Source organism: Diceros bicornis, chromosome 12, assembly GCF_020826845.1.
Source record: "Diceros bicornis minor isolate mBicDic1 chromosome 12, mDicBic1.mat.cur, whole genome shotgun sequence".
In the NCBI taxonomy this organism is placed as follows: Eukaryota; Metazoa; Chordata; class Mammalia; order Perissodactyla; family Rhinocerotidae; genus Diceros; species Diceros bicornis.
In genome coordinates, this window is record NC_080751.1 from 42,224,819 (window position 1) to 42,335,100 (window position 110,282).

At 41.4% G+C, this 110,282-nt stretch overlaps 1 protein-coding gene and 1 pseudogene across 1 annotated transcript; one reads left to right on the forward strand and one right to left on the reverse strand.

Annotated features, from left to right (window-relative positions):
• The first annotated feature begins 21,291 nt into the window (after positions 1-21,291).
• KCNG3 (potassium voltage-gated channel modifier subfamily G member 3) lies at positions 21,292-59,916 on the forward strand. The gene is made up of 2 exons (XM_058551353.1): positions 21,292-22,461; positions 58,874-59,916. Exons 1-2 carry the CDS (start codon positions 21,797-21,799, stop codon positions 59,517-59,519), a joined length of 1,311 nt encoding a protein of 436 aa, XP_058407336.1. The 5' UTR covers positions 21,292-21,796; the 3' UTR covers positions 59,520-59,916.
• A 27,982-nt stretch (positions 59,917-87,898) lies between these two features.
• Positions 87,899-88,329, reverse strand: LOC131411716 (heat shock cognate 71 kDa protein-like; annotated as a pseudogene).
• Between the last annotated feature and the right edge of the window lie 21,953 nt (positions 88,330-110,282).

Genomic DNA, 110,282 nt, shown 5'->3' on the forward strand with positions numbered 1-110,282 from the left:
CTCGTAGAATGTGTTGGGAAGTGTTCCATCTTCCTCTATTTTTTGGAATAGTTTGAGAAGGATAGGTATTAAGTCTTCTTTGAATGTTTGGTAAAATTCTCCAGAGAAGCCATCTGGTCCTGGACTTTTATTTTTTAGGACGTTTTTTTTTACTGTTTCAATCTCTTTACTTGTGATTGGTCTATTCAGGTTCTCTATTTCTTCTTGATTCAGTTTCGGGAGGTTATATGAGTCTAGGAATTTATCCATTTCTTCTAGATTGTCCAATTTGTTGGCGTATAGTTTTTCATAGTATTCTCTTATAATCTTTTGTATTTCTGTGGTATCTGTTGTAATTTCTCCTTTTTACTACCTAATTTTATTTATTTGAGCCTTCTCTCTTTTTTTCTTGGTGAGTCTGGCTAAAGGTTTGTCAATTTTGTTTATCTTCTCAAAGAACCAGCTCTTTGTTTCATTGATCCTTTCTACTGTTTTTTAAATTTCAATTTCATTTATTTCTGCTCTGATTTTTATTATTTCCCTCCTTCTGCTGACATTAGGCTTTGTTTGTTCTTCTTTTTCTAATTCTGTTAGGCATAGTTTGAGGTTGCTTATTTGGGCTTTTTCTTGTTTGTTATGGTGGGCCTGTATTGCTATGAGTTTCCCTCTCATCCCATATGCTACATCCCATATGAGTTGGTACGGTGTATTTTCATTTTCATTTGTCTCCCGATATGCTTTGATTTCTCCTTTAATTTCGTCAATGATCCATTGGTTGTTTAGTAGCATGTTGTTGAGTCTCCACAGCTTTGTCACTTTCCTGGTTTTCTCCTTGTAGTTGATTTCTAACTTCATGGCATTATGGTCTGAAAAGATGCTTTTTATGATTTCAATCTTCTTAAATTTATATAAGCATACCTTGTTTCCCAACATATGGTCTATTCTTGAGACTGTTCCATGCGCGCTTGAGAAGAATGTGTAATCTGTTGTGTTTGGATGGAGTGCTCTGTATATGTTTATTAAGTCCATCTCATCTACTTTTTCATTTAGGTCCATTATTTCCTTATTTATTTTCTGTCTGGATGATCAGTCCATTGATGAGAGTGGGGTGTTGAGCTCCCCTACTACTATTGTGTTGTTGTTAATATCTCCTTTTAGGTTTGTTAATAGTTGCTTTATGTACCTTGGTGCTCCTGTATTGGGTGCATATATATTTAAAAGTGATACATCTTCTTGGTGGAGTGTCCCTTTTATCATTACATATTGCCCCTCTTTGTCTCTCATTACCTGTTTTATCTGGAAGTCAACTTTCTCTGATATAAGTATGGCAACACCTGATTTCGTTTGCCATTAGCTTGGAGTATTGTCTTCCATCCTTTCACTCTGAGCCTGTGTTTGTCTTGACAGCTGAGATGTGTTTCCTGGAGGCAGCATATTGTTGGGTCTTGTTTTTTAATCCATCCCACCACTCTGTGTCCTTTGATTGGAGAGTTCAGTCCATTTACATTTAGGGTAATTATTGATATATGGGGGCTTGTTGTTGTTATTTTATCGCTCTTTTTCTGGTTATTTTGCATTTCTTTCGTTTCTCGTCCCATGTGTTTCGGACTACCAATTTAGTTTGGGGGTTCTCTTAGTTTTCCCTTTCTTTATCGTGTGTGATTCTGTTCTGATTATTTGGTTAGTGGTTACCATGAGGTTTGTATAAAAAATCTCGTGGATGTCATAGTCCATTTTTTGATGGCCTCTTATTCCCTTAGACTAAGTCGATTTGATCCCTTCCCTCTTCCCCTTCTAAGTTACTGTTGTCACATCTTATTCCTTCTTGTGCTGTGAGTTCGTGTTTAACATGATGAGGTTATATTTATGCTTGGTGCTTACCTTCCCTTGATCTTTGGTTTTATATTTAAGTATTTGCTAATCTATTTTGGTAGAGGACTGCAATTTTTCTGGTTTTGTCGACCTATTTTCCTCCTTGTTCAAACTTTGAATCCCCTTTCTCTTTTTTTCCTCAAGGATGAGGGCCTTCTTGAGCACTTCTTGTAGTGGGGGTCTTGTGGCAATGAACTCCCTTAGCTTTTGTTTATCTGGGATAGTTATTATTTCTCCATCATATCTGAAGGATATTTTTGCTGGATAGAGTATTCTTGGCTGAAAGTTTTTGTCCTTCAGAATTTTGAATATATCGTTCCACTCTCTCCTAGCCTGTAAAGTTTCTGTTGAGAAATCGGCTGAGAGCCTGATAGGAAATCCTTTGTATATTATTTTTTTTTTGTCTAGCTGCCCTTAATATCTTTTCTTTGTCGTTGACTTTTGCCAGCTTTACTACTATGTGCCTTGGAGAGGGTCTTTTCGTGTTGATATATTTAGGAGATCTATTGATTTCATTCACTGGTATTTCTAGCTCCTTCCCCAGGTTTGGGAAGTTCTCAGATATTATTTCTTTGAACAAGTTCTCTGCTCCTTTTTCCCTCTCTTCTCCCTCTGGAATACCTATAATCCTTATGTTGGATTTCCTAATTGAATCGGATATTTCTTGGAGAGTTTCTTCATTTCTTTTTAGTCTTAGTTCTTTTTCCTCCTCCATCTGGAGCATTTCTGCATTGCTGTCCTCAATATTGCTAATTCTTTCCTCCATATTGTCAGCTCTGACGCTTAAGGCTTCCAGATTTGTCTTTATCTCCTCTATTGTGTTTTTCATCTCTAAGATTTCTGATTGGTTTTTTTTTTACAGTTTCAATCTCTTTTATGAAGAAACTCCTGATTTCATTGAATTGTCTGTCTGTGTTTTCTTGTATTTCATTAAGCTTTTTCATGATGGCTATTTTGAATTCTCTGTTGTTAAGGTTACACATTTCTGTGCTTTCCGAGTTGACTTCTGGGTGCTTGCCATTTTCCTTTTGGTCTGGAGATTTAATATATTTTTGCATGGTGCCTGTCGGTGTTGGCTTACTTTTCCTCATAGTGAAAATATATGGTCACAGTTTCCTCTTGCTGCCGCTGGGTAGGGGTCAAGGGCTGTGTATTCTGGCCCACCTCAATCTGCGGGCACTCTCGCCAGCCCCTGGCTGATCTGAGGTGTGGCTGAGTGGAGGCTGCTGGGGGGGAAGTGTGGGAACAGCTGGAGCTGGAGCGCAGCTAGGCCAAAGCAGCTGGGGCTCGGGTCCGGGTGGGTTGAAGCAGCTGCAGCTGAGATGCCACTGGGCCAAAGAAGCAGGGGCTGGAGTGCCGCTGGGCAGAAGAAGCTGGAACTGGTGTGCACTGGGCCAAACAAGCTGGAACTGGAGTGTGCTGGGCCAAAGAAGCTGGAACTGGAGTGCGCTGAGCCGAAGTAGCAGGTGCTGGGGCACCACTGGGCCAAAGAAGCTGGAACTGGAGTGCAGTGGGCTGAAGTTGCTGGCGCCAAGTCACCTGGAGCCTGAGCACAGGCCAAGCCGAAGCCGCTGGAGCCGGGGGTGGGGGGGTGGTGTCAAGCCAAAGGGGCTGGGGGCGGGTCACGGTCCAGCTGAAGGAGCTGGGGCCGTGGCCTGGGGAAGCCAGGGAAGCTGGTACTGTGGCTTGGTCCCGCCAGAGCAGCTGGGGCTGTGGCGTGGTGGGGCCTGAGCTGCCGCTGCCTCTGGTGCAGGGGCACAGGCTCGCCTCAGTGCTGGTCGGGCCGGGCACCTGGGGGTGGGGTGGTCACACTGCCCCTGCTGGTCAGGCCGGGCACCTGGGAGCCACTGCCTCTGGGGATGGGGCTGAGCTGAAGCGCTGCTGTGCTGAAGCACCAGACGGGCAGGCTGGGTGGGGGAGGGGCACTTACTTTTGCCTCCCCGACCTCAGAGGTTTCTCACCTCTCTGTCACTCTCTGCTCTCCTGAGGGGCTAGCTTGCCGAAACTACCCTCGCAACAGTTCCGCTGCCTCCGTAGGGGGATCCCCTCGAGCTGTGAGGGGTCTTGGAGAGCACTGGTTTTCACAAAGCGAGCCGCCCCTCCCCCTCCTCTGAGAGCCGTGTGGTCTCAGTCTCTGGATCACAGTCCTTGGGGAAGGAAAAGAGCTCCTCTTACCTACTTCCACTTCATCTGGGGATTCCAGCACCTCTGTCCTCGGGTGAAAGGCTGCCTGGGTGCCTCAGACATCCCCTGTGTTGTGTGAATAGCTTCTGTTGGAATATGAATGTCCTTTTTGTTGTGTCTTACAGGGGGAGAGTTCAACGTGGGAAGCTCACTCTGCCATGATGCTGACATCTATTCTCAAGTGAGGTTATTCTTGATGTCAATCACTTGGGAAACTGGCAAGAATTCAGATTAGAAATAAAAATTGGGGTACAGGGCAAGCTGAGATGTAGAAGGGCTTTCTCTCTTTTGGTTCTCAGCTGCTTAAATGGTAGGAGGTTGTCACATGGCCTTCGGCACCTAAAGACAGGTGAGGACCTGGAGTATGAGAAATCAAGACCAGGGGCTGGTGAAGTTGTGCCAATTCCTGTGGATAGAGCAGTGATCTGAAACCAATCTGAGAGTTCATGCTATCTCATGGAAGGATGAACCTTTAACACGTAGTGATAATATCTGGACATAATGAACTCCTGCTGAGAATGCAGCCCTAGCTAGGAGACGAGATGAAGTCTTGGGATTCCACAAAAGAATTTTGACATTTTTATTTATCAAGAAACAGTACTTTTCATAAAAAATAAAAATTGTTTAAAATATATGAGAAGACTGAAGTTTGAGTCAACAAACATTCTCTGGGCTCTTCAAGCCTGTATTATCTCTGTCGGTCTATCTACAACACCATGGAGGTGAAGAAGATTATGCCTTAAGAGTTCACAGCTATATATGAGCATGGTCTCAGGACCATATCCAGCCATTCTCCTTCCAAACTGAACATTAAAACACACAGTTTCAGCAAAGAAGGGAAGGAAAAAAAGAAGGGAGAAAGAGAAGAAGAGAGGAGGGAGGGAGGAAGCGAAGGAAAGGAAGAAGGGAGGAAAAGGGTGGAAGGAAGAGAGGGACAGACAGAATGACTAACTGGAGACATAGTTAAGCATGTCTCAGTATTCTTCCAAAACACTAACGACGTTGCTGCCTCAGGGCCTTTGTACTCCTCCTTCCTTTCTTCTCCAGAAACCCTCGCACCTTACTCCTTTCCTTCATTGAGGTCTTTGCTGAATGCAGAGGCCTTCACTGACCACTATCTCAAAGAGCATCCCATTCCTCTGACCCTGCTTTTTCTTCATACATTCATCAGCACTTAACATATTGTAGACTTACTTTAAAAAAATTATCATTAAATTTTATTTCACAGTTTTGAGGAATACTTGCAGGTATTTTGTAGAATGTCTATATTTACTTTTCAAAGTATCATTTCCTTTTCTCCACTAGAATGTAAGCTCCCAAGATACAGAGACTTCACTTTGTTCACTGCCGTATCCTCAGATAATAGAACAGTGCCTAGCTCATAGGAATTTATCAATAAATGTTAAATGGCAGAATGAACAAAACAAAAGAATCATAGTTCAGACATAGGAGGAGTTTGGACACAAATTCTAGCACAGGCCATTTTCCAGGGTGCCCATAGATGAGGGTGAATGCAGCTGTCTTCAGAGTGCCTGTCACTTGTCTGGGTTCACATGGCAGAGAACACTGAGTGTTGGCAGAACCAACAGAAGTTTCAAAGAATGTGTTAATCATCTTGACAGGACCCTGGAAGCCTCCAGAGCAGTGTGGGACACAGGCAGAGCCGTGAATCTTGGCCTTACCCAGGCAAACAACCAGCTATGGAGGTAGGCAGCCACCCCTGCACCTGCCTTTCTCTGGAGCTGTGTCTGGGTGATGGAGCTCCTGGGTATCAGACTGGTGTTATTGCTGGTTTGGGGCAATGATTTCTAGGCCTGGGTGGGGTTATCTGGCAATGGACTTCTTCAGGTGGCATTTGGAGTTCCTGGGTACTTTGGTTCCCTGGGAAAGAACTGACTGACATGTCAGTTCTTTCTGGCAAAAGAGAGGTTGAAATTGAAATGCAGAAGTAATAGGACTCAATGTACCTGCCATGCCTCACCTTCCAGAGACCCAAGGGGGTTCAGGCTTTGGTAAGTCAACTGTATGTCATAGAGTATTGGGGTCTTCAGGTTGAAGGCTGGCCTTCAGGCCTGGAAGGTGTCCTTACTGCAGGTGCCTCTATTTTTTTTTTTTATAATCAGATAGATTTTTTTTTTCTCTTCCACCAGTGCCAAAATACAAGTTTTTAGGGCCTTAGTTCTTCCAGAATCTGAGACAAAGTGGTACCACTCCAAGATTGGGGGCATCTTTCTCTAGCATAAATCCTGGGTCAGGGTATGTGAAGATAGATACAGGGATGAAGAGGGCCTTAAACTTCCCAAAATGATGGTTGCAACCATTCCTGGTGAGATAAAGCTTTTTTTCAGGAGGCCAGTCAAAGGGGAGATGTGGGAAAGAGAGGAATCAGACCAGAGGAACAGTCTGCAAAACCCAGGGACTGTTTTGTGTCTTTGATGGCTTGAGGAGTTTCCAATGTAGAACCACGCTCACCTTTGCTGGAGTCGGCATGCCCTGGCTGAAGATGTACCCTAGGATGGCCACCTCAGGCTGTCACAACACAGTGTCTCTGTTAACGGAGGAGGCACCTCTGGGTGCCTCATCAGCGTATATTGGACCTGTTTCTAGAGAAACAACATTAGTTATCGGGAGAGGGGGTTTCTAAGTTACTGTTCCAAAGAGAATCCAAAAATTCAGTGGCTTAAAGGACAAAGAAGCTGATTTCTCTCTGGCATAACATCTTTTTTTGTGTGTGTGTGAGGAAGATCAGCCCTGAGCTAACATCCATGCCAATCCTCCTCTTTTTGCTGAGGAAGACCGGCCCTGAGCTAACATCTATTGGCACAGCATCTGAGATGAGAGTCTACGTCAGCAAGTAACTCTGCTTCTTGAGGTCATTTAGGGGCCAGGGTCCTTCCTCTTGTGGCTCCTCCGTCCTTTATGGCTTATCTTATCTCCCTGATTGGCTGGGCCATTGCCTTGTCCAGAGTCCAGCAGCAGGGAGGGAGGAAGAAAACCTGTGTCAGCCCACGTTTAGCACTTTGAGGCCAAGACCAAGGAATATAGATTGAACTATGAACCCCTTTAAGATAAAGACTGATTAAAAACTCATCTTTGCGTTCCAAAATCCCCAGAACCTAGCACAGTAACTATACATAAAGGAGGCCCAATAAATATATGTTGAAGTTTGTGTTAGTTAAGGTTCTTTTGGTGGCAAGAAAATATTATTGGGAGTTTAGCGGAAGGCTTCTCTAGAATTGAAAAAAAGGAGCTAAGTAATCAAGTCTCAGAAAGAATAGAAACTAGCATAGCTAGCCACAGGGACTTCAGCAACTAGAGGTCATGGATACTTTCTCTAGGGGAATACTCTGGATTCAGCTCTCCAAACCCTAAGGCTGAATATTGATTCATTGAATGCTCCATATTTATAGGCAGGAGAATGCAGCTGTCCCAGGCTGTGCCAGCTGTCAACCCCTATCAGGCAGCCCCAGCCAGGAGCATGTAGGAGAAACACAGACAAGACCTCTGGGTGCCTTGTCAGCGTATATCACACCTGTTTCTAGAGAAGGGAAAACTGTCACATGAATTATTATCCAAATACCTGACCACACTCTGGTTCAGAAAGTCTTATAAGCTTCAGTAGGTGCTGGTGCCCAGCAAAGGAGATGCAGCAGCCAAAGAGTAGGACAGGTTTTCAAAGTAGCTGAAGCTTGGAAGTGGTTTTGAAAACGTGTACAAGTATGGAACACACGCTAGGCAGTGGTAATCTTGGCAGAGTCCCAGTTTGCTACTTTTATGCTTTACGACTTTCCCAGGAGGCTCTGGGAGGTACCATGAGGGTCTGATGAACCCCCACCATAAGTGTGGGCCTATGTGCTTCTAGAGATGCTGAATCTTCTTGCCTTCACCTGGCTGTGCTTGGACCTGAGGGAAGAGTGGAGGCTCAGTCCAGACTGTTTCACCACTAAGACCACACCTTGATTTCCTGCCCTTGCCTAAGCCAGAAGCATGGGACCGCCAACTCTGCCAAGCAGTTTACCTATGTATCTCATTCCCGAGGGGCTGACCACTCCTTCCTGAAAGTGGGTGCAAAGAACAACATTATTCCAGAACCAGCCCCATACCAAGAGCCACAACTCAGCTGCCCCAACCCTTCCAGAATTGCCACAGTGCTCTGACTGTACTCTTGACACAAACTGGAGACACAGATATTTTATATTCTGCAACAAGTAATCCCTTATGATCCTATGGCAAGTTAGGGAGAGATGCTAGTTGTAACTATCTCTTTCTCTCTCTGTCTCCCCACTTGGACTTAAGATTAGGAAGACTGCTCAGTTGGTCTCCATCACACAGTTAGGAAATAACCTAGGAAAGGTTAGGAAATAATCTATCTGCACTGAGAAAACTTGGACATCTTGACTTGGCTGCCTTAGAAGGAATCAGGTGCAATTATCTGGCAACTAGACAGCCTAGATTAGCCAGTCTGACAAAGGGCTTCCCAAACTGGCTTGAATTAATGAGAAGAAAAGGGTTCTGCCTGCTCTCGAGCTCCATTCTTTTCTTCCGTGTGTCCTGGATCCACGGTCCTGTGTAATGATATCTGATGTCCATGTGTGCCATTGGGCTACCCCCAATTTGAGTTGCCCATGAAGGCAGTACAAGGCTTTGGGAAGTGTATTGGTTACCTACTGCTGTATAACAAATTACCCCCAAACTTGGCAACTTAAAGGATCTGCCTGCAAGCTCACTCACATGGCTGTTGGCAGACCTCAGGTCCTCTCTGACTGTTGGCCAGAGACATCACTTCCTTGCCATGTGGGCCTCTCTGTAGGATAGGTCATGACAGGACAGCTGGCTTCCCTCAGAGTGAGCAAACAAGAGAGACGGACAAGAGAGAGCACCGAAGATGGAAGCCGTGGTCTTTTCTTGTAACCTAATCTTAGAAATGACATACCATCGCTTTTGTTGTATTTTATTCATTAGAAGTGAGTCACTAGGTCCAGTCCACACTCAAGCAGAGGGGATTACCCAAGAAATCACTAGGGGGTCATCTTACAGGCTGCTTACTACAGGTAGTCTCAGACATGTGATGCCAGTAAGGGGTTTGTCACTGGTTTGTCAGTTCTAGGAGATGCCAGGACAGAGGCATGAGATATTTATCAAAGTCAAGGACTTGAGGCTAGAGCTAAGGAGCTGCAATGTCAGGGTGGAGAGGCCAGACAGAAGAGGAACCAAAGAATAAATGAGAGCCAATAATAGAGTGGCCTGAGACAGGAAAAGGTACAAATGATTCAATGGGGCCCTGAGGAACCAATTCTGGGAAGCCGGTCATAACTCACAGCTGTTCTCTTACGCTTATGGGGCAGCATCTTGAGGCACGAGGCTGGGCAGAACAGATGCAGGTGGGTGGTGGTACAGTTAAACAAGCTAAGAAATAAAGAGGGTCATTGATTTTCTCTGGGGCAAGTTGATTTTGTAGTGGTTGTGGAACATCCAGATGGAGATGTCCTCTGGGCAACTGAAAAAGGATGAAGGGCCAGTCCTATGGCCCAGTGGTTAAGCTCAGCACGCTCTGCTTCAGTGGCCGGGTTCGGTTCCTGGGCGTGGACCTACACCACTCGTTGGTGGCCATGTTGTGGTGGTAACCCACATATAAAGTAGAGGAAGATGGGCACAGATGTTAGCTCAGGGTGAATCTTCCTCAAGCAAAAAGAGGAATATTGGCAACAGATGTTAAGTTCAGGGTCAATCTTCCTCAGCAAAAAAGAAAAAGGATGGAAGATCTAGAGAGAGCCTGCATGTACAGGGTTGAGAACACAAACACTTAGACTTGGGGGCAGAGATAGGAGCAGGGGCCATCAAGGTAGACTGAGGAACAGTCAGATCCTCAGGCAACTCCTACTAAAAGTGTCTCTAACACACTTACCTTTCCTCTTTGAGACCTGTCATGAACCTGCTACCTTGACTTGTCTTTATATGTTTCTTAAACTCAACTGCATTTTTAAAGAATAAACTTTATTTTTAGAACAGTTTTAGATGTACAGAACAATTTAGAAAGCAGTACAAAGAGTTTCCATATACCCTACACTCAGTTTCCCCACTTATTAATAACTTACATTAGGATGGTACATTTGTTACAGTTAATGAACCAATACTGATACACTGTCATTGACTAAAGTCCATAGTTTATTCAGATTTCCTTAGTTTTTTAACCTAATGTCCTTTTTCTGTTCCTGGATCCCATCCAGAATACCACATTACATTTAGTTGTCATGTCTCCTTAAGCTCTTTTTGGCTGTGACAGTTTCTCAGACTTTCCTCGTTTTTGGTGACCTTGACAGTTTTGAGGAGTACTGGTCAAGTATTTTTCAGAATGTCCTTCTATTGGGATTTGTCTGATGTTTTTCTCGTGATTAGACTGGGGTTATGGGTTTTGGGGAGAAAGACCACAGAAATAAAGTGTCATTCTCATCACCTCACATCAAGGGGTACTTACTATCAAGATGACATCATTGGTGATGTTGACCTTGACCACTTGGCTAAGGTAGTTTGCCACTTTCCTCCACTGTAAAGTTACTGTTTTTTCCACTTTTTTATACTGCATTCTTTGGAAGGAAGTCACTATGAACAACCTACACTTAAGGAGTGGGAAGTTATGCTCCATCTCCTTGAGGGTGGAGTACCCACACAAGTTATTTAGGATTATTCTCCATGGGAGACGTCTTTTCTCCATATCTGTCTGCCTATCTATCTATCTATCTATCTATCTATCTATCTATCTATCTACCTATCCATCCATCCATCCATCCACCCACCTACCTCCTAACCTACCTATCTATCCATTCAATCATTTATTTATATTAGTATGGACTCATGGATATTTATTTTATACTTTGTGTTATAATCCAATGCTACTTTATTTTTTTTGCTCAAATTGTTCCAGCTTTCGCCATTGGAAGCTCTTTCAGTCAGCTCCTCTGTTGCTTTAACATACTGCCATCATTGTGGCAGTTTTGTTTGGTTTTTTAGCACTTCCTTACTTTCTGGCACTACAAGATACTCCAGGTTCATCGTGTATATTCCCTACCCAAGCTCTAGAACCAGCCATTTCTCCAAAGAGCCCTGCTTCCTTTTATTGGAGAATGATATTAGAAACTAAGTTCTGAGTACTGGGTGTGCTCAACTTAACTGTATTTTCAACCTTTGCTGTTTCCTGACCTAAGGTAAAGTGTGCCATACTTTTGCATAGGCCTACTTTTGTTTCCATTTTGGCCTCCTAATTTCTTTGAATACTTTACTACTCATTCTCTCCTTTGCTTTCTTCCTACATTTAAAGCTGCTCAAATGGGCTTTGGCTGGACTGATGTCCATGGGTTGTCACCACTAGATTCCTTAGTCACATTTACTGCTTCAATCCTAGACTTAAGCTCCTGCAGCCATTTCTTTCCTTCCTAATGTAAAGGTATTTACATTTTGTAAAATAAAACTATAACATTTGCCTTGATTTTGTAAGCCTGTAAAAACTAGAATTCTATAAAACCACTGTTAGGGAATGAGAGACGGAGTGACCCGGACACCCAGGGAACTGGATTGAGTTGGGACCCTAAACCAGAAAAAGCTTGAGTTTCACGAATATATGTCCATTTTCTGTGTTTAATAAAAAGCCTGGATCAAAGGAAAAGGGAGGAGTATTTATCGTGCTTTTTATAATTTATCTCTGCTGCTGCCACCCTGAAACTCAAGTATGGCCAAAAATCCCTCTCCCTTCAGTTTAACAAACACAGACTGAGTTTTACAGAAAGAGCTTTTAAAATAAACACACACACATATATACACAAAAGAAAATGTAAAAGTATAGATTTTTAACAAACAGCATAGAAATTGGGGCTAACAGAGCACAATTTTCCTGTCCTAAAAAAACCATGATTTGCCCAATTTTCATTATTGCAGACCTGGGATTCTTCAAGCTCTCACTTCTGTCTATCACCCTGAAGTGAAGTAGGGGGCCAGCGTTGCTGGGTCTGACAGGAGTCTGAGATCCTTCCAGGGCCTTCCTGGACATGAGGCGCCATTTGCCCCTCAGACCAGCCTGGGATGCCTGGCCGTCCTGGTGCTTCTCTGGCCCTCTCAGGTTCTCCCCCATTCCCAGCTCACTGACTCCAGCACTCACCTTCTGGGCTTCAAGTCAGCTGGGCCTAATTTTCCAAATGTCCCTTGTGGTGTCCCTCTTTCTCTGCCCTGGAAGTTCTACCCTTTTCTCTGTCCTATGTGGCTATCCAAAGAATACTTCGAGGGTCTTGATAAGCCTGGTTGTATTCTTCCATGGAGCTGGGTCTCTTGCTAGCTTTAGGTGCGGTGTCACCAGTGGCCAGGTGGCCTCCAGAGGCTACCACCTTCTTAATTTTGAGTCTATCCTTTTTCTGGGGTGTGGTCCCTGCTCCTTTCTTCCTATGCCTCCTAGTGGCCCTTTGAGGAAGGTTCTTTTTTCGCCCCTGAAGTGTTCAGTTCTTAAGGATATTTGTTAAACCAAGAAGATTGACCTACTCAAGCTCAGTGACTGCAAAATCCTTTCTCAAATTCTGAATGGGGACCAGGTATTCCAAATAGTTCTCATTTTACTCCTTACAATCCCTCCAACCCCAACTGCTTCTTGCAGTATAAATCACTACAGTTTAACATCCAAAAAATACCTTAAACATCTTAACAAGGTGCTTGCTAAGGCAGAGATGAAATGGGGTGCCCACTGAAGGGGTAACTGGAAATACCAGCCTCTCCTACGTGCCAGGTTGATTATTCAGCAGCTTAGAAGTGAGGGCAGAGTGAACATTCTCCTAGGGGATCCCATCCATGGTCACTGAATCAAATAAAGCGGCAATATTACTTGTATACCTCACATTTTCAGTCTGGGAGAATTGATTGTTTGAGTGGCACCATTAAAATTGGAGTTTCCTTAAGGGTCCTATAAGTAAGGAGATGTCTCAGTAATGTTTAATCTATATAGAATATAAATATCACTTGAGTTGGTTACTAGGGTGAAATCACAATAAACTATAAAATGAAAGTCTTGTCTCATGCTGACTCCGTGGAAGTTATATTACAATTTCTCCCTTTCCATAAGCATCTGTTGCTATTGAGATAGACCACTGGTATAGCCACCGAGTGTTTGCTAATTCCGTGACACTGTCCAAGTTAAATACAGGAATATAGTTCCCTATAACTAGGGAAGAGAATGCCTTGGCATCATCAAAGGAAACTTGGTAAGCCTATTCTCTTCTTTCTTTGGAGATTTACACTGACATTTGCTCTAATTGTTCTTGCAATTTCTTCCATCACAATAGAAGCTAGTGAAAGGGTGTAAAAAGCTGCTCAGTGTCCTTTGCTACAAAGATTTTTATTTGTGATTACTTTCCTCTATAAAGGAAAAATCCTACTTAGAAGACCTAAGGCAGCAGCAAATGTTAAGCAGAGGGCAAGGTTTCTCGCAGGCAGAGGAAGGTCCTATCTGGGGATAGGATCTGATGTTGCTTGACCACATGGAGTTAGAGCCGGCACTCATTTCAGCATTTTTTTGCTGAGCCATAGGCTCTGTTCTCTGACCCAGGCCTGTGACAGGCTTACACCAACCTAAGTGTATTGGCTCCAAACCTCCTTTAAAAACTGCACATCTTCCAGACTGCTGTACCTCTCAGCTTTCCACTAAGAGCGTATTGTTTGCTAACTTGTGAGAACATGAGTCTCAGGGAAAACTGAGGCAATGGCTGTGTTTTTTTGGCCATAGAAGGGTAATGGGATCACATACACCAGAATTGGATTATTTTATCTCCAGTTAAGAACTGGAGAAAAATGGTCTGTATTTTAAATCCTGTACCTTGGAAAAAATGCCACTGCTGCTGAAGAGTATATCAATTATTAAGTGCGGAGCCAATGCTATTTTGGTTGCATCTACAATAAGAAGATCATTTCCAGGAATACCATACGCTTTGCTTCAGTCAACCCCAGCCCAATCTTTCCTCTGAGGCAGAAATAATAGCTGGGCGTAGGGAGGAGGAGGGCTGAGATAGTGGAGCAGGGAAATATTGTTACAGGGACAGAAGGATAAGAACAGCAGGTGTTTTTGAAAGCTGACTCCTAAACTAGTTAATTCTAGTTCATTAACGTTGATAAAGGCAGCTCTCATCTTTGCAGAATGGATAGAACACAGCGGGGAACTTTCATTCATTTTGAAAATGTCTTTGATTTTTCTCTCGGACTGTTTGAATATGTCCTGTGATGTAATAAGGGGTAGAGTCGGGGAATCCCTCTCGCTCTCTCTGCTTGGCTCTTTCACTTCCTTCCTGTCTGGGCTCAAGGCCTGCTTTCCCAGAATGCTTCTCCTCCTGATCTCGAGCACCCAGTCAGGCAGTGGGGTCTCTGAGATGCCAATCCACCTCCAGGGCAACAGCTTTTCCATATTCCCTATTGTTCCTGAGCCAAGACACACAGAACCTTCTGATCCACATCCAATCCTTTCTGGACAGTTTTATAATTTTACTTATTTATTTTTTTTCCCCCAAAGCCCCAGTAGATAGTTGTATGTCATATAGCTGCACATCCTTCTAGTTGCTGTATGTGGGACGCGGCCTCAGCACCGCCGGAGAAGCGGTGCGTTGGGGCAGGCCGGGGAGCCCGTACCGGGGCCGCCAGCAGCGGAGCGTGTGCACCTAACCGCTAAGACACGGGGCCGGCCCTGGACAGTTTTATTTATCTTTTTGGTAACAATTTTGAAGTGTTTGATTCAATGGCAGATAGTTCTTTCCTTTCAGCCCCTGGTCTGCTTCCACATTATCTCCTTCCTCCAGGGACAGGTATGGGTGGGTGATGGGACATAGACACGACTAGAGCTGATTCCAAGAACTTTTCTAACACATCTGGTAGGTAAGGAATATAGGGGTGCTCAGTGGCCCAGGGTTGGGGTCTGCTAAATGAGTAGAGCTTCTGTAGTGCTTTGAAATGCCAGGAAGCTGGCATACACTGTAGGTACAGTGGGAAAGCAGTGCCAAGATCTTCTCTGCTAGTATGCCAACCATATAACAAAATTGAAGTGGTTTTTCAGAAAGAGCCTGGATTTCCCAAGTTGGTCAATTCCAGCCTCAATGTGTGTATACACTGATACTGCCAATTCAGCACTCAGAGAATATTATTCTAAGTAATAGTCATTCATTCCTTCACTCAACAAATAGTTACTGAGCTTCAACAAGGAGCCTGGCACTGTTCACCGCTGTGAACTAGACCCTGGGTCCCTGCTCTCAAAGGGAGCGAGCAGAGTCTGGTGGGAGGACAGATGATAAACAAGATATAGGTGGATGAGCAAGATAATTTTTTTTATAGTAATAGGGAATGAAAAAATAGGTTGATATGCTAGAATGGGTGGTCGGGGAAGGCCTCTCCAAGGAAGCGACATCTGAACTGAGAGCTGACTGACAAGAAGGAGTCAGTCACGTAATGCTCTGGAATGTTTCAGGCAGAGGGAGCAGCAGGTGGTCAGCCCCAGATGTAACTGAGCAGGGGGGGAGGCAGGATACACCAAGGATGGGCCTGAGGAGAAAGAGAATTTGGTCGGAGGATATGTGGGATTTTCTTTCTTTTTTTTAACTATTTTTTTTAACCTGAAAATATAATTCTTGCACTCCATTAAAAAAAAAAGACAAAGGGTTTACAATAACCAATAACAAGTAGGTCTCATATCTACCCTAAACTTCCCAGTCCCTCAGCCAGGAAACAACTACCCATAACTGTATTTTATGTATCCTTTCAGAAATCTTATCATGTATCCATATCTATATATCTTTAATATAAAGAAGGAATAATTTAGCCCACAGCCCAAGACCTAGGCTTTTTTGTTTAGCAATATGGCCTAGAAATGGTTCCATATGAGCCTGTATGAACAACAGCACTAGGTCCATGAATATGTCATTATTTACATAACTAGTCCCCTAATTATGGAAATTTAGGTTGTTTCTAGACTTTTGCTATTGAAAACAACGCAATGATCTTTAAATATACATCTTTGTGAAATATGTGACTATATCTGTAGGATAAATTCCTGGTGTTAAAATTGCTAGATACTAGGTGTGTGCATTTCATTTTATTTATGTATTTTTTTGCTGAGGAAGATTCACTCTGAGCTAACATCTGTTGCTAGTCTCCCCCTTTTTGCTGAAGAAGATTCGCCCTGAGCTAACATCCGTTGCCAACCTCCCTCTATTTTGTATGTGGGTTGCCACCACAGCATGGCCACTGACAAGTGGTGTAGGTTCGGACTCAGGAACCAAACCTGGGCTGCCAAAGTAGAGCATGCCAAACTTAACCACTAGGCCACCAGGGCTGGCCCAGGAGGGTGCATTTTAAATTTTAATAGACATGGTCAAATGTGTGCTGAGAATTTTTACACTCTGGAGAAATTGGAGGGACTCTTCTTTATAAATGTTGTGAAAGAGTGCCTTCTGGTTCAGTCTGAAGGAATAACTGTCAACATTCAAAAATAAGCTTAAACGAAGCTCGAGGCTTAAAATTTTTATTTTTACTTTTTTATTATGGACAATGTGAAATAAATACAAAAGGAGCGAGATTAATATAATGAAGCCCCATCACCCACCTTCAACAATGATCATCTCATGGCCAATCTTGTCTCATCTATATTCCCATCCACTTGCCCCTGCCCTTGATTATTCTGAAGCAAATATCAGACATTATATCGTCTCCTCCTTAAATATTTCAGGATATGAAAGTGACTTATTTTTGTGCGTGTGTGTGAGGAAGATCAGCCCTGAGCTAACATCTGATGCCAATCCTCCTCTTTTTTTTTTTTTTTTTCCGCTGAGAAAGACTGGCCCCTGGGCTAACATCTGTGCCCATCTTCCTCCACTTTATATGGGACGCCGCCACAGCATGGCTTGACAAGCAGTGCGTGGGTGTGAGCCCGGGGTTCCGAACCCGCAAACCCGGGGCTGCCGCAGCAGAGCGCGTGCACTTAACCACTTGTGCCACCGGGTCGGGTCCCCCCTTTTCTTCTTAAAAGCAGGAGATAAAACCCTGACATGGAATATGTCCTCCCTGAAGCAGGAGGAAAGTACCATTTTTATCATCAAGGACGGGAAGCTCAAGCTGAGAGAAGTCTGTATAAACAGAACTTGTTAAACAATTCTTGTCTTCCTTTAGTCTCCCCACATATTTTAGTTACTTTTCCACAATTGCCTCTCTTTGCTCAACCTAGTATAAAAGCATTTAGGTTCTGCCACTTCTTTGGGTCTTTATTTCCTTATGAAGGCTCCTGTGTCATGTAAAAGTTATATTAAATAAATTTGTATGCTTTTCTTCTGTTAATCTGTCTTATGTCAATCTAATTCTCAGGCCCAGTTGAAACTCCTAAGAGGGCAGAGATAAAATTTTACCCCGCCTATAATGATTACACAGTGACCCTCTCAAAGCTGGAAATCTGATGAAGATAGTGTTCCTTTTGCTTGCAGAGGAGCATAAAGTGTCCTGGAGCAGAGAAGAAGGCAAGGATATTGGTGTGGGATGGGGATGACATGTCCCTCTGGTGGCTTCTCACCTTTAAGAATGGGGTCCATATTTTGAGATGGTTCTGAGGGCGGTTTAGTGAAAGTTGCAGCTTTACCTTCTATAGGGGTAATTGTGCATGGTGGGAGAAGTCATTAGAGTCTTTCATTTATGTAAAATTAGAGACATTGGAAGACTATGTTTCCATTCAAAAAGCCAACTCTTTAAAGCATCCACTGATTCTGCAGATGCTGAGAAATAAACTGGTGTAAACACAAATACTTGGAAACATCAATCAACAGCAGAGCAAGGGCTTTTTAAAGCAAAGTTGGTAATTAAGCTGCAAGGACCAGCAGTGCCCACAGGGTATTTCAACTTATAAAGCGTGGGGGCAGGATGTTCAGAGTCTCTAAACACATCCAGTCATGCAGTGTGAAGTGTTGGAGGAATCTCTGTTCAACACAGACTCAGTAGTATAAAGGTCACAACTTTTCACTGAATTATTGGTGTTTCAGGTTACTTCTGATTGGTCATATTTTTAGATGAATCAATTCACTTGTCCAATTTGCATTTATTTAGAACCCAGGAATGAGAATGAGCAGTTTGGGCTACTACAAGCATACATGAAGTGAGATTTTTTCCAGAGTCATGCAGTGAGCTATATACCACCCTCATATTATCTCATTTAATCCTCACATCACTCCTTTGATACAGCAATCATTATCTCTGTTCTGTGCATGAGAAAACTGAGGCTCAAAGAGGTTAAGGAACTTGCTCCAGGTTACTTAGCAAATAAGTTGTGCAGCCAGGATTTGAATCTAGGGAGGGCCCTAATAACCAGCGTGGACTTTATTGTACAGACAACTTGTAATTTTGTAGATCTTTTAGGTTCTTGAACTGAGGGATGACGATGAAAATGAACAGACGGAAGAGCTGTCTGGTGGCATAATACAGGGTTCACAGAGGGAAAAAAGAACAAGAGTGCAGAGAGATCAGATAGAAGGCTGTGGCAGCAATGCAGGCCCCAGAGATGGAGTGACTAGAGTTATGAACTAGAGAACCTGGTTCCAGCCTTGTCTTTACCATGATGCTGCTGGCCGGGGAACCTCGCCGGGCAAGCAACAGTCACATCTCTGAAGCCTTGTTACTCCTCCCTAAATAATGGGTTGATAAATTAAGACTAGAAAATCTCTCAGTTCTTTCAAACTCTAAAATTCTGCCTGATGCCTTTAAATTTTAATGCATTCTAAATATTTAGATATGAAGACCCAAAATATCATCCAGAATCCAGAAAAGAATTTAGATGTAATAATTCTCCCCACAATCTTCTGTTCAAAGTACAAAGGAATAGAATTGTTTTTAGGAATGCTTTCTAACCAGATTAGCTGGAGACAAGCCAATCATTTCTGCATCTTACTGTTTCCTTTGTTTAAGAAAATGATTTGGGTATTGCTGCTGCAGCAGTAGTTGATGATATTAAAACCAAATAAGAATATTACTCTTGAAACAAATGAAATGATTTAAACCTATCTAAGAAATTTTATGAAAACATACCTAGGAGGCACAAAGTGCATTGTCATCAAATTAATTTGTTTCCTAAACTCAAATTTAATTTAATATGTGATATTTCTTCAATGGGTTCAATCAACAGACTTTAAAGAGATTTTAGATAGAGAACACAGGAAATAAATATAGTAATGTTGGAGCAAATAATCAACAGAATAGTTGTTCTGTGTTCTGTTGCTTGTGATGCTTCTAGAAACTATTTTTAACAACTCCCTGAGGAATTGGCTCTCGCTGGTGTGAAGGCAGGCTCTTCTCTTGGCTCACATCTGCAAACTTTTCCCCATCCTCATAATTCTATAACAAATCCATTTCCGAGCCCTGATGAGCCCTTGGTCTCCGTGTTTCTCAGAACTGACCCTTCCTCATCTACAAAGATTTAGGGGTGGAGTTTCCATTCCTGGGTAGCAGAAATGGCCTTTTTAGAATAAACCAAGGGGTAAAGGAATCCTCCTGAAATAAAGCTTTCATCAAGCCATTTCTTTTATTAAAACTTTCAGGGATCCCATTGCTTATAGGATGAAATCTAAATGCTGCAGCTGAGATCCCCATCTTTCAGCCAAGCAAACGCATTAGTTTCTTTACCAATTTTAATCCTCCACATCTGAGATTTTGCTACTTGGAATGCTCTGCTCTTTCTCTCTGGCAGCTCATGACCATCACCTCCTTGGATTCTGTCTTGAAACTCATTTCCTTCAGGATGTTTTACTGGTTTAGCAGTTACTTAGCAAACAAACAACTCCTGTTTTTGAGCTTTAAGTGCTTTTAAGATAAATTATCCAAGTCTGGGGATAAACAATTTATAGAGATTTTCATTCCATAAGAAACCACCCAGAGTGATTTTATTTTGTGAGAGAGATCACTCCAATTTTTAGGTCTCTGCTTTTTCGCTAGGAATCCACACTAGAACCACACTAGCAAAATGACTCTTTATGGTGACCTCTAGTGGGCACGGGACAATCCTACAAAATTATGAAAAGTGAAGGGCAAAGTAAAACCCTTCCCAGTAACCAGCGGGGTTACTCTGAGGTCAGATGACCGCATCCCACCCCACCCCACTCTTATTTTTAATTCCAGTATTTGTTTTTGCATTTAACATAGTTTGCCTTACAACTCACCTGTTTCGCCTCTGGCGGGCTCTGCGTGGGCTGGGCTGCCGGTGTCGGATGTGGTGTGAATTGCTGGTAGCAGTTTAAAATAATCTCTGCCAAGGTGGAACCCACTCCCTAGGCATCCACCAGAGCGCAAGGCAGTTCGCTCTGAGGAGCCTTAAAGGGCTCTTCAAGCTCCGAGGACCGATGCTGCAGCCGGCTTAGGGGTGCACGGGGGAAATCAAGACATTATAAAAAGGAGGATGCAGACGAAGGCAACGGGAAATTCTGTTCTTGCCAGTGGCAAGGCGATTCTCCCCAGACTTTCACCCCACTCTACAGGGAGCGTCACGAGGGGGTCCAGGCGCGCTATACATAGGCGCCCTCTTAGGACTGACGCCCCAGAAAGCGGGGGTTGGGGCCGCTCCTCTCTGTCGGAGGGCGGGCGGCACTGAGGCTGGATGCTGGGGTGTGTGGCCGCCTTCGGAGCACGCGGTACGTGAATCTCCGCGCCGGGAGAGGAAGAGCAAAGTAGGCAAGAAAAGCAATTGCTGGGATGCCTTCTCTGAGAAATCCTTTGGGGTGGTCTCAGAAACCGAGCTGGGCTCCGGATAGTTTCTGGAAAAAGCTCTCCAAACGCCGTCTGTCCCCGCCCCTCAAATCTCGCACCCTAGTCCTCACCCTTCCTTACCCCCCTGTCGCCTCACTTTGGGTGCTGTTAAAAGGGCCCTTGGGGGCTGCCCAAGTCATCCCGATAGCCCGGGGCGGAACGCGGGAGCAGGCACCCCGGCTGCGAGGCTTTGCTCCCCCCTCCAACCGGGGCTCCCCGCTCCTCGCATCCCCGCCTCGGGACCTCTCCCGGCCACTGCGGGCGGGAGCGGGGCGGGAGGACGGCGTCAAGAGGCGGGGAGCCCGAGGTCTAGGGCGGGGCGCCGGGGAATCCCAGCCCGAGCGAGCCCGGGAGGTGCGGGCGCGGGCGGGAAGAGGGCGGCGCGCGGAGGGAGGTGAGCGGAGCGGAGCCGGGAGGCGAGGAGGGGGAACCGCGAGGAGGCCCCGCCCCCGCCTCTCGGAGCCGGCTCTTCGCCGCCTCCGAACCCGCTCACTTTGCCTCTCGCCTCTGGACGGCGGCGGGGCGGTTGCCAGAGCCGGGCCAGAGGGAGCACCGGGGACCCGGAGCCATCCCGCATCGGCGCGTCCTCTCGGCGCCCGCACCCCTCAGGAGGGACAGCGCCGCCGCCTTGCAAGGGCACCCCGGCCTCGGAGGGGACATCCCCAGGGCGCAGGAGGCGGCGGCGCTGACAGCCTCGTTCTCGACCAGTGGGGCGCAGCGCTGGAGCGAGAGGGGACTCCCTGGCGACCTGCAGGTACCACAGCGCGGAGGGAGCGTTGCTACCAGCGACGGTGGGCTGCCCAGGAGGCTAGAGCCGAGGGGCCCCCGAGCCAGCGAAGGGCAGCAGCGGAGCCCCGAGGGGGAGCCGGCAGGACAGCCCGCGGGCCCCGACGGCGCGCTCCCCCGTCGGCCAAGGGCAGGCAGACCCCGGGGGGCGGCGGCGGCGCCCTCGGGCCTCGGGGCCTCGTGGCGGCCAGCCATGACCTTCGGGCGCAGCGGGGCGGCCTCGGTGGTGCTGAACGTGGGCGGCGCCCGGTACTCGCTGTCCCGGGAGCTGCTGAAGGACTTCCCGCTGCGCCGCGTGAGCCGGCTGCACGGCTGCCGCTCGGAGCGCGACGTGCTCGAGGTGTGCGACGACTACGACCGCGAGCGCAACGAGTACTTCTTCGACCGGCACTCGGAGGCCTTCGGCTTCATCCTGCTCTACGTGCGCGGCCATGGCAAGCTGCGCTTCGCGCCGCGGATGTGCGAGCTCTCCTTCTACAACGAGATGATCTACTGGGGCCTGGAGGGCGCGCACCTCGAGTACTGCTGCCAGCGCCGCCTCGACGACCGCATGTCCGACACTTACACCTTCTACTCAGCCGATGAGCCGGGCGCGCTGGGCCGCGACGACACGCGACCCGGCGGTGCCGAGGCGGCCCCTTCCAGGCGCTGGCTGGAGCGCATGCGGCGGACCTTCGAGGAGCCCACGTCGTCGCTGGCCGCGCAGATCCTGGCCAGCGTGTCGGTGGTGTTCGTGATCGTGTCTATGGTGGTGCTGTGCGCCAGCACGCTGCCCGACTGGCGCGCCGCGGCAGCCGACAACCGCAGCCTGGATGACCGGAGCAGGTACTCCGCCGGCCCTGGGAGGGAGCCCTCCGGGTAGGACGCACTGCTGCTCTGCTCGTCCCATCCGTCCTGTCGCGTCTGTCTGTCCCGTCCGTCGGTCCCGTCTCCGTCCTGTTTGCTTCTGGGAGCCCTAGCCAGGCTGGGTTCAGGGCCCAGCGAGGCCCCAGGCGCGGCCAGCCAAAGGATGGCTTGGTGCTTTCTCCTCACCCCAGTTTCCCAGGCACAAGCCGGTTCTGGCCCATATACTAGACGCTTCTCTTGAGGGCGAATAGCCAGGCGTGGGGAGGGTTAGATAGAGATAAATAAACCTCCCATCATTTTAGCTTACTTTTGAGCAAATGGCAACCGGTTAATTAGATTTTAATAAACTTTTAGTGTTAGTATTCAATAATTGAACCTTGGGCTAAGAGCAGTTTGAATTATTTGTCAATTTTGGGTGGTATTTGAATAGATGAAGTCTTGCTATCTGAAATGTGATCTGCTATACACTGCCCACACATTCTATACATTCTGCATGATATGTGCTGTAATGGAACTGTTGTATTCTAAAGGAGATTAACAACGAGAGACTCTAAATAATGGATGTCTGTGCCCTTTGCTCTCTTCTTTTCCTGCAAAGTATGGAGTTAGCAAAACACCTGTCTGCCGTTTGGTACCAAAGATTCATGCTGCGACTTTCAGAAGGCTCTGAAGTATGGGGAGGGAAAAAACTGTTACCTTGGGAAGGGAGAAAAATTTAAACTACCTTAAATCTAGAAACAGTCTTGGAGTAGTTAATGTTTTTTCTTTTCACTTGACTAGGGTGACAGGAAAATATTTTCATCTTTCCTAAGGTCGTGCTTACCTTTCTACAGTGATAACATACATAGTTTTTAGTGCTAATGAGTTTATTTTGCATATTTGGTGGGAGGAATAAACAGAGTAAAGTTGGACTTGCAAGGGAGACACTCTCTTTGGGCACAAACACAAAATCGTATATTCTGTTTTACCTTTGATACTGTTTTAAGATTCCCCCTCCATTCGTTTTTTAAATAAGGTTGCACCTGGTAATCTTTTCCTAATAGGCATGTGCACATTTCCAGTGGTGCTATGTGCCTTGATATTGCAGTGGATTACTTCCACATAATATTCTTCCTCTGGAGAGTAAAGATTTTATTTAAGTCTAAGAAGTAGATAAAATTGTCTAGTACCATGGAGTCCATTACTGATATGCCATCTTGGCATGAAATTCAAGATACGTGCTTTGAAAGGAAATTCATTAGGAAACTCATTTAGTTTAGTGTATTAGGTTCTAACTGAGTTTTCGATTTTACAGATAAGAATCACTTATTTGGTTACCCCATAAGTACAATGAAATTAATTTATATACCTAAATACATAAGTGCCCTTGATTCTTCCAGAGGGCTATAGGAAAATGAGCCATAAATGATTGGCCTTGAAATGATTCACTAGTAATTGTAGAATTCTGAGGTTAGTGAAGGTTCAAGATACATTAGCAAAGGAAACAGGAGAACTGAGTTATTAGTACGAGAATTGAGTTATTAGTATGAATATGGAGGGAATTGGCTAAATCAGTATGTAAGCAAAAACAGTGAAATAACTGGATTAATAATTTTTGGTTGGGGGTTGGAGGGAGTTTTGGGAGAAGGGGAAGCAGTTTGGGGATCTTTAATGTAAAGCATTTGGAAAGAAATGAGAGACGTGAATAATAATTTTAGGGGGAGAGAGAGAGAGAAAGAAACCAAAAAGAAAGAGACAGATGGAAAAGAGGAAGACTGGAAAAGAAGTGAAGGAAGAAGATAAGAGTAATGCTTCATCTGTGTATATGTATCTTATGTATGTATATAATTCAAGTCAGAACTGTTTCCTAGATACCCAGATATTTCAGGCGAAAGCATGTTTTTCTTGGCTTAATGGCCCAATTTTAAGCTTCACTTTCCGAGTGTAAGTATATGAAACCCAACTATAATCCCAAACAGATAAACTGAAGGATAATGAAGCACTGAGGAGGCTGCATGTTATGGAGCGAGCCTCCCACGGGCCTCCTCCAACCATCAGGGCCCCTAAGCTGGCACTTTGTAGTCTCTCAAACCCTGCTTGCTTGTGGTTGCTGAAATTAGTCTTTCTAAAAAATGATTCTGATCATTTGACCACATTTGGCATCTACCAGATAAAGTCGAAACTTCTTTCTTGGCCTTCAAGGCTCTTTACGGTTTAACCACAATCTGCCTTTCTCGGTTTATCCCATCATAATTTTCAAGCATCTTTTGGGTATCTGCTGTGTCCAAGGCACTGTTGGTGTTCTAAATATTGTAAGTTTTTTTTGTAAAGAAAAGATATCGAGTTGGTAAGGTAGGAATCAGAGGCACAATTGATCAACAATTGAGTTGAGTTGTTCCGGGAAGGCCTTCATGGTGGGGAAGGGTGGAAACAAGCCATCTTTGGAAAGTTGCAGAAGTTATGCACTGTCCAACACTGGCAGGGGCTATCATTTATATAAACTATGGTGTTCACAACCTTTTCAACCATGTGTGCCCCTCCTGAGAACAAAATAAGGAGAATTTTCTAGGTAAAAGGAGCACCATGGATTAGGCATGAAATTTGTATATTATGTTTAGGAAGCATGAGTCCAGTGATAGAGTGAGAGGTGGATAGAGAGCAGATGTTAGAAGGCCTCGAATGAGAGGCAGAATAATTTTATTTTGCAGGCAGTGGTTAGCCATTGGTGGGTTTGGGGTGAGTGGGTTATGTATATAAAATAACGAATGTCTTGAGTTGTGTACCATGAATTAGAGATAGGGGAGAGTGGAAACAGGGGGATGAGTTTGGAGATGTTTGCAAAAAGAGGGAATGAGAGCTTGGATTGTTTTGAGGTGGTGAGAATGGAGAAGAAATGACAACTCTGGGAGATATTAGGAAGAATCATAATTAATCCAGGGCATTGGAAGTTTACAGGCATCAGGGACAGTTTAAGTGGACTTCCAGGAGCTAGGAGCACTCCCTACCATCTCCAGGCCACATTTGTCTAGTCTGGCCTGCTCACTTGTTCCTGAACCACCTGAAATTTGTCCCTTACTATGCAGTCCCTTTCCTCTTGAAATTGAGTCATCCATCACACCCAACTCAGATTCTATTTCTCTTTTGAAGCCTTTCCTGACTACCCTGGTAGATGTGATGTTTTCTCCTGAATTTCTTGAGGGGTTGTTTATTTGTATTACTTATTTGGCGTCTGTAATATCTTTCCTAGCATGGTAGTTATTTTTTCGTATAACTATGTCCTAACTCTTAAGCTAGAGGAGATGAAAAGCCCTAGAAGGCAGCTAAATTCTCTTATACTATTTATTGTGACAGCATCTTTTAGAAAAAATTATTATTCAGGCACAATAAATATCTATTGTTTATATTACATTTCAAAATATAACCTCCGAGGAATATATCTTCCGTTGCATAGACTGAAGAGCTGTGCAGAGTAAGGCTGTGGACTTCAAGCGGTGGAACTTTTAGTTGAGGAGGATCAGGAGGAGGGGATCCTGTGCTAGAATGAGAAAAAAAGTCTATTAAATCAAGGAATAATTATTTATCAAGTACTTATTGCCAAGAGGAATAAAGAGAAGCATATGATTTCTTTTTATTAACTGCTGAAATTTTAGAATAGCACACAGTCTGAAATTTGGAAGAAATCTTGAGAGATTTTCTAAATCAACGATTTGAAAACTTTTTGTGTATGGATATAATCCTTTTAAATTGGTTTGTTTTGGAAGCTTAATAATCATATACGTAAATAATGGTTTAAAGTTCAAAAGCTACAAAAGCAAGCCTTTCTCCATCCCACAGGCATTCATTTCTTTTCCCTAGATATAACCAAAGTTACTAGTATTTTGTGTGTCGTTTCAAGGACATTCCATATGTTTACAACCATGTCATATATATTTACAAATAACAAAAAAAAATGTGCAGTAACTCCTGAAACTTGCTTTTTTTTAACTAACCAGCATGTCATGGAGCTTATTCCATACGAGTAAATAAAGAGCTGCCAATTCTTTTATGCAGCTGCTTAATATTCTGTTGTATGGCTGTCCCATAATTTCTGGATGTTTCATTTGTGTTGTTTCTTGTCTGTAGGAAACCCTGTAGTGAAGATCCATGAACATGTACATTATTTTGCTTTTATGAAAGTGTATTCATAGGATAAATTCCTGAGAGTTAAGATATTGGGTCAAAGGGCATGTGCACTTGTAATTTTCATAGAAAATTCCAAATTGCTCTCCAAAAAGATTATATCACTTTATACTCCCACCAGCAATGTGTGAGAGAGCGTGGTTTTTCATACTCTACAAAGTGTTATTATACTTTTGATCTTTACCATGCTGAAAGGTTAAAAATATCTAGTAGCTTTAATTTGTTTTTGCCTTATTTTGAGTAAAATCGTGCATCTTTACATATACTTAGGAGTCATTTATCTTACTTTTTTCTGAACGATTTATACCTTTTCCTTATTTTGTCAATGACTTTCTTAGTTTGAAGATTAAAAAAATATATTAAGAAATTAGCCCTTTGTTTATGAGTTGCAAATATTTTGTTGTCTAATTTAGGACTCCATTAAAAGAAAATTGCAATGGCAAAGAACATAGTAGTTGTGCTTTTAACGTCTATTTATTGAGAAAAGATACGTAATGATTTTAAAAAATCGTGACTTCTTACCATTCATCAGCCATTTTTGACTCCTGCAACTGTGCCAGACACTGGATACGGAGGTACATAAGACAGGGTTCCTACATATGACCCAGCTATCCCACTACTGGGTATTTATCCAAATAACTTGAAATCAACACTCCAAAGAGATCTATGTACCACTACGTTCATTGCAGCATTATTCACAATAGCCAAGATGTGGAAGCAACTCAGGTGCTCATCAACTGATGAATGGATAAAGAAGATGTGGTATATATATACAGTGGAATACTACTGCCATAAAAAAGACAAAATCATCCCATTTCTAACAACATGGATGGACTTCGAGGGTATTATGTTAAGTGAAATGAGCCAGACAGAGAAAGACAAACACTGCATGATTTCACTCATATGTGGAAGATAAACAAACACGAGGATAAAGAGAACAGATTAGTGGTTACCAGAGCGGGAGGGGGTTGGGGGTGGGCAGAAGGGGTAAAGGGACACATATATATGGTGACAGATAAAAATTAGACTGTTGGTGGTGAGCACAATGCACTCCATACAGAAACTGATAGATAATAATGTACTCCTGAAATTACGCAATGTTATAAACCATTATGACCTCAATAAAATAATTGAAAAAAAAAGACAGAGTTCCTACTCTCATGATGGACTAGTGGCAGTAGTGGGAGGTGGGGACAGACAACAAAGTAGGCAAAAAAATAAGAATTTCAGATAGTGAAAGAAAGTCAAATATGGTATAGAACACAGCAGGAATGCTCCTTTGCACAGGATGTGACAGGAGTTGAGACCTGAACGATAAGAAAGACCTAGCCTTGAAAGAGGGAGGGAAGAGTGTTCTGGACAGAGAGAACAGCAAAGGCAGAGGCTCTGAGGTGGCAGTGAGCTTGGCTTGTCTGCAGAACAGAAGGAAGGCCCATGTGGGCTAGCATTTAGTCCACGGGTGGGAGAGGGGTAGATGAGGTTCGAGGGTAGGCAGGGAGCTGTCAGGCAGGGTCTGTGTGCCATGGGAAGGAGTTTGGATTTTATTCCAAGTGTGACAGCGAAGCCTTTGGAAGGTTTTAAAGCAGAGGAAAGATATGATCTGATGTGTTTTGAAAACACCACTGACTGCCAGGTAGAGAATGGACTGAGGAGGCAATAGCAGATGCAACAAGACCTGGCAGGTGAGAGAACGTGGGGCTTGATCTAGGGAAGTAAGTGGAGACAGTGAGAAGTGATTGGATTTGGATAATATGTGGATTTTTATTATGTTACTAATAATGACTCATCTGCCAATTCTAGGGAGTGTGAGGTATTGTTTATTGAGTGAAGCCGTGCTGGGGTCCATGGGCAGTGGGGTCCCTCTTGCTTAACTGCTTTGGCCCACGTGGAGTGAGCTGTGAATCCACTTCTTTTCTACAGAATCTGCTTCCCATTTTGAGGTATTGTAAGGAGAATGATCTAGAAGAGGGATCTCCTGAGGTCCAGTGGGAGAAGGATCATGGTACCATTTTCCTTTCTGTGTAACCAAAACCATCTCATTGAGGGGACTTTCTCTTCTGTTAAAGATATTTGGTGAACACATTCACAACCTTCTTTAGCGAACAATTCTGGTAACTAGTTAATCTTAGAATGATGACGTTCTTAATGTTTTATCTGATTGATAAAACAAACTATAGATTTTTCAGGCACTTTGCTTTCTAGTAACATCTGAGTATGGTTCTGACACTGCCAAGGAGATTAATGTTCTTTTTGGCATTTTAGCATAGTCATAGTCATCTTTTAAAATTACTAAGCATTGCTGCCTATTTCATAAAAAGATGCTCTATGCTAGTCAAAACTTTGAGAAAGATGAGTTAGATATAAACTAGTTATCCCTTTTGCTTTTTGGTCCCCTTTGCCTCTGAACTTCTGTCCCCTCAGTCAACCTCAGCAGCAGTGTTGTCTTTTGAGTTTTAAATCTCTTTAGCATGCAAAGTCTTGCTGTAATTTTAATCTATTCCTTAGAAATTATGTCTAAAATTTGCTGCATGTTGGAATTTTGATCATTAATTTGTATTGCTTTGTGTCGTGATGGTGAGACTTTGAGGAGATGTAAAGATGTTTAAATTTCTTGCAGTGTTATTTTAAGCCCAAGTTTAAAAAATGAAATAATCAAAATGAAACACCAGGTAAAGGAAATTTAAAAATCAATTGTTTTATTTCTATTGCGTTTGGGTCAATATTATATAAATTCAGTAGGTTTCTAAGTACTCTAAAAATAAAAAGCAGTGTTTGAAACTAAAGATGAAAGTCTCAGTGCTTTTGCTTTGCAGATAAGGTGGATATTTTCAGAAGCCGGTAATTAATAGATCTCTGATAGAATTGAACATAACCCAGAACCTCAGTTAAAGGCTGTACTTGCACGGTGGACTGTTTCTGTTAATATGTGTACAGGGTTTTTCTATCTGCTGCCAATTTTAGAATTCAGTGGAAACTTTCTTTTGTCTCTACTTTTTCTTTAATCAAAGTGCTTATTTTCTCCTTTGTGATAAGCAAGTCATTTTCAACATTATTCTTTTTATTTTTTTTTTAATGAAAACTTTGCTCATTGGGAAAAAGTATGGTTCTAAGTGTTACGAAGCGAAGAGTAAACATGCCCCTTTTTCCTCAATCTTGTTACTCAGTTTCTGGGTATTCTTCCAGAAATATCTTATGCACATATAAACACACACACACACTCACACATATGTGTGTGTGTATAAATTATACATACTTATTATATATATATTTTTTTTTAAAGATTTTATTTATTTATTTTTTCCCCCCAAAGCCCCAGTAGATAGTTGTGTGTCATAGCTGCACATCCTTCTAGTTGCTGCATGTGGGACGCAGCCTCAGCATGGCTGGAGAAGCAGCGCGTGGGTGCGAGCCCGGGACCCGAACCCGGGTCGCCAGCAGTGGAGCGCGCTCACTTAACCACCAAGCCACGGGGCCGGCCCTATATATGTTTTAAAATTTATAATTTGGATCATTCCATAATCTTGTTTAGCAATTTGCTTTTCTCACTTAACATTTTGGAACTCTTTCCATATCAGTTCATATAAATCTTCCTCACTTTTTTTTTTTTTTTTTTGTGAGGAGATCAGCCTTGTGCTAACATCTGCCAATCTTTCTCTTTTTTTGCTGAGGAAGACTGGCCCTGGGCTAACATCCATGCCCATCTTCCTCCACTTTATATGGGACGCCGCCACAGCATGGCTTGCCAAGCAGTGTGTCGGTGCGCGCCCAGGATCCGAACCTGCGAACCTCGGGCCGCCACAGCGGAGCGCACGCACTTAACCGCTTGCGCCACTGGGCCAGCCCCAGAATCTTCATCATTCTTAATAAAATCTGTATAGTATTCCATTGTATGGAAGGGCCACAATTCATTCAACAAATGTCTGTCCTATCCATAATAGTAATGGCTGTGATAGTCCATATTTATTAAATACTTAATATATGCTAATCAATTGTTAAGTTTTTACACGTAGTTTGTCATCTAAGTCTCAATACAATCCTATGAGGTGGTACTGTTACTATACCCATTTTATAACTGAGATTTAGATAGGTTAAGTAGTATGTCAGACTCACATAGTGGGTAAGTGGTGACCTGGCATTTGATTCCCACATCCCTATTCTACTTTGTTTGACTGTAGTTTTAAAAATATGCTCATAGTGGTATAGAACACTATCTTTTTCATATATCTTTGCACAGTGGTGTGAGTGTATATGTTGGATAAATTCCAAAGTGGAAAAATAGCTGGGTCAAAAAGATTGTGTTTAGGGGGCCGGCCCGGTGGCGCAAGCGGTTAAGTGCGCGCGCTCCGCTGCGGCGGCCCGGGGTTTGCTGGTTCGGATCCCGGGCGCGCACCGACGCACTGCTTGGTAAGCCATGCTGTGGCGGCGTCCCATGTAAAGTGGAGGAAGATAGGCACAGATGTTAGCTCAGGGCTGATCTCCTCACAAAAAAAAAAAAAAAAAAAAAAGATTGTGTTTAAAAAAATTTTTTTGACAGATTTCCCTGTAAAATATGAATGAAATTCAGTACTATTCTTTATTAATAATAATAGCCATTATAATAATAATGCAATTAATAATGAATAGAATACTAATATTAATAACATTTTAATAGCAGACATTTAGAAATAATCTCCTTTTAAAAAACATAACAGCTTTATTGGGGTATAATTCACATATCATAGAACTCACCTTTTAAAGTGCACAATTCAGGGCCGGCCCCATGGCTTAGTGGGTAAGTGCGTGCGCTCCGCTACTGGCAGCCTGGGTTGGGATCCCAGGCGCACACCGACGCACCGCTTCTCTGGCCATGCTGAGGCCGCATCCCACATACAGCAACTAGAAGGATGTGCAACTATGACATACAACTATCTACTGGGGCATTAGGGGGAAAAAAAAAGGAGGAGGATTGGCAATAGACATTAGCTCAGAGCCAGTCTTCCTCAGCAAAAAGAGGAGGATTAGCATGGATGTTAGCTCAAGGCTGATCTTCCTCACAAAAAAATAAAAATAAATAAAGTGCACAATTCAGCGACTTTTAGTATATTCACAGAGTTGTTCAACCATCACCATCAGTACTGTTTTAAGCATTATGTTCTGGTGGTGTGTTTGAAGGAATATAAAATATGTTAGAAGGCTGGAGCCCAAGAATGGCTAAGAAAGGGACCCAGGCATTTTGGCTGAGCAGGTGAATCAGACAAAGCAACAGGCAACGCATCTGTGTTTAAATTAATTAATTTGTTCATGAACTGGTGGGTTCTATTGGAGTGTGTGGGAATAGTTATGTATATTTAATGATTTTCTTAGCCTGCGAGTAGCAAGGACTCCTCAACTTTTGACTCTACTGGCAAAGGGAAGTATGTAATTGAGACAATCCTCTGACTTTCTTACGCAAAAAAATGTCAAAAGGAAAAGATTTTGGTGGAAAGAATCCAGAACTCAGAGTCAGGAGACCACCCTGGAGAGTTAATTCAATGCCCTACTCTGGGCCTTTTTTTTACTTCTTTTTAAAACCACTTTATGGAGGTATAATTGACATACAAAATGCTGTACATAATTTACTGCATACGAGTTAATAAGTTTGGAGATAAGTACACACCAGTGAAACCATCTCTACAGTCTATGCCATAAACATATCCATCCCTTCCAAAGTCACATCTTACATTTAAAAAATGCAAGAACAAGGTCATCCTTAATACTCATACCTTTTATACTCTGGTCCTTTTAAGTGGGGATATCACACAGAAGGGTCAAGGAGAGAATGAAGACGGAGCCCTCAAGAGGAAGCTAAACTTACCTCTTGGTCTTTCCATCTTAGGCCCCTTCTCACTGTCTGTCTTTTCTTGAGGTTCCTTGTGAGTATGTCTTAGCTCCCTTTTAGTCTAGAAGTTCTTTGAGAACAGAAATTCTGAGTTTCACAACACATAGCTCAATGCCTTGCACATAGGTAGGCACTCAATATATATTTTAAATGAATTATACATGTGAAAGAACCATGCAAATACAATAGCATTTTCATTTTTGATAGGAGAGTGTGTATTTATAAGTTGTCTTCTACTTATGAACATGTCGTATTTTCAGAAATCAATTGCAAATTGGTTTTGTGGCTCTCCATTCATTAAATTCAACAAACATTTATTGAGTGACTGCTATGTATCTGGGACTGTTCCAGGTGCTGGGGAAATGGCAGTGAACGAAACAGAGTCCCTGCCCTCAAGAACCATCTATTCTAATAAATAAATATATAACAGATGGTGATAGTGCTATAAAGAAATAGGGGCCAGCCTGATGGCGTAGTGGTTAAGTTTGCGTGCTCCTCTTTGGTGGCCCAGGGTTTGCAGGTTCAGATCCCGGGCACGGACCTAAACACTGCTTATCAAGCCATGCTGTGGCAGGCATCCCACATATAAAGTGGAGGAAGATAGGCACGAATGTTAGTCCAGGGCCAATCTTCCTCAGCAGAAAGAGGAGGATTGGCAATGGATGTTAGCTCAGGGGTAATCTTCCTCACCAAAAAAAAAAAAAGAAATAAAGCAGGATAAGGGGTTTACAGAGTAAGTGTGAGCCGTGGTCAGGAAAGGCCACTCTGATAAGGTGAATATGTCTGAACAAGGACTGGGGAGGATGTAGGAGACAGCATGAAGCTTTCTGGGCCAGAGAGTTCCAAGCATAGAGCACAGTAAGTGCAAACCCCTGAGGTGAGTGTGCCCTTGGTCTATTGGAGGAACAGCAAGGAAGCAGAGTGATAGGGAATTGAGGGTGAAAGTGGGGAAGTGTAGATCTTGTAGGGCCTTGTGGATGCACCAACTAAAAGGATTTATTTTCGATAGTCTTCTTTTATAAAAGATAACATGGTAAGGACTTTGGATTTGCATCTGAATGTGGGTTTTGAGCAGAAGACATAATTTGACTTAATTTTAAAAGGTCACTCTGGCCCCAGTGTGGAGGACAGACTAAAGGGGTCTGAGAGCCACTGAGGCCAGTTAGGACCACCGTTTCACTTCGACACTCAAAGGGCTTCTTTGAGTCCTGGGTCCAGCTAGCTGACGGCCATGTTGGTCCAGGTTGTGGTGGCAGGGTTTCCTTTTTCATTTTCTGGGTAAAGATAACTGTTGTAATCGGCCAGGTTTACCCCTGCCATCATTGTATGACAAGGGTCTCTGCTGTCTCCCACACCCTCTGTTGCAGGACTGGTGGTGGTCTAGAGCAGGGGTGGGCAAACTATGGCCTGCAGACAACTCAGGCCTACTGCTTGGTTTTGTACAGCCCCTGAGCTAAGAATGGTTTTTACATTTTTATTTTTTTGTTTTTCTTTCTTCCCCCCCCCTTTTTTTTTGTGAGGAAGATCGGCCCTGCACTAACATCTGCCAGTCCTCCTCTTTTTTTGCTGAGGAAGACTGGCCCTGGGCTAACATCCATGCCCATCTTCCTCCACTTTATATGGGATGCCGCCACAGACAAGCAGTGCATCGGTGCGCGCCCGGGATCCCAACCATTCACCGCAGCGGAGCGTGCGCACTTAACCGCTTGCGCCACCTGGCTGGCCCTGGTTTTTGCATTTTTAAATGATGAAAAAGAAAATCAAAAGAAGAATACTGTTTTATGACTGAAAATTATCTGACATTCAAATTTCAGTGTCCATAAATAGAGTTTTATTGGAGCACAGCCACGCTCATTCGTTTACATATTGTCGGTGGCAGCTTTCTCGATACTTGGGCAGAGTTGAATAGTTGCAACAGAAACTATATGGCCTGCAAAGCCTAAAACATTTATTACCTGCCCCTTCACAGAAAAAGTTTACCAACTCCTGGTCTAGAATGGTCTTGTCACAGATCTGGGCCTGTCCAGCTGTCCACCCTCAGACACATTCCTTCTCTAAGCCTGAGTTTCCTCGTTTGTTAAATAAGGACTGTAATAGTACTGATGTTATTGAGGATCCAGGATCGAGGATGGAGGATGATGCTGATTCTTGTCTTCTAACCAGCCTGATGCCAAATGTTGCCCTTGAATCTCAGTGAGGCCCACGCTAACTCACAGATTGTTCTGTTTTCCCAAAGTACTTCCCCTAACCAGAGCTTTTTATTCAATCACAGGAGTTCTGGTAGAGCAGAGACTTTTCATTAGTATTTATGGTTGGTGTGGGAAATCAAGTATTTATAAGTTAGGGACTGTATTAATTTCAGATTACAGATTTATTTATGTTTAATTGAGATCACATTGGTTTATAACTTTATATAAATTTCAGGTGTACATCATTATATTTCGACTTCTGTATAAATTGCATTGTGTTCACCACCGAAAGCCTAGTTTCTATCCGTCACTGTACACATGTGCCCCTTCACCCCTTTTGCCTTCTCCCCACCCCCTTCCCCTTTGGTAACCACCAGTCTGTTCTCTCTATCTATGTGTTGTTTGTTTATCTTCCACATAGGACTGAAGTCGTATGGTAATTGTCTTTCTCTGCCTGACTTACTTCGCTTAGCCTAATACCCTCAAGGTCCACCCATGTTGTCGCAAATGGCAAGATATTGTCTTTTTGTATGGCTGAGTAGTATTCCGTTGTATATATTTATATACGACATCTTCTTTATCCATCCATCGGTTGATGGGCACTTAGGTTGCCTCCAAGTCTTGGCTGTTGTCAGATTGCAGATTTAGGTTTAGATTTACCAATTTACTCTGAATTGGTGTCTGGGAGGGGGCTGGAGAAGGCATGGATGATCAAAACTGGGATTCACAAGACAGGTCCTATTAAATCAGGGACTGCATTTTTGTAGCATATTATTAAAAGTTTATGATTTTGTAGGAAATAAAATGGGAAGTACGTTTCAAAAAAGGAAGTGAGTCATATTTATTAGTATACAGTATAACTCAGTCGGCCTTGAGGTGTAACCAAGACAGCCCTTGCCCTCCAGTAGCTTCCTGTATAGTGGGACGAAGAGCCAGGGAGTCATTGATGATGAGAAAGTGAGATGGTGCCGCTGTAGAAGGGAGCACAGGTGTAGGAGTAGAGCTGGGGCAGCCTGGGGTGTTGTGGAAGGGCTTCCGGTGCAGCGTCCCTTAAGCCTACACTGCATTCCCTGAATGCCAGGCACAAGAACATAGTGGAAGTGGCAGTGGCACCAAACTGTGTTAGTAGTGGTTGTATTCTCCACCACCACGTAGTCATAATTAAAAAAAAATTTTTTCACCTAAGAATACCCTTGCCAAAGTAGTCAAAAGTATTATATTTTGACTCTTAAATATATATTTTTAAATATTTTATGTGATGAAATGGGAAGTTGCAGAAAGCACTTCTACTGTATGTTGAAATACTGTGTTGGGGCCGGCCCCGTGGCTTAGCGGTTAAGTGCGTGCGCTCCACTGCTGGCGGCCCGAGTTCGGATCCCAGGCGTGCACCGACACACCGCTTCTTCGGCCATGCTGAGGCCGTGTCCCACATACAGCAACTACAAGGATGTGCAGCTATGACATACAACTATCTACTGGGGCTTTGGGGGGAAAAAATAAATAAATAAAATTAAAAAAAAAAAAGAAATACTGTGGCTATCTCAAGGGAAAATACTTGTGCAATTGGATGAGTTACAAGCTGAACTAGTGGCTTTTTTTCATGAAATATTTTTATTTGAAAGAATGACTGACAAACTATGGTTATTCAGACTTGAGTATATAGCAGACATTTGCTCATAAATGAACGAGGTGAGTCTGTCACCTCAAGAAAATCAACAGACAATATTTGTTGCCAATGATAAAATTAGAGCTTTCAAATAAAAATTAGACTTTCAGAAAACTTGAATCTGCCACTGTGCTTACCAGTTTCCCAATACTTAACATTTTTGATGAGATTGGTGGTGATATTAATAAATGTGATTTTTAAAATATTATAGAATTAAATGTGTTAACATTTGGAAGATCTGCATAATTCAGTAACCAATACATCCTAAATGACCAATATCTGATGTTACAAAACCACACTTGGGCGAAAGATCCACTGAGTGTCAGAGGGACCAATGGATTTTAATGTAACTGAATACCAAAAGTTCAGTGATATTATTTTTTCCCACATTGCAGCTAATCTTTAAGAAACTACCACTTTTTGAGTTTTGGTGTAGTATCAAAAAAGTATGTCCACAATTATCAGAAAAGGCTGTAAAAGTACTCTTCCCATTTCCAACTATGTATTTTCATGAGGCTAAATTCTCTTCATATACTTTAGAACAACATAGCACAACCTATTGAATGCAGAAACAGATATAAAAATTAGTTGTCCTATATATATATGTATATATATATTTTTTCAATTCTCTCTCTCTCCCTCCTTCCCTTTCTCCCTCTCCCTCTCTTTCCGTCTCTCTCCCTCCCTTCTATCTTCCTTCTCTCCCTCTTTCCCTCTGTTTGTCTTAGAATTCAATAGTGAGAAGGTTGTCATAGTTCTGGAAATGTATTTACACATCATTTGAATTGAAAAAAATAAATCAATCTATTCCTTAAGAAAGTACATCTGATTTGAATGATTGGTTTGACAGTGAAGATTGACTTTGCAAATTCAGTTACATGGTGGGCCTTTTCCACAAGCTGAATAATGTGCAGTTCCAAGGTTTTGGTGAAAATATATTTAAAGCACATGATAAGATACAAATATTTAATTAAAAATGTTATATTGACAAAGAAGTATTGAAATACTTTAATATCCCAACCCTTTCTAATATTACCAGATTTAAAACTGGTGGTTCAAAGATGAGTCTTGGTCTAAGTGTTTTTTTATGCAGTACCTCCCAGGAAGTGAGACAGTGAATGACTCTAAGGATGGGCAGCAAATCCTTTTGCAAGTTAGTTGATTGTCAACTTTTACTTTTAACAAATTTGAAGAACATAATTGGTTTCACAGCAGATAGATCATTAAAAACAGAATTTTTTCCAATTTTTAATTTTATAATTGTCAAATCTATAGGAAAGTTGCAAGAATAGTACAATGAACAGCCTTATGTCTTTCACCTAGATTCACCAAATGTGAAGCTTTTGCCTTATTTGTTCTATCAGCATCATCATAGTTATTATTATTTTGCCTCATTTTTTCTATTTATCTATCTATAATTGTTATTATTACTTGGCTGAAAAATTTGAGAGTTGGTTGCAAACATCTTAACACTTCATCTCTAAGTACTTAAACACGTGTCTTGTAAAAACAAGGACATTTTCCCATCTAACAATGCAATGATCACACTGAGGATGTTATTTAACGTTGATGTTTTTGGAGACTTTAGGCCATTTGTTTTGTAGATGTCCCTTAATTTGAACTAGTCTGATGGTTTCATCATAATTTTATTCAAACCTTCTCTATAGAAATGCTACCTAGGTGTAAAAAGAATTTTTGATAATAGATGATAATAGATCACGATGTGATATTTTTTGCATATACTTGGAAGGAGGTAAAAGAATTGAATAACATTCCTATAATATGCCTCCTTCCATTTTCCTCTACTTATTCAAGTAAATAAGGATTCTCAGCCCTTTTATCTGTAAAAACAAAAATAGGAATAGGAGTAGAAATGATGCTGAATCTATGTCATTCTACCAAGAAGAAATATTCATTTATTAATTTGGATGTAAAATATCCAACTGCTAAAAAGGCACGAACTAACTGAAAGGGAAAAAACTATCCATTTCATTAAAAGATACAGTTCAAATAAAATTTAATTATAAGATGCAGTTAAATAAAATTAACACAGATTATAGGAAATTAAATAATGGATTCACAGGAAATTAAGAAAATTAGGTATAAGCATATATTTTTGTTATACAAAGATACATACAGAGAAGTATGATAGGAAGTTTAAATTTTTCAAGCATAAAGATATATTACATTAGGGCCGGCCCCGTGGCTTAGCGGTTAAGTGTGCGTGCTCTGCTACTGGCGGCCTGGGTTCGGATCCTGGGCGCGCACCGAGGCACTGCTTCTCCGGCCATGCTGAGGCCGTGTCCCACATACAGCAACTAGAAGGACGTGCAGCTATAACACACAACTATCTACTGGGGCTTTGGGGGAAAAATAAATTTAAAAAAAAATTAAAAAAAAAAGATATATTACATTAGAGCAAAATTATTTGGGAGACGTGGAATGGAAATAGAAGTTTTATGAGAAACAGTTAACAATGTATGATTCTGTTAAAGAAGCGTTTGTTAGTGTATTTTTTTAATGAGAGTTGATGGGTTGTATCAAAACACTATAATATTTGGATTCATTAGATAGTTTTACAAAGTGAAGTATCAGTTTCATTTTTAAAATGTCAATATGTACAACATGCCAGAATTTGCATGCTTTGCAACTATTTTAACTTAAAAATTGTCAAGTGTCAAAATAAAAATGTCCTAGGGGGATATATAGTTTTTCTAATTTCTTTCAGGGGTCACATGAGCAAAAAGTTTGGGGACCACTGTGGTGAAGTGAGCTAGAGGCAAACAAGAGCTGCAGGGATGGTTTTGGGGGACAGCATTGCTATAGGTCAGTAAGTCAAGATAGTGTCACGAAGTGTTAGGAGATGAGGACAGTCAGGGTGGGGGCATCAGGTTGGTCAGCAGCTCCCTGAGTGACATGTTAAGTACCTTTACCTTTATAGGAAGGGGACGGGATGCCAAGGAAGCATTTAAACCCTAAATAACAATACCAAAATGCCTGAAAGACAACAGTAAGCTTTTGGCTTTTATAAAATGCTTCTTCATAGTACACTTGATGACGGGGTTTTATCCACCCTTTTATTCGTTTACTGATAATGTGCATTCCTTTGTGATCACCAGGGATATGGTCGTATGGTTACATGATAGGATGTAATATGTTTTGGAGAATACGGAAGCATTTCCCTTTTTGTCACTTTAAAGGAACCTTTGTGAAGCAGTATGGCTAGTCTGCGTGTCATCTTGTGAGCATCTTCGCATATGTGTGTATTTCCTTGTGTGTGTGAATGGGAGTAAGTGAAATAAATATTACGGAGTTCCCCGCTATATGCTAGCAACACATGAATTGCCTTATTTAGACAAAGCCCTCTGAAATTGTTAGTATGTCAGGTTACAGCTAAGGCGGTGGAGAAGTCAGGTGACGTGCTATAGCTCACAGAACGTAAGAGAGCTGGGAATCAGCACGGGTCTGCTTCCAGAGCTCGTCTGTTTGGCTGAAACTCCAGTGCTTTCTGTGGAACAGCACCGCTTCTTTGGGTGTGTAGATGATGTGTGGGGAACTTTGTCTCTCATCTCAAGAACCAAATTAAAGACCACTGAATTTAATTGATAGTTATTTTTGAACATTTTGAACATGTCATTTAAGAACAACTAAGGAAAGAGCAGAATTTTTCAGTCTTTATAAAGATAAAAATTAAGTTTTACTAGTTAACAGTACAATATACAATGGACTTTTAACACAAATTGTCCCCAGTTCTCAATCTGTATAATTTATTTAAATGTTGGAGCTTTAAGGCATTACAGTGAATGTTCTGAGGATTTTTTTTAAATGTGAGACTACTGAAAATAAAGCATTAAAAAAAAATGTAGAATTCCTTATGCCAATCAAAATGTGTTTTCCTTCAAGACAACTACCAAAAACTTAAGAAGCAGAACAAATCAATCTCTGAAATAAAAGAAACACATATTTTACAAAAAAGAGGAAATTATGCATGAAAACCATTATAAAGTCTTTCAGGCATGTAAAAAAGTATAGATTATATAGTACAATGAACACCTGTGTACTTACCACCCAACTTAAGAAATAAAATATAAAAAATACAGTTGAAGAGTACTGGGTGCCTTTTTCCCGTTGAAATCCCTTTCTTTTCCATAGAAATAGCCACACTCCTGACTTTGATGCTGTTTCCATGCATTTTAAAATGCTTTTAATATATGCTTATATGTGCACATATGTATCTATGCATAAAATATAGGGTTGTTTTGCATATTTTAAACTATTTTTATAAATGGTATCATCAATGGAATCTGCAGTTTGTCTTTTTAGCTCAACTTTATGTTTTTGAGTTTTGTGCCTGTTGATATCTATAGCTGTAGCCTTTCATTTTAACTGTAATGTAGTAAGCATTGATTTATTTGTTCTTCTGTCAGTGGAAATTTTGCTATTACTGTAGAGCTGCAGTGAATAGTTTTGTTCACGTCTCAGTGCACACCTAGGAGAATTTCTTTAAGGTACCTGCCTAGGACTGGAGTTGCTATGTTGAAAGGTATGCACATCTCTCCTAGATGTTAATAGCTCTCCAGAGTACTTGTACTGATGTATTCTCTCTCCAGTGGGGTGAAGAAGAGTCCCGTTGCTCAATCCTTGCCATTTCTACGTGTTGTCAGACTTTTAAAACTTTTGCTAATCTGGTGGGTTTGAAACAATATCTCATGTTTTTTTCTTTTAACATCAATTTTATTGAGATAGAATTCACATAAAATGAAGTACACCATTATTAAGTATACAGTTTGATTGACATGTGACAAATGTATATATCTGTGTGATTACCATCGCAGTCAGGATATAGAACATTTCTTTCACCCCAAAGAAGTTTCCCTATGCCTTATTGCCTTAGCCACCAGTTTCTGTCACTGTACTTAGTTTTGCCTGTTCTAGAATTTAACATGACTAGAGTTGTATAGGATGTACTTTTTTATGTCTGGCTTCTTTTCATCAGCATAATGTTTTAAAAGATTCATCCATGTGTTATTTGTGTCAGTGGTTCATTCTTTTTTTAAAAAATTTAGATGTAATTCACATAACAAAAAAATTTAGATGTAATTTAAAATTCACCATTTTAAAGTGTACAGTTTGATGGTTTTTACTGTATTCACTATATCATGCAACCATCACCACAGTTCCAGAACATTTCATCACCGCAAAAAGAAACCTCCTACCTCTTAGCAGTCACTCCCGGTTTCCCCCTCCTCCTATCCTCTGACAACCTCTAATTTACTTTCTATCTGTACAGATTTGCCTGTTCTGGACACGTCATCTAAATGCAATTACACAGTATGAGCCTTTTGTGTCTGGCTTCTTTCACTTGGATGTTTTCAAGCTTCATCCATGTTGTAGCATGTGTCAGTACCTCGTTCCTCTTTATGGTTGAATAATAATCTATTGTATGATTATGCCACATTTTGTTTATTATTCGTCAGTTGATGGACATTTGGATTGTTTCCACTTTTTGGCTTTTATGAATAATGTTGCTATGAACATTTGTGTACAAGTTTTTGTGTGAACATATGTTTTCATTTCTTTTGAGTAGATACCTAGGAATGGAATTGCTGGGTCATATGGTAACTCTATGTTTAACTTTTTGAGAAAAGTTCATTCCTTTTTGTAGTGTTCCATTATAAGAATATACCACAGTTTGTTGATCAGTTCACAGTTGATGGGCATTTGAATTGCTTCTTGTTTAGTAATGAATAAACCTGTTGTGAACATTTGTCTACAAGTGTTTTTGTAGACAGTTTTTTCCTCTTGAGTAAATACCTAGGAGTGGATTTGCTGGATCATAGGGTAGATATATGTTTAATTTTTAAGATACTGACAAACTGTTTTCCACAATGGTTGTACCATTTTATACTCCCACCAGCAGTGTATGAGTTTCAGTTGCTTCTCGTCCTCACTTACATTAAATATTGTCAGTCCCTTTAATTTTGGCTATTCTAGTGGGAATTTATGGTATCTCACTGATTTTAATTTGCATTTTACTGATTACTAGTGAAGTTGAGCATCTTTTCATATAATTTCTTGCCATATGGATTTCCTCTTTGTGACCTGTGTGTTCATATTCATTCCTCATTTTTCTGATTTTTTTTCTTAATGATTGTACATCCTGGGTACTGATTTCTGTGAATTATGTGCATTGCAAATTTCTTCTTCCAGGTGGCTTGTCTTTGCTTACAGTGTTTTTTGGTGTACAGAAGTTGTTCATTTTTACATAGATAAATTTATCAATATGTTCCTTTATGGTTTATGTGTATTATTGTTAAAGAACACATCCCATATCTCCAAGATCATAAGGATTCTTTTATATTTTATTATAGTTTAAAAAATATATGTATGAAAATTTGACTTTTACCTTTCAAATTTGGTCTTGAATCTACCTAATATTATTTATGATGTGAGGAATATAATTTTATCTTTTTCATATTGATAATAGTTTCTCCAGTGCTATAGAATAGTCCAGTATTTACCGCACTGGTCTGGAGAGCTTCATCTTCTGTGTGTCTCATCTCTGTGAGTATGTGGACCTGCTTCTGGGTTCACTGTTCTCCACACTGCTTTTCATTGCCATCTTTCTTTCTTCTTCTTGCTGAATAATACCAGGGGCGAGATTTTATTAATCTTTTCATGGAACCAGGTTTTAGTTTTGTTCTCTTTTTTGTATCTTTGTGTTCTTTTTATTATTTATTTTTTGATCTTTATTATTTTCCTGATTCTTCTTTCTTTTCCCCTCTCCTCTTTAGTTGTTCTGTTTCTAAGTCATACAAAATTTGCTCTAATGAAAACACACAGGAAATTTTTAACTCATTGACTGTAGCGTGTTTGGGCACATCAAAAATCCATCTAGGGCATTGGGGCCACTGCCGCACCTTTTCCCAGAGTGGCTGTACCATTCTTACGCCTACCCACAGCATACAAGAGTTTCAGTTCACACCCTTGCCGATGTTCGGTGTCAGCAATCTTGTTAATTTTAGCTATTCTGTTGGGTGTGTAGTGATATCTCATTGTGGTTTTAATTTGCAGTTCCCTGAAGATGAGAGTGTTGATCATCTTCTTCGTGTACTTCTTGGCCTTTTATATATCTTATTATGGGAAGTGTTTGTCCAAATACTTAGTCTGTTCTTTTAAAAATTGGGCTTTTTGTCTTTATTATTGAGTTTTAGGAGTTCTTGATACATCCTGGATACCAGTCCTTTGTCAGATAAATGTTTTGTGAAAATTTTCGTCTTGTCTCTGGCTTGCCTATTTATTTTCTTAATGGTGTCTTTTGCTGTACTGAGGTTTTTAATTTTGATGTTTTCTTTCATGATGACTGCTTTTTGTGTCCTGCGTAAGAAAGTTTGCTCACTGCCAGGTCGCAAAGATGATTCCTATGTTTTCTTCTAAAATCTTTATGGTTTTAGTTTTTATGTTTAGGACTACCCTCCAGCTCATTAATTTTTGTGTGTGATATGAAGTAATTGTATGATTGTAATGCATTATGTTTATAATTTTTTTAAATCAACACAACGAATACATCATTTTGTCCTAAATGTTTCATGAGACTGATAAAATAGCTGAACTCACTAATGGTAAAACTTATTATACCATTCATTTCTTCAAACAACATATTTACTGAATACCTGTTAAGTGTCATGATTAAGCACTACAGTGACTTTTAAAAAGGTAGACACACCCTCCTTTGCCCCCTAGCTGTGGAGACACAGATAAATGTACAACCATGACACAAGGTGATATGTGCTATGCTAGAGATAAACATTGGCTGGTTAGGGGGATATGGGAGAAACCCAGCCATGCTAGGAACCTGAGGTGAGACTTTCCAAGGGTGGTGATGCTTGAGCTCAGACTTGAAGGCCTGGTTGCTGTTAGCCAAGAATGGGGGATAGATGTACAAAGGCAAGAGGCCTGAGAGGGCTTTCCATTGCTTGGAGCAGATGGTGCAAGGTGGGGAGTGGCGTGATCGGAGCCTTGTGTGACACCATCGTGAATTCAACTTTTATCTGCTGATAGTTGGGAGTTGGTAACTCATTTCTGGAAGTTGAGTATTGCTGCTTTTAGTACTGTGAATGTTTTGTATTCTATGACTGTAGAATAGAACACTTAGCTGCTTGTTTCAATAAGACCCTACCTCTGGATATTTTAAAATAACCTGTAATTGATTAAATCTTTTGTTTTTACGTGTACGTTGGGAGCTTTGTGGGTGAAGAAGTATCATTTATGTTCTGATGTTTGCATGTGAGTATCTGGTACACAGTTATTAAGAAAAAATAACTCAAGTTGAGCTCTGGACAGATTATTCACCTGTAGTTAGAAAATAGCAAATAATGATATTAGCATGAAATATCTCACTTTTAAAAATGTCATTCTTTTGAAATTTATTTCCTGCGTGGCTCTGTAGGTAAAAACTATTTTGATATCAAAATGATAAAATGCTATTAAGGAAAAGAATTGGGATGACTTTTTATAAGTTGATCTTGTCTGAAGAGGAGGATGGTCTCTTAATATACCTTCTAGTTTCTTAATTCTCTTATTAATGAAGTGCCAATTAAATAAAAAGGGAGTATTATATGGATCATCTAGGTAGGTATATATGGAATGGCAACAGATTAATTCTCACAACGAGATTGATTTTCTCGTAGCATTTAGATGAATTGGTGTCTATTTGCGGCAGTGGCGAAGGTGCTGGGAGAGATTGCTGCACGTGCAGGATGCAGGGGGCCCACCTGGAGTGGAGAATGTGGGTGGCCTGGGAGGGCAAGTGCTGGTGGATCTGGGTTTCTGTCGCTCTCATCTCTGGGAAGTTTTTTGGTAGTGAGATCAGAGCCACAGATTGTGGGTCTCTCCACTTGTATATGTCCATCTAGAACAAGGTAGTCTTCTAAAAACACATTCCTTAGCCTCTGGTGAAGAAAAGCTACCCTGATATCCTTGACTTTGAGAGCCTTGGGTGAGGCACACACAGAAACACGGATGGTTTCTTCAGAGTCAGCCCAGAGCCAGAGTCCTCAATTAGAGGGTAATGAACATGAGCACTGAAACATGGTGTTGATGAGATGCTTTACATAATTTTGCTCTGAAAAGATTATTTCTGTCTTTTCATCTGTTAAGACAATGAAGAGAATGGTTCCGAGTGGCAGTCTCTTGTAATAAGATTTTTCTGGGTGGTTTTCCTTTCTTCACTTGCCTTCAGTTTAGGGACAGCCTCAGGGTCTCTGCCTGGTTCCCTCTGACCCTCACATCTCTCCGGGAGGTCCGGGACAGTGATGCATGTCTGCTGAGTGCTAGGCATCTGCTCGCATCCTGGTAGCCATGACTCTCTGTGCCCTTCACAGCCAGCTGCTGACAGGGTCTTGTTGAAGGCTTCTGGCCTTCATTCCACTTCATTATATTCCCATCATCTCCCACCAATTTGAGCCTTCCATTTTTCTTGCTTGTGTTATAGCCTCCTGACCCTGCAGTCATCCCATAAGCTCCTGCCCGATGCATATTCCCACAGTACTCTTGGCCTCTTCCCAGCTCATGGGCCTGGCAGCATGTCCGGCACATAGTAACCTCTTAAGAAATGCTTATTGAATGAATGAATCCATCTGTTGCCAAGTCTTTAATGGGTTCCCCTTGGCATTAAAGCTGTAATTTACTTTCAGAACCCATCACCTTTGCCATAAGGCTTCAGTGTACACACCCAGCCATAATTCCTACAATCACCCCCTCTTCCCACTGCACATCTCACTTTGCAGCCAAGTGAGGCTTCCTGTTCTCTGAGCACCATGATGCTTTTCTGCTTCTGTGCCTTTTCTGACCTGGCCCCTCTTCTCCTTTTTCCACTATCACTGCTTGATTTCTGGCCTTTGTTGTTGTTTTTGAATATTTTAGTAGTCCCCTAACCAAACCTCTTATTTTCAGTCTCTCCCTCGGCAGAAATGTCCATGCTGCAGACCCAGCATGGCCACTGACTTAGGAGCTTGTTTCCTCATCTAGAAAATAGGGATAATACAATAGTGATGACCAACATGTGGAGAGTTATTATCACTGCAGAGTGATAATAATATATACTTAAAAGTTATTTGAAGAATCACGTAATTAATACTTGAATACATTCCAATTGTGAAAAATTCAACTATTCGTAGATGCTTATGGTAAAAAATGGATTCCTGCCTTTATAATCCTCTACCTGCCCATGTCCCTCTTCATCCTGGAATAACTACTGTTAACAATTTGATAACCTGGCTCCTTTTCTGAGTACATATGTACCTATAAATATAATACGGTATATTTGGCACCAGCTTCAGAGCAGTCATTTCAATAAATGGTACCCATGATTATTGCCATCAAATAAACTTCAGGCTCCAATTTACCTTTCCATCTTTATCATCTGCTACCTCACTTAGGCTTTTTTATTTTTTTGCTTTTTAAATGTAATTGCTTTCACTGGTCCAAGTTTATCCAGCACTTTCCTGCCTATGCTGGTCTTTGCTTATGCTGGTCTTTCCATGACAAATTAAACTGCCACTTTCTCAAAGAAGCCTTCCATAATCCCCTAAATGAAGGAAAACTTACTTTCTTCTGAGCTTAATGTATGTTGATTACAGCATTTATCACTTTCTACATTTTATATTTGAGTTTATGTGGGTAAAGTTGTTGTTGGGAGGGTATATCTTACCTTTCACTAAGTTGTAAATTTTTTTAGGCTAAGTTGTATCTTCTTTTTTTGTTGTTTTGTTGTTTTTTTAAACTTTTTATTTGGAAATCATTTTATACTCAAAGAAGTTGCAAAAATAGTACAGAGTATTCTGGTGTACCCTTCATCCAGCTTGCTCCAGTGACAACATCTTTTATAACAAGTTCTATCTTTAATTCATCCTGATAGACGTCTCTGTGGCTCTGTCGAGTGTGGCATACAGTAGGCACCGATAAGCTTTATTGCATGATGAGTGAATTAATGTGCTCCATGGGCTTAGAACCACATCCAAGTTAATCGACTGTCATCCCATCCTTACTCCCGACACTACATCACCCTGGCCAGCACTGACCTGTCTCAGGAGACTCAGACTGAAGCCATGGACATTTCCTGCCTCTCTTCATGAACACTTGATTGACCTACCAGGCAGGGAGGACAAGAAAAGTTTCTGGGATGCATGCCCACACCTGGGATTTATTTCAAAATAACACCTGAGGAGGGAAGTGGATACGTGTGTGGATGTGGCAGAATGGACTATGAGCTGATGGTTGATGGGGCCGGGTACTTGGAGATTCATAGTACCATTCTGTCTTCTTTTTTTTTTTTTTTGTGAGGAGATCAGCCCTGAGCTAACATCCGCCAATCCTCCTCTTTTTTTTTGCTGAGGAAGACGGCCCTGGGCTAACATCTGTGCCCATCTTCCTCCACTTTATATGGGACGCCGCCACAGCATGGCTTACCAAGCAGTGCGTCGGTGCGCGCCCGGGATCCGAACCAGCGAGCCCCGGGCCGCCGCAGCGGAGCGCGCGCACTTAACCGCTTGCGCCACCGGGCCGGCCCCATTCTGTCTTCTTTTGTATGTAGAATGGTCTCAATTCTTCATCTCAAAAGTTAAAAAAGAAAACAACACAAAAACCACTACATTGCCAAAACATCCTAACCATTTCTTTCTTAGGTTTTGGAATCCATTTCTACTATGTCACACTAGCAGGACAGAGTTCTTAGCAACATATGTACTACCTCAGGTTCTACCAAAATGCACGTAATCCATGTATTTGGGTTGAAAATGGAATTGATTATTATACCAAAAGGAGTCATAGAAGGTAAGGGTTGTTTGTAGTAATTGCTTGTGATTTTTCACGGACAACACTCTGATCTTTAATGGAGATTTATGTCCAATGGGTAGCTCCCTGTCTCAGCAGAGCAGGTGTTGGAGTCCTTGGATGTACAGTCAAGAACTTGGTTGTTCCTTTGTAGACCGTCACGAGTCCCTATTTATGTATAAAGGGAGAATGTGGCTCTGGTGCCTATGTTCCCACAACAAAGGACAGAGGAACAGTAGAAGAGAAACTGTGCTGTGCAGGTAGGAGGTAGAGCCCCAGCTTACTCAGGCAAGCGAGAGAGCTGCATGTTCCTGTCTGCTAAGGGGGAAGTGAAAAAAAGCGAGGGCAGCCCAGTGGAGGTCCACTGGGGAGAAGAGATCCAGCAAAACAACAGCAACCCCTTAAAAACTCCAAGGGGGGAGCCCAGTCCTCCGTAGCCAATCCGCAATCCTCGGAATCCTGATTTCTATTCATCAGTATCCTTATCTTGCCACATATCCTAAAGAAATGGCCATCCAAACACAGGTATGAGTAAATGCAATAATAGCAGGTGAGGAACGTAAGTATACACTGATTACAGCAATAAGGAAATATGTAAATCCCAGCCAGGAATCAATGTATTACATAATCAAGGAATATCTATTATTAATCTGTCATTTATTAGCTGTGTGGCATGAGCAAGTGACTTCTCTTTGCTTCAGTTTCCTCATTTATCAGTGGGGAAAATAACAAAACCTATTGCATTCAGTTGCCGTGAGAATTAAATGAATTAATACATGTAAATTTATAGAAAGATGCTTGGTACTTGAGTAAATGCTTAATGTGTTTTTATTTAGCCTCATTATTGATCAAGATTGAAAGATAAAAAGATATGAATGGTACGGATTTTTTTTCTGTAATTATCTTATTAAAGTGCACAAGAAAAGGCAAGTTTTCTAAAAAAAATCCTGCTTTTTTTAACCATTTACCTTATTTTGGTAGAGAAAACTCTTGTAAGGACATGAAAGAGACTCTAGGTAACATGGTGGACATTGATGTTCATTTTTGTTGGAAATTTTTATTATACCCTGTATTATTATACTGTACATGCCTGTTAGAAATGTGATTGGAAATGCCTTGTACATTTAAGTCTGAAAGCTTGGGGTAGGAAGGGTGTAACTTTTGCTTTTGTGGCACTCCTGGGGTTGTGCTGGTTGCCTCAAGCTGCTGACAGCTCCATCATGGTGATTGCTCTTCTAGTTGGGCATATGTTTTACTTTTTCTTAAAAAAATTTTTTAATTGGAAAAATAATATGTGCACATGGTAAAGCATTTATCAGTACAAAAGGGAATAAAGTAAAAAGTGAGTTTTCATCCTGCGTCAGGCTCTCAGGCAACCTCCCCAGAGAAGGCAACTGGTGTTAACAGTTTCTTGAATATCCTTCCAGCACATGCGTGCATGCACACACACTCGTGCACACAATTACAGCATTATATACGTACTGTTCTGCATCTGTACATCTTGAGGAATGTTTCCTATCAAAGCACAGTAATGTCCCTCATTCGCTTTCGTGCCTACATAGTGTAAGGTAGAGTGATAAAATTGCCAAAATAAATTTCATATGACTCAACCTAATAACTTTGGGAAATACATTTATATAGTCAATCTCCTATGGATAGACATTTATATATTTTTTTATCCTTGGGTATTTACAAATTGTGTAAATATGAGGGGGTGTGTGTAGGATAAATTCCTAGAGTGGATGGCTGGTTCTCATGTGCAGTATTAAGCTTGATAGATCCTGCCAATTGCTCTTTTAAGCAGTTTTACCAATTTATGGTGCAACCAGCAGTGTATGAGAACATAGGCAGAGTTCTTGAGAGAGGAAAGAATGCAAGGATGGAGCATTCATTCTTGCCTTCTCTTTGTACTCAGGAGGCATCAAACTGATCTCCTTTGAGTGTGACTGTGAGCCCAGAAACGGTTTGTAATAATCATAATTATGGCCACAATTTATTGAGCACTTACTATTATTTCATTTAATTCTTACGACAACCTGAGAGATAGGTTCTATTATTATCATCACCATTTAACTACTGAGGAAAATTCGGAAAGAGAGATTAAATAGCTTATTCAAAGTTCCACAGTAAGTTACTAGTGGGAAAAGATTGCCTGTCTTGAGATCCTGCGGTCTTCTCCCTGGTACTTTACAGTTTATATACAAATGAAGGGCGTATTATTTTTATTTTGGGTGAAAAATGATCACATTCTCTTATCTTTAATTATATATCTTTAAGGAACTTATGTTTTCTTTCTCCCCACCAAAACTATAAAGTTGAATCTTAAAACCCTATTCCAATTTAAAGATAATTTGAAATCATTATCTCAAAAAGATCTGCACTCCATGTTTATCGCAGGATTATTTACAATAGCCAAGACTTGGAAACAACCTAAGTGTCCATTGATGGATGAATGGATAAAGAAAATGTGGTGTATATATACAATAGAATGTTATTCAGCCATAAAAAGAAGGGAATCTTGCCATTTGTGACAACACGGATGGACCTTGAGGGCATTATGCTAAGTGAAATAAGTGAGACAGAGAAAGATAAACACTGTGTGATCTCACTCGTATGTGGAATCTAAAAAAACTGAACTCACAGATGCAGAGAACAGCTTGGTGGTTGCCAGAGGAGGAGTGGGAGGTGGGGGAAATGGGTGAAGGTGGTCAAAAGGTACAAACTTCCAGTTATAAGATTAATAAGTTCTGGAGATGTAATGTACAGCCTGGTGATTATAGTCAACAATATTGTATTGTATATTTGCAAGTTGCTAAAAGAGTAGATCTTAAAACTTCTCAACACAAGAAGAAAAATTTGTAACTATGTGAGGTGATGGATCTTAACTAAACTTACTGTGGTAATCATTTTGCAATGTAGATAGATACCAAATCATTACGTTGTACACCTAAAACTAATACAACGTTATGTCAATCATATCTGAATAAAACTGGAAAAAAATAGAAAATTTTAAGAAAAGATAATTTAATAAGAAAGAGAGTTATTGGGGTTTGAATTCATACAGCATTTTCTTATATTCTTATACATTGTGATACTGTACTTGTTTTTAGTATAATTTTATTATAATTATGTATGTGTATTTGTATACATGTATTATGTGCATGCTATATATAACATGTATGTAATAACTGTTTCAGATGGTTTTCTGTTCTATTGTATGTTTACAATAGAATATTTGTATGTTTATACAATAGTATGTTTGAATGTTTATAGAATAGTATGTTTACATTCAGCTTTATCAAGTCAGCTATCCAGTAAAAATATTCAGTGTTTGGCTGTTTTTATATTTTTATTTTCTTAATTGTCCCTGTAATATTGAGTTTTAATCAGTTCTGCTTGGTGCAAATGGCAAGAACAATCGCCTCAAATCCTTTTGAAATAAAACAGAATATGTCAATAAATTAATTAATGGCAGAGTCAGCACCATTTTTTTTCCTTGTCCCAGTGGGAAGCATGACCAGGTTTAAGGCCCTGGATTAAGGCTCCAGTCTTTTTGGGAGCATCGGCTTGAATCCCACCACTGCCTTACTATTTTTTGGTTAGTTGGGTTTTTTTTTACAGTTAAATCAGTTTATTTGTGGTCTTATCTTGTAACACGTTCATCTAAACAAGCTGATGTTAAAACAATAGGGGCTTAAATAGTTTGTGCTGCATATTATGGAATGGTGCTGTTGATCATTTTAGTTTTTGCTTCATTTCGTTTTGCAGATCCTTATAGTTTTGCTTCATTTCTCGGTCTCCTTCCTTTGGTCAATCTTCAGCCTAAGCTGGAAGAAAGACTGTTATTTTTCTGGGGACATGATCAATCCAGATCTGCATTGCTATTTAATAGGTGGTAATTATGTATTGAGTTTTTCAGGGTCGTCATATTGACCTCTATAAGTATCAGGCCTTCTTGTTCTTTTTGTTGGATGATCATTTGTAAATCATCTAGTGTAGCAGTGGCTGTGCAGCAGCACTTAAGACTCTGAAGATCCTATATCTGGTACCTGCAATGCAGACAGACACTAAGACAAAAATTATTAGAGTTTGCAAGGCATTTCAAAGCCATATTCCTGGATTTTGAAAACTGGACAAGGAAAGCATGTGACATAATCTAGTTGGATCTTCCTTATATAATCAGGTTTCTTTTTCCATTTAATTTGGGTAGGGTTTGTTCAACCTTACCAGTGTATGGGGAATTCGTCCTATATCTGGTGATTGTCAAGGATACAGGTCTTGGGAATACCATGAGTAAAGAACAAGGGTGTCCATTAAGAATCTAGGACCTTAATCCAGAAGAGGGGGAAGACAATAGCCAAGAGGATACATATGCAAAGCCAAGGTGGTACGCATACAAAGAAGAGCATGGCAATCGGTGGGGTCTTGTTCCAGTGGTCTTGGTTGGAAACAGCCTACTTCATGCAGTCATCAGCTTGTTCCAAGGACCTAGGGCTGGGCCTTATTATTTTTTTTTATTGTGGTAAAAAACATAAAATTTACCATCTTAACCATTTTTAAGTATGCAGTTCAGTAGCATTAGGTATATTCACATTGTTATGAAATAGATTTCCAGAACTTTTTCATTCTGCTAATCTGAAATTCTACAACTTCCCTTTCTTCCTTCACCCCAGCCCCTGGTAACCACCATTCTACTTTCTGTTTCTATGAATTTGACTACTTTAGATACCTCATATAAGTGGAATCATACAGTGTTTGTCTTTTTGTGACTGGCTTATTTCACTTAGCATAATGTCCACAAGGTTCATCCATTTTGTAGCATGTGACAGATTTCCCTACTTTGTAATGCTGCATAATATTACATTGTATGTATTACCACATTTTGTTCATTCATCAATGGATGGACATTTGGGTTGCTTCCATCTCGGTTACCGTGAATAGTGCTGCTGTGAACATGGGTGTGCAAATATCTCTTTGAGACCTTGCTTTCAATTCTTTTGGATATATACCCAGAAGGGGGATTGCTGGATCAATGGTAGTTCTAGTTTTAATTTTTTGAGGAACATCCATACTGTTTTCAATAGTGGCTGCACCGTTTTATAATCCCACCAACAGTGCACAAAGGATCCAATTTCACCACATCCTCACCAATACTTGTTACTTTGTTTTTATTTATTTATTTTTTGTGAGGAGATCAGCCCTGTGCTAATGTGTGCCAATCCTTTTTTTTTTTTTTTTTTGCTGAGGAAGACTGGCCCTGGGCTAACATCTGTGCCCATCTTCCTCCACTTTATATGGGACGCCACCACAGCATGGCTGCCAAGCAGTGTGTTGGTGCGCGCCCGGGATCTGAACCGGCGAACTCCGGGCCGCCGCAGCAGAGCACGCACACTTAACCGCTTGCACCACCGGGCCGGCCCCTACTTTGTTTTTTTTTCGACTAGTCATCCTAGTGGGTGTGAGGATACCTCATCATGGTTTTGATTTGCATTTTTCAGATGATAAATGATGTTGAGCATCTTTTCATATGCTTGTTGGCCATTTGTATATCATCTTTGAGAAATGTCTATCGAGTCCTTTTTATTTGGGTTATTTGACTTTTTGTTGTTGAGTTGTAGTTCTTCATATATGCTGGATATTAACCCTTTGTCAAATATGTGATTTGCACATAATCTCCCCATGTTCTGTAGGTTGCCTTTTCACTCTGTTGATTGTGTTCTTTGATGCACAAAAGTTTTTAAGTTTGATGTAGTTCCATTTATCTATTTTTGCTTTTGTAGTCTGTGTTTTTGGTGTTATATCCAAGAAATCATTGCCAAGTCTAACGTCATGAAACTTTTCCCCTACGTTTCCTTCTAGGAGTTTTATAGTTTTAAGTCTTACATTTAGGTCTTTAATCCATTTTGACTTAACTCTAGTATATGGTATAAGATAAGGGTCCATCTGAATTCAGCATCATTTTTGAGGCAGGCTTCCATTTACCCCTTAAGGGTCCCAAAAGAACCAACAGGCTTCTTGTGGCTTCTGGAGTGGCTGTCCCAGGCCTTTGAGTTCTATCAAAGTCACTTACATTGTGTTGGACAAACATCTTTGAGCACTTGCTAAGTGTCTGATGGATTCAGGAAGTGAGGGCAAGAGATACAAAGATGAGTAAGGCAGGGAACTCTCTGGGGTAATGTGAATGCTCTATACCTTGATAGGTATAGAGGTTATGCATTTGTCAAAACTCAATGAATGTACACTTCAGGTTTGTACATTTCATTGCATGTAACGTTTGCATCAAAAGAAAAAAAATGAAACAAATATTGAACTCCAGTTAATGATACGCACTCTGAAGTTTTTAGAGGGAAGTGCATTGACATCTGCAATTTACTTTAAAATGCATCCAAAAAAAAAAAAGGATAGATTAATAGATGGATAGAGGAGTGAATAGGTGATGAGCAAGAATATTTAAAATATTAATGAATTTGCTCCATCTTTGAAATTTTTTGTAATAAAATGTTGACGGAAAAAGATGAGAAGATGGCACCCAGAGGGAGACTGATCTTTACCTCACACAGCGTGGTCAATGGCCTCTGTCCTGTCCTAGTCTTTTTAGGGGGGTGGGAGGGCGTAAGGGTAGAACTGGTTAGCCCTAAAAGCATTTGCTCCCCTTTGGAGCCTATTTGTAAACCTCTGAGTCGTTCCCAGATGTGCCTTCCATCACGAGGGGTCAGAGTAATTCGAATTACTGCTTGCCAGCAATGGTTGAGGTCCTGCAGTACCTACAGAAAGGAATACTACACTTTACATCATAACTTAGTGTACAATTATATGTAACTGAAACAGAAGTTTCATGAAACTATACTTTGATGCACTCTGACATTTTCTATTCAATTTCTGGAAGAATGTCTGTTTTGATCCATTAGTGGGTTAAGAACCAACAGTTTGAAAAATGCTGCTCTAACACATAAACTATGGAGACCAAGAGATTGATATATATCATTTAATATTAACAGTGAACATTGTCATAAAAATCATTACTATTTTCAAATGTTTGTTAGAGCTCAAAGCCCCGTAGGTCTGGGTTTCATTATGTGATGCCACTGCAATTTCTTAATTGTGTGACCTTGGAAAAGATGTTTAACTTTTCAGCCTCAGTTTTGTCATCTGTAAAATGGAGATACTAGGGGAAATACACACTTTATAGAGTTCTTGAAAAGGATGGAATGAGATGATGTCTGTAAAGTGCTTAGCACAGTGCCCAACTGAAAGGCCTCAATAAGTGGTAAACATTTTTATCCACCACGAGTCCGTGAACTTCTACATGTTTGGGCCTCAAAAGAAATCAGAATGGACTTAAGGAATATGGTGTCCCTCAGTATCTTCTTTAGTTCTTTTTTCCTATTTGCTTTTTATAAAAGTAACCTTCGGGGGTACCCAGTTGTTGGCTGTAGTGCTCAGTAAAACAGTGCTCAGTTTTTCAGCGGCTGTTGGTGGTGGTGTTGGCAAGAGTGCCATTTGGAAACATGGGGAGTTTTGGCAGGCTGAGCGGTGTTTGTTGTTGGAGATTGCCTTGGCGTAATCCTGGGTGAAAGAGGGATGCCTGGGGATTCTCACTGATTCATCCCTTTAGCGTGGAATTCTGGATAAATTGCATCTACTAGGGGGGTAGGCAGGAAGGGCCCAGAGGGCCTCATTACAGAGGAGTCTCCTCTTTGAAACTCCCTTACTGAGAGATTATTCCACACCATTTGGATTTCTTCCTTTTTAATCTGAACAACGTTGGCTGCTGGTGGAAATGATTAGACAGAAAATGTTCTGGTGTTTTTGGCACAATTAAAATTTCTACTCTTCTTAATTTAATAGAATCTTAGGATTTTATTGCTGGGAGAGCCCTTGGAAGACCAATGCAACTCTGCCGCTTGATAGGTGAGGTCATCCTTCAGAGTGGGTACAGCAGCAGGCCTTCTGGCACGAGGTCCAGTGCTCTTGCTCATGTCTGGCTAGAGAAGAGACATAGTACTTTCGTCTGGAGAACTCGTACATTTTAACACAGCCAATCTAAGAAAACTATTACTATTACTGCTGTGTGCTTCTGCAGTCCCTTTGAATGCGCATCTTACTATTTACTTCATTTACCGGTTTATTACCTAGGACAGCAACCAGTTTAGAAATCTCAGTGGCATAACACAACAAAGATGTATTTGTTGCTCACCTATCATGTCCAATTGGAGTCGGGGTGGGGAATGTCTGTTCTTCTCTGCACAGACACTCAGGGTCTTAGGCTGATAGGGGCCCACCGTCTTGTAGCCATTGAGGACGCAGGCCTTCCAGGTTGCCATGGCAGGAAGAGAATTAGCACTCACTCTTCTGTGCTTCTGCCCAGAAGTGACAGAGTCATTTTGCTCATAGCTCATTGGTCAGAACTGGTCTGACTCTGCCTAACAGGCTGGAAATATGGGGGAGCGTATAGAATATTTGATGAGCATTACCAGGGAGAAGTGATACGTGGTATTGTTAAAACTGTATATTGAAAAAATGCAGCTTCCTCTTCTCTAGAGCTACCAAGTTCCATTACCCTCCTGGTTTTCTAAGCCTCCAGGTTTGTGGAGGCCATCATGGCGGCAGCTTTTACTGATCACCTGGTGGGGACAGGGAAGCTGCTGCCAACCACAGGGTGATGGGGTCCATGAGCAGAGCAGCAGGTGATACAGTAGAGAAATAGTGGGGGTAGCTGTGACTTCATCTGCTGACTTTGTGTGGTGGGCTGAAAAAACTCTCACTTTCCCCTCAAAGATATCAAGTCCTAATCCCTGGAACCAGTGGATGTTACCTTATATGGCAAAAGGGGTTTTGCAGGTATGATTAAATTAAGGATCTTGAGATGAGGGGATTCTTCTGGATTATCCCAGTGGGCCCTAAATGCCATCACATGTACCCTCATAAAAAAGAAGCAAAGGGAGACTTGACACAGTGACAGAAGAGGAGGAGGCAGTGGGACCTCGGAGACAGAGATTGTAGTGATACGGCTACAAGCCAAGGAATGCCGACAGCCGCCAGAAGCTGGAAGAGGCAAGGAGTGGATTCTCCCCTAGAGCCTCTGAAGGGAGTGTGGCCCTCCTGACACTTGATTTTGGCCCAGTGATACTGGTTTCGCACTTTTGGCCTCTGGAACTGTGAGAAAATAAGTTTCTATGCTTTTAATCCATCAGGGTTGTGGTAATATTTGATAGCAGCCACTTGAAAGAAATATACTTAGGTTCCCAGTTTCTGGGTAGTCAGTGGCTATTGCCCTTATAACCAGTGCCCTGAGGAGTTGGTGACTGGAGTGAAGACTGGGAAACTGGGTGTCTGGGGAATGGGGTGAGAATTTTCTATCTATACTTTTTTTTTTTCACCTTTTAAATTTGAACCCTGTGAATGTTCTACCTATTCAAAAAATAAATAAAATTAATCTTTATAGCCCTGCAAACTCTACAGTAGGGGAACATGGTTATTTTTATTTATTCATTTCCCTGAGTAACATCCAGGGCAACTTGTGTTCCGTGGAACACACTTTGAGTAATTCTTTTCAAAATGTTGCCCCGTGGACGTTACCATCCCACCTACTCCAGTTTCTTCTCTCTCTGTGGTACTTGCTGAGGTTTGGGTCTAGGTCAGTGAGGGGAAAGAATTATGTGGAGAAAAGTAAATGATAGTGTAATAATTACAACTTTTAATTTGAACTTAAAAATGTAATTTAATTAAAAATTACCTCAGAATTACCTCTCACTCTGGATCAAAGCTTCCTAACTGGTGTGCTGAGATTGAATTTCCTCAGCCTTGGTAAGTGCAGGCAAGGGCCAGGGTGATCAGAGCCCCCAGGCTGGTGGCTTCCACTTCAAGAATACCACCCCTGATGCCAATATGCTGTGTAAATATTGTTATTTTCAATGTGTGTAGTGATGTGGAAAAGTTGGTAAATACTGCTCTAGGTGAAATGTGGCCTTGTATTTTAAAAATACCTGTTGCATAAAAATAGCTATGGGAAAAAAACAAACGAGTTGGGTCTTTGGGAAAATTCTAGTGATTGTTTTGCTCCAGTGCAGATGTCCTCAGCCTTTTTTTTCACTGTGACACTCGTGGTGAGGATGGTCATGACCTGGCTGGTGCTCCTCTGGTGAGGGCACTGGCATGCCTGCAGAGCCCAAAAAGCTGGCTCAGCTTCAGCGTCTCCCGCACAAGCCCACAGGAAAAGAAGTCCGAGTCACATTTTAGGAAATGATCTTAAGTTCTCTCTTATTAACTAAGAAATAAATCATCAAAAACTTGAGTATGTCCACTCTGTAGGAACAAAGTCCTTCTGACCCACCTCATAGCTGACATCACAGTTGAGAACCACTGTCCTCACAGAGTAACATTTCATATTGTGGCTGGCTGAGTATAAGTTAATGTCAAACCACCAAATAAGTGATAGATTTTTTCTTTTTGAGTATTAGTGACAAGCAAAAAAATTTTAATGGTGTTACATGCAGTATATAAATAAGACCTCTATCAAGTTCAATTTTCATTTGAACTGTGATATTTGTCATTCTGTTGTGTCCTTGTGGGTCTGAGATGTTGGTAATGCTGTCTGTTCTTTATGTTTTCTGGAAAAAGTAACTGAATTAGTATGTCAGTGTAGTACTATCTGAAGAAATCTGAGAGCTATTAAAATGCTTAAAAATAAAATGATCAATTCTTCCTTTGTTCTCTTGACAGGATAATTGAAGCTATCTGCATAGGTTGGTTCACTGCAGAGTGCATCGTGAGGTTCATCGTCTCCAAAAACAAGTGTGAGTTTGTCAAGAGACCCCTGAACATCATTGATTTACTGGCAATCACACCTTATTACATCTCCGTGTTAATGACAGTGTTTACAGGCGAGAACTCTCAACTCCAGAGGGCTGGAGTCACCTTGAGGGTGCTTAGAATGATGAGGATTTTTTGGGTGATTAAGCTTGCCCGTCACTTCATTGGTCTTCAGACACTTGGTTTGACTCTCAAACGTTGTTACCGAGAGATGGTTATGTTACTTGTCTTCATTTGTGTTGCCATGGCAATCTTTAGTGCACTTTCTCAGCTTCTTGAACATGGGTTGGACCTGGAAACATCCAACAAGGACTTCGCCAGCATCCCTGCTGCCTGCTGGTGGGTGATTATCTCTATGACTACAGTTGGCTATGGAGATATGTATCCTATCACAGTGCCTGGAAGAATTCTTGGAGGAGTGTGTGTTGTCAGTGGAATTGTTCTATTGGCATTACCTATCACTTTCATCTACCATAGCTTTGTGCAGTGTTATCATGAGCTCAAGTTTAGATCAGCTAGGTATAGCAGGAGCCTCTCCGCCGAGTTCCTAAATTAATGCATTGCAAATCAATTCTTGTATACACTTTGTTTGATAGAAAGAGTTGATGCTACTTCATATTCATGCATTTCTTGCTGGGTGAGCAGTGCAGTGGTACTGTTATCATCTTGGTAGGGTAAAAATTATCCTTCCCAGCTGAAGGGATGAAACAATTTACTTCTTACGGAGTAAATAGGGTTGAGACTGCAAAGGAAAAGTAATGACTCCTAGAGTAAATTTTAAGATCTTCTTTTATTTGGGCTTGTCTCCTCCTTGCCTTGAACAATGATACTTTTTGTGTTTGTTTTAAAGTATATTATTTGAACATTTTAAGACTGAAAGCTACTATTTTCCAAATGTTTTTCCATCTTATAAATTCAGAAGAAGCTTGGAAGTTATAGTGTTGTTTTTTGTTGGAGAGTAACATTTTTATTTCTAAGTGTTTTATAATCTCTCACATCAATGTCAGAAGTATCCTGGAAACATATGTCACATGCAAGAACTGTTTAACAAATACTTAAAAGATTTGGCCAAATTTTAAACTGTATAATGGAGCTAGATACAAGCAAGAATACTATTTGAGAAAATTTTCCAGCGTATTTCTCAGCTCTCTGATTTATTTTTGTTCCTGTTATTCACCTTATCATACAGCTTCATGGAAGCTTGAGTATGTTCTCTCTTTTATTTTTGGATTTCTTTTCTCTCTTCACTGAAATGACTCAAAAGAGTGTTTCAGAATGAGGAGAGCTTATATGGTTTAACATTTTATTGGAGTTCATTTTTTTAATTCATTGTGGTTACTAGGTGATAATTGTCCTCACATTCAGATGTCCAAACAAGAGTATTTCCAACATAAAAATGATAATAGAAATAGTTTGATATTACAACCCATATTTATCTTCTTCTGCTCTTAATTTTTTTCCCCAAACACCGTGGGTTTAATAAGCCTTACCAGATGAAAGGATATTTATGTAGCCTTTTTATACCAAGGTCATACTTAGATGTTGTCACTGGATTATCATAAACAAAGAAATTAAATATTTCCTTACTCTTGGTTGCTGTGTAGCTAAGCCAATTTTAAGCCAGCTTAAAGCAATGAATACGTAATTATTTGATCTGATCTTCAGCATTGTGAATTACAGCTACACCAAAACTTCTTGTAACAATATTGAGTAATATGCCACATTAATCTGGTAGATTGTTAGATAATGTAAAACTGATGACTGTTGAGTGCTAAATTTTAGCAATGTGAATTAGGATTTTGCTTTGTTAACCAGTTGCCATAAAGAAGTCAGTGTATAAACAAAAAATTAAAGTCACAGATTCATGAATAATTTCATGTTGTACCCTGTAATTTAGTGGGGGTGGAGAGGGGATGGGACTGGGATATATTTATCAAAGAAAGGGTTACCAGAAGTGTTCTCTAAAGGAATATGAGCCATCATCTTGTTCAAACCTCAACTAGTACAGGTAGAAAACCAGGGTGAGAGAGGATACGATTGTGAAGGAGTTGGGGCTAAAACTGGGGTTTCTAGAAACTAGCCCAGCAGCTTGTTCCTAACATACCTCTGGGTTTTGAGAAAAGCCTTGAGAAGCCACACTTCTATGCTGTTGCCATTGTTGAGATAATAATAGCCAAACGGTTCCCGTTCCCTAATTTCCTCTCCTGAGTTTATGTGATATTTGGGCCATTAAGAATCTCACTCCATCTTCCCTACTACTGCACACTGGTCTGCTACTTATTACATACTCAGAATAAATTATTTATTGTATATTTATTGTATTTTAATATGTTTGAGATAAATCGCATGGATTTTTTTTTTTCTTACCTGTTTGGATTAAGGCTTTGTGATTCATGAAAATAATATGCAGATGATAGCATCCCAATATTACTAATAAAAATAGGATAGCCATCCATTTTGCTGGCACTGAGAGCTCGTCATGGGAATATGTCTTATCTCCCCACTTATGACTATCTTGGGGGCTGGGACCCTCTTTCTTACACACACTTTCATATCCCCATAGCTTCTGTGACAGATTTGGGCACAAACTGTTAACTGATTTGGGGGGAGAAACTTCTGTGTGAGGGGGCAAGGAGAAGCATACTCCCATATGTGTACGTATGTAGACTCATGAATACACACACAGACTTGGAGGCCGCCCTTAAGTAACATGTAAAAAAATCTCTTATTGATGGGTGCAAGATTTTTCATAGGACCAAGTCATAAAGAAGCATATTGGAGGGGCCGACCAGTGGCGTAGTGGTCAAGTGCACGCTCTCTGCTTCTGCGGCCCAAGGTTCCGAGGTTCGCAGGTTTGGATCCCGGGCGTGCACCGACGCACCGCTTGTCAGGCCATGCTGTGGCGGCGTCCCATATAAAATAGAGGAAGATGGGCACAGATGTTAGCCCAGGGCCAGTCTTCCTCAGCAAAAAGAGGAGGATTGGCATCGGATGTTAGCTCTTCCTCACCAAAAAAAAAAAAAGCATTTTGGATAAATTCTGATGACAGTTCATCTACCCATTTACTAAGAATGATGATGGGATATGATAGAGTAGTTCATTCATGAGTGAAAAAAAATATATCATTCCCTGAATGTTACTGCCTTAAAAGATTTTGTTTAGGGCCGGCCCCATGGCTTAGCGGTTAAGTGCACGCGCTCCGCTGCTGGCGGCCCGGGTTGGGATCCTGGGTGTGCACCGACGCACCGCTTCTCTGGCCATGCTGAGGTCGTGTCCCACGTACAGCAACAGGATGTGCAACTATGACATACAACTATCTACTGGGGCTTTGGGGGGAAAAATAAATAAATAAAATTATAAAAAAAAAAAAGATTTTGTTTAGTAGGGCTTCTTTCTTAGTTGTGCTTTTCGACATTTCTCATAACTCAGTCTTCATGGCAGAAATGCTTTCATTAGGATCTTTATTAGTACCAGTAAGGCAGATATTATCCTAAATTAGAATGCCCAACCAGAAAAGAGGAAGCCCAAATATTTCTTCTGCTTTTACCACATCTGAGCTTAGGTGACTAGATCTTCTATATAACTTGTTTTGTACCCTCTAAAATAGGATTTTTCAGGCTTAAAGATACAACATTAGGGACTATATTTGACTGAATATACTCTTAACAATTCAAGGGCTTATTTATTTTTCTTTTATGACTCTAATGTTATTGTGGGCTGCTAGTTGAAACAATTACATTTGCCTTGCTCTTGTGTTTTGCAGCTACTTGTAACCACACATTTCTAAGTTGTTACTTTCCTAAAAATGTAGAAATATATTCTTTCACGGTAAGTCAAAGTAATATTTCTGTTTTTAAACTTTTGTCCAGATGTCTTGCCTAGGTCTCTTATGATCTGGGATGGAGGCAGATCGTGTTAATTTGGATGTTGGTGTTGTAAGGATTTTCTTTGCTGGCTCGATATTTTCTAGAAGCAGCTTATTTTTCCTCTTTTCCATAGAAATGAAAAATAAAAAACTGAAAACTCCTAGCTGTTTTACTATTAAGCTTATATAACCCCAAACTTAATGCGTAGCTTCACAAAATATTTCCAGAGCCCTCTGACTCTACATAAATGTACATTCACTTGTGGTATGCTATACAGTCCAATCAAGTGTGGCTTGAATATTTCATAGGGTCATAGGAAATTAGAACTGAAGGGCCCTGGAGATCTTCTGGTCTCCTTTGCCCCCTTCCTATGTCTTTTATCCCATCCAAATGTTAGCAGCCAGGGAACTGCGCTCCCAGTGTGTTGTGATTTAGCCATTGTAACCCATAGGGAGACCAACTTGTCCTGATTTGCCTGGATCTTTCTTGGTTTTAGTCCTGAAAGTCCCCCATCCTGGAAAATCCCTTAGTCTTGGGCAAATTGGGACAGTTGGTCACCCTAGTGTCACGTCAGGCTCCAGAAACCTGGTTTCCAGATTTTTGTTTCAGTACTTCTGGAACGCTTCTTTTTTATTTTGTAACATCAGACGGCATGAAGGATTTCTTTTAAAAATACTTTCTTTAGAGCCTTGGAGCCCCTTTTTATAGGTCAAATAGAAAGCAAATGTTGCTTTTAGACACCCTAGATGTCAGGAAGGAGGACTTGGGACCAAAATATAGGGAACTCAGATTTTCAGTAGAGTTTTTTAATTGCAAAACTTCGCAGTTGTGCACCCATTCACATATATACAAATAAGTGCGGTGATTTCATAGTTATCGTATTATTTAGAAGGGCCAGGTTGAGAAATGTCATAGCTGAATGGGAAGTAACATGAGTTGAAGCTTTAATGGAATGTTCTGGAAAAGTTCCATTTTGGTCAAGGAAGGTTGGACACACTTCTCTGTTTTCTCAGCATGTTTTCATATGGTATTTTGCTTCCTGCCTTTCCAGACCCATCTGCACTCAGAGGACTGAGCATATCAGTTCTGCCCCTGAATAAACTGACTTACTGCCCCATGCTGTGGAGCCCTCCACAGACTTGTGAAATGTCTGCAAGCGTGATTATATTGTCTCATTCTGTTATTAATTTTTTTTCTCTTAGCAGTTCCCCACTTATGCCTAAACTTTCAGATTTTTCCAATTCTCCCATACATTCCAAATAAGCACGTAAACTTTTGACCGTTAGCATAAGCTCAGTTGTCAGTTTACTTATTTAGGGAACTGAACTTGATAATCTCCATTTATGGTATAATTTAAACAAATTAATTTTAAGTATCTTTGGTGAGAGTCCTTTGACGTATATTTAAAAATATAAGCACTATATCAAGTATAGTGAAAGCATAAATGACAATTAGTGGATGAAAGCCAGAGGAAATAAATATTATTTGAATTTCACCTACCAGGACTAAGTACTGCTATGTCCTTTAAATCTGAAGTAGTGCTCTTACTTTATTTATGCAACATTGTATTAAAACTAAAATGTCCCATAATTTTGTATTAGGAAGGTTTTTTCCCCCAAACTTCAATTATTTCAGTTGTTTTGAAGTAATTCTATAATTCTGCCCATGACAGAGTGGAGGGCATTTTTAGCATGTATTGTTCTAAAGTAGTTTTTTTTGTGTTTGTTTTTTTAAAGAAAGGAAGCATACGTAATGACAGGTGTTTTTGCTGTATTAGTATACAACAATTTGTTCAACTTACATATTGCTTTTTAACTGTATGTTACAACTTGATCTTGCAGCTCTGATGGGAATCCATGTTTTCCTTCTCTACAATATAGAGGGTAGGAGAATTTCACTTCCTTAGTGGAGAACAGTATTTGAGTAATAAATCCTGAACTCTGATATAATAAGAGAAGTGTCTGTGGGGGGGGAGAACATAGAGATATATATATATTTTTTTATCTTATTTTTTTGGCCATAGCCACTCTTTCATATGAGACACTTGAAAGTAAAATGCAAAATAACAAAATCGATTAAAGCTTAGCTTTCAGGTCCGTGTGAAAGGCTATTTATTTTTTTTGTAGGACAGAAGTGGAAAGATTAGATTTTTTTGCTTTGAGATAAACTGCATAACTTCTTATCTGTATTTTTATTCAGTAATTCTTACCATTTGGAAGGTTTTTTTTATATAAATAGTACAAATCATATAAGTATTATAGTTTCAAAATTAGAATAATGGGTCATGGTTCCCTTCTTGATAAGATTTAGATTATAATAATTTAAGTGAAATCACCTTTTATTAGCTCTTCCAGTCAGCTCAGCTTTAAAAGATCAGATAGAAATTGAGCTTATGTATGTTTGTGCCTTTTTCTTAAATACATTTTTTATTTATACGTCTTTTTGTGCTGCAGTGCAAGGCAGAGATAGGAACACTGTATCTTGCAAGAGATAATTAAGTCCATCCACTTTTTGTAATAAATTGGTTTCCAGACATTTTTATGAAACAAAAAAAAAGGTTTGTAAACTTTATCATATTTCATATACACGATAATGGATGTGTATAGGAACTCAATTAGGGAATCCATTTAACCTGGGAGTCATCCTTCTGTTGTATTATCATCCCCTAAAGTATATGTTTTTTAGGTTCGATTTTTCATGTGTATAAGAATGAGGTCTCTTGAGAAGGGCATACCTGCATGGGGATCAGAATCAGATCAAAGTATTGAAAAGCTGCTATGTGTGAAATCAGATATGAGAAATTTTGATAACATTTGACATAATATTGAGGATTTTTATCAACTAATAAAAAGGTGTGGTTTCCTGGTTCGCACAAAAGTTTTCTAAGGAGTAGCTGGGGATGGTAGATGGATACCTTCTTATTACCTGTTCTAAATCTTTTCTGCCTTTCCCTCTCTCAGTTTAGTGACCCACATTCTATTCTGTTTAAAACCACACAAGTGAAGTTAAGCATGTCTTCACCATGCCAAGAGGCAAGTGAGTGGCTAGGGAGGGGAGTGAGAAATAGTCACTAGATATTTGGCTAAATTGACCCATCAGTTTGTAGTGTTGTGGTTTTGTTGATAAGCTTTAGGCTATTTTGGAAGATTAGTTACGGAAGTTAAAAAGTGGAACTAAATGTATATGAGATGGTCCTACCAATGTGTTTTTTTAGAAATTGAGATAATATAAAATTTATCATTTTAAAGTATACAGTTCTGTGGTTTTTAGTATATTCACAGAGCTATGCAAACTCTAGAACATTTTCATGAACCCCATACTAATTAGCAGTCACTCCCCATTTCCCCCTCATCCATCTCCTGGCAACCACTAATCTACTTTCTGACTCTATGGATTTGCCTATTCTGGACATTTCATATAAATGGAAACAGGTGGCCTTTTGTGTCTGGTTTCTTTCAATTAGCGTGATGTTTTCAAGGTTCATCCATGTTGTAGCATGTATCAATACTTCATTCTTTTTATTGCTGAATAATATTCTATTGTATGGATATACCACATTTTATTTATCCATTTCTCTGTTGATGGACATTTAGGTTGTTTCCACTTTTTGGCTGTTATGAACAATGCTGCTATTAACATTCATGTATAAGTTTTAGTGTGAACATATGTTTTTCATTCTCTTGAGTATATATACCTAGGAATGAAATTCCTGGGTCATATGGTAACACCATGTTTAACTTTGTGAGAAACTGCCAGACTGTTTTCCAAAGCAGCTGAACCACTTAACATTCCACTGGCAATGTATGAAGGTTCCAATTTCTCCACATCCTCCTCAACAATCATTTTCCTTTTTTTTTTTTTTAATAATAGCCATCCTAGTGGGCATGGATTAGTATCTTTTTGTGGTTTTGACTTGCATTTTCCTAACGACTAGTGATATTGAGCATCTTTTCATGTGCTTGTTGATTATTTGAATATCCTCTAGAGAGAAAGGTCTATTTAAATCCTTTGCCCATTTAAAAAAAATGGGTTGTCTTTTTGTTGTTGAATTTAAGAGTTCTTTATATATTCTGAATACTGGACCCTTATCATATATATGATTTGCAAATATTTTCTCTCAATCTGAGGGTTGTCTTTTCGTTTTCTTAATGATATAATTTGCAGCATACAAGTTTTAATTTTTGATGTAGTCCAATTTATTTTTTCTCTTATCTCATGTGCTTTTGGTGTTGTATCTTAAGAAACTCATGTAATGAAGATTTACTCCCATGTTTCCTTCTAAAAATTTTATAGTATTAGCTCTTACTTTCAAGTCTCTGATCCATTTTGAGTGAATTTTTGTATATGGTGTGAGGTAGGGGTCCAAGTTCATTCTTTTGGAGGTGGTAGGTACCGTTTGCTGAAAAGGCCATTCTTTTTTTTTTTTTTTTAACATTTATTTTTTGTATGTGTGAGGAAGATCAGCCCTGAGCTAACATCTGCCAATCCTCCTCTTTTTGCTGAGGAAGACTGGACCTGGGCTAACATCTGTGCCCATCTGCCTCCACTTTATATGGGACGCCGCCTCAGCATGGCCTGACAAGCAGTGCATCGGTGCGCGCCCGGGATCCGAACCCGGGCTGCCAGCAGCGGAGCGTGCGCACTTGACCGCTGTGCCATGGGGCCGGACCCCTGAAAAGGCCATTCTTTCGACCATAGAATGGTATTGGCATACTCATCAAAAACCAAAAGATCACAGATGTGTGGGTTTATTTCTGGACTCGCAAGTCTTTTCCATTAATCTATATACATCTGTTCTTATGCCAGAACAACTGCAGAAGACTATAGCTCTGTAAGAAGTTTGGAAATCAGGAAATGTGAGATCCTCTTCTTTTAGAAGATTGCTTTGGCTATCTGGGTTCCTTGCATTTCCATGTAAATTTTAGGATCATTTTATCCATATCTGTAAAAAAGGCAATTGGAATTTTGATAGGGATTGCATTAAATCTGTAGATCAATTAGGGGAGTATTGCCATCTTAACAGTATTAAGTCTTCTAATCCAGGGACACAAGATTTCTTTCCACTTACTTAAGTCTTCTTTAATTTCTTCCAATGTTTTATAGTTTTTAGTGTACAAGTTTTGTACTTCTTTGGTTTAATTTATTCTTAAGTATTTATTCTTTTTGACACTGTTATAGATGGAATCGTGTTTTTAATTTCATTTTCAGATTGTTCATTGCTAGTGTATAGAAAACAACTGATTTTTGTATATTGATCTTGTATCCTGTAACTTTGCTGAACTTGTTTATTAGCTCTAATAATTTTTGGAGGATTCTTTACAGTTTTCTATGTATTAAGGTCATATCACCTGCAAAGACAGATCGTTTTACTTCTTCCTTTCCAACTTGGATACCTTTTATTTCTTCCTCTTGCCTAATTACCTGGGCTAGAACTTCTAGTACAATGTCAAGTAGAAGTGGTGAGAGTGGACATCCTTGTCTTATTCCTTATCTTAGGGGGAAAACTTCCAGTCTTTCACAATTAAGTATGATGTTAGCTGTGTGTTTTTCAAAGGTGCTCTTGATCAAGTTGAGAAGTTTCCTTGTTTCCTTCCTAGTGTGTTGAAAGGGTGTCGGATTGTAACAGTGTGTTTTAATGAAGAGATGGACAGATTTGGTTGTGAGTTGAGTTGTTGTACGGTCTGTGTCAGGAAATAAATTTTGTTGAAGTAAGCTTCTAAATCTATGCAGGATACTAATCAGGTTGAAGCCATAGAAGTGCTTGTGGATGGTTTTTACAGTTCTTCAATTGATACACATTTATTGGTTTCTAAGACTATTAAACTGATTCTCTTCATTAACCCAAGTTAATTTGAGTTTCTGTTCACTTCCCTAAAGATACAGAGACACAGACCCAAGAAAGAAAAGATAATTTGTTTCCGTTGGTTGGTTTATTTTAATGCCTCTTTATTACCTGACCTTGTGCTTCTCATACTTGAATATTCCAGGAGTACTAGGAGAATGCCAGAGGGTGTGGATAAAGGCAGGCTCTGTCTCCCTGAGCAGGCAGTGTTAGAGCTGATGCGGTTCTCCTCCTCTGCCTGTCTTGGGGATACGGTGGTAGAAGAGCTTGAGAAGCAGGAAGCAGGAGCCTGTCTGAGCTTCCTGGAATTGGGTTTCCTAGTGTGTTTAAGTCTGTGTCTTTCTGTAGTACTTAGAGGAAGTGCAAGTATCACGGAATTACTGGGATAGAGAAAAGCTATCTCAAAAACAAGACTTGATAGTTAATTAACCTGCTGCATTACTGTAGGAAAAGTTTTTTTTTAAATCCTTTGTGTGCACACAGTAGGAGCATTTGCCTAAGAAGTGTCACTGCTGTGCTGGGCCCTGTGGGGTACACAGAGATGACCTTCAGCTGGCCTCCCCCTGGCAGATGCCCTTTGAAAAACCCCTCCTGTTCTGGGCAAAAGACCCATTCTTTGGTTTAACCTGAGGCTCCTTTACACAGATGCTAAGCCCAGATTTTTTAATGTAATCCCTCACCTTGAATATAATCATTCTGAAATTCCTCTAGGAAATTATGTCAGTAGAATAATTGGAGAAAAAAGTTCAATATTGTCTGTAAACAACACTTCCCCAAATGGTTTGGAAGATCACCTACAAGGTCGAATTTTCCAGTCTCACCAACTTTTAATGGATAGAACCCCACTGGCATTTTTTTTCGTGAGTAATATCGCTAATGTAGTATCTGACTGAATCCTTACAGTTCTCTAATAATACATATGCCCCAAAAGCCTTTGGTTAATGGCTACGTTTTTAATAAATCTCATGAATGTGCTGGACAAGTGTTAACAATCTTCAATGCAAATATGGGTATCAAATTTAATGGAGTTATGATCTAAGATTTTGGGTACGCTACATTGTAATGTTACATTTTTACTAAAAATGTTTAGGAAAAAAGGTTTCAAAGAGAGGTGTACTTTGTTGCAAATGTAAAATGAATGTATTCAGTACTATTCATAACAACTATTCTTAGGAATAGTAGGATTCCCAGTTACTAGTCATTGAATGTTTGAATAATGGCGACAATTTCTAAAATTTTTAGAGTAATGAAAATTACAGCAACTTTCATAAAAAATAGTGTACTAATATGTTGTGATTCTTTTATTTTTGCTTAATACTTAAGTATTCTGAAAATAAACCTCTGACCCTGGTTGGTCATCCTTAAAAAACAAAATCTGATGAGAGAAAAAAAATTTATGACTGGCAGTAACTCAAAAATATATCATTCTCACTGTATTTATAGGTTTATTTGTTACAGGGAACATGTAAGTCATCAGACGCAATGGGTTTTATTGTAAAGACACCACCAGCAGCTGCCTCATTGAATCTGGCGGTTCTGATGTCTTTCTTCCTGCCTCTCAGGATTGACATCACTCTCCCCAGCATGGCATCTCTGCACCTCTTTCAGTATCTTCTCCCCTTGGTGTCCACTGGTTGATTCTCTTTCTTCTTTCCCTGTTCAAATTCCCAAGCAGCATTAGCTTAACCTTATCACCCGGGTTTGGGAGAGGTTTTGCAAGCCAGATCTCCTGGCTTGGGGGAAGCAATCTTTTGGAGATGGGGAGATTGCTGTGGGTGGGGCAGTTTCCCTTAGAAGGAGATGCTGGAAGTGCCGTAATGTGGACTGCAGAGACATTGCACAGAACCACACCCTGTGCCACCACGCTCACGGCGTTTTGCCGATTGGACATGATGAACAGGCAGTGGCAAGTCCTTAATGATTGACCTGTCTGATATACTCAAAGTAGAAAACTGATTTCACCCAGAGCTCGAATTGCTGTTGTGATTAGCCACAGTTACAAGAAGAGTGAATCATTCTGTGGGCAGAAGCTGTGGCTGATTTGTGGCTGTCTCTAGAAGTGTGAGTGTTTGAAGTCAGTGGCATGTTTGGTTAATTACTAAATAAGCAGATTTCTAGATCCCTTGAAATGAAAGAACACTTAACTTGGTATTTACACTTACAGCCCCCTCACCCCCCGCTATTAACCCATGTTAGGACATTTTTGCAGAGGAGCAACTATCTGAGTTTGGTGCCAGTGAAAACTCGAGGATGCTTCATGCCTGTTGTGTAGGAATCATCAGGAGACCCCACAACCCACAACCACATGATGCCTGACATCACTGTGGAAGTGGAATTTGGGGTGTGGATCTTTCCGGTTACTCTGTGTGCAGCTGTTTAGTGGAAACTTCCCTTCATCCATCCACAATCTTAAATTCCTTTTCTTCATGTACCAACAAGAATGAGGTTACCAAAATGTTTGCTCTTGAATTTTCCAAATTTTGGATATCATTTATCTTTATTGTTATTATTTATTCAGTTACATAGTCTAATTTTTTGAATCCTATTGTTTCCTTTATTTTGATCTAATTTGGAAATTTAATAAGCAATTCCTGCTGAACTTCCCCTTAGAACAATATTTTTCTACAGTACTAGATTAAATTATTAGGTGAAAATAATTAGAATTTTTTTCTCCTAATGTCACTGGGAGTTTGGCAGAGGAAACAAGTACAGTAATTTTCAAACTTTAAAGAAATCTGCCTTGTCATTAGTTTGCCTTTGTATTTAGGCAAAATGAATACTGTCTATTTTCATTTTAAGGAAAACATTTTTAACATGAGTACAGTTAGTAAGCAGATTTTTTCACTGAAAGTCATTGCATCAAACTATTCAATAATTAAAAATACATAGAGACTATAAGTTTTTGGAGTAGAGCAGAAATTTAGGGTATATTTTTTCCACTTTATGTAGTATCAATCATTTTTCTCTATTAGGGTCCAAAACTAATGGCTTACGTGTTAATGCACCAAATGGCCTGTGACATAGATTTGTATTATCTTCCATTTTATATAGCCATTGACTGGAAATATCCAAAGATAAACTGTTATACCATTTCTAACTTGAAAGTAAAGCACAGATCTACTTTTGTAAAGGTCACAGAACGTAGATTTTTAAAATGTATTATACATACCAAGTTATGGGTTCTAGTCTATTTAAATTATGTATGTAAAGGTAAATGTATGTCTGTTTTGCACCAAAAAGTACCTTACACATTCAGCCATTTTTATATCACAGTCATTCAGTTTTATATTTAAAAACTGATAGGAAAAATTATTTGATGTATTTTACAATTTGCTTTTTGCATAAGTTTAATTTTGCTACATAAACTCGTCACCTCACTCTCCCTCATGACACCAAGTCCTCTCTTCAGTTCAGAATAGCTTGAATTTTGGTGCACATTTTTGCTCTTTTCAGAAACCAAGTTGAAGTAGCCTTATAGCAAAGGTAGCCTTATGTGGAGAGCCTTATTGCAAAGATTTTAGAGTATTTAATTTCTAGTATTTTTTCTAGAATTCAGAATCTCGGGTATTTCTGGACATAAGAGAACTTTGAGAAGAGTTCTCTATTTAGTTATGGGTACAATATGTTAAGTGCATTGAGAATGTCTTTACACTTTCTGGCATTTCTATTTATGTTAAGTCAACTTATACCTCAGTTTTGTGTTGAATTTTGTACTGTCACATGATAAAATTCACCAATGGATAAATTACTATGTATGTATGTGATAAAGATACTTGCCTTAAAATAGAGCATTTCTGTTTTGCAAACAGTCTATGGTCAAATTGTGTTTTCAGTCACTCATCTTTCTGTGCGCCTAGTGAATACAGGCCTCATAAAGTCCACAGAGGTAAGAAAGAAGATGAACGCCTTTTCATTGTCAGTAATCTCAACCTGGATTAAAAAGTATTTTTGACATGTAAAGATTTTATGGAAAAAATGATATATGTGTGTTGTGGGGCATTTGCTGCTAAAGATAGCAAGTGATTGAACAGATGAAATGTGTATTGGTTTTAACCATTATTTTTATTGACCCTATTCTCAACGGGAGTAGTGATTCAAATGTGTGTATGGTCAGTTCTACTACTTCCACTATGTATGTGTAACCGCTGCTAATTGTCATCATTAATGGCCACTGCATATGTCATGGAGGGATCAGATGTACTGTATCAACCAATAGGGAAGGTAATTTGGACAGCAGGGATTATATTACAGTTTGGGATTTAAGGTAGTAATTATTGTTTGGTAGCTCTTTTAGGAATGATGGTTTAAATGGACATAGCTTTTATTTTCTAATAAACAGATTCTTAAAATCAGCTCAATTTATGTGGCATAATTTTGTTTTCTACTTTAATATGGGATTAGTCAAGTATGCAATCATATGGGTCATAGCTTTTCTTACTCAGCTGTGTGACTTATGTATTTATGTCAGATCTTTAATAGTACCTATAAATGTACATCAAATATTTAATTAATTAGTGGTTGGAGCTTTTTAGCATCTTTAGTCCTTAAGGAAATATTATTTTATAAAAAATTATAACTTTGTTATGATATAAATATGTTGTATGTACATCTGAAAAAATTCTGTACAGCTTGAACGTTTGAATAGTTAATAAATTTTGACTTTGAGAACCACCTGCAGCTGATACTAAATACATGTTAATATCTGTTGAGTCGACTTCATTAATTAGTATAATTCATTCTTGGTGGACTTATTTCCGTTGTGTTCTGAACCAAAACTTCACTTTGCAATAAACTAATGGTAGATGAAGCACAAAATGTGTCTCTTGGCTGTGACAGTGCCTCTGATGGTTGTGTGGCTTTGAATCAATCATTTGATCTTCCCCTGACCTGCTTTCACATTCTCTTTCTCTCTCTTTTAACTACTCCTCTTCTCTGTGATAAGAACATAAATAATCTACATGAGGTAAGTTTCCAGGTGATGATGATGGGTACCCAGAGGCATGTAATATGTGTGGAGTTTAATCAAAAATTGTGGAAATTGTACCTTCTAAATGCCACACTTGTTTACAGCATGTTCTCAGCGACACAAATGCCTGCCAAACCCTTTCAATTCTCCTAGTGACAACGCCACGTGACCCTCTCCACCTCCCCTTCATCCCTCGTGTCTCCCTCCTCTGCATGATCCCTGCCCAGACCCCATACTCCACACCCCCACTTCCTGAAGGAAGTGAGTGCAGATTTGACATTCTTGTGCTCCAGGGGCCCCTTGATTTGAATGGTGCTTCAGCCCCGCTGTCAGAAGCACCTTGCTCTGGCACTACCGGCAGCATGGCAGAGTCACGCCCAGGATGGAGGCCAGCAGCACCTCGGGCAGGGATTTTCTGAGGGCAGAGGCCCTGCTTGTCCTGATTGTCTCAGCAGGCCCTGGCAATGGGCTTAATTGTGAAAAGCACGCCTCCAGGAGTAGATGCAAGGACTTCTAAGGGCAGAGAAGTGGGTAGTGGGTACCTCCCTGGATAGCTGGGGAGCCAGGGTCCAACATTTCACTCTAGGGTCTCTGCTGACTGAGGTGGGAGACAATCTAGTTGGCCCAAGTGCTGAGGTGAGATTTCCTTTGATTTATTGCTATTAAAGTTATTGCTTCAAGAACTGGGCATAAACTATAAAAACAGTGGGGATCATGAGAAGTTTGTGATAATTGCATTTAAGATAGGAATCCATTCGTCAGGTAACACTTATGTGCTGTTAATCAGAGTGATGATTTCTAAGCCACAGGGTTTAGCTTCTCAACTGAGTTTTTCTGTTTTATTTTTGGAGCTAATCAGGTTTTTGTTTTCTTTCAAGGAAAAATAATAGCAAATGTCAGACTGAACATTGTATGGTTGGATTATTTCTCACAAATTTAAAAGAATTACAAGCTAGTGTGCATGGTTGAAATTTTTGATATCTGAGAAGATAATTAATGTTTTGGTAAAAAAACAGGGTAAGAATTTTTAGAGATTTCTTCTCCCCTATCTTTCATTGATGTCTCAAGTTGGCAGGGTGATAGACATATCACTCAGAAGTTCCATTATCTCCATCCTCTATAAATCTTAGGCAGGTACCGTGACTGTACCTCTTCATTTGTGTTAGGCTTGAATACAGTGAGGTTCTGACGAATGTTTGGCCTAAAATGGGTTTTGGCACTCAGCTGCTAGAGCGATATAACCTTTTCAAGGCCAAGGAATTTTCGTATATGTGGGTGGTCCTTCTGTCTGCTGAAAATGTTGAAGTAAGTGTTTCTACTTTGCTCAGGTCTGAAGAATTTGTGGGGCTTGAGGTGGGGGCCTTGAGGAACCAGAGGGTTCTGAGGAGAGAGGAATTTGACTTTACTCAGGCAGCAAGTTCTTTTATTGGAGCTATGTAGGAGAGATTGGACACATCTTAAAAATGAACTGATTTTAAAAAATGTATAAAAATAGTATAATTCACATACTAGAAAATATAGGAAACAAGAAGAGAAAAAATAAGCACATACTTCCCTATCAGCGTAACAAGTTACTGTCGTCATTTGGCTTTCTTTTCTTCCTCTTGGCCGATTTCTCTCTATGCTGGGCTCTAGACACACATGTGGAAGACATGCTCCCTGACCTTGGAGCTCCTGGTGGGGGAAAAGACCAATAATAAAACATCAAAGAGGCCTAGGGATAAAGGTTATGAAATGGCTGCTGGGAGTCCCAGAGGATGGTCACCTCATTCAGCTCAGGAGTTAAGGAGGGCTACTTGGAGGAGTGATTCTTAAATTCAGTGCAGGAAGACAGGTCCTTAAGGATTTGTGACACTTACAGGGTTCAGCATGCACCAAAGCAAGAGAATGTGGCTTGTTCTGGCAATTGCTCTTGCTTGGCAAGTGCACAGAGAAGAGTATATGAGGGGTGCTATTGGGTGGGCAGAGGCCAGATTAGGAAAGGCCTCATGTGCCAGCCATGAAGATGGGCTTCACCCTGCAGGCAGAGAGCCACTGAAGATATAAGTCAGGGAAATGACATGGCAGGATTTGTCCTTAAGGAGGATCACTCTTTCAGCTAAGTCAAGAGTGGAAAGAGACAGTTTGGACAGTGGGACCAACTAGGAAACATTGTGGTCATCACCCAGGAAGGAGGAAGTGATGAGACAGGATCCAGTAGCAAAGATGAAAGACACAGGGAGAGAGCGAGCAGCTTTTGGTGGGAAAGAGTTAGTTCCATTGTAGACTTATTAAATTTGCGGAGCCGGGGCAGCATCCAAATGGAAGTATCCAGCAGGCTAGTCACTCTGCATCTCGAGCCCTGGGGAGAGGTCTGATCTAGAGTCATCCAAATGGTCAGAATTTGGGAATCCTTGGCAGGTAGATGGAAATAGAAGCTAGTTTTGAATAGGATATGAAAAAATTTCCTCTGAAAGAGAATGTTGAGGGAATAGAAAAAGTAACCTGGGCTTGGCTCCAGGAGACTACGAAATGGGGCAAAAGGAGGGAAGGAGGTTGACGGGCCCAGCAGGGAGGTGGGGATGTTAAATGCCTCCCAACGGTCAGGTGAGCGGAAGACTGAAAAGTAGTCATTGATTTCAGCAACTAGGAGCTCTAGGTGGCTCGGCTGAAATTTAAACCTAGGTCTTCTAGGGGCCGGCCCCGTGGCTTAGCGGTTAAGCGCGCGTGCTCTGCTGCTGGCGGCCAGGGTTTGGATCCCGGGCGCGCACTGACGCACTGCTTCTCCAGCCATGCTGAGGCTGCGTCCCACATACAGCAACTAGAAGGATGTGCAGCTATGACATACAACTATCTACTGGGGCTTTGAGGAAAAAATAAATAAATAAAATCTTTAAAAAAAATAAACCTAGGTCTTCTAACAGTGACTCCTCTTTTTTTTTGCTGAGGAAGACTGGCCCTGACCTAACATCTGTTGCCAATCTTCCTCTTTTCTTTTTGCTTGAGGAAGATTAGCCCTGAGCTAACATCTGTGCCATTCTTCCTCTACTTTGCATGTGGGTTGCCGCCAGAGCATGGCTTGACAAGTGGTGTAGGTCTGCACCTGGGATCTGAACCCGTGAACTCAGGATGCCAAAATGGAGTGCGTGGAAGTTTAACCACTCGGCCATGGGGCCAGCCCCGTGAATCCTCATTTTTTATAGACTGCCCCATAATAGTGTGGGGAATTTCTGGTTATGATGACTGGCAGCCTGGGCTCTTGTGAGTAGTGCTGGCCTTGAAATCACTTCTAGAATTTAGCCCTGAAGCACCTGGCTGTTGTCTCCTCAGTGCTGTTGTTGGTTCATGTTTACACTGTTGCAGCCATGTCCAACGAGCCCAGAACATGAGATCAATGGGAGATCTTCCTTTTAATCCAAGGGCTGAAAGTTCACGTTGTATCGAGTGGAAGATGGAGGTGGCTGAGTGCTAAGGCCAGGCTTCCCAACTCTGATTTAGCAAACCTTTGATTCAAAATGTCTGTTTCCTTGAGCCTGACCTTTTTCCAAGGATATTCAGAAGTGCCATTTGAACTTTATTCTGATCACCTGGGAAAACGCAGCACAGGAGAACTTCCCGTGGGCCTGTCAGGAACAGTGTTACACGGTTTGAGCAGCTGAAATCACAGGAGCGTTTTCAGTTAAAAACCAAGGGCAGTTACACAAGGCAGCATTTTACTACAAATGAAGTAGCTGAAGTGAAGTGTATTCTTAATCACATTTGGACTCGAGGAATGTGGTACTGTAATAAGCTTCAGCTTTGTTCAAAGGAGACTGCTATTACTAATGATCATTAACCATCACAAGCCGTAAAACCTGATAGGGAAGAATAGGAGAATTAAAGGAGGAAAAAAGTGATAGCATTATGTGCAAGAGTCTCGTTTAGTCGTACACAGCTTCCTGCAGTGTGATTTTAATTTTTAATCAATGCTCTTCATTTACGGGGAGTCTGTGGTTGGCTGACCCGGGGAGCTTGAGCTTTTACTAATAATTTTTAAAAACACATTTGCAGTGATTTGTATGTCTCTTCTTCATCTCCCTTCTGAGCAAAAGGAAGCATTTATTTTTAAAACTGTTCATTAGTTTTTGAAATTGCATAAAAATTGTAACAAATTTAAATAATATAAGAATATATAAAATGAAGAGTAAAAGTTTTTGCCATTCCAAATTGAACCCAACAGGCCCCTGCTGGTAGTGGTTTGTTGTGTAATATTTCAGGCCTTTTCCTATAATAGCGTGTATTTGGCTACTATTAGATTAAGAAAACACAGTAATAGTAGCCAGAAAGGTGGAAACAACAAAAATGGCCATCAACAGATGAATGGGTAAACAAAATGTGGGGGATACACACATACATACACACACACACACGCACACAGAAGAATATTACTCAGCCTTAAAAAGGAATGAATTTCTGACACACGCTACAACATGGATGAACCTTGAAAACATTAAACTAAGTGAAATAAGCCAGATGCAAAAGGACAAATATTATATGGTTTCACTTATATGAGGTACCTAGAATATACAAATTCGTAGAGACAGAAAGTGGAATAGAGGTTACCAGGAGCTGGGGTGGAAGGAATGGGGAATTATTGTTCAATGGGTATAGGGTTTCTGTTTGGAATGACAAAAAGTTCTGGAAATGGATAGTGCTGATAGCTGCACAACATTTTGAATGTACTTAATGCCACTGAATTGTACACTTAAAAACGGTTAAAATGGTAAATTTTATGTATATTTTATCACAATAAAAAAAGAAGAGGACAGTATGTAATTTTTGCATGTACTCTAAACACTTAGAAATGATATAAAATATATGATAAAAATATTTTTCAAGTGTAGTTATACTTGACAGCTAGAAGTTATCAATCACTTTGGACCAAGTTACACAGTGACAATCAACAACCCCCAAATCTTAATTTCTTACAACCACAAAGGTTCATTTCTTGCTCACATTACATGTCTTTCACAGGTTGGCTATGATTCTCTGCTACATCCTCTTCATTTCAGGATCCAGGATGAAATCTGGAATATTATCTGGAATGTTGCTGTTCTTATGTGAGAGGAAGAAGAGAAGATGGTGGAAGCATGCAGACTCTTAAAGCTTCTACTCAGAAGCGTCACACTTCTTTTTCATTTACGTTTTATTGACAAAGCTGATTACATGATCCAGCCTGACATTGGGGTGAGAAAATACAATCCTCCTATAGGGAGGGGTGGTGAATATTTGGGAGCAATATTACAATTACTATAGGATTGTAACCAGGAATATGACACTTGTCTGTGGCCATGGGAGGAAAGGAAGGCTATACATGGGAGACCTCACTGAGCTGGTGCAGGGTCTGGAATCACACTATCTGAATGGGGCAAGAGCCCTGAGCCCTAATGTGAGGTCTAGCTCAGATCCCTGCACCTGCTTAGGCTGGATCATAGCAGCAGAGAACCACTTGACAGGAAGGGGCACAGCAGGGTAAAACTCCCAAGGTAAGCTTGCAAACATAAATTACAAAGCACTTGAGGAGGTCCAGCCCTATGGAACAAGATCAACAAATCTAACGACAGGGAAAATTTCTATCGGGAAATAGAAATAATAGGCCAATCCAAAAGACTATAAAATAAAAAAGTATATTTAAAATGCTTAGATATAATGGAGGGACTAGTATCAGTGAAGTAAGATCAAGAGACTATAAGACAAGAACAAGTATGTGAAAAAGAGCCATTGAAATGAAGAACTACTAGGCTGGAAACATTTAAAGAGACAATTAGTAAATTGGAAGATGGAACTGAGGAAACCTCTTAGAGTACAAAACACAAAGACAATAGTTGATGACATGGAGGATAGATTGAGAAGCTTTGGCATATGTGAATGAGGAGTTCCAGAAGGAGAGAATAGAAAGAGTGAAGAAGAGGCAATATTTGAAGACAAAATAGGTAAGAATTTTCCAAGATTCAAGAAGGACACAAGTTATCAGACTGAAAAGGCTTACTGAATGCTGAGGCAGATTACAAAAAAATAAGAAGGAAAAAAAGAAAAGAAACTACACTTAGAACATTGCAGTTAAACTACAAAATATTAGGAATAAAGAGAATCATCTTAAAAGCTACTGGGGGGGGGGGGCCGGCCCAGTGGCACAAGCGGTTAAGTGTGTGCACTCCGCTGTGGAGGCCAGGGTTTGCCAGTTTGGATCCCAGGTGCGCACCAACGCACTGCTTGGCAAGCCATGCTGTGGCAGCATCCCATATAAAGTGGAGGAAGATGGGTACGGATGTTAGCCCAGGGCCAGTCTTCCTCAGCAAAAAAAGAGGAGGATTGGCAGATGTTAGCACAGGGCTGATCTCCTCACAAAAAAAAAAAAGCTACTAGAGGGGCCAGCCTGGGGGCGTAGCAGTTAAGTTTGCCTGCTCTGCTTCAGCAGTCCAGGGTTTGCAGGTTCAGATCCCAGGCGCAGACCAACGCACCACTCATCAAGCCATGCTGTGGCAGGCATCCCGCATATAAAGTAGAGGAAGGTGGGCACAGATGTTAGCCCAGGGCCAATCTTCCTCAGCAAAAAGAGGAGGATTAGCAACAGATGTTAGCTCAGGGCTAATCTTCCTCACACACACACAAAAAAGCTACTAGAGGGAAAAGACAGATTTTAAAGAAAGGAAGGACAATCAGAATAATAATGTGCTTCTTATTAGCCCAAACAGTTGCCAAAAGACAATGAAATAACACCTTCAATGTATTGAGGAAAAATGACTTGGATGTGGAATTCTATACCCAGCTAACTTATCAATAGTGTGTGTAAAATAGAGATATTTTAAGACATGAAAAGACTAAGAGAACTTACTACCAAGGCTAAGAGAATTTACAGATCCTCACTGGAAGGACAGCTAAAAGCTATGCTTCAGCAAGAATGAAAAAGAATCTGAAAGGAAAGAGCATGATCCCCAAAGCAAAGGAGGAAAAAAAGAAATTGGTAAACCATGTCATCACACCTTGAACATAATAATCATTATTATTGCAATGGTTTTGGTGTGTATGTTTAAAGGCAGGCTGGTAATTCTTCACTAGAAGAGTAGAAATGGAATATATAACTTCTTAATCGCTAGAAGAAAAAAATGGAATAAAAATTTTATCAGTTCAATAGAAGGTGAGAGAGAGAAAAGCAAAGAAAATGTATGGTAAATAGAAAAACCAAGATGGCAAATATACATCCAAATATATCAGTAATCACAATTAATATAAGGAGGTTAAATTCCCCTATTAAAAGCAGAGATTCTTTTATTGGATTAAAAAAAAGAATCCAGCTACATACTGTTTATAAGAAATACTCCTGGGCCGGCCCTGTGGCTTAGCGGTTAAGTGCACGCGCTCCGCTACTGGCGGCCCAGGTTCGGATCCCGGGTGCTCACTGATGCACCGCTTCTCCGGCCATGCTGAGGCCGCATCCCACATACAGCAACTAGAAGGAATGTGCAGCTATGACATACAACTATCTACTGGGGCTTTGGGGCAGGGGGAAGGAGGAGGATTGGCAATAGATGTTAGCTCAGAGCTGGCCTTCCTCAGCAAAAAAGAGGAGGATTCAGCAGGATGTTAGCTCGGGGCTGATCTTCCTCACACACAAAAAAAGAAATACTCCTAAAAATCAGGACATGAAGAGGTTAAAAATAAAGAAATGGAAAAAGATATTCCAGATGCCACTAGGGGAGACAACTAGGTAGGTGGGGTCAGAGGTGGAAGACATCACTGAATATCTTTCTAAATTTTGAATCATATGAATATTTCACTTTCTCAAAAAAAAAAAAGGCAAAATCCCTCAGTTACTAGCCTAAGGAAAGTTGATGTAACAATGTATGTAACAATACAATAATGATATCAGACCAAATAGCAGTTAAGCAGAAAGGAATTAATATGCACAAAGGTTATTTTATACTTCCAAAAGAAACAATCTACCAAGAAATTACAAGAACTATGTACTTTATACCCCACAATAGTGCATTAAAATATATAAAGCAAGCCTAATAGAATTTAATAAGTATACAATCATAATGGGAGATTTTAACACAACTATCCAAAGAAGTGATAGATCTTTGTGTTAACAAACACGAACAGAAGATATAATGACAGAAGAAGACTCTGTTATTCAGTAGTCATACAAAAGATAAAATACTGAATTAGTCGAGTTTCATTCAGGAAACCAGAATCACTCCCAAGTATTTCAAGCACAAGGAATACAAGGAATTAGGTGCTTCTAAAATCATTACCAGACAGAGTGGAAGTCAAGATGGTGGCGTAAGCAGACTCGGAACTCACCTCCTCCCGTGGACACAGCCAATTTACAACTACTCATGGAAAAATTACCCCTGAGACAGAACTGAAAACTGGATAAGAGGAACTCCTGCAACAACGGACAATCCTAACTGAGGTAGAAGAGGCAGAGACATCCTTCTGGAGAGAAAAAACGCCGCCTTCACAAGCTGCCAGCTTCACAGCCGCCGGGAGCAGCTCACAGGTCCGCAGCCTCCCTGGAGGCGCGGGGCCCTGAGCCGGGAAGCGCCCCCACTGTGGGCATTTTGTGGACCCAGCACAATCGAGACCAGTGGCATAATATCTGACTTTGCCTGCTGCTAAAACTTTGGGGAGTACCCCCAGAAAACCTGGTGCACAAAGAGACTAAAACTGGCTCTTGGGGGGCCCGCGCGCAAACTCATCCATTTCAGAGAGCATCCTAAAATCACCAGAAAGAAAGGTGCACAGTGCTGTGGTGAAAAGAGACTCACCTGATAGGCCCTGAGTGCATCTCCGTGAGGGGTGGGACCTCTCCAGGGACTGGGACATTGGCGGCTGCCATTGTTGTGGCCTGGCGTGGGCGTGCTGACACAGACGCCATTGGAGTTCTCCCTGGGCCCTGCTAGCCCAGGGTCTGCCCCACCCACTGGAGCACCGATTTAATCCAGCTCAGCCAGGGCAGGCAGCCCACCCTGGAGACTGGCCCCACCCAACAACAAGCCCTCAGGCAACTTGTGGGCCTGCATAGATTGGTGACTGGATTCTCTGCAGCCTGGTAACTGAGCCGACTTTAGCGGGGCAGGGAGTGCACAAGGAGCGAGTGGAGAGTGTGGGGCGGTGGGGGAGTGTGTGGGGCTCCCGCCGTGGAGAGACTGGGTCCGCTTGGGGAGGTCGGGGCCCGCACACGGGGCAGGGCTGTGTTGACTGTGTGTGTGGACCTGTGGGTGGCAGGGCTTGTCAGCTGCAGAAGACTTGTGCTTCTCAAAGACCCACATAGGGGGTTTGCCCCACCTTCCAAAGCCTGAAACAATTGGGTGCTCCTGTGCCTGAGGCCAGCCCCACCCAGCTGCAATCCTCAGAGAGCTGGCAAGAGAACTAATAGGCTAGAGGCTTACAGCAATTGTAAGGCCCTGAGCCAACAACCTGCCACACTGGGGGCCTACTCACTTAAAAGAAATACTGCAACACAAATGTGGTTTTAGAACTTGCAGCCAACTGTGCTGGGGCTCCCCATACCTGGTAAAGAGACTGGAGGGCCCACAACAACTACAAGCAGCTGAGCATTACAACAGCTGGCCAGGAGCCTAACATGGCATCCCTGGATGCCTACAGGGAGAGCAAACAGGCCACAACAGAAGGACACACGCAGCCCACATAGGGGTCACCCCTGGAACATTGAGAACTGAGGGAAGCACACTGGAAGCCTCCTAAGGCATCACTTACATAAGGTCACCTATCCAAGAGCAGGAGACGTAGCTGACCTACCTAATACGTAGACACAAGCACAGGGAAAGAGGCAAAATGAGGAGGCAAAAGAATACATTCCAAGTAAGGGAACAGGACAAAACCCCAGAAAAGGAACTAAGTGAAACAGAAATGAGCAACCTACCTGACAGAGAGTTCAAACTAAGAGTGTTAAGGATGTTCACTGATCTGGGGAGAAGAATAGATGAACTCAGTGAGAATGTCAACAAAGAAATGGAAGATATAAAAAAGAACCAATCAGAAATGAAGAATACAATACTGGAAATGAAAAATTCACTAGAGGGACTCAAAAGCAGAGTAGAGGATACAGAAGAACGGATCTGTGAGCTGGACGAAAGACTAGAAGAAATTACCCAAGGTGAACAGGTAAAAAAGAAAAGAATTAAAAAGAGTGAGGACAGTCTAAAGGACCTCTGGGACAACATCAAGCGCACTAACATCCGTGTTATAGGTGTCCTAGAAGGAGTAGAGCAAGACAAGGGGGCAGAGAATCTATTTCAAGAAATAATAGATGAAAACTTCCCTAACCTAAGGAAGGAAACAGACATCCAGGTACAGGAAGCACAGAGAGCCCTAAACAAGATAAACCCAAAGAGGCCCACACCAAGACACATCATAATCAAAATGTCCAGAATTAAAGATAAAGAGAGAATCCTAAAAGCCGCAAGAGAATGTCAAGTTACATTCAAAGGAAACCCCATAAGGCTATCAGCTGACTTCTCAGCAGAAACCTTACAGGCTAGAAGAGAATGGCACGATATATTTAAAGTGCTAAAAGGAAAAAACTTACAGCCGAGAATACTCTACCCAGCAAGGTTATCATTCAAAATGGAAGGAGAGATCAAAAATTTCCCAGACAAGCAAAAAAATTAAAGGAGTTTGTCACCAAGAAACCAGTGCTACAAGAAATGTTAAACGGACTGATTTAAGGGGAAAAGAGAAGACCACAAATAGGAAAAATTATCTATTTCCATGATAAGAACGTAATGGATACAAATGCACAAAAAAGAGGTTAGATATGATATCAAAAACATAAAAGGAGGGAGGAGGGGAGTTAAAGAGTACAGCTTTCAGACAGAGGTCAAACTAAAGTGACCATCAATTCTGTATAGAAGAAGAAAGGAACAGAGAAGGACTACTAAAACACTGAGAAAAAAAAAGAAGTTAACAAATGGCAGTAAGTACATACTTATCAATAGCTACTTTAAACGTCAATGGACTAAATGCTCCAATTAAAATCATTACCAGAGCTGGAAGTAGTGTTAAGTAATCACAGACATAATTTTTAGAAATTGCTCATACCAGTTTCCGGCAGATAGTGTGTGTTATATGAGTCTTTATTAGATAAAATTTTTAAAGATATATAAAGTTGAGGGCTTTCATGGGATTAATGATTTCAAAGTCAAATCATCATAGCTATCATTCAGAGGTCCGGAAGCTGTCATTGCTGCTGCCACCACAATTTCCTCATGTCCATATAAGTGGTGACTAGATACTGGAATATTGAGTCCTGGAGCTGTAAACCCTGGTGTCAGTCCAACCTCTCCTGCTGGCCACCACAGCAGCATCAGCAGGGTCTCTGCCTTCCTGCTCTTGTATGTATGCATGTGGTTGGTCAAAGCTAGGTCACATCCAGAACTCTAGCTATCACAGCCTGGGAAATGTGATTTTCTTTTGCCTTTCAGCCCCTGTAATTCAGAGAGAAACAGAGAAGTAGGTGAGAGTGAAGTGCCAATTGACCATATCAATTGCAAATACCTAAGAATCAGCATTATAAGAAATGCATAAGATCCTTATGAAAAAAACTTTAAAAAACTGCTGAAGGACACCATAGGAGACCTGAACAAATGAAAAACATCACATGGTGTTGGATCAGAAGACTCAACATTGTAAAGAGATCAATTCTCTAAGTTAATTTATACAAGGAATACCAGAGCAATAAATAGCTAACTCTTATTTAGAATTAGAAATGCTGATGCTATGATTCGTATGGAAAAATAAATAAATTAGAACAGTGTGGAAATCTAAAAAAGTAGATCAATGAATGGGGACTAGTCCTACCAGATCTTAAAACACATGAATTCTCAAAAATGAAAACAATGGAGTATTGATGAATGAATAGACACAAAGCAATGCAACAGAATTTAAAAAGATTAAAATAGATAAGAAAATATTTATATATGTTAAAAGGACTATCTCAATTAGTGGGGAAGAAAAGATAGATTATTCAATAAATGGTATTGAGACAATCAGGGAGCCATCTGGATAAAAAGTTGAATCCCCACCCCAAAGCATACCCCAGAAAAGCTCCGAATGGTTTAAAGATTAAAGATAAATGTACAACATAAAACCATAAAAGTACTAGAACGAAACATAGGAGAATTCCTTCATAACTGTGGAGTGAAGAAGGTCTTTCCAACTTTGACCAGAAAGTTCTGCATAGCAAAAAAAAAAAAAAGAGAGAGAGAGAGAAAAGGAAAGAGGCCACGATAAGCAAATCAAAGTCAAAAGACAAATGAGAAACTAAGAAAAAACACTGAATGACAACAAAACTCTATAAAACACACAAACAAAATATCAAACACTGAGAGATGCAGTGAAAGCACTGCATTTATTAGGAAACAAGAAAGATTGAAAACATTATTTAGCGTTCAACTTAAGGCTGGAGACTGGATCCAACAATTGCAGAAGGGATGAAAGGATAAAGATAAAAGCACAAACTGATGAAACAGAAAAACAAACAAGGGAGGATCAATAAAACCAGAAGCAGGTTTTTTGAAAAGACAGAATAGGCAGATATCTAGCAAACCGATTGAGAAAAAAGAGAGAGGAGGCAGAGACAAACAATCTTAGGATAATAGAGTGCACATATCTGCATGTATGGTAGAGATTTTTAAAATCACGAGGTATAATAGATATAGTTGATTGGCACTTGGCAGTTGTTTCCACCTTCTTCAACTGTGTCTTCCTGACTTCAGAGGCTGGAAAGCTGAAAACTGCATTTCAACTAGTTTTCTAGATGAGAATTAGGTTTTGCCAGGAGCTGCGCTTGTGTGAGGTTTAACTGGCGGGAGGGAAGCAATGGCTGTAGCTTTTGACTCTCTTGTTTTTGCTGCCAAACAAGGTTGTGGAGACTGGGAGTCCAGGATCCGGCTTTGAAGGTGTCAGAGTGAGTTGCAGGGGTGGCGGAAGCTGGAGTCAGGTGTCTCGAGCTAGTCACAGCTCGAGGGTGGGAGGCAGTTTTAGTTGTGGCTTCCTGACCCTAGATGCAGCCATTGTGATGTGTTCTTGAATTCAGTTGTCCTGATGGCAGCATCTGGCTCCCCACCTTCCTGATGGTGGCACTGTTTGCAGTTCTAGACTGTTCTGGGAGTCATTTCTGGAGGGTCCCACCCAGAGCTCACTCCTCCAGCCCTTTCAACAATTTTGTAAGCACCCAGTTAGTTGCCTGTATTAAATGAAGGGTTTCTATTCTTAGCACTCGGACACGAGTGATGAAAAGAGTACTATCAATGATTCTGTGCCAAGAAATTTGAAAACTTAGGTGGATGGATAATTTCTTAGAAAATATAAATTACTAAAATGAACCCTAGAAACAATGAAAACCTGAATAGACAGTAATAATATAAAAAACTGAATAGATAGTCAAAACTGCCAGCTCCCCTCCCACCACATACAAAGGCTAATAGGCCTAAGTAGTTTTGTGGGCAAGTTTTCCAAGAAAAAGATAACCCTTATGTCATGCAAATTGTTCTAGAGAGAAGAAAAATAGGGAAAGTCCCTTTAACTCATTTTGTGAAGATAGTATAATCTTAGTACCAAAATAGGTAAGGAGAAGACAGAAAAAGAAAATTAAAGTCCATTCTCAAGAACATAAATGCAAAAATTCTAATTAAATTATTAGGACATTAAATCCAGTATTGTATTAAAAACATCATCATGACCATACAGGGTTTATTTCAGGATAATGTTAGAAAATATATTAAATTAATTAATTTACTATATTACATTAACAGTTTTTTTTTTTTTTTGAGGAATATTGGCCTTGAGCTAACATCTATTGCCACTTTTCCCTTTTTTTTTTTTTTTTTTGCTTGAGGAAGATGGTCCCTGAGCTAACGTCTGTGCCGATCTTCCTCTACTTTGTATATGGGTCGCCACCACAGCATGGCCTGATGAGCAGTGTGTGGGAAAAACCTGGGCCACCAAAGTGAAGCACGCCAACTTAACCACTACACCATCTGCCGACCCCAACAGATTTTTTTTGATGCAAATTGTAAATACAGTTTTAAGACATTGCCGTTTCCACTTACAATACAGTGCTTATAAAGTGCAATGTTATTTTTTTTCCCTGTGCACATATTCCATATTCAAGTCTCAAGAATGCCCAGTTATTTACTATAGCAGCTCAACTTTAAAACTGCCATGGAATTTGTTACAAATTTGGGTCCTTCAGTGTTTTGTGTAGAATATGCTAAATCTATGCTCAGGTTGGCTTAATCAACCTCTTCAATGGTGGGCCCAGAGGAGGCACCACCAGATGGAGGAGCTCCACCACCAGGGAAGCCCCTAGGCATTCTTCCTGGCAGGCCTCCTGCACTCTGGTACAGCTTGGTAATGGTGGGGTTGCAGACTTTCTCCAGCTCTTTCTGCTGATGTTCAAATTCTTCCTTTTCTGTAGTCTGGCTTTTATCCAGCCAGTAGATGATTTCATTACACTTGTCAAGAATCTTCTGTTTGTACTCATCGTTGATCTTGACTTGAAGTTTTTTATCTTCAGCACTTTCTTTCATGTTGAATGCATAGGGTTCAAGTGAATTCTTGGAATATCCTGCTGCTTCTCATCTTCATCTTTGTACTTTTCAGCTTCCTGGACCACACCCTCAATGTCTTCCTTATGAAACACCATATGATTTAAATAGATTCAAAAAATGCCTTTAGCAAGATTCAACACTCATTCATAATAACATTTCTTGGCAAACTAGGCATCAAAAGGGCCCTCTTAACTTGATAAAAGATATCTACCAAAAGCCCACAGCAAATGTCATTCTCAGTGGTTAAATTTTAGAAGCAGTTCCACTAAAGTCAGGACCACTCTACTAGTGGTCCTAGTCACACAATATTACCAGAAACCCAAGAGACCAGAAAACTAGTAGAACTAAGAAGGATGTTTGCAAGGTAGCTAAATTCAAGCTCAATATAAAGAAATCAATAACATTTCTTTGCATGAGAAATAACCAATTAGAACATGTGTACAAAAATGAGAGCGAGACCATTAACAAGATAAATAAGATATCTAGCCATGAAACGCAAACTCCTATTAAAAAACTATGTAAATACATTTAAAAGACACATAAGGAGGGGGCCGGCCCCGTGGCTTAGCGGTTGGGTGCGCACGATCCGCTGCTGGCGGCCCGGGTTCGGAGCCCGGGCGCGCACCGACCCACCGCTTCTCCGGCTATGCTGAGGCTGCGTCCCACGTACAGCAACTAGAAGGATGTGAAACTATGATGTACAACTATCTACTGGGGCTTTGGGGGAGAAAAAATAAATAAATAAAATTAAAAAAAAAAGACATAAGGAGAAATGAATAAATCATGTTCATGAAAGGGAAGACTCGGTAATCTCAAACTGGCAATTCGGCCCAAATTGATCTATAAATTCAATGTGATCCTAACAAAAATTCCCAATAGATGTTTTTGTGTGCAGGCCTTTAACAAACATTTCTTAAATTCATATAGAAGATGAATGGCTATGAGAATCCAAACCCAATTCTGAAAAAGAAGAATAAGTATCAGAAATCAAGACTATGTCTAATGTAGTTAAAATTGTGGATATCAATGCAGGAATAAACAAATAGATCAGTGGAACGGAACACAGAGCCCATAACAGAAAGCTCAAGTACTATGAGGTCCTGATATATGATAGGCGTGGTCTCACTTATCAGTGGTAAAGTATGTTTAATAAATGGTAGTGGGAAAATTGGTTTTCTGTAAAAAGATAAACATAAATCCCTCCCATACCATGCACAAAAAGTAAATTCCAGATGAATTAAAAATCTGAGCATGGGGGCCAGCCTGGTGGCGTAGTGGTTAAGTTTGCCCGCTCTGCTTCGGCGGCCCAGGGTTCGCAGGTTCAGATCCCAGGCACGGACATACGCACTGCTCATCAAACCATGCTGTGGCAGCATCCCATATACAACATAGAGGAGGATAGGCACAGATGTTAGCTCAGGGCTAATCTTCCTCAGCAAAAAGAGGAAGATTGGCAATGGATGTTAGCTTAGAGCCAATCTTCCTCACCAAAAATAATCTTAGCATGAAAACAAAACTTTAAAATTATTAAAAGGAAAGTGTTTCCTTAAAAATACAAAAAAGGAGAAAAAGAATAAATTTAATATCAAATTGTAAAACATTTTTATAACAAAAGTCACTATCCATAAGTTAAAAGACAGCAGTCCAAGAGAAGTGGAATATTTATAGTAGATGTGTCTTAGTTTATTAGACAAGCAATACTTGTGAAGTAATCAGAAGACAAATTTTTCATTTTTTTGCTCCTACCTTCCTTTGAAAATCTCAATGGGGTGATCCTTTCCTGCTCCTAGATAAAAACTCTGGCAGGTTGGAGACTTTTCCATTCATTCTTAGATAATAAAACATCTTAGGGTCAGTTTAAGGCACATGCCTTGCCTCAATTTATAAATATTATCCATCCAAAATCTTAATTGAAACTCTGAACTTGACTTAATGTCAAAATTTCTTTCCCCCTCCAACTTAGATCTGGTTTGGGTGGGCAGCCTGTAGTGAGGGGGGGGCATTTTTCTCTGGGTCATTGTCTTGGGCCGTCTCAACCCCTCCAGCCCTGAGCTTGCTACCTGGTTTCTTGACCTTGCATGGCCCGGGGTAGGAAGGGAGGGATGGTAAGTGGATAGAAAGGTCCCATCATAACCTGGCTTTGAATTCTGGGCTTGGCAGAGTTTAAAGTATGTTTTTTCTCTTGTGGGCACTTTCATGGCCTCTTAGGAAATTCTCTTTTCTAGGGCCCTTTTTCCTGCAGGTCCCTCAACCCTGACAGATGTGTTGTATTGTGAGTGGTTGTTTGTTTCTCCTTCCAGCCCCTAGGAACTGGGCTTCATCTCTAGCTTCTTGCTGCTGGATTCCCTTTGCTCCTTCAAGTGGCCCCGTTGGACAGGATCACAACCACCCATGCCAGTCCTCTCCACGCTGCCCTCTCTATTCCTTGGAAACATGCGTGCATCCTTTGTCCTGACAAACTCGGAGAGCAGCAGGAAGCCGACACAGCAGCAGTCTCCTGGCTCTGCCATCTAAGCAATTCATTCTCATTTCTGTTCTCTGAGTTTCCTGGCAGGAGTCAGATGTGGTCCACAGAGACCCCCAATTGTAAGGACACACATATCGAGCTCCCTGAGTGGTGTCATAGAAGCCCATTCTTTAGGATTGAAGAAAGGAGGAAGCAACCCTGTCCCTCCAAGCTGAGATGGGACGTGGACTACTAATAGCACAGCAGCAAGTCTCTCCAAAGAAACCTCTTCAGAAATTTCTCTTCTTTCTCTACACTCTAACCTTTTTATTATCCTTGACCTGGCTGAGGGGTCTAACAATTGTTGGACTAGTTCTCTGAAATTTCCTCTGTAAATTCTGCACACGGAGAGGCAGCCTCACAGCCACGTTGGTATTTGGTATAGAACCTATCAGTAGCTCTGACTGAAGATTAGAATTGAAGCAGAAAGAGCCCTTTTTAGTAACATCCTGTTACACAGAAGACTAGTATCCAAAATAGAGAACTTCTACAAATCAAAAGCAAAAACACAACCCAGTATTTAAAAAATGGGCAAAGGATATGAACGGGCAATTCACAAAGATGAACCTTATACGGCAATGAACATGAAAAAGACGTTGAGGATGCATCATTTCCTGCGCAGATAGAACTCCCAGAGGTTGGGGCAGCCTTTGTCGCTCCTCTTTGGGTAAGTATTTGTCACAGTGCCATGTGTCAGAAATTCCTTTCCCCTTTCTTCCAGGAGCTCTGGAATCCTAGTGCACACAGGACTCCTGGGGGTCTGTCCTGTTGTCTCTGAATCCCCAGGATTAGCCCCCTCTCTTGCCCCCAGGACACACGGGAACCTTTCCCCCTCCATCGCCCATCCTTGCTGCACAACTGAAGCCCGTTGGCATCTTGTGGATCCCCTCACTTGCAGAGCAGAAGGGGTAAACCTACTATTGCGAATTGTATTTGCTCCAAGGCCATTTTAGAATTGATAACCAGATTACATGTGTCAAAAATACCCAGTGTTGGGCCGGCCCCGTGGCTTAGCGGTTAAGGTTAAGTGCATGCGCGCCGCTGCTGGCGGCCCGGGTTCGGATCCCGGGCGAGCACCTACGCACCGCTTCTCCGGCCATGCTGAGGCCGCATCCCACATACAGCAACTAGAAGGATGTGCAACTATGACATACAACTATCTACTGGGGCTTTGGGGGAAAAAAATAAATAAATAAAAATTATAAAAAAAAAAAATACCCAGTGCTTTAAATTGTAATGGGTTTCCTTTGGAAGCAGCTGCTACATCTCCCAGACTCTTTTTCTGTATTCTTTTTCCCTAAAGGAGTGATTTTTGTTGGAAGATTGTTTATTTAGTTTGGAAGGTTATAATAATTATCAGAGCCTTTCTGAGTCTTCCATAATGTTGTGTGTCTCAAAAACTCATTGTAGAACTTAGATTTGTCATGGGTGTTGGAACCAAATCCCAATTCCCGGGGCTTTTCCTGGGAGGCTGTTATCTCACCTCTGGCCAGAGGAGGAGGTGGACTCTCAGAAGTCTGGGCTGAGCAAAACAAAGGCCACCGGAATGATGGAGGCAGCCACGGCAAAGAGCACTGATGTCAGAGTCCAACTCCGAAGAGTTTTAAAAACAGTGTCTGCCTGTTAGAGTTGTTGTGAGAATTAAATGATGGGATATGCATGAGAGGGAACTGTAGACTCTAAAAGGGCCATACACATGCAAGGTTTTCTAATCACAGCACAGTCGGCCACGTCTTCTTAAAAATAGATTCTCTTTTTTCCATTATTAAATGAATTCAGATTCACGAAAGAGAGTTTTGAAAATACAAGCGAGTAGAAAGAGGAAAATACTCAGTCCCACCATTCGGAGCGACCACACAACACTGTAACGTATGCCCTTCGGTCACTCTCTGCGAAGGCTGGAGCTTGTTTTTTCATAGTGGTGTAAACATATGGAACATAGATGTGTGTTACCTTTCTATCTAATACCGCAATACTTCCTCACATTATTTCATTTTCCGTAAACCTATTTTTTTCTTTTCATTTTAATTTTTCAATTATGTAAACCATGAGTCCAAAGTTGAACCTATATAATAGGTGTATGTATATAGAAGCATCAAATTCTTTCCTCTTCCACCATGTTCCCTCCTTCCCCCCGTAGGTAACCATTTTTATTTGTCTATGATTTGTCTTTTCAGTGCTTTTATGTATATACATATTAGTATTTCCCCCTCCTTCCCACGTGTAAAGTAACATATATACTGTACCTTGTTTTTTTCATTGTACAGTATATCCTGGAGACATCCCATATCAGTAATTGGAGTTTTCCCTCATTGCTTTTTATGGCTGCCCAGTACTCCATTGTGTGGCTGTATTTTAACTTATTCAACCAGTTTCCTAAACAATGGCCATTTAGATTCTTTTAAATTTTGTACTATTACAAATAATGCCCCAGTAAATGACCTTGTGTGAATGTAATTTTGAATGGTTACAGAATGTATCTAACCTCACCTGTCCATCAGTTTTCAAAGCAGTTGCCTGAAACCCCATCCTCTATCCTCCTGCTCTGAATTCTCTCTGCTGCCTTCTGAATCATGCCTTGGTGACCCCAATTTCAGTCTCCGCCGCCCTGAACTTGGGGTTTGGGTGTGGGCTTTCCAGGATATAATCTTGACTGTCCCCAGCTCTCACCACCCACTATGGACTCAGATAGAAATGCCTGTGGGAACCCCCCACCCCCACCCCACCCTTGCCTGGCTTCCTTCTGGAGGAATTCCAAGAGGTTACGCCACACTTTATTTTGTCATTCTCTGATTGTTTTTTGTTTGGTTGGTTGGTTTTACTTTTTATTATGAAAATTTCAAACCCAGAGGAAAAGAGAAGGAATAAGACAATGAAAACCCAATACCTAGATTAAAAATTTCTTAACATTTTGCCCTATTCGATTCATCTTTGTATATTTTTCCTGAGCTATTTTAAAGAAAGTTCTAGACATCATTATGCTCCACATTCAAATACTTCTGCATACAAACCAAAAAATAAGGACATTCTCCAACATAAACACCATTATCACACCTATCAATAAGAAACAATAGTAAAAAAAGTAAACTAATTTCCTAGTTACTAATACCCAGTCCATATTCAAATTTCCCTGGTTGTTCTAAAAATATCTTTTACAACTTATTTTTTAAACCAGGATCCAATCAAATACCACAGATTGCATTTGGTTATGTCTCTTTTTATTTAGAACAGTTCTCCCTCATGCTCCTTTTTATTTTTCATCAAATTGACTTGTCTTTTTTGTGTGTGTGTGTGAGGAAGATCAGCCCTGAGCTAACATCCCTGCCAATCCTCCTCTTTTTGCTGAGGAAGACCGGCTCTGAGCTAACATCTATTGCCAATCCTCCCCCTTTTTTCTCCCCAAAGCCCCAGTAGATACTTGTATGTCATAGCTGCACATCTTTCTAGTTGCTGTATGTGGGACGCAGCCTCCACATGGCCAGAGAAGCGGTGCGTCAGTGCGCGCCCGAGATCCGAATCCGGGCCGCCAGTAGCGGAGCGCACGCACTTAAACGCTAAGCCACGGGGCAGGCCCCATCAAATTGACTTGTTGAAGAGACTTAGCCAGTTGTCTTCTGATGTGTCCCACATCCTGGATTTGTCTGATTGTTTTCTCATGGTGTCATTCATCTTGCTCCTTTATCCCCTCCATTTCTCCCCTACCTCCTTTTTTTTTTTTTTTTAAAGTTTTGTTCACCCAACATGGCCTCTTGGTTTGTTTTGATCTCTTTCCATGAGAAATTTTCCTCTAATGATCCTGGGCTGATTGGAAATCCCTGCTAATTGCTGATTGTTTACCTTACTATGGGTCTCGTCCTTAGCTGTCCGTCCCCTCTTCCCTCATGTCAGTAAGTCTCATTCCCCAGGAAGATGCTTCCAATTTCCTGCCTGGAGGGCGAACACCTGGGAGCCAGTGGGGGCAGGAGTTTGGGGCTTTCAATATTCAACACATAAACATCCTTCAATCCGGCTGTGTTCTGACGGAAAACACAGTGCCTGTCATTTCTCAGAGCAGATGCCCTCTCTTCTTTCCAGAGGATAAACTTCTGTCTGGTCTCTGCTGGGGCAGGGGAGAGACTACTGCCTGGGAGAAGGGATCTGGAGGTTGAACTGCTTCTAAACAGCCTTTTCATCAATCCTCCTGCTTTTGCCTCCACCCTCACTCTTATTACCCATGGTAGTTATTGCTGCCAATCCCCAAGCTCTTGGGGTGCACTGTAAAAGGGATTCCCGTTTGGTTTTCTACCTGCTAGCTTTCTTGGAACTGCCTGAATCACTCACCACTTCTCCATCTGCTTTCCGGTTTCCAAAATATTATTGCTGCTATCTCCTTTCCTGTTCTCTTGGTCCTTGTGGGTTTGTATCCTTTACAAATCCCTTTATTGATGCTAGAGGGGTGTGAGGAGGGAGCCAGAGTAATACATGTGTTTATCCACCAGCTTTATCCTTTCTTTGATTTAGAAAAATGCTTTGATTGGTGTGATGAGCCTTTTGGTTAAGAAAGACTTGCTCTCAGCCATACAGGGCCCCTGGGCTTTCAGATATAGGTGATGGCAATGCCGAGGGGAAGCCGAATTGCCCAGCATCGCACTGAGGAGAATGTTGAGTTTCTGGAGAGAAGAGAGCGATCTGCGACTAGGGGGAAATGGGAGATGTGAGAAGGGTGCAGGTGACAAAGGTCTAGAGAGAGACAGGAGCTAAAGTGATGCAGGTGAGTCAGCACATGAGGAGAGAAAGGTAGCTGATGGAAACTTCCCTGTGGGGGGAGCTGGCAGAGGAGCTTTGGAAAAGACAGGCCTCATCTCCAACTTTAGGTGTTGTGCTGTGGTGTTGTGGCAGAGACTGTTATCTCTCCCTACATTTACTCTTCCCTTTGTTTTTCCTAGTTTTTAGCTGGGCACATTATCACCTGGAATAAAGAGCATATTTCCCAGCTTCCCTTGCAGCATGTCATGGTCGTGTGACCCAGTTCTGGCTAATAAGATATAATCAGAAGTGTGACCAAGTGCAGACCAATAAATGTAAGCTGAAGTGTTAGGTTGGAATCCCAGGAAGGCTAATTAAAGGGGAATTCACTCACCTAGGATAACCTCCTTTTTGCCCGTCTACCTTTCTTCCTTCTTCCAGACTGCAATTTGGAAGCAATGACTGGAGCTCCGGCAGTTGTCTTGTGTTATGAGGTCACCTTGAAGAGGGAACAGAAAGATAGGAGTCTGGGTCTAGCACCGTGAAGCTGCCATACCCACTTTGGACTGCTTACCTCTGGACTTTTGTTTTTTTAACGTAAAAGAGAAATAAAAGCCTTTGGGTTTTTTCCCCCCTGTGTTATCATAGCAATCACTTATCACATGGCAGGTAGTGTCCTAGCATAGTAATTTTATCATAGTAATCATCATATGCCAAGTAGTGTTCTAAGCACTTGGCTTATATACTAACTAATGTAATCTTTACACTGCCAACCCTATGAGGTAGGTGCTATTATTATCTCTGTTTTACAGATGAGCAAGGAGGCACAGAGAGCCTATCTAATTTGCCTAAAGTCACCTAGCTAGTAAAGGCTAGTAAACTGGGCGGTCAGGTCCTATAAGCACTGTCCTATGCTGTATAAACATGCCCAAACCCAATCCTCACTGACAGTACCGCCCCGGGATCTGCCACCCACCACAGTCAGGTACTATCGGCAAATTTTGAGTATTCCTGGTGAGTGATTTACAGGACACAAGGCAGTAAGCACACTCCTACCCCAACCCCGGCCCCAGTTCCCCGAATCACCTGTCCCCTGACGCTGATGTGAAGGAAGATCCCGGAGTTTCGGGTTGTGACCAGCAGGGGTGCGAGCAAAGGCCCAACAACAAGCAGATCCTACAGGAAGGAACCAGGGAACCTGGAAGGGCAGGGAGATGTGGGCTGCAGCGGGGACCAAGAGCCGATTTCCCCAAATGCATTAGAGGAAGGTGGCAGAGAGAGACGCTCACGTCCAGCAGTGTAAAGCATTTCCAACATTTAGCATCATTTCCTCAGCACTGAGTCCCAGGCATGAGCTTTGGTACATCTTTACTTCATTTGAATTGAATTGATGAAAGAATTCTTTAGCTAATTTCAGATGCTCTACTCATTATGAATAAAGTGATCCCCACAGATTCTGCTCTAACTCTGGTACGTAAAATTAGGGGCCGAATTTTAAGATACTAATAAGAGCACTTGGCACCATAAAACCATCTTTATTGGTTGAATTAATCAAAGACAAGAGATATAAAGTGTTAAAAAGAGAGACGAGTGTGTGCTAGACGTTCACTCCTTTGATTAATGAGGAGGCCCAGAGGTGAAGCTTTCTCAGGAGGCTGTAGTGAGAAAGTTGGGCTGTTCCTGTTGCCGCCTTATCTCTCTGAAACTTCCAGTGCTCAGGGGCATCAGTTACAGTCCCCAAGCCGATTGTAAATAGGCCAACCTCAAGGACTCCTTTGCAAGCTAGAAGGTGCTTGAGGCAGAGTTTGAGTTCATGCTAATTAGCTGTGAGTTTTCGGTGCTGAGCCAAGTGAGTCAGTTTGCCCTGGGTCCTTAGGTGGCTCTCGGGCTCGTCTCCTGGTGACAGAAGTGAGGAGAGTGGAGGAGGGCGGGCTTCTTGGGGGGCTCCACGAGGAGGGTATGGGATCAATAACACCATCTTAGAGATGCTCTTCTGCTCTGATTTTCCTTCTCATTCTTAATGAAGACACAAAATATAATGAGGCAAATGGGCCCTGCATTTGGAATGCAAATCTGGCCTGTAGAGCCACATCCTGGCAAAGCTGCCTGGGAGGAAACAGCTGTCACCGAAGAGTTCTTCTGGAAGATTCCCAGGAGAACCATGAGCTCGGCCCATAGCACTTCCTTTCTGTTTTTTTTTTTTTTTTTTTTTTTGCTGAGGAAGATTCGCCCTGAGCTAACATCTGTGCCAATCTTCCTCTATGTTATATGTGGGTTGCCACCACAGCATGGCTGACAAGTGGTGTAGGTTTTGGTGAACCCGGGCCACCAAAGCGTAATGTGCTGGACTTAACCACTATGCCACGGGGCCAGCCCCGCACTTCCCTTCTGAATGAGGGGGACAGTGACAGCCTGAGGGAAATCTGAAGCCAAAGCTGGGCTGCCTAGAGAAACAAATAGGTGTCCCCAAGGAACCTTGCGAAATGAGTCCAAATTGGACTCTCAGAGAAAATGCGAGAAAAGGAAAACATGAGCAAACCAATCATGGTTTCACACAGGTTTGGAGCTTGGAAGGTAATTCAGCCTATGAATGCTCACTAAATATTTGTTAAGTTTTTGAGTCACCGAAGAGAAACGGGCCTTCCTAAGGAAAGAACAAAGACTTTCAAATAGACAGTTCTGAGAGCTGCTCCACTAGATCAAAACAGCCTTATTCAGAAGAGTATGATAAACAACCTAGGAGCCTTTTCTTCTCAGCTTTTATTTTCTCCCTCCTGATCATTCATGTATTTCATGACTTCTCTTTCCTTCATTCACTTTTACCCCTGGGGATAGGGTCATGGAGCAATCCGGGATCCATCCAAGAAAGGATATTAAAGATGCCATCCTTGTTCTGCATTAAAGAGAGAACATCATAGAACCACAGAAAATGAAGCAAATCATTCACCTAGGACGGCTCAGAATAGATCATTCCCCAGGCTCTGCACCCACCATTCATAAATGAATCCAGAGCTTTTCTATAGAAGCTTAAAAGATTTTATTCCTAATACATTTTTTTCTCCTAGAGCTTTGGAAATATGGCTCTGTAATTTAATGATTACAGGAGATGAGCAAAAGAATGAACTAAATAAGATAACATCAGCCTGCTTTGTAATGAAGGGCCAATATTTCCAAATATAGAGCAAAATCCAATTGTGGTGCTCTTGTTTATGTTTCCTGCATAACATTGATGTGAGAGACCCCGCGGGAACACACACATGTCCTTTCCCACATAAAGAGGCTTCCGTTTGGCTCCGCACAAAGTTTGGGGAGGTAAACCACCCGCAGTCAATTTCTCTAAATCATCCTCACTGCCCTGTACGACAGTAACTTTGCTGATAGAACAAGCATAGGTTGGAACAAATCATACCCCAAAGCAATGAACAATAACCACTAGTTAGCATTAGAGATGGCAAGCCCCCAAACACCAGGGGACTTTCCTGTGGTCAATAAAAAGTAAAATTTAAAAAGTGAGGGCGTACAATGTGGTGTCCTGGAGTGAATCCCAGAGTAGTGAGAGGACTTTAGTGGAAAAACTGGTGAAACATGAATAAAGTCTGTAGTTTAGTTAATAGTAATGTACTGATGTTAATTGCTTAGTTTTGATCAAGGCACCACTGTTGGGTAATATGTTAACATTAGGAGAAATGGGTGAAGGGCATATAGACACTGTATGTACTCTGTACTATGGCTGCAACTTTTTTTTTCTTTTTAAGATTTTATTTTATTTTTTTTGTGAGGAAGATCAGCCCTGAGCTAACATCCATGCCAATTCTCCTATTTTTGCTGAGGAAGACCCACTCTGAGCTAATATCTCTTGCCAATCCTCCTCCTTTTTTTTTTTAATCATTTTATTTATTTATTTTTTTCCCCCAAAGCCCCAGTAGATAGTTGCATGTCATAGCTGCATATCCTTCTAGTTGCTGCATGTGGGATGCGGCCTCAGCATGGCCGGAGAAGCCACGCGTAGGTGCACGCCGGGGATCCGAACCTGGGCCGCCAGCAGCAGAGCGCGCGCACTTAACCGCTAAGCCACAGGGCAGGCCCTATGGTTGCAACTTTTCGGTGGATACAAATTTATTCCAAAATAAAAAGTTTATTTAAAAAAAAAGAGTGAGGCCACATTTTCATTTGCTACTAGTGGAAGTATAAATGGACACAAATGTTCTGGCACTACTCATCAAAGGCTTTAGAAGTGTGCATGCCCACTGACCTATAATTTCACTCCCAGGAATTTGTCCTAGGGAAATAGTCAAGGGTGCTCATTCCAGCACTCTGTAATGGGGAAAGTTGGCTACAAACTACAAGGCCCAAATTAGGGGCCATAGGAATGATGATGTAGACACTCCGAGAAATTTACGAAGATACTAAAAGCAATGTCTGAGAAGTAAATTTGATGATGTGGAAAGACTGTCACCATATATTGCTGAGTGAAAAAAACAGGCTACAAAGTAATCTTCATGGTATTATCTCATTTTTTTAAATCTATGTGCTTAGAAGAATGGGAGAAGATATACTAAAATATAGAGTGATTTTCTATAGATGAGTGAGATTGTGTGTGCTATGGACTGAATTGTGTCTCCCTCAAATTCACATGTTGAAGTTCTAACTCCCAATGCGACTGTATTTGGAGTTAGAGCTTTTAGGAGGTAATTAGGTAAATGAGGCCGTAAGGGTGAGGTCCTAATTCTGTAGGATTAGTGGCCTTACAAGAAGAGGAAGACAGAGTGAGATCTCTCCATGCACAAGCATTGAGGAAAGGCCTTGTGAGCACACAGCTAAAGGGCGGCTGTCTGCACATCAGGAAGACGGCTCTCATCAGAACCCAACCATGCTGGTGCCCTGATGCCAGACTTCCAGCCTGCAGAACTGTGAGAAAATGATTTCTGTTGTTTAAGCCACCCAGTCTGTGGTATTTTATTATGACAGCCCGAGCTGACTAAGACAGTAGATATTCTAAATTTTCTTGTTTTTACTCGTTTGCTTTTCTATAGTGAATCTGAAGAACAATGAAAGTGAAAATTTTATTCTTGCCGTTTCACTTTACTGTTGACAGAAAGAAACACAACTCCTTAGGTCTCCTTCAGGAATAGTCTTTGACAGGGTTAGTAAAATCACCCAGAGATCATTTCCCTCATGGAGTCAACCTGCTCTCAGGCTCCTTATGCCCCGGGTCCTCAAGGAGGAGATGGACCCCTTCCTCCCTGTCATGGTCAAGAATTTATAGTTCAGTCTTTATGGTGACTTGTAGTTTAAAATGCACATCTGTGTATATTAATTTAGTTGAGTGCTATAAGCAGTAAGCAAGGCAGGAAATGTTGCTCATCAGGAACGAGGTTTGGAGAGGTCATGCAACTTGCCCAAGGTCACAGGCCTAGTGGGGATGGAGCCAGGATCAGGAACCAGGCCTCTTGACTCCAAGGTCAGTGCCCATCTCTGCTATCAGTTACTGCCTGTCTAGCTCTTTCTTTGCAGCAGTCCTAGGCCATCTCAAGACTCGGATTCAGAGAGCTGGTTCAGTCCTCCAGAGTCCCACCCCAGGCAAATTCTGGTCCTCGTAAATTTTGTATTGGAAATAGAAAGATGTTACATTCTCCTACTTCCATGCCAACCACAAGCTATTTCTGGGTGGTGTGTTTTCCAGAACCTCAGAGGCTGTGCAGGCTTTGACAGAGTCTTCAGCAGCCAGACTTGACTTACTCTGTGCATTCACCTGGCTGCATAATGAAGGTGGCACTTTCTGAAAATGGCTTTGCTGGAGCTGGAAAAGCCAGGATCTGTCAGTGTTGGGACCTAGCTTCAGATTTATCTATTTATGTATTTGTTCTGCATTGGCAAGTATGAGCTTGGATAAACATCTTTAAATCTTCTTAGGGATTTTGCAGTTTTTGCATTAGTGAATGAGAGCAGTTGCAGACGTTGGCACTATTTGCTAGATTTCTTAATGTTCAGAGAAGTGAGTAAAAATTTAAGTGACTGAATAGAAGCACCAGGCATGGTGTATTGTATTGGCATGGGAATTGCTAGTACTCTCTTTGACTATGGAACATAAAAAACCAGTTGACTTATAAAGTAGGAAAAGAAAAGAGCATTGTACTATTTGTGCATTCAACAGACATATCGGCACTTGAAATGTGCAAGGCATTGTGCTAGACTCATAGAAGATGCAGAGCTGAACACAAAAATAATACCTGCTCTCGAGGTGCATACAGTCCATTGGGGGAGACAGACATGTGCACACATTATCGTTACCCAAGGCAGGCAGGTTTTCAATCCCAGAAGGTGGTTGGAAGTGTGAGGGGAATTATTTTTTTTTTATTTTTTTAAAGGGATTTTTTAAAATTGAGGTATAATTGACATATAACATTGTATTAGTTTCAGGTGTACAACGTAATGATTTGATTTTTTTTCTAATAATTTTATTTATTTATTTCTTTTTCCCCAAAGCCCCAGTAGATAGTTGTATGTCGTAGTTGCACATCCTTCTAGTTGCTGTATGTGGGATGCGGCCTCAACATGGCCAGAGAAGCGGTGCGTCAGTGCGCGCCAGGGATCGGAACCTGGGCCGCCAGCAGCGGAGCACGGGCACTTAACCGCTAAGCCGCGGGGCCGGCCCTGATATATGTATATATTGTGAAATGATCACTACAATAAGTCTAGTTTAACATCTGTCACCATATATAGCTACAGGATTTTTGTGTGTGTGTGATGAGAACTTTTAAGATTTACTCTCTTAGCAACTTTCAAATGTGCAATAAGTATTATTAGCTATAGTTGCCATGCTATACATTATATCCCCATGACTTGTTTACTTTATAACTGGAAGTTTGTACCTTTTGACCCCCTTTACCCATTTTGCCAATCCCCTACCCCTCTCTTCTGGCAACCACCAATCCGTTCTCTGTCTTTGAGCTTGGTTTTTTGTGTTTTTTGGTGGGGGGATCCCACATATAAGTGAGATCATATAGTATTTGTCTCTCTGTCTGACTTATTTCACTTAGCATAATGCCCTCAAGGTCTGTCCATGTTGTTGCAAATGTCAAGATTTCACTCTTTTTTATGGCTGAATAATATTCCACTGTATATGTATACCCCGTTTTCTTTATCCATTCTTTATCCATCAATGGACACTTAGGTTTTTTTCCAGATCTTGGCTATTATAAATAATGCTGAATGGACATGGGGGTGCATATATCTTTTCAAGTTAGTGTTTTTGTTTTCTTTGGATCAATACCCAGAAGTGAGATTGCTGGATCATGTGGTAGTTTTATTTTTAATTTTTTCTTTTTTTTGAGGACAATTCAGTCTGAGCAAACAGTTGTTGCCAATCTTCCTCTTTTTTTGCTTGAGGAAGATTAGCCCTCAGCTAACATTTGTGCTGGTCTTCTTCTATTTTGTATGTGGGTCACTGCCACAGCATGGCTTGACGAGTGGTGTAGGTCCGTGCCTGAGATCCAAACCATGATCCCAGGCTGCCAAAAGCAGAGTGCACTGGACTTCACCACTACACCATGGGACTGGCCCCTTATTTTTCAATTTTTGAGGAACCTCCATACTGTTTTTCATAGTGGCTGCACCAATTTACATTCCCACCAACAGTGCACAAGGGTTCCCTTTTCTTCACATCCTCACCAACACTTATTATCTCATCTTTTTGATAATAGCCATTCTAACAGGTGTGAGGTGATATCTCATTGTGGTTTTGACTTGCATTTCCCTGATGATTGGTGACCTTTTTTTTTTTTTCTGTGAGGAAGATCAGCCCTGAGCTAACATCCGTGCTAATCCTCCTGTTTTTTTTGCTGAGGAAGACCGGCTCTGAGCTAACATCTATTGTCAGTCCTCTTCCTTTTTTTTTCCTCAAAGCTCCAGTGGATAGTTGTATGTCATAGTTGCACATCCTTCTAGTTGCTGTACGTGGGATGCGGCCTCAGCATGGCCGGAGAAGCAGTACGTCCGTGCACGCCCGGGATCCGAACCCGGGCCGCCAGTAGCGGAGCACGAGCACTTAACCGCTAAGCCACGGGGCCGGCCCATTTAGTGACCTTGAGCACCTTTTCATATACCTGTTGGCCATCTGCATATCTTCTTTGGAAAAATGTCTATTCAGATCCTCTGCCCATTTTTTAATTAGATTGTTTTTTTGCCATTGAGCTGTATGAGTTCTTTATATTTTGGATATTAACTTCTTATCAGATATATGATTTGCAAATATTTTCTCCCATTTGGTAGGTTGCCTTTTCATTTTGTTAATGGTTTCCTTTGCTGTGCAGAAGCTTTTTAGTTTGATGTAGTCCCACTTGTCTATTTTTGCTTTTGTTGCCTTTGCTTTTGGTGTCAAATTCAAAAAAACATTGCCCAGATGTCAAGGAGCTTACTGCCTATGGTTTCTTCTAGGAGTTTTATGGTTTCATGCGAGGGGATTATTTTAATTGTCATAATCACTAGAATTCATGTCTGTCATTTGGGCAGGTCCAGGGATGCTGAACATCCTGCAATCTTGGGAAAAACTCCATACAACAAAAGGTTGTCTGGCTCAAAGTTCTGAGACTGCCTTGAATGAGGATCTGGAGAAAGGACGAGCACAGGGCCAGGTGGAGAGGCAGAAGCTTCTGGAGAGAGGACACTGAGCTGATGCCTACATGGGGTGTAGTTCTGACAGGCACAGATGGGCGTGGGGATATTTTATATGGAGGAGCAAGGTGAGCCAAGGCCAGAAGTGAGAACACACAGGGCTTAGTCTCAGAATGACAAGTAGCTCAAGGTTTGGGGAATGGAAATAAGAGTTGGACTATATAATAGGTCTTGAAGTGCTATGGTTAGAAGTTTAGATTTTTTTTTCTGGGGGGCGGGTAAGTTCTAGAAGGAAGCTCACGAATGAGACAATGAACAAAAGCAACACCGTGCTTGGGAAGGCTGAACCTGGTACCAATGTGTGGGATGGGGTGGAGAAGTCTGCTCCACCACTTCTGGGGTCTGTGACTTTGGGCAGCTTTTCTTCACTCACCTCTCTTGGCCCTGGTTTTCTCATTTGCAAAATACCTAGCATGCAAATTGTTATAAGGTTTAAATGAGACACAATGCATGTAAAGTGCCCAGCATGCATTGCACAAGCCCAATAAACGGTGGTTGCCATTGTGGCTTCAGGTTTATTGGTTCCTGCCGCTATCACTACCAGCTGCTGGCCAATAAAACTGACCATAGATGTGCAAATAAGACTGACCTTGACACACAGGCATGTTAGTGGCCGTGAGAGGGACAGGTCTAGTCTTTCCCCCTTGACCTTCCTTCCCACTGAGGAACTAGAAAGGCAGAGTGTGAGCCTGTATCCCATCCCTGTCCCCAAATGGGCCGTCCCTAAATCATGATGGAGCGCTTGGAGTGGGACAAACCTCAGAGGTCCACTTGCTCAGCGCTCTTGTCTCCAGAGGAGGAAATTCAGACTGGAGAGGGACTTGGGGGACTGGCCTGCGGGGCAGTATGATCAGAGTTGGACTGACCCAGATGTCTGAACCCCCGTTGGCTGAGGAGAGAGCTGGAGGCCAGGTAGCGGTCCCTCCCTACTCGACTGCTCACACCTTGAGAGAAGGCCTTCAGCAGGAGGGGGAGGGAGAGTTCAGTCAGAGGAACCAAGAATGAACGGATGGAGGCCCTCCCCTGCTCTAAAACTCCCCGTGGCTCACCAATACAGCAGAACCAGGCTCAGCGTGGCCTCCTGGACCCTCCTCGAGCACAGCCTGTCTCTCCCTGCTCCTCTCCACACTCCCTGCTGGCTTTTCTTGAAACCCTCCTGCACTTTGCTGACCCTGGGACTTTCTGCATCATGTTCCTGTGTCACTGTCTTTCCCCTGCTGAAATCTGTGCATCTTTCTCAGTCCAGCTCAGATGCCTCAGCCTCTGTGAAGCTTTCCCCTGTCCCTGCCTTGGGAAGGGCTCCCTCTGCTGCCTCGCAGCCCTTGGCCATAGCCTGGCCTGTTCAGCCTTGTGTCACAGAGGTTGACTAGCAGCTACCATTTGTCTATGGGGCTGTATGTTCCTGGAGGGTAAGGACTGCATCTTCCATCAGCATCTCAAAGGCAGCTCCTGTGACATTCATTCTGGCATCCTCAGGGCCAACCTCAGTGCCTTACATATCCTCGGTAAAGATAAATATTTCCTCACTGGGATTAAATTTCTCTCTCCTCCACTGTTTGACAGGCCAACAAATCTTTGTTGAACTGATTTGAGGAAGGAATGAGGAAAGACTAGCATTAGGGAGGCATTTGTTCCCCCAATTATTTACAAGAAATAGCGGAGGCCTGAAGTAATAAATGACAACTGGCAGGCCAGCTGATGGCCCGGGTGTCCCCACTTCCTGGATCTGCAGTGGCAGCCTTGCTAACGACCACACTCCAGAAATTGACAAGGCTGGCACTCTGCAGCGCTGGGGGGAGGCAGGTGGGCAGGAGAAGGGAAAAGAAGGCTTGGAGAAGCACCCGGCTGCTGTATTTTCGGAAGGGAAGTGAGCACTTCAGCTTGAGCATTATGACATACTCTTCCAACATTTCCTCTCATAAAGCCGGCAATAGAATCGTTAACGATGGTTTTTAATTTAGACGGTCCCTTTCACCTGAGCAATTCTGAGGTTTAATGACCAGTAAGCTGATGGCTTGGGAGGTTGCTCTAATAACTTTATTTTTGCAAAATGAAAGAAAATGCTCCCCCCCCAACCTAGGTGGTTTTTAGACAACTGCACAGTAGTTCAAAGTCAAACCAGGACTGGACATCCAACTCCAGCTCCCAGTTATAGCAAGCCTCCAAGACTGCTGTGGTCTGGAGGTCGGAAAGCTGTTGTCCATATATTTAAGCACTAAGAAGCATTGCGGTGTGCCTTGTACCAAATTCTCAGACCTTTGCCCTTCCCCAAGCCTGTCTCCCGAGAGTTGAAGAGGAAAGTCTAGGAGGGCAGCTTATTGACCTGCAGTGGAATTCTGTGTGTGGTCCTTGCCCCAAGGTGTCAGGCCTGCAAACACTTTGGGTGGCATTTCCATTGGTATGGAAGCACAAGTCCATTCACAGCCCTTTATTGCTTTCCCCCTGTACCACCAGCTGGGCCAGCCAGAATTCTGGGTTATGAAACCAAGGCTCCAGGGTTTCAGGCTCTATTTATCTGACCACTTGGCTTCAGACTGGCAATGGAGATAACAAACGAGCTTAGGTCACAGAAACTGTCTTAGGTCACCAAGAGATGACTAGAGACCAGAGAAGGGGCTTGAGGCTGGGGAGGGGAATTGGGGTGTGACTTCCAGTCTTCCTTCTCTAAGGACAGACACAGGGCAATGACAAACCCACTGAAGTTGACCTTTAAACACCACCACTTGATTTCCAGGCTGAACTGGCCTCTTCCCCTTGCAAAGCTTGCCCTGGACTGCAGCTGCATACCTCTAGGCTATTGGAAAAAGTCATGTGTTCTGAAAAAAAAAAAATCCTTTTTTGAAAACTGTAGTGCATTGCCCCACCCAGGGCATGTGTCATGGAACAAACGGGGGTCTTTGGACTCTGTTTCGGGCCATTAACTTAACCGCTCTGGTTCTTGGAAGCCCTGCTGAGCACAAGAGTTACGCTGTTACATAAACACATTCATCTGCCTGAAAAACGTGGGTTATTGTTTTCTGAGTAATGGTGGGTTGAAGTAATTTGTGTGTTTTTTCCCTTCTGATTGTTGTGAATATTATTTAGGCTCCTTTGGAAAAATGGTAATGGCCCCAAGAAGCTGAAAGAACAACAAAATTTCCTTTCCTCCAATCAGACCGGGTATTATAATCGTCTTGCACAAGTTGAGGACTGGTACCCAGCCATCACTGCCGAGAAGATAATTAGGAGATAATGTCAGTGGCAGCAAAAGTTGTCAGAGCAGAGTGGTCTCCCGCCGCTCTGAGTGCTGAGCGTGGATGCTGGGAGGGCGGGGGGAGTGAAATCCTTAGTGGAAATAAATGTGGAGGAAAAGCCAACTATTCCTTTGCCGCCGAGGAGAGGATCCTCTTGCAACAGTATTCTGCCAATGGCGTATCCTGTCAAATGCCCATCTTGCCCCCCGCCCCCGAACTCCCCTACATAGATATGAGCAGAGGGGGGCATCGCTGATGATTACAACGCACAGCTAAGATAAAGAGGCAGCTAATTGAATTTAATTCACTGAGGAGGCAACCATTTTTGTGCCAAAGCTTAACTTCTGGATGGTAAATATTTTGCACTTGGTGCTCATCCCCTGAAAACTGAATACCAATTGTTTTTGCAAGACGGATTGCGTTGTTGAAGGGCAGAATGATAGGCAGTCAGGGAACAGCTGGCAGGGGACCCCAGGCCTGGGCTCTTGCCCATGTTAGTGGGTTGGCCTGCTCCCCCTGCTGCATGAGGGACACATGCACAACAGGGACCAATGTCTGCGAGGCAGGCTTTGTGATAAGACTCTAGGTTCAAATTTGATTTGCCAAACTAAACAAAAATGCAACCCTCCATCTCCACTATGTGATAGGCTAGCAGAGCATTCTGGAATGTGTGTGTATTATGCTTATTTATGGAATTACTGTATTCCTTAAGATTTTAGGTAGTATGTGATACCGTGTATTTCTAAACTTTGTCAGTCACCAGCGGTGAGCACTTGGCAGTTGGCTGTGACTCCAGTGGATTTCTTGGGTGGCGATTATTTTCTCCCTCTCCCCTTTTTTCTTTGTTTCCTCTCCACCCTTATTGGTTCCATTTCAGAGCTGACCAGATAGCATCCCAGACATCACGCATTTAATCCCTCCTGGGAAAAGTAATTCACATTTCATCTTTGATTCAGTACTTAGCACAATGCCTGGCCTGTAGTAGATACTCAACAAGAATTTGTGGGATGAATAAGTGAAAATTTTTTCATATTCTCTTTCTCTTCAAGAAATTAGAGAGGAGAGGTGACTCCAGTGTCTTTGGCTTGCAATGCTTCTGGTTTGATCCATGAAAACCTTACCCACGAAAACTGGCGTGTCTCTGGGAGGGCCGTTATTCTGCATTTGCACCTGGGAGCAGCCACAGGGACTGCTGGCAAGGACCGGGTATCTCGTCACTGTGGACCCCAAGGGGTGACATTCCACTGCCACGGAGCCTGGCAGTTCACTTGAGTTCTTCATACTCAGAAGGCTCCTGTCACTTATGACAGCTAGTTGGATGGCCTTTTTCTTCATGGCCCGCATTCAAGAACCAAGGAGTGAGCACAGGTGCTCACGTAGACAAGTCCCGGTGTGGGCTATTCATTGTCTGAAAACAGTCACATAAAAACAAAATTAATTATAGCAAGAAAATAAAAGAAAAAAAAGAGTTCATCCTAATAGAATGAATTCAATGAATTTATAATTACTGAGATTTATTTTCTTTTGAGAAGAGACAGTTAATTATCAGAGATGGACTCTGGTGAACTGTGACTGGAAACTGATAGCTGTATAAAGATCATGGCAAGTGAGGGGGTGGGAGAAAGAGGAGAATTTTAGTTAACCAAAGTCGGAAATGCCAGTGGGATGTCTGTGTACATATATCAGACTAGGAGAATCTAGGTGGCAGCTGCCTTGGAGGCTGAAAACCAGTCGTCCTTGAGGGGCCCAACTGCAGAGTAGGACCTTAAGGGATGGAGAATGTATATTTCCTACAATTATTTATATTTTTACAAAATGGAAACATTCCTTTCTTTTGTAGAATTTCATAAAATATTAAAATAATACAAAAGTAAATAAAGTCGAAGGTGTATATCCATGTACCTTGTAGTAATAACCACATTGAGCAGACAATGTTGGTGTCCCACCATATCCCTTTGGGGCCCACCCCTCAGGTCACCTGTAACAGGTCTCATTTGCATAGCCCAAGCAAGGGGCAATGAATGTCCCCGTAGATCGGTCTCTGTGGGGCAATTCTGAGGAATTGAGTCCCAGGTGCCGGCAGCGCCCATCAGCACACCCTTAGTTGTCTTTATCCCTGCCAGTCTTGTTACTCCACTCCGTCTCTGTGCTTCCTGGATCATCTCCCAAATAAAGTGCTTGCACCCAAATCCTTGCCTCAGGGTGTGCTTGGGGAACCCTACTGCACTCGTAACCACCTCCTAGATCTACACTGTCCACACTCAGGACCCAGGGAGGGGCCATGGTTTGGGGTACTCCTGCCCTCCCTCCTCCTCCTTTTCTCTCCCACCCAAGCCTCTCTGATCGCTGTGCTCCTTTTGCTGCTCAGCTCTCTGGTCCAGAGCCTATCTCGCTTCCCACCAAGTCACGTTCCCGCCCAACACACCTTTTCTTGTTTATTTCAATAATAGGAATACATTTTAGAGGTACACCTAATTTACAATTCAATATATATTCAATCATCATTTGCTCATGAACATGTGTCAATCATTGTGTCAAGCACAGGGCAGCGTGAGATGAATAGCTCTTGTCTCTATCCTCAAAGCAGCGGAGTAGGGAGACAGAGACAGACAGATGTGAAATAGTTACAACATAGGATGCCAAGTGCTGTTATACAGATTGGGGAAGAAAGTTGGTGTTGGAGTTTGGAACTCAGAATGCCTTTTGCAATAGAAACAACGTCATGTATCATGGTTACCAGGCAGTGCAATAGGTTGAACAATGGGCCCCAAAGACATCCACGTCCTAATCCCCAGAACCTGTGACTATGTTACTTCACATGGTAAAAGAGACAATAGATGCAGTTAAATTACAGATCTTCAGACGGGGAGATTACCCTGCATTATCCAAGTGGGTCCAATGTAATCACAAG

Coding starts and splice junctions, on each gene's coding strand:
- KCNG3 (XM_058551353.1), top strand. CDS start 21,797: ATGACCTTCGGGCGCAGCGGGGCGGCCTCGGTGGTGCTGAACGTGGGC. Junction 22,462..58,873: donor CCTGGGAGGGAGCCCTCCGG/GTAGGACGCACT, acceptor TTCTCTTGACAG/GATAATTGAAGCTATCTGCA.